The 144179-nt window shown below is 42.7% G+C and overlaps 4 protein-coding genes across 6 annotated transcripts; 3 read left to right on the forward strand and 1 right to left on the reverse strand.

Moving 5' to 3' along the window:
- The first annotated feature begins 7388 nt into the window (after positions 1 to 7388).
- On the forward strand, positions 7389 to 81525 carry LOC106567436 (ubiquitin domain-containing protein 2). Its single transcript, XM_014136681.3, has 3 exons — positions 7389 to 7580; positions 48404 to 48640; positions 79370 to 81525. Exons 1-3 carry the CDS (start codon positions 7511 to 7513, stop codon positions 79825 to 79827), a joined length of 765 nt encoding a protein of 254 aa, XP_013992156.1. The 5' UTR covers positions 7389 to 7510; the 3' UTR covers positions 79828 to 81525.
- A 4410-nt stretch (positions 81526 to 85935) lies between these two features.
- LOC106567437 (interleukin-12 subunit beta) lies at positions 85936 to 88774 on the forward strand. The gene is made up of 9 exons (XM_014136682.3): positions 85936 to 86087; positions 86232 to 86322; positions 86519 to 86803; positions 86892 to 86997; positions 87237 to 87403; positions 87608 to 87759; positions 88049 to 88179; positions 88315 to 88345; positions 88462 to 88774. Exons 2-8 carry the CDS (start codon positions 86232 to 86234, stop codon positions 88340 to 88342), a joined length of 960 nt encoding a protein of 319 aa, XP_013992157.1. The 5' UTR covers positions 85936 to 86087; the 3' UTR covers positions 88343 to 88345; positions 88462 to 88774.
- A 153-nt stretch (positions 88775 to 88927) lies between these two features.
- Positions 88928 to 98860, reverse strand: LOC106567438 (ubiquitin-like domain-containing CTD phosphatase 1). Of its 2 annotated transcripts, none has more exons than XM_014136686.3 (11): positions 98661 to 98860; positions 97949 to 98124; positions 97597 to 97688; positions 97391 to 97476; positions 97108 to 97223; positions 96806 to 96904; positions 96681 to 96718; positions 96089 to 96187; positions 95863 to 95979; positions 93057 to 93184; positions 88928 to 92907 (listed from the first exon to the last, which is right to left on the reverse strand). In XM_014136686.3, the coding sequence occupies exons 2-11, from the start codon at positions 98100 to 98102 to the stop codon at positions 92880 to 92882; spliced, it is 957 nt and encodes a 318-aa protein (XP_013992161.1). In that variant the 5' UTR covers positions 98103 to 98124; positions 98661 to 98860; the 3' UTR covers positions 88928 to 92879. The 2 variants fall into 2 exon arrangements, with proteins under 2 accessions (XP_013992161.1, XP_013992160.1); XM_014136685.3 differs by having other exon boundaries at positions 95863 to 96003.
- A 12673-nt stretch (positions 98861 to 111533) lies between these two features.
- On the forward strand, positions 111534 to 140431 carry LOC106567439 (RING finger protein 145). Of its 2 annotated transcripts, none has more exons than XM_014136687.3 (11): positions 111534 to 111705; positions 121662 to 121878; positions 127634 to 127742; positions 128099 to 128190; positions 132902 to 133137; positions 133332 to 133507; positions 133782 to 133922; positions 134182 to 134364; positions 136490 to 136637; positions 137248 to 137604; positions 138074 to 140431. In XM_014136687.3, exons 2-11 carry the CDS (start codon positions 121695 to 121697, stop codon positions 138551 to 138553), a joined length of 2106 nt encoding a protein of 701 aa, XP_013992162.1. In that variant the 5' UTR covers positions 111534 to 111705; positions 121662 to 121694; the 3' UTR covers positions 138554 to 140431. The 2 variants fall into 2 exon arrangements, with proteins under 2 accessions (XP_013992162.1, XP_013992163.1); XM_014136688.3 differs by lacking the exon at positions 111534 to 111705 and adding an exon at positions 112020 to 112273.
- Positions 140432 to 144179: the final 3748 nt, after the last annotated feature.

Genomic DNA, 144179 nt, shown 5'->3' on the forward strand with positions numbered 1-144179 from the left:
TACACCCTTCTATCTGTAGGATGAGACAAAATGCATTAATTTCAACCTCAAAAAATCCATGTGATGATGCTGAATCAACGTGGAAAACTGATTGGATTTGCAAAAAGTTGTCAACTGAAGGGCATTTTATATTTGTTCACCTAACTTCTAACCTAAATCCAATGACATGGTGATATTTGTTGTTGATTTCATGTTGAGTTCACGTTCATTGACAACTCATCCAAATGTAAATCCAAAATAGACATTGAACTGACGTCTGTGCCCAGTGAGATTTGTGTTTCTATGAGTAAGGTGCCATAATGTGTATTTGCCTGAGAGAAAATCCTTATACTACATGCCTAGTGGTTAGAGAGGTGAGCCAGCAGCCTGAGAGTTGCTAGTTCAAATCCTGGGTCTGATGGGGAAAATCTGAGCTTGCAACCAGAGGGTAGCTGGTATCAAATCCTAGATGCCTTCCATTATGCACTTGAGCAAGGCATTTAACCATCCCGACAACAGCTCTCTGGGTTCCCAGTGCGGCAGCTCCCTACACCTCTCAAAAGAAACCTGCTTGTACTATCCTTGTGGGTACTGTAAGTCCCCACTAGGATAGTAAAACAAGGAAAATTCTACCTTGTGGGGACATTTCCCAGGTCCTCATGAGGACAAAGCTATTTTAGGGGTTAGGGAAAATAGGTTTTTGAATGGAAATACATTTTAGGTCCCCAAAAGGATGTGTGTGTGTGTGTGTGTGTGTGTGTGTGTGTGTGTGTGTGTGTGTGTGTGTGTGTGTGTGTGTGTGTGTGTGTGTGTGTGTGTGTGTGTGTGTGTGTGTGTGTGTGTGTTTCAGGGGGGTTGGGTTAAAAGCGGAAGTCAAATTTCCCTTGGATCTTGTCTGCAATTGACCAATAAAGTGATCTTAATCTTAAAAATAAAGCCGGACAGACATAACAGGCCAATGAGCCCACAGCTTGTCAATGGTTTATGTATGGATTCACTGGTACAGATAGCCTAGCGGTTAACAGTGCTGGGCCAGTAACTGAATGGTCACTGGTTTGAATCTCCAAGTCGACAAGGTGAAAGCTCTGTTGACGTGACCTTGACCAAGACACAAGTCGCTCTGGATAAGCATATCCCTCATAATGAAAATGAAATACAGAAATATTTAATTGATGTAAGTACCTGTTGTTTATGAAGCATGTGAAACATTATATTGTATTTTATTTGTCTGCTAAATTACTCAAATGTAGAGTGCCTTCAGAAATGATTCAGACCCCTTGACTTTATTCCACATTTTGTTATGTTACAGCCTCAATTCAAAATGGATTACATATGTTGTTGTTTTTCTCACCCATCAACAGATAATACCCCATAATGACAAAGTGAAAACGTGTTTTTAGAAATGCAGCAAATTTGTTGAAAATGAAATAGAGAAATATCTCATTGACATACTGTAAGTACGTGATCTGTGAGTCTTTCTCGAGTAAGTCTGTAAGAACTCTGCACACCTGGATTATACAATATTTGCAAATTCTCAGAGCTCAGTCTAGTTGGTTGTTGATTATTGGTATTTCAAGTCTTGCCATAGATCTTCAAGCACATTTAGGTCAAAACTGTAACTAGGCCACTCAGGAACATTCAATGTCATCTTGGTAAGCAACCAGTGAATATTTGGCCTTGTGTTTTAGGTTATTGTCATGCTGAAAGGTGAATTTGTCTCCCAGTGTCTGTAGGAAAGCAGACTGAACCAGGTTTTCCTCTAGGATTTTGCCTGTGCTTAGCTCTGTTCCTTTTATTTTTTATCCTAAAAAACTCCCTAGTCCTTGCCGATGACAAGCATACCCCTAACATGATGCAGCCAGAACCATGCTTGAAAATATGAAGAGTGGGGTGTGAATACTTTCTGAAGGCACTGTATATCGTCTGTAAATATCAGTGTCTAATCATGTAATCCTGTAATTCATTAACTGATTGGGCTTTCTGGACTTGTCTGTGAAGTATTGTGAGTTATCCTTTGAGGGCAGGGTGCCAGGCTGTGGAGTTTTTACAACTTTTGTCCGTTGTTTTACTACTTCCACAATGATTACTTGGTATTCTTCAATGGGTTTCAGCTGACATACAAACATCTTGAAAAATGTTTGATTAAGCCCAGTGTTTGACACATTTCTATGATGCAAAGTTCTGCAATCCGGGTTTTTCTTTCAATAAATGAGACATGCAGGAGACTTTCTCGATCACCAATGTTTGCCTCAGGACACCAACACAAGAGGGCGCCATATAACAAGTTCAGAATCCATTCCATATATTGGTCTACTTTCTGTGGTAGTGAAGGGTTTTCCTCAGTCAGTAATGAGTTATTGTTTACATTGGGTGGAGGCATTATCTCTGCAGCTGAAGGAATGCCAACCGCACTCACAGCATGAGCAGACAACATTATGATTTATTATTATCAAATGAATGTTTTCATGCCTGATGGCTATGGCACTCAATTACAGTGCATGTTCACTCTTTCATTGCTTAGACTGTAATAAGCAATGCAAGGGAAGACCTTGGGAACATATTTCTGTTGACCGCTGTTCATTCTGAATGTCGCACCTCTAAGGAGAGTAAATGTAGGTCACTTCAAGGAATTTGACATTATGCTGTCAGTTTTGGAAGTTTAACACACATTCCAACGTTTACACAGAATCTCCAAGTGAATTCAACAGTCTATTGTCTTTAGTTGCTATGGCAAATAATCAGGTGAACTTGGCTCGGAGAAGGTTGGAAAACTTTGAGCCAACATTCCAGGATTTTCCTGGAGTTGTAGATTATTCTAAATTCCTCCTGATTTTCCAGCCTCTGGCTGCTCTTTTGTAATTATGTTGCAATAACATCTGCCTCATCAGTATTTTCTCACATACATTATACTGCTCTTTGTAAGGGACATATCTATGTTTATGGGAAGGGGGTTGTGTGTGTTTTTTTATGGGGCACAAGGGAGGGTAGTAAAATTTTTTCCCTGGTTTACATTCACCATTTTGCAGGTTTTACGATGTAATGTCTTCCATCGTAGCCAAATTTCCTCATCTGCTTGCATGCACCTCCCCTGTCAAGGTGTTTTGGTAGTCCCCATATGCACTAAGCCTTTCCACATGCTTACTGTACTGTCTATCCTACTCTCTATACACCGATCATAGTGACAATAGTGGTAGGTGAATAGTTTGTCCAGATCTGCAATAAGCTAACTAGCAATCATGCCAAAGGTAAAATCATTCAAAGCTGCACCAATTTTCAATAGAAATCCACAAGAACATAGAGGAATAGCTGATAGGCAGCGGAGAGGCCAGGTGCGTAATTTGCGCATGAAAGAACAGTGAAGACATGAGACACGCAGCTCATTAAGCTCCCCTATTGATCTTGTTTCGGGACAATACATAGACTAGCCTACAACACCACAATGTAATGAATAATTGTATTTTTGTTTTCAAGTGAGTACAAAACTCTACTCTAGGCTGTAAACTGCAGTGAAAATGTCCTTTGAATAATGGCACAAAAGCCCTGTTTCATTCCATTGGGATCAGTTGTGTGGGTCTACTCTTGACAGTTTATAAGGTCTAGGAAGGTACACCCACTAAGCATTTACCGATGGTGACGTCTTTTGGATGCCATTTTTGGTGCTGCCCGGACCGGACATCTTTTTTTTGGTGCAGTCCGGACCGGCCTTGATTTCCACATCCAAAGACATTGATTTTTGGTCCGGCCGGGCAAATTCTGAACCAATCATAGACGTCTATGTTTGGTTCAGATTTGGTCCGGTCAGACAGGCCTTGATTTCAGCATCCACAGACATCAAGTCCGGACTGGCCTATATTTGGCCCAAACATAGACGTCTAAAGTTGGCAACGATTTGGTCCGGTCTGGACCAAATCAAAACCAATCATAGACCTTTATGTTTCACAAGCTTGGACAGCACAGTACAGCACAGTACAGTACAGAAGAGCACAGAAAAGTTAAGTACAGTGTACTTTAGTGTACCCTACTTTACTCTAATCTACTCTACTGAACTAAACTGTACTGTACTTCTACTTTACGGAATTAAACTCTACAGCACGGTACTCTACTAAATTAAACTATACTGTACTGTACTGTACTGTACTGTACTGTACTCTACTGAATAAACTCTAATGACCTGTACTGTACCACACTGTGCTGAAAAAGCTGTACTCTACCGTACCATACCGTACTGTACTCAGGGTTGGGTAGGTTACTTTCTAAATGTAATCCAATACAATTACTAGTTACTTGTCCAAAATTGTAATCAGTAATGTAACTCTTGGATTACCCAAACTCAGTAACGTAATCAGATTACATTCAGTTACTTTTAGATTACTTTCCCCTTAAGAGGTATTAGAAGAAGACAAAAATGCATGTTTCCAATTGAACAACATTTATTGCAGGATAAATCAATATTAAAGTTTACATAGCTGGCCATATATCGATGTTAAATTTCCCTTTATGGGTTGGTTATGTAGGCTTCTTCTAACCCATCGCTTTCTACTACATATAATAATACAATTACATTATATTGTTACATTAAAAGCCCAAGTCTATCAGAATTCCACTTATTCCAATAAATGTTATACCCCTTGATCTTCAAGACAAGGACTTGGAAATATGGAAGTGTAGATTATCCAAATTGTTTTACCTGAGCATAACCCCAAAACTATGGACTTATTAGCCAGCCCTACTCTGTTGTTTATGATTTTGTTGTCATGGAGAGCTGATTGGGCTCATTGATTCAAGTTTAAAAATAAATTCTGCACTCATGGAATAGCATGCTTTGAGCACTACTGAAAAGAGCTATTTACATGTGAAAAATGAATGCCATATGCTGCATTTGCTATAGGCCTATTGTTGAATTTCTTGTTGGTGACACTTTTACATCTTGACAATATGCAGCTGTTTAAAGGGCAAATTCACAGGTACAACAATAACAAAATGGTCTCTGTTTTGGTAAAAAGCTGAGGGATGGGCCTGGAGAAATGTAACCACTCTCAGATTAATAGACAGAGCTATGGATGCAAGGACTGACCCTCCATGATATACAAATAGTTGTTTTAACCATGTTATGAGTCTATACAGTATTTGTTTACATTAACAATGTTTACAAACATTGGAGAAATAATGCTTATATTTTGGGTTCTCATGGAGTGTGACAGTTGAACTAAGCTCATGAGGCATTTATAAGTTATATTCTTCAAGAATAAATTGATATATATATATATCATTTATAAGTCCAACAATGGATGTAGCAACTACAGACTGCCCCTTTAAGTCTATTAAAAGTGTGCTAGTTTGAACATGTGTCCATTAGGCCTATAGATTTTTGTTTGTTAATCAGCATGAATTAGATTAAAAGCCCCATTTATATTCCCTAGACTGGGATCCGCGCTATGCAGCTGTTGCAAGAGCGCATTTTTCAGTGGCTGTCCACTGGTTTAAAAAACAATGATTGATCGGTAGCTTAAACTTCTTGAATTTAACCATTATTGGGTTCAGGTGGATCAAATTTACATGTGTCTTTTTTCAATGCTGATTTGAATGTCAATGAGATAACAGAGAAGTGTCAAAGATTTTTTCCGCAAACATCCTTTCTGAATTTAAAAGTAACCCTCGAAGCAATCATCTAGTTCTTCAAAAGTATCTGTAATCTGATTACAATATTTTTGCTGGTAACGTAACGGATCACAGTTACCGTTTTTTTGTAACCCATTACATGTAATCCGTTTCTCCCCAACCCTGACTGTACTCTATACTGTGCTCTACTGTACTAAACTAAAATATGTATCTTTGCTTACTGGGTAGTAGTAGGACAGTCTGGTTGTATTTTTTACTTCTGATACTGCGCTGTCCATTGTGTATCATCATTCTCTCAAGTCGTCCTATAATAAATGTGCCCCCATAGGCCTATGTTACCAGCAGGCCCAGTTATTCAGGATGCGCAATCTGCCTCCTCTCTGACCCGAGCGGCTATTCCTCGCGCACCTACAACCATAACGCCTCAATATAGCCCAACTATTTGTCCTTTAACCTTTAACATGTACAATTCTAGCATCCAAACTATGCACCTGTCATTTGAGGAAAGGAAAGAGACATTAAGATCAAGATCACTTTATTGGTCGATTGCATGCAAGGTCCAACGGAAATGTGTACTTTCTGTTTGTCGAGATTGATACACTCTAGGCCTATTTGATTGTGGTGTTGAAAACTCAAACCATGATGTTGAAGTGCCCGAAGTAGGTAATCGGTATGGAGGTATGTATTGCTTATTGGTTGTGTGTGGTGCATTGGCACAGAAACCTGTTAAAAGAAAATGAGTTGCATATATTTTCTATAATTATAAATATAGCATCAAAATCTGATTCACCCCTATCTGATAATTATTTGCAATCATCTCTGATTGTATTGTAATGAGACAGACAGGGAGAGTCTTGTTCATGGTGGTCGGCGAACCTTTACCCTTCTGGCCCATAGCCTTGCGTAGCATCGACAGTGCCACAAAAGCAAGCTTACGTGGAAAAGTCGATATCCACATTTAAACACAGGGTCGCCACAGTCAGTGGCGTCATGCACTCATTATTTTAGAGGGGGCACAATGTACGTGAGGATGCATTTTTAAAACACCTGAAACTGCTTTTTTATTGCAATCTAGTGCCATAATCATTTGGGCTAAACTGAAATTGAGTAAACAGTGTAGAATTTTAGCATCCAGTAAATTATAGAATGATTTCCACTAGATAACACAGCCACAAAGGCAGAACAGCTTTCCGATTTTGACAACAGATGCTGCTCTGGCGGGAGAAATCAATAGGTGGTTATCACAACCAATCACAACACTGGCGGGTAAGTAATACTGTTTAACACTATCATTCCGCCAAATATATTATCATTACAATGCAAAAATGTAAATAAGCACCTTTAATTCAATGGGCTCCCGTGTGGTGCAGGGGTCTAAGGCAAGAGGCATCCATACAGTATCTGGCTGTGATTGGGAGGCCCATAGGTCAGTGCACAATTGGCCTGGGTTTGGCTGGGGTAGGCTTTCATTGTAAACAAGAATGTGTTCTTAACTGACTTGCCTAGTTAAATAAAAAGGGGGAGGGTGTGCAATTGTTTTATTTATTTTTTACAGTAGAAGGGGAGGGTCATGTGAAAATATGTTTTAAGGTGGGGAGGTTCTTTTTTAATGACACCTGGAGTTGGACCTAATAGATAGAACCTGTTCTCATCTCAGTTACACTATGCTGAGTGGTTTCCCAAAGTCTTCTCCCTTGTCCTCCCCTCTCACCCGCCCATTCGTTACCTATATTTCTCCCTTTCTCAGTCCCCCCCTTTTCTTAGTGAGAAGCAGTCACCTTGTGATGTGCGCTCACTCCGCCTCTTCCCAGCTGATGCTCGCGCCCTGTCAATTTATTTTCTGAGATGAAGAGTTGAGGAAGGGGGAAAAGAAAACTAGAGGGTCTGCGGGGGTAGCGCAGTTAAAACATCCATGGGTGGTTGTGTGGGCAGTCACCATGATTCTTCAGGCAGTCTAAACGAAAACTCTGACGGAACTGGAGGTAGGAAATAGGTTACATAACGTCGGGGTGGTATTTGGTCTGTAGTTGGTGCTTTTTGGTACATGCCAATTTCATGCGTCTTGCCTCCCCATGTCTTCCTTTATTGCAGCCGCCTAGAACATCGTGGCGGCCACGACTATCAGCTCGATAGCCCATCTGGCCTCGTGCTAATAGCTTCATAGCTAGGCAACATTTTATGATCTTGAAATTGCCTACTGTTCGGTGTTCAATGACTGCATTTGTCTGCTTTGAATGAAGGCGTTTGATGTTGTAGTTAGCCAGCCGGTTAGCATGCTAGCTAGCTATCTTGCTACATAATACGTTAAATGTGGGTCACCGTTTGGCTCAAGAATGTATAAAATCATAATAGTAAACACAAACAATAATGCTTTGTTGTTCTCGGGTGCATTTTTGCAATCCTATAGCCTAATTCGGTTTCATTTTTATACGTATTTTCTTGGGGGTCGACATTCTAAAGTGGGGGAGCGTACAATTTTTATTCTCAACTAACTGCAGGACTGAAGAGGATGGGGGAGTTGCACCAAAAAGACCGGTGGTGGTGGGTCTAGATTGCGAGATAACGCCACCGCTTGGCCCGTTTACATCTCCATTAATTGTACTTTATCCCTGTATTCAACCATAACCAATATCTGCATATCTCAGTGACGCATAGTTAATGGTTTTATGTTGCCACCGTGTTGATTCATGTAGCACACTGTATCCAAGGCTTTGTGAATGAGAGACTGGTATTAATCTGCTGGTTGGTCTCCTACGACCCTCGGGTCCCTACTTCACGTTGTTATTTCCTCACCTAGTCGGGATTTCCGGTGTCTGATGTTGCATATGTTGTTTTTGTTATGATTGTAACATGGTTTGATTGAGTTTGTGGTTGAGGGGATGAGGCTTGCACACAAAGAAGAAGTGTAAATGTTGTCTCCTTGCATAGATAACAGGTATTGATCTTCTTCATGTTTGCATTGCACACCTAGGCAATGCACTTGTCCCTGAGGTGGGCCTCCCAATGCTACAGTGTCTTGGGATCACTGTGTTACCACATGTTATTAGGCCCACGCTGTTATATTGCTATAACCAGGAAGCAAAGTTTTAGCCTGGGTACCAGTTAGTTTAGCTAACATTTCACTCCTTGCCATGAGGAGTTGGCAAGAGAGCAGAAACAGACTGGCATGCACCCAGGCTAGTGACATTTGTGTTGTAACCAATTGTACACTGCTGAACATTTGTGGAGCTAATGTAACTTGCAACTGTCAAGATTCTACATGATAATGTAAAGTAGAGAGAGACGAAGAGAGAAAAATGGTGATTCATCAAGGAAAAGGCTTATATGAATTCAATCACATTCAGACTGCACCCCTTTTTGATTTGACAGAACCTTCCAAACATGTTTGTCCATGGTAGAAGTGGTCAGAAAGTGACCTTTTTGTACCAGAATGCCAAAACATTCAGGAGATGGAGGTGCTCAAAGTTGACCTACTTTCCATATCCCACCCTACCATGAGACATCTGTCTTAGTCACTGAAAAATATAAACAGGTGAGTTTTATATAAATTGAAAGTTTACAAACAGGGTTGTCAAAATATTCTAGGATTTCTTGAAACAAGTTTTTAAATAAATGTCTTATTTCTTTAAATTTAAAGGGCAAATCCAGACTTCAAACAACAACAAAGCCATCACTCGTTTTGGTAAATAGCTGAGGGAGGGGCTTGAGAAATAAAACCACTCTCAAATTCATAGACAGAGCTATGGATGTAAGGACTGACCATCCATGAGATCAAAATGATAGTTTTAACCATGTAGCAGAATGAGCTCTATTTTAGTGGCCTCTGGTACATTCTAATGCCTTGATTCCATCCGAAATACAGAGCTAAATTATTGAATACTACTTTAACGACTTTATCTCCCAGATTGGTAAAAATGAGTTGTGGTATTGAGTAGAAAGATGTGACTTTTATCATTTAATATGACTGAATTCAGTGTGGTGTTTTGGATATCGTCCAGGCCTATTTGAGCATTACATTTTTTTACCATTAAACCTGTCTTCTCTTGAGATTAAAGCCATATTTAGAGTTTTACTGCAAGATATGAATTGTCACAATGATTTTTGTTCTTCAAATTATGTATTTTATTTACTCTGCGGCTGTGGACACTTAGGGTAAGGAAACCAATTTGTAATTTGGGTGAACTATCCCTTTAACACTTTGGCCTGTCAATCAATCACTGTGGGTGGGATGTTTGAGTCAAAGTGGCAGGTCTGAAACTCTACCAAATCAATCACCGTGGGTGGGACTTTGAGGGAAGGTGGTAGATTTGTAATCTAGTCAGAAAAACTTGTCCAAACTACTCTTTGAATTTCATTTATTGTGGCAAAAACCTAAGAAGAAAGGTTGTGTTCTGTCAAGCGATCACTGGGAAGTCTCGACGTGGGCTTAGAACCCTAGGAAAATACAAACAAGATATTTGGTTTACTTGTCCCTATGCGATACAGTAACGGAGACGGGCGACATCTTACGAGTTCCAACCCAACTTTGCTATATAGTGACTTTTGTGTTTATCTTTACTTTTTTTGTACAGTCCATACTATTATCACATATGACCACCAAGCACTTCTCGACATCAGATCGACAGTTACTAACCTCAATTTCTACTTCAAATACAACTACAACTCTGACTCAGCTGTTCCACTGTTCATACCAGACCCTATTCCTTTGTTCCATGGGCTACCAAAACGCTGCAGGCGTAGACAAGGTGGAGTCCTGGTGAAATTGAGGCGAAGAGAGAATCAAATGGTGTTCCCCTCAGTTATATTGGCAAATGTCCAGTCACTCGAGAATAAGATGGGAGACTCTCGACCAAAGCTTGTCCATCAGCGAGACTTGAAAAGTTGCAATATTATGTCTTACTGAGACGTGGCTGGTTGATAGCGCTATGCACGTAGTACTCAGTGGATTCTTCATGCAGCGACAGAATCGAACGGCCGCTTCGGGGAAGTTGAACAACTGGTGTTCTGCTTCAATTGTGAAGGAAATCTTGAGCTTTTGCTCACCTGATATAGAATACCTCATGGTAAGCTGCAGACCTTTTTTATCTACCAAGAGAGTTCTCATCTGTAATTATCACTGTTGTCTGCATCCCTCCACAAGCCAACACCACTCTGGCACTCAACGAACTGTATGGGGCCATAAACAAACAAGAAACCGCTCACCCAGAGGCAATGTTTTTGGTGGGCGGAGACTTCAACACGGGGAGACTTAAAACCGTCCTACTTCACTTCTACCAACAAGTCTCCTTTGCCACTAGGGGCGCTAAAGACCACTTCTCCTTTGGAGCATTTGACCATGACTCCATTTTCCTGCTTACAAACAGGAAGTACCAGTGATACGCTCAATACGGAAGTGGTCGGTTGAAGCAGACGCGTGGCTTCAAGACTGTCTGTACTAGCAAAACAGGGATATGTTCCGGGATTCATCCGATTGCCTTGAGGAGTTTACCACAATAGTCACAGGCTTCATCAAAAAGTGCATAGACGATGTCATCCCTGCAGTGACTATAAGAATGTATCCAATCCAAAAACCATGGATTACAGGCAATATCCACACGGGGCTAAAGGCTAGAGCTACCGCTTACAAGGAATGGGACAAGGACATGTTCAAGAAATCCCACTACGACCTCCGAGACATCAAACGTGCAAAAGGACAATATAGGAGGAAGGTCAAATCCTATTACACTGGCTCCGACGCTCATGGCTGGGCTTGCATACAATAACTGATTACAAAGGGAAACCCAGCCATGGGCAACTGCGTCACTGGGCAACTCCTAAATTCCTTTTATGCTCGCTTCGAGGAATATAAGACTGGAAAGCCCCTGTTTTTCCGAATGACTATGATCTCTCTCTCTCTGTGGCCAATTGTGAGAAAACCGTTTAAACAGGTTAACAATCACAAGGCTGAGACTGAATACCAAGGCCCTTTCTCAAAGCATCCCAACGTTTCAAGCTGAGCGCCCTGTTCCCAAGAGGTCTAACTTAACCTGCTTAAATGACTATCGCCCTGTAGCACTCGCATCTGTAATGATGAAGTGCTTTGAAAGGCTGGTCATGACACACATCAACACCATCATCCCAGACACCCTGGACCCACTCCAATTTGCATACCGTCCCAACAGATCCACAGATGACGCAATCTCAATTGCACTTCACACCACCCTCTCCCACTTGGACAAGTGAGGAAAAAACTATGTGAGAATGCTGTTCATACTACAGCTCAGCGGTCAACACCATAGTCCCCTCAAGCTCATCACCAAGCTAGGGACCGAACTAACAGGCTCTGAGACAGCTTCTACCCTCAACCTATAAGATTGCTAAATAGCCAGACTACTAAAATAGTTTGGGTACCATTAATTGACTCTTGCACTGACCCTACACACACTCACTAGACTATATACAGTATACACACCATATACAGTACACACTACATTGACACTCCCACACAATCCACACACATTCACTACATACGCACTCACACACACACACACACACACACACACACACACAAGCATACCAACACAAACACACATGCATACACCATTTTTTAAATTTAACTAGGCAAGTCAGTTAAGAACAAATTCTTATTTACAATGACGGCCTACCAAAAGGCAAAAGACCTCCTACGGGGGCTGGGATTAAATTTTTTTTATAAAAAGACAAAACATTACATATATGGAGACCTAAGACAACAACACAGCATGGTAGCAACACAACATGTCAACACGGTAGAAAAACAACATGGTAGCAGCACAAAACATCGTACAAACATTATTGGGCACAGGTAACAGCAGAAAGGGCAAGAAGGTAGAGACAACAATGCATCATGCAAAGCAGCCACAACTGTCAGTCTCTGAGTTTTTGAAGAAGAGATTGAGATTAAACTGTCCAGTGTTTGTTGCAGCTTGTTCCAGTTGCTAGCTGCATCGAACTGAAAAGACGAGCGACCCAGGGATGTGTGTGCTTTGGGGACCTTTAACAGAATGTTACTGGCAGAACGGGTGTTGGAGGATGAGGGCTGCAGATAGGGGGGAGTGAGGCCTAAGGGTTTAATAAATGAGCATCAACCAGTGGGTCTTGCGATGGGTATACAGAGATTACCAGTTTACAGAGGAGTATAGAGTGCAGTGATGTGTCCTATAAGGAGCATTGGTGGCAAATCTGATGGCCGAATGGTAAAGAACGTCCAGCCTCTCGAGAGCACCCTTACCTGCTGATCTATAAATGATGTCTCCGTAATCTAGCATGGGTAGGATGGTCATCTGAATCAGGGTTTGTTTGGCAGCTGGGGTGAAAGACGAGCGATAGAGGAAACCAAGTCTAGATTTAACGTTATACAGTGGGGCAAAAAAGTATTTAGTCAGCCACCAATTGTGCAAGTTCTCCCACTTAAAAAGATGAGAGGCCTGTAATTTTCATCATAGGTACACGTCAACTATGACAGACAAAATGAGGGGAAAAAATTCCAGAAAATCACATTGTAGGATTTTTAATGAATTTATTTGCAAATTATGGTGGGAAAATAAGTATTTGGTCACCTACAAACAAGCAAGATTTCTGGCTCTCACAGACCTGCAACTTCTTCTTTAAGAGGTCCTCTGTCCTCCACTCGTTACCTGTATTAATGGCACCTGTTTGAACTTGTTATCAGTATAAAAGACACCTGTCCACAACCTCAAACAGTCACACTCCAAACTCCACTATGGCCAAGACCAAAGAGCTGTCAAAGGACACCAGAAACAAAATTGTAGACCTGCACCAGGCTGGGAAGACTGAATCTGCAATAGGTAAGCAGCTTGGTTTGAAGAAATCAACTGTGGGAGCAATTATTAGGAAATGGAAGACATACAAGACCACTGATGATCTCCCTCGATCTGGGGCTCCACGCAAGATCTCACCCCATGGGGTCAAAATGATCACAAGAACGGTGAGCAAAAATCCCATAACCACACAGGGGGACCTAGTGGAGCTGGACCTGCAGAGAGCTGGGACCAAAATAACAAAGCCTACCATCAGTAACACACTGCCGCCAGGGTCTCAAATCCTGCAGTGCCAGACGTGTCCCCCTGCTTAAGCCAGTACATGTCCAGGCCCGTCTGAAGTTTGCTAGAGAGCATTTGGATGATCCAGAAGACAATTGGGAGAATGTCATATGGTCAGATGAAACCAAAATATAACTTTTTGGTAAAAACTCAACTCGTCGTGTTTGGAGGACAAAGAATGCTGAGTTGCATCCAAAGAACACCATACCTACTGTGACGCATGGGGGTGGAAACATCATGCTTTGGGGCTGTTTTTCTGCAAAGGGACCAGGACGACTGATCCGTGTAAAGGAAAGAATGAATGGGGCCATGTATCGTGAGATTTTAAGTGAAAACCTCCTTCCATCAGCAAGGGCATTGAAGATGAAACGTGGCTGGGTCTTTCAGCATGACAATGATCCCAAACACACCGCCCGGGCAACAAAGGAGTGGCTTCGTAAGAAGCATTTCAAGGTCCTGGAGTGGCCTAGCCAGTCTCCAGATCTCAACCCCATAGAAAATCTTTGGAGGGAGTTGAAAGTCCGTGTTGCCCAGCGACAACCCCAAAACATCACTGCTCTAGAGGAGATCTGCATGGAGGAATGGGCCAAAATACCAGCAACAGTGTGTGAAAACCTTGTGAAGACTTACAGAAAACGTTTGACCTGTGTCATTGCCAACAAAGGGTATATAACAAAGTATTGAGAAACTTTTGTTATTGACCAAATACTTATTTTCCACCATAATTTGCACATAAATTCATAAAAAATCCTACAATGTGATTTTTCTGGAGAAAAAAATTCTCATTTTGTCTGTCATAGCTGAAGTGTACCTATGATGAAAATTACAGGCCTCTCTCATCTTTTTAAGTGGGAGAACTTGCACAATTGGTGGCTGACTAAATACTTTTTTGCCCACTGTATATGTGCTGAGAGAAGGACCGTGTACCGTCTAGCCATACTCCCAAAGTACTTGTATGAGGTGACTACCTCAAACTCTAAACCCTCAGAGGTAGTAATAACACCTGTGGGGAGAGGGAAATTCTTCTTACCAAACCACATGACCTTTGTTTTGGAGGTGTTCAGAACAAGGTTAAGGGTAGAGAATGCTTGTTGGACACTAAGAAAGCTTTGTTGTAGAGCATTTAACACAAAATCCGGGGAGGGGCCAGCTGAGTATAAGACTATCATCTGCATATAAATGGATGAGAGAGCTTCCTACTGCCTGAACTATGTTGTTGATGTAAATTGAGAAGAGTATGGGGCCTAGGATTGAGCCTTGGTGTACTCCCTTGGTGACAGGCAGTGGCTGAGACAGCAGATTTTCTGACTTTATACACTGCACTCTTTGAGAGAGGTAGTTAGCGAACCAGGCCAAAGACCCCTCCGAGACACCAATACTCCTTAGCCGGCCCACAGGAATGGAATGGTCTACCGTATCAAAAGATTTGGCCAAGTCAATAAAAATAGCAACACAACATTGCTTAGAATCAAGGGCAATGGTGACATTATTGAGGACCTTTAAGGTTGCAGTGACACATCCATAACCTGAGCGGAAACCAGATTGCATACCAGAGAGAATACTATAGACATCAAGAAAGCCAGTAGGTTGATTATTGACAAGTTTTTCCAACACTTTTTATAAACATGGCAAAATAGAAATAGGCCTATAACAGTTAGGATCAGTTTGATCTCCCCCTTTAAAATAAAGGACGAACCGTGGCTGCCTTCCAAGTAATGGGAACCTCCCCAGAAAAGAGAGACAGGTTAAAAAGATAGGCTTGGCGACGAGAGGGGCAGCAACCTTAACTTCTATGGGCTCTATTCAACAGCCAGTGGAATCGCGTGGCGCGAAATACAAATACCTCAAAAATGCTAGAACTTAAATTTCTCAAACATATGACTATTTTACACCATTTGAAAGATAAGACTCTCGTTAATCCAACCACGTTGTCCGATTTCAAAAAGGCTTTACAGCGAAAGCAAAACATTAGATTATGCCAGGTGAGTACCCAGCCAAAAATAATCACACAGCCATTTTCAAAGCAAGCATATATGTCACAAAAACCAAAACCACAGCTAAATGCAGCACTAACCTTTTGATCTTCATCAGATGACACTCCTAGGACATTATGTTATACAATACATGCATGTTTTGTTCAATCAAGTTCATATTTATATCAAAAACCAGCATTTTACATTAGCATGTGATGTTCAGAACTAGCATACCCACCGCAAACTTCCGGGGGAATTTACTAAATTACTCATGATAAACGTTGACAAAATACATAATTATTTTAAGAATAATAGATACAGAACTCCTTTATGCAAACGCTATGCCAGATTTTAAAATAGCTTTTCGGAGAAATCACATTTTGCAATATTCTGAGTACATAGCTCGGCCATCACGGCTAGCTAATTTGACACCCACCAAGTTTGGGACAACCTAACCTCAGAATTACTATTAGAAAAATTGGATTACATTTGCTGTTCTTCGTCAGAATGCACTCCCAGGACTTCTACTTCAACAACAAATGTTGTTTTGGTTCCAAATAATCCATAGTTATATCCAAATACCTCCGTTTTGTTCGTGCGTTCAGGTCACTATCCGAAGGGTAACGTGCGAGCGCATTTCGTGACAACAAAATTCAAAATATTCCATTACCGTACTTAGAAGCATGTCAAACGCTGTTTAAAATACATTTTTATGCTATTTTTCTCGTAAAATAGCACTAATATTCCAACCGGACAACGTTGTATTCATTCAAAGAGTGAAAGAAAAAAATGGAGAAGTCTCGTGAACGCGCATCTCAGTCTCACTGTCCCCAGGCAGGCCACTTACAAACTCTGCTGCTGTACTTTGCCCAGAGACAGGAGACACGTCATTCAGCTTTCTGAACGCTTTAGAGAGCCAATGGAAGCCTTAGAAAGTGTCACGTAACAGCACAGATGCTGTAATTTCGATAGAGATGCAACAGAAGGACTACAAATTGTCAGACAGGGAACTTCCTGCTTGGAATCTTCGCTGGGGTTTGCCAGCCATTTGAGTTCTATTATACTCACAGACACCATTCAAACAGTTTTAGAAACTTTAGAGTGTTTTCTATCCAAATCTACTAATTATATGCATATTCTCGTTTCTGGGCAAGAGTAGTAACCAGTTTAAATCGGGTACGTTTTTTTTATCCGGCTGTGAAAATACTGCCCCTATCCCAAACAGGTTAAAGAAGAAAGGGTCTAAACCATCTGAGACTGATGTTTTTTTGGGGGTCAAGTTTCAGGAGCTCCTCTAGCACCTTGGACTCAGTGACTGCCTGCAGGGAGAAATGTTGTAGTTGGGCAGTGGAAAAAGCGGGAGAAGCATCAGGGATAGTCGCATTAGAAGGGGTGGGAGATGAGGAAATGTTGGACGGGCAAGGAGGCATGGCTGAGTCAAATAGGAATTCTGACTCAATGAAGTGGTGATTAAAGCGCTCAGCCATGTGCTTCTTGTCATAACAACCACATCAACATTAAGGGACATGGGCAGCTGTGAGGAGGAGGGTTTATTCTCCAGGTCTTTAACTGTTTCCAGAACTTCTTTAGGTTAGACCCACAGAGAGAGAACTGCTCCTTAAAGTAACTAACTTTAGCCTTCCGGATAGCCTAAGTGCACTTATTTCTCATTTGCCTGAACGACAGCCTGAGTATGCGTGTGCCGAGCCTTTTTCCAAATGGAATTCTTGAGGTGGAGTAACTCTGCAAGATCACGGTCAAACCAGGGGCTGAACCTGTTTTTAATAATCATTTTCTTTATGGGGGCGTGTTTGATAACAATACCACTGAAAATATCAAAAAAGAAGGTCCAAGTGTCTTTGACAGATGGGATCAAGCTGATTCTATACCATTTTACAGAGGCCAGTTCATGAAGGAAGGCTTGCTCATTAAAGTTTTTTTAGCCAGCGTCTATGACAAATCAGGACAGGTCGTTTTAATGAGCAGCCATTACAAACAGGCTGTAAAACAGTGATCACTAAGGTCATTACAGAGAACACCAGACTGATACCTATCAGGATTATTTGTGAGGATAGCATCAAGAGTAGCCATTTCTGGGTGTTTTGGAGTCATACTTTGGGATTGGTAATAATCTGATAAAGATTTAGGGAGTCCCATTGCTTTAGGATTTGTCTGGTGGTTTATTAAGCATGTCCCAGTTTAGGTCACCTAGCAGGACAAATTCAGACTTGGTGTAAGGGGCCAGGAGAGAGCATGGGGCAGGTATGGTACAGGCCAGTGCTGGTGGAGGACAATCGCACCCAGCAACAGTCAACAAAGAGCTATTTGAAAGTTTAATACTTAAAACCAGCAATCAAATTGTTTGGGGACAGACTTGGTGGAGACAACCGAGCACTAAAGGTGATCCTTGGTAAAGATTGCCACTCCCCCACCTTTTGGGAGATCTGTCTTACCGAAAAAGGTTATGCCAGAAAGGTTAACATCAGTATTTAAAACACTCTTCCTTAACCACGTCTCAGTAATGACCAACACATTTGGATTGGAGCTGTGAACCCACACTTTCAATTGATCCATTTTAGGTAATAAGCTTCTAGTGTTAACATACAGAAAACCCAGGCTTTTACAGGAGCAGAAGTCAGTGAAGCAGATATCAGAGCACAAGTCAGAATTGGGGCTAGCAACAGTAGATGGGCCAGGGTGTACATGCACATTTCCAGATATCATCAACAGTAATACAATCAAGGCACGGCATAGGACAGGGAGAGCTCTGCAGTGCTGATTTATGACATCTGAATGTGCATCAGGCGGCAACAAGATCATATTGTATAGCAATTTCATCAGGTAACATGAATACAAAGCCGGCGAGAGGTGGTTAGAACGGGATGGGAGACCAAATGTCTGTGTAACCAATAGAGTCCCAAGTGTGGGAACAAACATAGTCTGTCCCACGGTTGGGTAAAGAAAGTTCGTAGTCAACAAAGCTTTCAGGAGTCATGAGGCAAATGGCAAAATGCACAAGAAAAAAATTAGATGTATGACGACTTGGGGCTAGCTTGAGACACACTTTTACACTCATTTGCTGCTCTGTTCTACTCTTATTATTATCGATCACTTTACCCTGCCTTCATGTACATATCTACCTCAAATACCTTGTACCTTTGTCCATTGATCTAGTACTTCCTGTATATTGCTCCATTCTTGTGTATTTTATTTCTTGTTAAAATAATAAAATATTAACTCTGCATGGTTGAGGAGGACTCGTAAGCAAGCTTTTCACCGTAAAGTCTACACCAGTTGTATTTGGCTTGTGACAAATACAATTTGATTTAAAAAAAAATGTTTAACTACGTTGTATGATTTATGAATAGCTAAGTCAGTTCACACTATTGTTGAGGAACTCCCGTTGGCTGAGCAAGGCACCCTGGTGTGTGTGTGTGGCATCTCCAGACCTCCTCACGCCATCCCTGCCTCACCTGTGCGGCCCAGTCGTCATTGCGACAACGTTGTGTTGAAAATATACAGCCAGTGAAATAGAACTCCGGTGTATTTGTAATCCCCCCCGGCCTGTTGCTCAGACTGGGACAGCAGCCGCTATTGCTGGTCATAATAATCATTAGTCGGGAGAGCAAGAAGATACAAACCCCTCATGTACCACTACCAACATCCTGTTTTACTGTCATCATGACCCACAGCAGCTATGACCAGGCCAGAGTCATATTCTATATCGATGTCTCCATATATGGTTTTCTAAGACCATACATACAGGATTTATGTTAGGTGTATCTCAGTCTGTCATTTCTAGAGCACTGAGATTTTCCTATCACTTTGGGTTTGGAGTTTCTCCTGGTCAGGTTTAGGATTAACTTCTTGCCATAGTGTCTCTCGTCATGTAATAGGCCTCTATCAGTGGGACTGTCCCCTGTTGCTGTCCTGTACTGGTCACACTGGCAGGCATGTTAGTCCCCAGGTGTCCTCCTGACTGCCCTCATACTATCATCTCATAGTGGGACTGATTGGGGCTAAGTTCAGTTGCAAGACTGGCGGGACAATCAATATTGGAAATCATGCCAAGATGAAGTGCTGTAATGAGGGATGAGCTATCCACATTTCCTCTGCTTTTAAATGGTGACTGTATTTCTTTTAATTACTCTGTGTTGAGTCTGACATTTCAGGGTGGGGTTCAATCTAGGGTTGGGCGGTATCCAGATTTTCATACGGTTTCTGTACCATACGGTATTACCGGAAGTGCACATAAGGGGTGCTATTTCTTTTAACACCCATAACAATTTAGGCAACAGGGATCTTTAACCAAGAAGCTTGATCTTGCCATATAGCCACTTGGCTAGCAAGTTAGCAAACCAAATTCATAGCTGGAGCCCTGAGCTGGATGCAATTTATTTGGCACATCTTAAATAGTTATCTTCAACGTTGTGCCCATAGGACTGTTGGGCTCGGAAGAGTCGAAGGTGGAGTCATGCAACCTCCGAAACATGACTCGCTAACCGCGCTCCTTAAAATCTGTCAGCTTAACCTGGGAGCCAGCTGCACCAATGTGTCGGAGGAAACACCGTTCAACTGGCGCCCTGGTCAGCCTGCAGGCACCCGGCCCACCACAAGGAGTTACTAGGGCGCGACGAGCCAAGTAAAGCCCAAACCCTCCCCTAACCCGGACAACGCTGGGCGAATTGTGCGCTGTCCTATGGGACTCCTGTCCACGGCCGGCTGTGGCACAGTCCGGGAATGAACCCAGGTCTGTAGTAATGCCTCTAGCACTGCTATGCAGTGCCTTAGACCGCTGCGCCACTCGGGAGGCCCTGATGCTACAAGGTTGGCACACCTGTATATGGGGAGTTAATCCCATTCTTCTCTGCAGATCCTCTCAAGCTCTGTCAAGGTGGATGGGGAGCACTGCTATTTTCAGGTCTCTCCAGAGATGTTTGATCGGGCTCAAGTCTAGACTCTGGCTGGGCCACTCAAGGACATTCAGAGACTTGTCCCGAAGCTACTCCTGTGTTGTTTTGGCTGTGTGCTTAGGGTCGTTTTCCTGTTGGAAGGTGAGCCTTCGCCCCAGTCTGAGGTCCTGAGCGCTCTGTAGCAGGTTTTCATCAAGGATCTCTTTGTACTTTGCTCCGTTCATCTTTCTCTCACCCAGTCGATGCCGCTGAAAAACATCCCACAGGCTCATTGTCCACCCTCCCTCCCAGAAGCTCGGAAGGGATGAGAGAGCCAAGCCAATGGGTTCATACAGTGAGGGAAAAAAGTATTTGATCCCCTGCTAATTTTGTATGTTTTCCCACTGACAAAGAAATGATCAGTCTATAATTTTAATGGTTGGTTTATTTGAACAGTGAGAGACAGAATAACAACAAAAAAATCCAGAAAAACGCATGTCAAAAATATTATAAAATTATTTGCATTTTAATGAGGGAAATAAGTATTTGACCCCTCTGCAAAACATGACTTAGTACTTGGTGGCAATCACAGAGGTCAGACGTTTCTTGTAGTTGGCCACCAGGATTGCACACATCTCAGGAGGGATTTTCTCCCACTCCTCTTTGCAGATCTTCTCCAAGTCATTAAGGTTTTGAGGCTGACGTTTGGCAACTCGAACCTTCAACTCCCTCCACAGATCTTCTATGGGATTAAGGTCTGGAGACTGGCTAGGCCACTCCAGGACCTTAATGTGCTTCTTCTTGAGCCACTCCTTTTGTTGCCTTGGCCATGTGTTTTGGGTCATTGTCATCCTGGAATACCCATCCACGACCCATTTTCAATGCCCTGGCTGAGGGAAGGAGGTTCTCACCCAAGATTTGACGGTACATGGCCCCTGTCCATCGTCCCTTTGATGCGGTGAAGTTGTCCTGTCCCCTTAGCAGAAAACCCCCCCCCCCAAAGCATAATGTTTCCACTTCCATGTTTGACGGTGGGGATGGTGTTCTTGGGGTCAAAGGCAGCATTCCTCCTCCCTCAAACACGGTGAGTTGAGTTGATGCCAAAGAGCTCCATTTTGGTCTCATCTGACCACAACACTTTCACCCAGTTGTCCTCTAAATCATTCAGATGTTAATTGGCAAACTTCAGACGGGCATGTATATGTGCTTTCTTGAGCAGGGGGACCTTGCGGGCGCTGCAGGATTTCAGTCCTTCACAGCGTAGTGACAGTTATTTTGTGTTTCTTCCATTTGCGAATAATCGCACCAACTGTTGTCACCTTCTCACCAAGCTGGGACCCGTGTGGCTCAGTTGGTAGAGCATGGTGTTTGCAACGTCAGGGTTGTGGGTTTGATTCCCACGGGGGAAAAATTTATGAAATGTATGCATTCACTACTGTAAGTCGCTCTGGATAAGAGCGTCTGCTAAATGACTAAAATGTAAATGTAAGCTGCTTGGCGATGGTCTTGTAGCCCATTCCAGCCTTGTGTAGGTCTACAATCTTGTCCCTGACATCCTTGGAGAGCTCTTTGGTCTTGGCCATGGTGGAGAGTTTGGAATCTGATTGATTTATTGCTTCTGTGGGCAGGTGTCTTTTATACAGGTAACAAACTGAGATTAGAAGCACTCCCTTTAAGAGTGTGCTCCTAATCTCAGCTCGTTACCTGTATTAGAGACACCTGGGAGCCAGAAATCTTTCTGATTCTGATTGAGAGGGGGTCAAATACCTCTTTCCCTCATTAAAATGCAAATCAATTTATAACATTTTTGACATGTGTTTTTCTGGATTTCTTTTGTTGTTCTGTCTGTCACTGTTCAAATAAACATATCATTAAAATTATAGACTGATCATTTCTTTGTAAGTGGGTAAACGTACTAAATCAGCAGGGGATAAAATACTTTTTTCCCTCACTGTAGCTGCTGAACTCCGCAGGACACACACTGCTGAAATGTATATATTTTTTCTCTTGCTTTTTCTCTTTTCCATATTATGTCTATCTCTGAGAAGCTACCCAGGAAAGGCTGAAAATAGCCCATATTAATATATGTAGCCTTAGAAATAAGGTTCATGAAATCAATAACTAGCTATCAGATAACGTTAATATATTAGCCATTTCTGAGACTCAGTTAGATAATTCATTTGATGATACAGCAGTAGCAATATAACATCTATATAAGAGACATAAATGCTTATGGGGGAGGTGTTGCTGTATATATTCAGAGCCACATCCCTGTAATGCTTAGAGAAGATCATATGTCAAGTGTTATTAAAGTGTTGTGGTTGCAGGTTCACCTGACACATCTAAAGCCTTTTCTTTTGGGGTGTTGCTATAGGCCACCAAGTGCTAACAGTCAGTATCTAAATAATAGCCTTCCCTGTAGCTCAGTTGGTAGAGCATGGTGTTTGCAACACCAGGGTTGTGGGTTCGATTCCCACGGGGGGCCAGCACAGATAAAAAATGTATGAAATGTATGAAATTGTATGAAATGTATGCATTCACTACTGTAAGTCGCTCTGGATAAGAGCGTCTGCTAAATGACGTAAATGTAAATGTAATAAGTGTGAAATGCTTGATAGTATGTGATGTAAACCAAGAGGTCTACTTTCTTGGGGGCCTGAATATTGACTGGTTTTCATCAAGCTGTCCACTCAAGAGGAAGCTTCTCACTGTAACCAGTGCATGTAATCTGGTTCAGGTTATTAATCAAACTACCAGGGTGTTTACAAACACTACAGGAACAAGATCATTCACATGTATCGATCACATTTGTAGAACTTTGTCCTAAAGCTGTATCCGTACCCATTGGATGCAGTTATCACAATTTAGTGACTATATCCAGGAAAGCCAAAGATAATACAAAAGATTTTGCTATGACTTTTATGTGGATGATGTTAAAAATATTTGTTGCTCTGATGTGATTAATCAGGAGCATCCAGATGCTGCACTTGAGGAATTTATGAAATGCTTCTTCCAATTATTGAGAAACATGCACCTGTTAGGAAACTGACTGTTAGAACTGGATTGATGAGAAATTGAAAAACTGTTTGTCTTGAAAGAGATGGGGCAAAAGGAGTGGCTAAGTCTGGCTGCACATCTGACTGGCTGACTTACTGCAAATTGAGAAATGATGTGACTAAACTGTATTATGAATCCAAGATGAATGATAGAAAAACAACTTTGGAGTACTTTAAATGAAATTATTGGAAAATTCAAATCGTTCATCGAATCAGATGGCTTATTCATCACAAAAGCATTTAATGTTGCCAATTATTTGAATGATTACGTCATTGGCAAAGTGAGCAAACATTGAGCCATCGTATTCATGCATCAAAAAATCTTGAAAGAAAAGCATTGCACGTTTTAATTTTGTAAAGTTAGTGTGGGAGAAGTGGAAAAAGTGTTATCGATCAATAATGACAAACCTCCTGGCATTGACAACTTAAATGGAAAGCTACTGAGGATGGTAGGAGTGGCTGTAGAGTCAGCTATCTGTCATAGCTATAATTTGAGCCTAGAGGAAAGTCTTTGTCCACAGGCCTGGAGGGAAGCCAAAGTAATTCTGCTACCCAAGAGTGGTAAAGCGGCCTTTACTGATTCTAACAGCAGACCTATAAGCTTGATGCCAGCTCTTGAAAAAGTTTTGTCCAAATACAATGCTATTTCTCTGTTAATTTGTTTAGACTTTCAGCATGTTAATAGAGAAGGACACTCAACATGTACTGCACTAACACAAATGACTGATGATTGGTTGAAATACATTTTTAAAAAGAAGATTGTGGGAGCTATATTGTTAGATTTCAGTGCAGCCTTTGATATTATTGACTGTAACCTGTTGTTGAAAAAACATGTGTTATGGCTTTTCAACCTCAGATAGCTCTGAATCCAAGATATTGCAATCTAATAGAACTGAGGGTTTTCTTTAATGGATGCTTCTCTAATATCAAACATGTAAAGTGTGGTGTACTGCAGGGCAGCTCTCTAGGCCTTCCACTCTTTATTTTCTATTTTTACCAATGACCTACCACTGGCATTAAACAAAGCATGTGTTTCTATATATGCTGATGATTCAAGCATATAACCATCAGCAACCACAGCTAATGAAGTCACTGAAACCCTTAACAAAGAGTTGCAGTCTGTTTTGGAATGGGTGGCCAGTAATATATTGGGCCTGAACATCTCTAAAACTAAGAGCATTGTATTTTGTACAAATCATTCCTTAAGTTCTAGGCCTCAGCTGAATCTGGTAATGAATGTTGTGGCTGTTGAACAAGTTGAGACTAAATTACTTGACGTTAGCTTTAGATTGTGAACTGTCATGGTCAAAACATATAGCTTCAATGGTTGTAAAGATGGGGAGAGGTCTGTCTGTAATAAAGAGATGCTCTGCTTTTTTGACATCACACACCAAAAAGCAAGTCCTGCAGGCTCTAGTTTTTGTCTTATCTTGATTATTGTCCAGTCGTGTGGTCGAGTGCTGCAAGGAAAAACCTAGTTAAGCTGCAGCTGGCCCAGAACAGAGCGGCACGTCTTGCTCTTCATTGTAATAAGAGGGCTGACTATAAATACTATGCATACCAGTCTCTTCTTTAAGAGTTGAGGAGAGACTGAATGCATCACTTGTTCTTTTTATAAGAAACATTGTTGAAAATCCCAAATTGTTTGCATAGTCAACTTACACACACACTTACCCCACCAGACATGCCACCAGGGGTCTTTTCACAGTCCCCAAATTCAAGAAAGAATACAGTATTAGATGTTATTGCATGGAACTCCGTTCCATCTCATATCGGTCAAGTGAACCGCAAACTTGGTTTAAAAAAACAGATAAAGCAACGCCTCGTGGCACAACACCACACGGTAGACTGTGTGCCTTTTTGAAAAAACATATAGTTCTGTCCTTGAGCTGTTGTTTATTAATGTTCTGTATTATGTCATGTTTTGTGTGGACCCCAGGAAGAGTAGCTGCTGCTTTTGCAACATCTAACGGGGATCCTAATAAAATACCCAAATACAGCATGATGTTGCCACCACCGTGCTTCACCTTAGGGATGGTGCCAGGTGTCCTCCAGACGTGACGCTTGGTATTCAGGCCAAAGAGTTCAATCTTGGTTTCATCAGACCAGAGAACCTTGTTTCTCATGGTCTGAGAGTCCTTTAGGTGCCTTTTGGCAAACTCCAAGCGGGCTGTCATGTGCCTTTTACTGAGGTGAGTGTCGTGTCTGTGACTATCATTAAATGTGTAGACTGTTATTATATCAAATCAGTTCTCTAGGTTTAATTATTACGTGATTAATCATGTAAACATGAATTAACTAGGCGGTCGGGGCACCACGGAAAATGTTAAGATTAACGCTATAATTTTCCAAATATAACTCTTCGGATATTTTAATAACTGATCAATTAGTCAAGCGTCCCACCTACTCAACAGCCAGTTGAATCCTGTGGCGCGTTATTCAAATCCTTAGATATGCTATTACTTCAATTTTTCAAAAATATGACTATTTTACACCATTTTAAAGATAAGACTCTCGTTAATCTAACCACACTGTCCGATTTCAAAAAGGCTTTACAACGAAAACAAAACATTAGATTATGTCAGCAGAGTACCGAGCCAGAAATAATCAGACACCCATTTTTCAAGCTAGCATATAATGTCACATAAACCCAAACCACAGCTAAATGTAGCACTAACCTTTGATGATCTTCATCAGATGACAACCCTAGGACATTATGTTATACAATACATGCATGTTTTGTTCAATCAAGTTCATATTTATATCAAAAAACAGCTTTTTACATTAGCATGTGACGTTCAGAAAAAGCATACCCCCCGCAAACTTCCGGGGAATTTACCAACAGTTTGCTAAATTACTCACGATAAACGTTCACAAAAAGCATAACAATTATTTTAAGAATTATAGATACATTACTCCTCTATGCACTCGCTATGTCCGATTTTAAAATAGCTTTTAGGATGAAGCACATTTTGCAATATTCTAAGTACATAGCCCAGCCATCACGGCTAGCTATTTAGACACCCGGCAAGATTAGCCTTCACCAAAATCCTATTTCCTATAAGAAAAATGTTCTTACCTCTCCTGTTCTTTGTCAGAATGCACTCCCAGGACTTCTACTTCAATAACAAATGTAGGTTTGGTCCCAAATAATCCATCGTTATATCCAAATATCCTCTGTTTTGTTCGTGCGTTCTAGACACTATACGAATGGTAAATAACGGTCGTGCGCATGGCGCATGGCGTGACATAAAATGTCAAAATATTCCATTACCGTACTTCGAAGCATGTCAACCGCTGTTTAAAACCAATTTTTATGCCATTTATCTCGTAGAAAAGCGATAATATTCCGACCGGGAATCTGCAATAAGCTAAACAGCCGAATGAAATTTCTCCACGGGGGCGAATCGTGCACGCGCCTCATTCAATGGTCCTCTGATCGGCCACTTGGATAAGGCGATAATCTGTTTCAGCCAGAGGCTGCCTCGTCATTGTTCAGGTTTTTCCCGGGTTCTGAGAGCCTATTGGAGCCCTGGGAATTGTCACGTTACAGCTAAGATCCTTACTCTTCAATAAACAGATGCAAGACGCACGACTCCTTGTCAGACAGGCCACTTACTGCATGAAACCTTGTCAGGTTTTTGCCTGCCATAGGAGTTCTGTTATACTCACAGACACCATTCAAACAGTTTTAGAACCTTTAGGGTGTTTTCTATCCAAACCTGAACAATAATATGCATATTCTAGCTTCAGAGTTGGTGTAGGAGGCAGTTAAAAATGGGCACATATTTTTTCCAAAATTCTCAATACTGCCCCCTAGCCCAAACAGGTTAACTTTCCCAGAAGTCACAATGTCTTTCGTGGGTGTAGGTGGTTAGAATGGATACTTCAGAGTACCATTCGGAAATATTCTCATAGAATAGATGCTTCGGCGGATATAGCCTACTAACATTTTGGGTGATAAAAGGAGTGAACTCTTCTACCTTTTGAGTTAAATAAGAGAGATGGGGAAGAAAAGGAGGGAAAATGGCTCAAAAAATGCCACTGCCCCAATTTGGATACTTTTTGGCTTTAGACCCAACGAGAAAGGGGAACCCAATGATTTAACAGAGGTGGTTTTCCTGAAGGCAATAACAGCAAAAGAATACATCAAATCAGCGCTCCCACCTCAGGGACCACCCTCTGACCTATGCACAGTAAGGGACCACGAGCGCAGGGGCAGGGCCCTCACCACCGCTTTCGCCAACCCCATCTACATCACAGCTGAAAATTGTAAACAATTAACTACAAAAAGCACAGCACCCGGTGGAAGAAGTGCACAGACGCTGTTACCAAATAGGCGTATATAACAAAATAAATGGTTTCAATCTAAACGGTGGGAAAGAAAGCCTTCAAGGACATGATCCACACATTAGACCCGTAGGCTACGACCTGCCTCGGAGAAAATGTGTGATTCTCATGAAAGCAGTTTTAAGATGTCTGTAGCAGATTGAGTTACAAAACCATGATGCATCTGCAAAAATCAACTATCATTCTGAGTACTAAGATGTGTAGTTTTTGGGAAAGTGTCTTATTTTAAATAAATGTTAAATTTTCGGCAGAATTTGTTACATTTTCACCCCAAATTCTCATTAACAAAATGTGTCCGGATTAAATTCTCGGTTCATTTTATAAAAACAAGGCGGTGGATGATGCGCTAATAGCCTGCCTACAGTTGACCATTGACGGGTTGGTTGTTTAGATATGGAGCAAAACTGACTGGGATGGCTTTGATGGTTGACAACATGTAAACTACGTCATCTCCAATGTTTATTGAAAACATAAGCTTGCACAATGAGCACTTGTCTCTCAAATACATCATTACAGGTCTTGGTTAGCTAGGTAGCAGTTTTTCTTTTTTTGCCATATTAGTATTGAAGTCAAAAGACCTCAAATCAAGACAAGGTATCAAGAACAAGATGACACTAACTGAAATGGGCAACCTACAATTTCCCACATAGCTAGCAGCAATGACGAGAAGCTGCTATCTAGCCACCCAGACTCACAACACACGGACTTCTGCACCATTGAAGCGTGCGCATTGTTTTCGTGACGTTGTCATCTAACCCTAATGTTGGTCCCATGTTTCATAAGCTGAAATAAAAGATCCCAAACATGTTCAATACTCACAAAAAGCTTATTTCTTTCAAATTTTGTGCACACATTTATTTACAGTTAGTTTACATTATCCTTTGCCAAGATAATCCATCCACCTCGCAGGTGTGGCATATCATGATCATTACACAGGTCCACCTTGTGCTGGGGACAATAAAAGGCCACTCTAAAATGTGCAGTTTTGTCACACAACACAATGCCACAGATTTCTCAAGTTTTGAGGGAGCGTGGAATTGCTGCTGACTGCAGGAATGCATGCTGACTGCAGGAATGTCCACCAGAGCTGTTGCCAGATAATTTAATGTTAATTTCTCTACCGTAAGCCGCCTCCAACATTGTTAGAGAATTTGGTAGTACGTCCAACCGGCCTCACAACCGCAGACCACGTGTAACCACGCCAGCCCAGGACCTCCACATCCGGCTTCTTTACCTGCGGGATCGTCTGAGACCAGGCACCCGGACAGCTGATGAAACTGAGAAGTATTTCTTTCTGTAAAGCCCCTTTGTGGGGAAAAAATATTATGATTGGCTGGGCCTGGCTCCCCAGTGGGTGGGCCTATGGCTTTCCATGCCCACCAATGACTACGCCCCTGCCCAGTCATGTGAAATCCATAGATTACGGCCTAATTTCCTTATATGAACCGTAACTCAGTAAAATAAATGAAATTGTTGCATGTTGTGTTTTATTTTGTTTAGTATAGATTGTGATTATCCTTACCCACACAGGAGCTGGGATTTAATTGGAGCTTATTCCAGATGGTTCTCAATTGGAATTTTGGTCAAAATTCAATTCACATGTTCTAATCCTGCAAAAGCATGTCTAATTCAGTGGGTCATGGCACAGTAACTGCACAGCATATTCTTTAGTACTTCTTGTGTTTCAGTAATGATACTTCCATTGCATATGATCAGAAGCTGTTCTGTTGTTCAGGGTTTAGATGTCTGTGGGAGTGTCGGCATTTCTACTATTGAGCTGGCCATCTTGCGTCCTCTAGGAGAGTGTTCATTCCGTCCATGCTAGGGGGCACAGATGTTGGCCAGGTCTATTTTAAGTGGAACACAATGTATTTAGTCTAAACCACATGCTTTTATCTCCAAGAAACACTGGTGTCTAACAGTAATTGCTCTTTACTCCTGCCAGGCCCAATGTGAATGGTGTTTTACCCCATCTCTCTGATCTCTACAGCTCCCTAGGCCCTAGTACCTCCTTCACTACACCACTGCCAGTCAGTCAGTCCGTGGCCTCAGATACTCTTTACAGGCATGTTACGTCAGGGCCCTCTTAAGGTCACAGAGTGTTCCCATATGGGCCCCTGCTGTGTATTAGAGGTGTTGTTAACCTGTGTTTATTGAGTCCAGCCCATGCCCCATGCAGCTGTATCTCTGTCCATACTGTTGAGATGGTTCTGTTGTGATCGGTACTCTATGTTCCAGCCTGGCGGTCCGGGGTGGAGGGCTATGCCTGCTCTGCCCAGGGTGACTAACAGCTAGGGTTGCACATTTTGGGGAATATTCAGAGGTGGAAACTTTCCGTTGGGATTAACGGGAACATATGGGAATTAATGGAAATATATGCAAATTAATATTAATACCATTTAAATGTAGATGTTTTTTGCATTGGATATTTACCATATCATATGGAGACAAACGTAAACCTTTTACCTTATCATAAGTAGACATAATTGCAAATGATTAAATCCTTCCAATAGAAATATATATATATTTTTTTTTAAATGAGTTGACTCTTCACATGGGATGATTTCACTGAACAACAAAAGAAAGGGAATATTGAATGATCCCCAATGATCCATCGCATCTCCCCAAAAAAAACGTTTTCAACATACATCTGTGAAATGATAGTCTAGAAACTAAAGCTTTGGTTGTCTTCCTCTCAGGCTTCCATGTCTTCTCCCTCGACCTCCTCAATGTCCACCTCTTGAACATCAGACTCTGAGGCCTCATCTTCACTGTCACTTTCCAACCTTGTTGCGGATGGCTCGTTGTCAGGCTCAAAAAGCCTCAAATTTGCCCGGGTGGCCACCAATTTTTCAACCCTTGTATTGGTCAGCCTGTTGTGTGTTTTGTGTTTGTTTCCAAACAAGGACCAGTTGTGCTCTGAGGTGGCTGATGTTGGTGGGATTTGGAGGATGATGGAGGCAACAGGGGACAAGAGTCTCAGATCCACAAAGTCCCTTCCTCCAGGTGGCTGATGAGATATGTTGGCACGACTGCCATATTGCATCTCCATCCCAAACCCCTTGCTTGGAAATGTACTTCGCCAGACTGCCAAGAACCTTGCCCTCATCCAGGCCAAGGTGGCGAGACACGGTAGTGATGACACCATAGACCTTGTTGATCTCTGCACCAGACAGGATGCGCTTGCCAGCATACTTGGGGTCCAACCTGTACGGTGTGGCGTGTATGGGCTTCAGGCAGAAATCTTCACGCTTTTTGATGTATTTCAGAACTGCAGTTTCCTCTGCTTGGAGCAACAGTGAAGTGGGCAGGGGGAGTATGGATTTCTTATCTTACATTGGCAAGCAGAGTCAACATCAGACAGGATGGCATTGTCTCCCTCAATCCGTGCAATGGCTACTGCGATAGGTTTCAGGAGTTTCAGCATGCTTACCACTCTCTCCCAAAATACATCATCCAGGAGGATCCTCTTGATAGGGCTGTTGGCAGACTGATATGGCCATTTCTTGGAGAGAATCCTTCCCCTCCAGGAGACTGTCAAACATGATGACAACACCACCCCAATGGGTGTTGCTGGGCAACTTCAATGTGGTGCTCTTATTCTTCTCACTTTGCTTGGTGAGGTAGATTGCTGCTGTAACTTGATGACCATTCACATAACTAACCATTTCCTTGGCTCTCTTGTAGTGTGTATACATTGTTTTCAGTGCCATGATGTCCTTGAGGAGCAGATTCAATGCATGAGCAGCACAGCCAATGGTTGTGATGTGAGGGTAGGACTCCTCCACTTAAGACCAAGCAGCCTTCATGTTCGCAGCATTGTCTGTCACCAGTGCAAATACCTTCTGTGATCCAAGGTCATTGACTGCCTTCAGCTCATCTGCAATGTAGAGACCGGTGTGTCTGTTGTCCCTTGTGTCTAATTATTCCTTGCCCACGAACGTTTGACCACCCATCAGGGATGATTACAATAGTCTGCTTTCTCTATCATTTGCTTGGCCTTCACTTGAACTCTGTTGAACTCTGCATCCAGCAAATGAGTAGATAAAGCATGTCTGGTTGGAGGGGTGTATGCTGGACGAACATTCAGAAATCTCTTCCATTACACATTGCCTATGAGCATCAGAGGTTCACCTCAGTTGCATACACAGCTCGAGCAAGACATTCATCATCATTTCTCTGGCTACATTGCTTCATTGAGTCAACTTCTGATTCCAGGAGGACCATGAGCTGTTGCTATCGATAAGGTGTCTGATTCATAATTTTCACCTCGAATAGAAGTAGAGGGACTTTTGTCAGATGTTGCTTGTTGTGAGCGCTGAGGGAACTTGATGCACTTGGCCAGATGATTCTGCATCTTTGTTGCATTCTTCACACAGATTTGGCACCGTATTTGCAAATGTACACAGCTTTTAGATGCAGTGAAATGTCTCCACACATCAGATGGTGCCCGTGGCATTTTCCTGTAATGATTAGGATTTTTTTTTTTAAAACCCCAACTACAATTACATGAATAGTTAAGCAGTTAGATTAACCTGTTAGGGCTAGGGGGCAGTATTGACACAGCTGGATAAAAAACGTACCCGATTTAATCTGGTTACTACTCCTGCCCAGTAACTAGAATATGCATATAATTATTGGCTTTGGATAGAAAACACCCTAAAGTTTCTAAAACTGTTTGAATGGTGTCTGTGAGTATAACAGAACTCAAATGGCAGGTCAAAACCTGAGAAGATTCTGTACAGGAAGTACCCTGTCTGACCATTTCTTGGCCTTCTTTGCCATCTCTATCCATTACAAAGGATCTCTGCTGTTACGTGGCACTTCCTACGGCTGCCATAGGCTCTCAGAAGGCGGCAAAAAGCTGAATCGTGGCTTTGCATGCTCTGGCTGAAAAAAAAGTAGCGCGTTTGGGTAGTGGCTGGTTACAGTACTGTGAGACTCAGGCTCGTGCCCGCGTCGACCGAAAGCTTTGTTTTCTTTCCTCTGTTTACCTAAACGGAGATTCCCGGTCTGAATATTATCGCTTTTTTTACGAGAAAAATGGCATAAAAATGGATTTTAAACAGCGGTTGACATGCTTCGAAGTACGGTAATGGAATATTTAGAATTTTTTTGTCACGAATTGCGCCATGCTCGTAACCCTGATTTACCATTTCGGATAGTGTCTGGAACGCACGAACAAAACGCCGCTATTTGGATATAACGATGGATTCTTTTGGACCAAACCAACATTTGTTATTGAAGTAGCAGTCCTGGGAGTGCATTCTGACGAAGACAACAAAGGTAATCAAACTTTTGTAATAGTAAATCTGACTTTGGTCAGGGCTAAACTTGGTCGGTGTCTAAATGGCAAGCCGTGATGGCTGGGCTATCTACTGAGAATATTGCAAAATGTGCTTTCACCGAAAAGCTATTTTAAAATCGGACACCTCGATTGCACAAAGGAGTTCTGTATCTATAATTCTTAAAATAATTTACGTTTTTTGTGAACGTTTATCGTGAGTAATTTAGTAAATTGTTAATAAATTCCCCGGAAGTTTGCGGGGGGTATGCTAGTTCTGAACGTCACATGCTAATGTAAAAAGCTGGTTTTTGATATAAATATGAACTTGATTGAACAAAACATGCATGTATTGTATAACATAATGTCCTAGGTGTGTCATCTGATGAAGATCATCAAAGGTTAGTGCTGCATTTAGCTGTCTTCTGGGTTTATGTGACATTATATGCTAGCTTGAAAAATGGGTGTCTGATTATTTCTGGCTGGGTACTCTGATAACATAATCTAATGTTTTTCTTTCGTTGTAAAGCCTTTTTGAAATCGGACAGTGTGGTTAGATTAACGAGACTCTTGTCTTTAAAATGCTGTAAAATAGTCATATGTTTGAGAAATTGAAGTAATAGCATTTCTAAGGTATTTGAAAATCGCGCCACGGGATTCAACTGGCTGTTGCGTAGGTGGGACGAATTCGTCCCGCCTAGCCCAGAGAGGTTAAACAACTCCTTTGTAAGATAAATGTTTTAAAATGAAACGCGTATGGAAACGGGTGAATTAACACTCCTTAGTTAGCAGGCTCAAGCAAGCTAAAACTAACTAGCAGAAGTTGTTAAGTTAGAAATGATTTAAACACACTTTGCTGTAGGCTACTATTTACTAGTTAACAGAAAATCATGTATGTCATGGAAAAATATATATTCACCCCACCCAATATTGTAATCAAAACTTACCAGAAAGCATGTATAGTTGAAGTCGGAAGTTGACATACTTAGGTTGGAGTCATTTAAAGCTCATTTTTCAACCACTCCACACATTTCTTGTTAACAAACTATAGTTTTGGCAAGTCGGTTAGGACATCTACTTTGTGCATGACACAAGTCATTTTTCCAACAATTGTTTACAGACAGATTATTTCACTTATAATTCACTGCATCACAATTCCAGTGGGTCAGAAGTTTACATACACTTAAGTTGACTGTGCATTTAAACAGCTTGGAAAATTCCAGAAAATATTATGGCTTTAGAAGCTTCTGATAGGCTAATTGACATTATTTGAATCACTTGGAGGTGTACCTGTGGATTTATTTCAAGGCCTACCTTCAAACTCAGTGCCTCTTTGCTTGATATCATGGGAAAATCAAAAGAAATCAGCCAAGACCTCAGAAAAAAATTGTAGACCTCCACAAGTCTGGTTCATCCTTGGGAGCAATTTCCAAATGCCTGAAGGTACCACGTTCATCTGTACAAACAATAGTACGCAAGTATAAACACCATGGGACCATGCAGCTGTCATACCGCTCAGGAAGGAGATGCGTTCTGTCTCCTAGAGATGAACGTACTTTGGTGCGGAAAGTGCAAATCAATCCCAGAACAACAGCAAAGGACCTTGTGAAGAAGCTGGAGGAAACGGGTGCAAAGTATCTATATCCACAGTAAACGAGTCCTATATCGACATAACCTGAAAGGCCGCTCAGCAAGGAAGAAGCCACTGCTCCAAAACCGCCATAAAAAAGCCAGACTACGGTTTGCAACTGCACATGTGGACAAAGATTGTACTTTTTGGAGAAATGTCCTCTGGCCATAATGACCATCATTATTTTTGGAGGAAAAAGGGGAGGCTTGCAAGCCGAAGAACACCATCCCAACCGTGAAGCATGGGGTGGCAGCATCATGTCGTGGGGGTGCTTTGCTGCAGGAGGGACTGATGCACTTCACAAAATAGATGGCATCATGAGGGAGCAAAATTATGTTGATATATTGAAGCAACATTTCAAGACCTCAGTCAGGAAGTTAAAGCTTAGTCGCAAATGGGTCTTCCAAATGGACAATGACCCCAAGCATACTTCCAAAGTTGTGGCAAAATGGCTTAAGGACAACGAAGTCAAGGTATTGGAGTGGCCATCACAACGCCATGACCTTAATCCTATAGAAAATGTGTGGGCAGAACTGAAAAAGTGTGTGCGAACAAGGAGGCCTACAAACTTGACTCAGTTACACCAGCTCTGTCAGGAGGAATGGGCCAAAATTGTGAAACCGAGTTTAAATGTAGTTGGCTAAGGTGTATGTAAACTTCTGACTTCAACTGTAGTCCTTGGCTCGGACAGTGTAGTAGTGTGGGCTCAATAGCATCTCATTAGTGTGCAAGATCTTGAGAATCAGCTCTACATGTAATGGAAGAGTGCACTGCACATGTGATGGAAGAGTGCACATGGGCATGCAGAGGGTTGCAATTCCATTGAATTGGGGATAGTTTAACCAAAATATGCTACAAGACCTGAAATTGCCTCGTGTATCCCACAAAAAATGGTTTATGCAAAATTCCACAAATTAACTACCCATGGAAATTACCAGAAAGTATCACGACCCTTTGCAACCCTACTAACAGCACTTGTAAATGCAACGGTGGCTCTGATAAATTTGATTAATGTGTCCGCCCATCTTATTTCACTTCCAGTACATTAGTCACTGAACAGGAAATACGCCTATGATGCTAATCAGAGCATGGATTTTGTGTCTGCAGTTGGAGTGTAAACCTGGCCTCTCTTTCGAATGAAGAATCACTTATCTATTGTTTTCATCTAAAAGCCCCGCAGGCAGGGAACACAGCAGGCAGGCTCTCTCACACAACAAAGGAACTAATATTGAATGAGGAACTGAAGTAAAAGGTAGTGGTAGTAAAAGTTATGGTGGTAGTAGTTATTGTAGTGGTGGTGGTATTAGTTGTTATGATGGTGGTGGAAGTATTAGTAGTAGCTGTGGTGGTGGAGGTAGTAGGGTCATTCCATGAAATGAGTCCCTTTTGCATCCATTTATATATATATATATATATATATATATATATATATATATATATATATATATATATATATATATATATATATATATATATATATATATATATATATTTGGGTTTTTATCCCCTTTTTTCCCTCAATTTCAATCTTGTCTCATCGTTGCATCTCCCCAACGGGCTCGGGAGAGGTGAAGGTGGAGTCATGCGTCCTCTGAAACATGACCCGCCTAGTCGCACTCCTTATTAACACCAGCCAACTTAACCTGGAAGCCAGCCGCACCAATATGTCGGAGGAAACAATGTGACAGCCACCCGACGCGCCACAAGGAGTCGCTAGAGCGCGATGAGCCAAGTAATGTCCCACCGGCCAAACCTTCCCCTAACCCGTACTACGCTGGGCCAATAGTGCGCCATCCTAAGGGACTCCTGGCCATGGCCGGTTGTGGCACAGCCCGGGAATTAACCAGGGTCTGTAGTAGTGCCTCTAGCACCACGATGCAGTGCCTTAGACCACTGCGCCACTCAGGAGGCCTCTAGGGGACCTTCAATGCTGCAGACATTTTGGTACCCTTCCCCAGAACTGTGCCTCGACACAATCCTGTCTCGGCGCTCTACGCACAATTCCTTGAGCTCAATTGAGTCTCATAGCAAAGGGTGTGAATACTTAAGTAAATAAGCTATTTCTGTTTTATTTTTCATACATTTTCAAAAATGTAAACCTATTTTCGCTTTGAAATGATGGAATATTGTGTGTAGATTGAAGCTTTTTAAGGCTGTAATGTAACAAAATGTGAAACAAGATCAGGGGTATGAAAACTTTCCGAAGTCTCTGTGTACCGGGGTATTTGGAAATAGCCATTGGATGGTTTTTCAATACCGTTGAAACTATTTCTTTGAAGTTTTTTAAAACATTTTTATATTTGTAGCTACATTTTAAGTAAATGCCTGCAGTCAACTTGTGCAATACGTTAGGAGATACAGTAGATCACGTTCTTCATTTCACCTTTCACATTATGAAGCTTACCATAGTTTGTAAACAGCACACTGGGTGAAAACGGGAGCAGGTCCAGCTGCGTATTGACAGGGGTTGCATTTTATATTGAAAGCCAAGTGTTTATTTTCATTTTTTTGCTTCAATAGGGTGATCAGGCACGTAAAGAAAATACGTTAGTGCAACACATCCAGCAGAAAATAGCTTCGTTTTCATCAGATGACAGCAGAAGTGCTACGCTATTTGGCTGGCAGCCACACAAGTAAAATAGTTTACAATGGAAAAGCAGTGATTTCTTTGCAAAAACGATGCATGACCATCATATTTTGAATATTTATCATATAAATAATGTCGCCGGCTACTTTTCCTAATCTTTTGCTTAAAGTTCATCTTGAATTTTACAGGAGAAAAGTAGGTTGGCTACGCTGAGGAAAGTCAGAGCACTGTCTGCTGATAAATGCCCATTTGTGAATTCTCATCTGAGTGGAGAAGTTCAACTGAAGCACAAAATGAGTCTGATGCAGAGCAGAAATTACAATGAGAAGCATTTTAGATCTGCTTCTACCAAACGCAGCAAGAGATTTCTTAGTATGTGTTTTTATATTTTTCGTGGCGTAACCCCTAAGTTTAACTTGCTAGTAAATGGTGCCGGAGGAGATGGCTGACGTTTTTACGGGCTCCTAACCAATTGTGCTATTGTGTGGGGTTTTTTTCACGTTATTTGTAACTTATTTTGTACATAATGTTTCTGCCACTTTCTCTTATGACCGAAAAGAGCTTCTGGATATCAGGAAAGCGATTACTCACCTCGGTAAGACATGGGGTCTCGGTCTATTTATAAATAACAGCTGTACAAATTTGTTCACCCATGACTGCGTGGCCAAGCACGACTCCAACACCATCATTAAGTTTTCCGATGACACAACAGTGGTAGGCCTGATCACCGACAACGATGAGACAGCCTATAGAGAGGAGGTCAGAGACCTGGCAATGTGGTGCCAGGATAACAACCTCTCCCTCAACGAGATGAAGGCAAAGGAGATGATCGTGGACTACAGGAAAAGGAGGGCTGAGCACACCCTCATTCTCATCGACAGGGCTGTAGTGGAGCAGGTTGAGAGCTTCAAGTTCCTTGGTATCCACATCGCCAACAAACTATCATGGTCCAAACACACCAAGACAGTTGTGAAGAGGGCACGACAACGCCTATTCCCCCTCAGGAGACTGAAAAGGTTTGGCATGTGTCCTCAGATCCTCAAAAGGTTCTACAGCTGCACAATTGAGCAATCCTGACTGGTGCATCACCGCCTGGTATGGCAACTGCTCGGCCTCCGACCGCAGGGCACTACAGAGGATAGTGCGTACTGCCCAGTCCATCACCGGGGCCAAGCTTCCTGCCATTCAGGACCTCTACACCAGATGGTGTCAGGGAAAGGCCCTAGAAATGGTCAAAAACTCCAGCCACGCTAGTCATGGACTGTTCTCTCTGCAGTCCAAAAGGCTTCTTACCAGCTTCTACCCCCAAGCCATAAGACTCCTGAACAGCTAATCAAATGGCTAGCCGGGCTATTTGCATTGACCCCCCCCCCCCCCCCCCCCCCCATTTTAATGCTACTGCTACTCTCTGTTTAGCACTTTACATCTGCTTCCTCTCTCGCTCTGTAATATCTTTGTAACTAACTTTTTTTCTTTCATTATTTCTCTCTCATTTCAAAGGGCTTTGTTGGCATGGGAAACATATGCTTACATTGACAAAGCAAGTGAAATAAACAACAAAAAATGAACAGTAAAGAGACATTCGAAATGCCATTATGTCTATATACAGTGTTGTAGTGATGTGCAAATAGTTAAAGTACAAAAGGGAAAATAAATAGCATAAATATGGGTTGTATTTACAATGGGGTTCTTCACTGGTTGCCCTTGTAGCAACAGGTCACAAATCTTGCTGCTGTGATGGCACACTGTGGTATTTCACCCAATAAATATGGGAGTTTATCAAAATTGGACTCGTTTTCAAATTCCTTGTGGGTCTGTGTAATCTGTGGGAAATATGTGTCTCTAATATGGGCATACATGTGGCAGGAGGTTAGGAAGTGCAGATCAGTTTCCACTTAATTTTGTGGGCAGCGTGCACATAGCCTGCCAGGTCTGGCTACGGTGGCCTCTCAATAGCAAGTCTATGCTCGCTGAGTCTGTACATAGTCAAAGCTTTGCTTAATTTTGGGTCAGTCACAGTGGGCAGGTGTTCTGCCACTGTGTACTCTCTGTTTAGGGCCAAATAGCATTATAGATTGCTCCTGTTTTTTTGGTTAATTATTTCTAATGTGTCAAGTAATATATTTAAGTTTTCTCATGATTTGGTTGGGTCTAATTGTGTTGCTGTCCTCTCTCTCTGTCAATGTATAGACGAGTTGTTTCTGTGTCAACTAGGAGGAAGGGCAGAAAGGTGCGCTGATTCATCGCCTATGGCTGAATTATTGATGTACAGCATGTGGAGTGGCCTGCCAATGTATGGCCCGGTGTCTCACTCATTCACTCACTCACTCACTGGGAACGCTGCAAACTGTGTTCAGACTGAGGGATATCCACCAACTCTCCTATTAGCACAGCAAAGTGTGTGTGTGGTGTGCGCGCAGATGACTGTCTCCCAGCTCTAACCTCAGAGGCTGTGTTTTTTTGAGACCACTAAACCTATGGATGCTGCTCTCTGATAATGCCATAAGCTAAGTCCCCATTAAACAACTCACATCAGCCTGCCTCTCTGTGGCCGGGGGCCCATGGCAACGGTAATGGAACACATGTCTGCTGTGCTGTGAGGGAGACTGTGAGACTATGTGCTGTTGGTACATGTGGCTGGAACCAGCAGCAGCACCCAAGGAGAGCAGGGCTCTCTCTCCCTCTCCCTCTCTCTCTCTCTCTCTCTCTCTCTCTCTCTCTCTCTGTCTCTCTCTCTCTGTGTCAGCGCAGGGCTCTAGCTATTGTTTGTCAGTCCCAGAGCCGAGGTGTTGAATAATAGCAGACAGATGTTTTCCCCAGTATACCTTCCTCTCCCGACCTCCCCTCTATTTTCCACAGGCTCTGGGGCGGGTCAGGAGTGGCAGCCCGCTGATGTAAGGCTGCCTAAGATCTTGGCTTGGATGGCAGCCCTGTCTGTCTGTGGAACAGGCCTAAAACCAGCTGTTTTTAAGATGAAGTTCAATTTATTTGTCAATTGTACACAAGGTCCAACCACTTCTGCTTTATCCCAACCCCTCTAAAAGACACATACGATACATATACAGGTTGGAGCAAGGGGCTGCCACAATCCTCCGGTTGCCAGCTCACTTCCCATCATTTTTCCGGTCAGACCCGGGATTGAACTGGCAACCCTCCGGTTTTTGGCTGGCCTCTCTAACCGGTAGGCTACCTGCCACCTTATTCACCCCCAGGGCTCTCACGGGTTCCATGTTTGATGAGGGCTCAGGCTCAGCCAGTGTGTGGATCTGCTGATAGCACTGTGCTTAAGGGTGATCTACTTGTATAGAGCCTACGCAGGGCTGGCTATTCCCTGTACCCCCCTATAGGAAGACATGGCTCATGACTGTTGGGATGGAGCTCTGTGTTTACAGTGTGCCTCCATGCATGAACATGTTGCAGGGGCTGAGCTGTTGGCTCTGACTGTTGACACACTGGCAGGTGTGTGTGTGTGTGTGTGTGTGTGTGTGTGTGTGTGTGTGTGTGTGTGTGTGTGTGTGTGTGTGTGTGTGTGTGTGTGTGTGTGTGTGTGTGTGTGTGTGTGTGTGTGTGTGGTGTGTGTGTGTGTGGCAGAGCAGACGGAGGGGAGGGATGGAATGATTTAAGTTCAGTCAGTCTCCAAAACAGGAGGGAGGGAGGGTCTCTGTCTGTCTCTACCCTCTTTGTTCTCTCTCTCACACAGCTTTACATGAATGCAAACAGCCAGGCAGGAGTTGTGCAACACAGTAGCTCACTCACTTTATGTGCACCAGATGCCTACTTCAGCAACATGATAGCAAAGTTATTATGGATATAAATAGTCGTTTTATAAACCATTAAATCGTGCTTTAGCTGACCTCGGTGGAATTTAAGCAAAATTGTAGAACAGGCAAAGTTGTAAATAGGCTGCAATTGCTATACTGAATGTTTCCAGAATGTTATGATGTCCAATTGTTGCTAGCATTTAATTGTTGCTGCCATTTCTGTCTTTCTCGATTTCTCTCGCTCTCTCTTTTTTGCTCACCTTTTCTTTTGCTCTTTTTCTTTCTCTCCCTTTCTCAAATTCAAGTGTTAAAATTCATATTGCTTTATTGGCATGACATACAATTTGTAGATATTGCCAAAGCAGTATAGTGGTACAGCATTTCAGTAAATACACTACAATGCAATGAAGTTAATGAAATACAGTTCCTTTCAGTAGTAGTAATAATAGTACATATATAATCATGTATACAGGTACAACACTACTGCTGTTGTACTGTGTAGTCTTCTATTGATAATTAAATAAAATAAAAATTATTTAAAAAAGAATGGCTGGCAAATAAATAAACTGTACATGGATGATGGTTACACTATGTATTACTTGTAAGTTATATAAAATGTAAATACTTCAGTGAATTAATAGCGTGAGGGACATCCCATGACCATGGCAATCATATACATATCTGGAAGTAATATTTGCGGTTTCTACCTCACCCAGAATAATTCCCAGCTTATTGTCATTAGTAAATGCACAGTTGGGAATTGGTTTGAGATATTCTATAGAAAAAATTAGCTTATTTGGGAGTATTTGTCACAGTAGAGGAAGAAGTGCATCTCTGTCTCTACCTCCCCTGTCGTGCGGTGACCACATTGACGCTCCTCTTTGGGTAGCCATGTCATTTTGTCTCCCTTTTTTCTATAGCCAATTGGTGCTCATTGAAACTGTGATTGGTCAGGAGCTGTCTCTGTTTTGTATTTCTGACAGTGGAACTATTCTGCCAATTTGTATTCTCTTTTTACATTTTTTATTTTTTATTTCACCTTTATTTAACCAGGTGGGCCAGTTGAGACCAAGTTCTCATTTACAACTGCGACCTGGCCAAGAGAGAGCAAAGCAGTGCGACACAAACAACACAGAGTTACACATGGGATAAGCAAACGTACAGTCAATAACACAATAGAAAAATCTATATACAGTGTGTGCAAATGTAGTAAGATTAGGGAGGTAAGGCAATACTTCGCCACTATGGCCTATATAATTACAATTTAGCATTAACACTGGAGTGATAGATGTGCAGATGATGATGTGCAAGTAGAGATACTGGGGTGCAAAAGAGCAAAAATAAATAACAATATGGGGATGAGGTAGTTGGGTGGGATAATTTACAGATGGGCTGTGTACAGGTGCAGTGATTGGGTAAGCTGCTCTGAAAGCTGATGCTTAAAGTTAGTGAGGGAGATATAAGTCTCCAGCTTAAGTGATTTTTGCAATTCGTTCCAGTCATTGGCAGCGGAGAACTGGAAGGAAAGGCGGCCAAAGGAGGAGTTGGCTTTGGGGATGACCAGTGAAATATACTTGCTGGAGCGCGTGCTATGGGTGGGTGTTGCTATAGTGACCAGTGAACTGAGATAAGGCGGGGCTTTACCTAGCAAAGACTTATAGATGACCTGGAGCCAGTGGGTTTGGCGACTAATATGTAGCGAGGGCCAGCCAACGAGAGCATACAGGTCGCAGTAGTGGGTAGTATATGGGGCTTTGGTGACAAAACGGATGGCACTGTGATAGACTACATCCAATTTGCTGAGTAGAGTGTTGGAAGCTATTTTGTAAATTACATAACCGAAGTCATGTATCGGTAGGATAGTCAGTTTTACGAGGGTGTGTTTAGCAGCATGAGTGAACGAAGCTTTGTTGCGAAATAGGAAGCCGACTCTAGATTTAATTTTGGATTGGAGATGCTTACTGTGAGTCTGGAAGGAGAGTCTAGTCTAACCAGACACCTAGGTATTTGTAGTTGTCCACATATTCTAAATCAGAACCGTCCAGGGTAGTGATGCTAGTCGGGCAGGCGTTTGTGGGCAGCGATCGGTTGAAGAGCATACATTTAATTTTACTAGCATTTAAGTGCAGTTGAAGGCCACGGAAGGAGTGTTGTATGGTATTGAAGCTCGTCTGGAGGTGTGTTAACACATTGTCCAAAGAAGGGCCATAAGTATACAGAATGGTGTTGTCTGCGTAGACGTGGATCAGAGAATCACCAGCAGCAAGAGCGACAAGAGTCGGCCCGAGAATTGAACCCTGTGGCCCCCCCATAGAGACTGCCAGAGGTCCGGACAACAGGCCCTCCGATTTGACACACTGAACTCTATCTGAGAAGTAGTTGGTGAACCAGGCGAGGCAGTCATTTGAGAAACCAAGGCTGTTGAGTCTGCCGATAAGAACGTGGTGATTTACAGAGTCGAAAGCCTTGGCCAGGTCGATGAAGACGGCTGCACAGTACTGTCTTTTAGCGATGGTGGTTATGATATCGTTTAGGACCTTGAGTGTGGCTGAGGTGCACCCATGACCAGCTCAGAAACCAGATTGCAAAGCGGAGAAGGTACGGTGGGATTCGAGTTGCTGCGGAGGGTGCAGAGCTGTTGGCCAGGGTAGGGGTTTTTGAAGGCCAAATAGCAATTGAGTTTATTCTGTGTTTTTGTGTAATTTTCCCAATTTGTCAAATAGGTTTTTATTTCTGTAACAATGGGATTTGATTTCCGTGTGTGTATGAAAAATAGTTTTGTTTAGTGTTTTTAACAGCTGACATAGGGGACTCTTTTCAGGGTTCAGGTCTTTTGTTTCTAGTGCTTTGAATTGTAAGGATTTTTTGGGGCTTCATTTCAAATGGTGCCAAAATGTTAGTCCTTTTCTTTATATTTACAATTATAAAGGGAATCTTCCGAATTCCGCTCTGCATGCATTATCTGGTATTTTCTTTTTTATATTTAAGATTATTCTGCAGAATTCTGTATGTAGATTTTCTTTTGGGTTTTTCTCCCAATGCTCATAATCGTAATTACGGGTTGAACCCCAAACCTCGCTTCCATTATAGCGCAAAAGTTAAAATTACACTATTGAATATTTTGCACCAAAATTGGATAGGATTTTTGAGAATTGTATTTTTATGGAGTACAATGCTTTGCGGGCTGTTTCTTTTAGTGCATTCACTGCCAGACCAAATCCACCAGAGGCACGGATTTTTAGTCCAAGGTAGTTTGGTATGTTCAACCATGGTATTTCCTAATTTGAAGGAGTATCTACTGCTCTGATTCCTCGCCTTTTACTGGAAAATCACGACTTTGGTTTTCTGAAAGTTGATATGTTGATTGCCCAGTTGATGCTGTATTCCCAAAGTGTTGTTGTTCCTGTAGACATTGCTCTATTGGTGACAGTAGGGCAAGGTAATCTGCGTAGAGGGTGAGTCCAGGGGCTACAGATCGGTCCAACAACACTGCTAGTTCGTTGATGTAGACCTTGAACAAGGTTGGATTTAAACTGCACCCTTGTTTCACCCTTCGCCCTTGTGCAAAAAACTATTTTATTTTATTGTTCAACACTACATGTGTTTGTTTAATACTATATGTGTTTGAGTAAATTGATTTTATGATGTTGTATACTTTTCCCCTTTTGGAGGGTTTTGTAGTATAATCCATAATGCCATATGGAATCAAAAGCATTCTTAAAATCAACAAAACATGCAAATTCTTTTCCTCTGCTTTTCTGATGAACATGCTTTGTGTGTGTGTGGTCTGTTCTGTGTTTGGGGTAGAAAGCCCAATTTTCTTTTGCTGAGAGCATTATGTTGTGTAAGGAAGGTCTGTATTTGGTTATTGAGAATACAGCAGAACAGTTTCCCCATGTTACTAGTGACACATAGTATCCTATAGTTATTAGGGTCTAGTTTGTCACCTTTTTATATATATGTGGGTTACGAGCCCCTGGTTCCAAATATCAGGGAAGCAGCCACTCTCCAAAACCAGGTTGAATAGTTTTAATAAGTTCTCCTGCAGCTCAGTAGTACTGTGTTTAAGCATTCCATTCCTGATGCTGTCAGGACCACATGCCTTTCCAGGCTTTGTATATTCTTTGACAGTTCAGCCTGTGTAATTTGGTGTTCAATTTGGTTCTGGATGTTTTTAATTGTGCGTTCAAAGGAGCTGAGATTTTTCTTGCATATTTTTGGGGTCGTCTGATGGTATTATTCCATAGAGATTTTCAAAATAAATCTTCCAAATGTTGCCATTTTGAATGGCTAGGTCATTCCTCTGTTTTCCATTTAGACCATTCCATTTAATTCAGAACTGGTTTCCATCAATGGGTTCTTCAATCTCTTTCAGATTTCTCAAAATACTCCGAACATCTCTATCCTGTGGTTGGTGACATATTCTATTTGATAAAGATCAATTTTTTTTCCTTATGAGATTACATTCAGCATTAAATCATTTTTCTTTTTTGAGGTTTCCAATTAGAACATTTTTTTTTTTGCATAAATGGGGTTTTGTGGCTGCTTTATGATAATCTAATTACATTTATTTACAGCCAAATTTATGTTGGTGGTTTGGGCTGACTATAGTTGAAAGGAAATCACTGATACAGGTTGTAATTTCTAGGCAGCGCAATGCTGTGTTTTAAGTGTGTTGAACTGTCAGGGGCCCATATGTATGTTTGATTTACATGAATCAGTGAACAGGGCTCTGTTTGTGTGGTCTTTGGGTGGAGAAGTCTTTTTTCAAAAAGACTGGCAGTGGTCAGACAGTGTCGGTGGTTCGACAGTGAATGCCCTAATGGAGGAAGGGTCCAAGTCTGATATTGCTTAGTCAACCACACTGGTCCGAAGAGCTGAGCAGTAGCTGAACCTTCCCAAACAATCCCCTCTAATCATGCCATTAATAAAATACAGTACTAAGGCTCGACATACTGTAGATGCACCAACTCCTTTCCATTTTTGTTCACTACCTGGTCTGGGCTATTTCTATTACTAGTGATGGGACGGGTATATGGAGGGATGTCCAAATATATATCTATAACCCTCTGGGTCTACACATTCAAGTTCAGAAACGGTTTTAGTATTATATTATCTACACAAAAGCACAGTTCCCTCCGCTTGAAACGAGTTGTTCTCTTTTTGGACATGATCATCAAACTGATCATCATAGCAATAGGAATCTGAGGGAGAAGCATACACTGCACCTATATAGAAATCATTGTCACTAAGGATTGTGCGTTTTGAGTTTTAACCAAGTGTGTCCCTTTTTGATTTGGCTCAGTGAAAGGACCTGTTAATACCATATGATCATTCCTCCCGAGACCCTGTTCGGTTTTATATTTTAATGGTGGAAGTAGAATTTCCCTATAGCCTGAAGGACATTGAGTATCTATACTGAACAAAAATATGCAACAATTTCAAAGATTTCACTGAGTTACAGTTTATATAAGGAAATCGGTCAATTGAGAAATTCATTCATTATGGATTTCACAGATACCAAAAAAAAGGTAGGGGTGTGGATCAGAAACCCAGTGAGTATCTGGTGAGACCACCATTTGCCTCATGCAGCACGACACATCTCCTTCGCATAGAGTTCATCAGTCTGTTGATTGTGGCCAGTGGAATGTTGTCCCACTCCTCTTCAATGGCTGCCAAAAATGTCCCAGATCATCCATGGCCTGCATACTCACCTGGACTGCATGTCACCCATTGAGCATGTTTGCGATGCTCTGAATCGACGTGTCCGGCAGCGTGTTCTAGTTTTAGCCAAAAAAAGCCGATACCGATTTAATCGGCCGGTTTTTATTTTTTATTTTATTTATTTGTAATAATGACAATTACAACAATACTGAATGAACACTTATTTTAACTTAATACATCAATAAAATCAATTTATCCTCAAATAAATAATGAAACATGTTCAATTTTGGTTTAAATAATGCAAAAACAAAGTGTTGGAGAAGAAAGTAAAAGTGCATTATGTGCCATGTAAGAAAGCTAACGTTTAAGTTCCTTGCTCAGAACATGGGAACATATGAAAGCTGGTGGTTCCTTTTAACATGAGTCTTCAATATTCCCAGGTAAGAAGTTTTAGGTTGTAGTTATTATAGGAATTCTAGGACTATTTCTCTCTATACGATTTGTATTTCATATACCTTTGACTATTGGATGTTCTTATAGGCACTTTAGTATTGCCAGTGTAACAGTATAGCTTCCGTCCCTCTCCTCGCTCCTACCTGAGCTCAAACCAGGAACACATCGACAACAGCCACCCTCGAAGCAGCATTACCCATGTAGAGGAAGGGGAACAACTACTCCAAGTCTCAGAGCGAGTGACGTTTGAAACGCTATTAGCGCGCACCCGCTAACTAGCTAGCCATTTCACATCGGTTACACCAGCCTCATCTTGGGAGTTGACAGGCTTGAAGTCATAAACAGCGCAATGCATTGCGAAGAGCTGCTGGCAAAACACAGTAAAGTGCTGTTTTGAATGAATGCTTACGAGCCTGCTGCTGCCTACCATCGCTCAGCCAGACTGCTCTATCAAATCATAGACTTAATTATAACATAACACACAGAAACACGAGCCTTAGGTCATTAATATGGTCGAATCCGCAAACTATCACGTTTATTCTTTCAGTGAAATACGGAACCGTTCCGTATTTTATCTAACGGGTGGCATCCAAGGACAACAAAGTCAAGGTACTGGAGTGACCATCACAAAGCCCTGACCTCAATCCTATAGAAAATCTGTGGGCAGAACTGAAAAAGTGTGCGCAAGCAAGGAGGCCTACAAACCAGTTACACCCGTTCTGTCAGGAGGAATGGGCCAAAATTCACCCAACATATTGTGGGAAGTTTGTGGAAGGCTACCCGAAACGTTTGACCCAAATTTAAACAATGCTACCAAATACTAATTGGGGGTATGTAAACTTCTGACCCACTGGGAATGTGATGAAAGAAAGGCTGAAATAAATCATTTCACATTCTTAAAATAAAGTGGTGATCCTAACTGAGCTAAGACAGGGAATTTTTACTAGGATTAAATGTCAGAAATTCTGATAAACTGAGTTTAAATGTATTTGGCTAAGGTGTATGTAAACTTCCGACTTCAACTGTACATAAGAAATGAATACACAAAAAAATGTATAACTCTTTCTTTCTCAGTGGCTCTTGGGCGTAACCAGGCCTTGAAGAGAGAGAAGCCCAAATGGAAGAGTGACTATCCAATGACGGACGGCCAGCTGCGCAGTAAGCGGGATGAGTTCTGGGACACTGCGCCCGCCTTCGAGGGCCGCAAGGAGATCTGGGACGCACTCAGGGCCGCCGCCCAGGCCTTCGAGAGCAACGACCATGAACTGGCCCAGGCCATCATCGACGGGGCCAGCATAACATTGCCACACGGTACGACACACACCAAACATATCTACTCCTTTATCAGCTCTGTCTATCTGCCCCCTCTCTTTGTTAGCCTGTAACATAACACTGCCACATGATACGTCACACATTCCATAGACCCCTGCCCTCTTTCAACTGTCCCCTCACTGTTATAGTATAACACTGCCTCACGGTATGAAACACACACACCATCTCTCTATAGCAGACATGACACATCTATCAGCTCTAGCCCTCTATCTGTTCTACGTTTGTCACGATGATTCAACACACACACACACACACACACACAGCCCTCTTTTTCTGCACACCATCCGTGTCATACTTTTCTGACTATTTTGAGGAAGTGTATACTGGCTACGGCTTCTCAAAATGGACAAACAGTACTATTGCTGCTTTTTTCTCTAGTTTTTCAAGTGAAGGTCCTTTCAGGGAGTGTAAGCACACTTGTTCGGCTAGCTGAAGCATGCTGACGGCTTAACACACCTGGCTGATTCGTGGTGTCCATTTTGGAGAGAGAAATGCCGCGGGATCTTTTGTGACCACAGGACCTCGGTTTAACATCTCATCCTAAGGACTCTGCAGGGCAGGGTCCCTGTCACTACCCTGGGGCATTGGACTCTCCTTAGAGCAGAGGAAAGAGTGTCCCCTACTGGTTCTCCAACCTTACTGTATCTTCACGGGTGGTCTCTCGATCAGACCCAATCCTGTTTAACTTCAGAGGAAAGCTGGCTGGGTGGTATGCCGGTTGGCTTTCCTGAGTCTTTTTGAGGCCTTCCTTTCTCTTATCTCGTCACACCATTACATTGTCTCCATCTCTGTTTTGCTTCAGTCAGTTCTGTCATCCAATTTCTCTGCATGCGAGGCAGCAGGCCCCCGCTTCTATATACTTCCCTACCAGCTGAAGCTGTCAGTCTGTGGAGAAGAATAGTACATTAGTCTCTTTAATCCCTCCTCCCAGACACAAACACAGACAGACACACACACACAGACAGACAGACAGACCAACACATCCATTCGTCCCCCTGCAGCCTTGCAGATTGTGAGGCCGGCTGTTGAACAGAACCAATTAGCTCTATGAAGATAGTCCAACTGTCCTGTTCTGAAGTTACACTGCTGCAAAGAGTCAGAGGCCAGCTGGCAGGCTGAGATACTGTAGAATAGATGGAATGAGCCATCGAGGTTAAGGTCAGCCTAGTTTGTCCATATTAGCCTGCCCTCTGCTCTCCTTCTCTTTGACTTCTGCTTTGAAGTCAGGTTCCCCACCCTCTACTCATATTTTTGGTCTCTCACCAAACACACTGCTAAAAGGTTTGTGTGGTGCCTGCCTTGGCGCTGCTCTGGGAGTGGTTTGAATTTGAGCCTTAGAGACAGCAGGGGAGAGTGGTTTGATCTGTACAGTGGCAGACAGGGTGAGCTCACCTTTAAGTCAATGCCCAACACAGAGCCCAGAGAGAAAGAGAAGGAGAGGGGGATAGAGAAGATGAGATGGGGAGAGAAAGAGAATGCCTGTATCTCAAGTATAACGTTTTTTTTTTTTATTGTCCGTTTGTGGGAACAGCATATGTGGGAACTCCTTCAAGACTATTGGAAAAGCATTCCAGGTGAAGTTGGTTGAGCGAATGCCAAGAGTGTGCAAAGCTGTCAAGGCCAAGGGTGGCTTCTTTGAAGAATCTCAAATATAAATTATGGTTTGATTTAGGGTAGGGGGCAGTATTTTGACGTCCGGATGAAAGGCGTGCCCAAATTAGGATATGCATAAAGGTAGGATATGCATATTATTAGCTTGGATAGAAAACACTCTGAAGTTTCTAAAACTGTTTGAATGATGTCTGTGAGTATAACAGAACTCATTTGGCATGCAAAAACCTGAGAAAAATCCAACCAGGAAGTGTGGAAATCTGAGGGTTGTAGTTTTTCAAGTGATTCCCTATCCAGTGTACAGTGATTTAGGGTTAATTTTGCACTTACTAAGGCTTCCACTAGATGTCAACAGTCTTTAGAACGTTGTTTCATGCTTCTACTGTGAATATGGAGCGAACAAGAGGATCTGGAAGTTGATGACTGAGAAAATGACATGAGCTCAGAGGGGCGCGCTCACGTGAGCGTTAGCTGCGTTCCTTTTCTTTTCTGAAGACATTGGAATTGTCCGGTTGGAATATTATTGAAGATTTATGTTAAAAACGTCCTAAAGATTGATGCTATACATCGTTTTTTTTTTACTTTTCGTCGTGACATTTGCTCGCGCTTTCTGCATTTGGAGTAGTGGACTGAATGCGCGAACAAAAGGAGGTATTTGGACGTAAATTATGGACTTTATTGAACAAAACAAACATTTATTGTGGACATGGGATTCCTGGGAGTGCATTCTGATGTAGATCATCAAAGGTAAGTGAATATTTATAATGTTATTTATGAGTTTTGTTGACTCGACAAAATGGCGGGTTTGGTTTCGTCTCTGAGCGCTGTACTCAGATAATTGCAAAGTGTGCTTTCGCTGTAAAGTTTTTTTGAAATCTGACACAGCAGTTGCATTAAGGAGAAGTAGATCTATAATTCTTTGAATAACAGTTTAATATTTTATCAACGTTTATGATGAGTATTTCTATAAATTGATGTGCTCATTCACCGGAAGTTTTGGGAGGCAAAACATTTCTGAACATTACACGCCAATGTAAAATGGGGTTTTTGGATATAAATATGAACTTTATCTAGCAAAACATACATGTATTGTGTAACATGAAGTCCTATGAGTGCCATCTGATGAAGATCATCAAAGGTTAGTGATTAATTTTAGCTGTATTTCTGGTTTTTGTGACACTTCTCCTTGCTTGGAAAATGGCTGTGTGGTTTTTCTTGTTAGGTGCTGTCCTAACATAATCTAATGTTATGCTTTCACCGTAAAGCCTTTTTGAAATCGGACAATGTGGTTAGATTAACGAGAAGTGCATCTTTAATATGGGATATAATAGTTGTATGTTTGAGAAATTTGAATTATGAGATTTTTGTTGTTTTGAATTTGGCGCCCTGCTATTTCACTGGCTGTTGACAGTGTGTCCCGCAGGTGGGACACTAGAGTCCCACATACCCCAGAGAGGTTAACACATTTGGTTACTACTGTACATGATCCCATATGTGTTATTTCATAGTGTTGATGTCTTCACTATTATTTTACAATGTAGAAAATAGTAAAAATAAAGAAAAACTTGAATGAGTAGGTGTGTCCAAACTTTTGACTGGTAATGTAAGTATTCAGACCCTTTGCTATGTAAATCGAAAATTAACTCAGGTCCTGTTTCCATTGATCATCCTTGTGATGTTTATAAAACCTGATTTGGGTCCACCTGTGGTAAATCAAATTGATTGGACATGATTTAGAAAGGCACACGCATGTCTATATAAGGTCCCACAGTTGACAGTGCATGTTAGAGCAAAAACCAAGCCATGAGGTCGAAGGAATTGTCCGTTGAGCTCCAAGACAGGATTGTGTCAAGGCACAGATCCTGGGGAAGGGTACAACACAAATTCTGCAGCAGTGAAGGTCCCCAAGAACACAGTGGCCATCATTCTTAAATTGAAGAAGTTTGGAACCACCTCTTCTTAGAGCTGGCCACCCGGCCAAACTGAGCAATCGGGGGAGAAGGGCCTTGGTCAGGGAGGTGACCAAGAACCTGAAGGTCACACTGACAGAGCTCCATAGTTCCTCTGTGGAGATGGGAGAACCTTCCAGAAGGACAACCATCTCTGCAGCATTCCACCAATCAGGCCTTTATGGTATAGTGGCCAGATGGAAGCCACTCCTCAGTAAAAGGCACATGACAGCCCGCTTGGAGTTTGCCAAAAGGCACCTAAAAACTCTGACTATGAGAAACAAGATTCTCTGGTCTGATGAAACCAAGATTGAACTCTTTGGCCTGAATGCCAAGCGTCACGTCTGGAGGAAACCTGGCACCATCCCTACGGTGAAGCAGGGTGGTGGCAGTATCATGCTGTGGGTATGTTTTTCAGTGGCAGGGACAGGGTGACTAGTCAGGATTGAGGAAAAGTACAAAGAGATCCTTGATTTTAAAAACCTGCTCAGGACCTCAGACTGGGGTGAAGATTCACCTTCCAACAGGACAACAACCCTAATCACACAGTCAAGACAGTGCAGGAGTGGCTTCAGGACAAGTCTCTGAGTGTCCTTGAGTGGCCCAGCCAGAGCCTGGACTTGAACCCGGTTGAACATCTCTGGAGAGACCTGAAAATAGCTGTGCAGCAATGCTCCCCATCCATCCTGACAGAGCTTGAGAGGATCTGCAAGAGAAGAATGGGAGAACTCCCAAAATACAGGTGTGCCAAGCATACCCAAGAAGACTCGAGGCTGTAATCTTTGCCAAAGGTCATTCAACAAAGTACTGAGTAAAGGTGCTGAATACTTATGTAAATGTGATATTCCTCTTCTTATATTTTTTTAATACATTTGCAAACATTTCTGAAAAATCTATTTTTGCTTTGTCATAATGGGGTATTGTGTGTAGATTGAGGCTTTTTGGGGGGGGGGGGGGGGGATAAGTCTAACGTAACAAAATGTGTAAAAAAGTAAAGTGGTCTGAACACTTTCCGAATGCACTGTGTATTGTGACTTGCTCATAAATTAGAAAACTTAGATTTTTAGGCCATATCGCCAAGCCCTAATAAACATACAGGCCCTTCATGAGGTGGAAAAACACTGCCACCGCTTTGCCTGTTCTATATGTCTGGTTATATGACCAGTGACATGACATGGTTGAAGCTGTTCGATGGTGTCTGGGAAGCTCTCAGCAAGGTTACCCACAGTACAAGAGTGCTGCCTTTTTGAACATGGATTTGGCCTGAGTTATTGTAGACCTCTCCTCTCCTGAGCCCATTCTCTCTCACGGCCCCCGGTCACTCCATAATACACTGAAACATCGTTATCTCCCCCGCCAATCGTCTGCCATTTTGTCTCAGACTGGGTGTCACTGGGTTGGTGTAAATTAGTCTTGTGTATCCCCCCCTCCCCTGGTCCAGATTAGAGGTAGATTAGCTGGGCTGGCTGGCTGCATTAATGTGGTGCTGTGGAGCTGCAGCTGTGGATTCCTGAGGCCTGCGGTCAATGTCTCCTGAGAGAGCAGGGGAAAACACACCCCTCTAGTACATTGCAATCACTGGCAGACAGGCAGGCAGGGAGGGAGAAATCTCACAAACAGTTCTCTCTCCTCTCTCTCGGTCTCTCACACACAAAGGAAAATCAATCACCAGGGTTCAGTCAATATAGAATCTCTCCCTATCAGCACTCCTCTGGCATTGCTGTCCGACTGCCAGGTTCATAGATTCAGGCCTCCTTTGTTTTGTCAACATACTTCTATTACTACAGTAGCTATCAACATTTCTGACTGCTAGTTCATGAACATAATACGGGTGATGTGATCAGTTTGCGATATGGGTTACATGTTTGGTTATGAGAGGGTCAGTTGACAGTGTTCCAGTGTCAGTTTGCCGCTACTGTGCATTTCTTTTAGACACGCCAGTCATGGGCCTGTATCCACAAAGCGTCTCAGAGTAGGAGTGCAGTTTTTTTAAGTTTAGATCATAATGAATAAGATTATTGACTGGTTGGGGACCTGATCCTAGATCAGCACTCCTACTCTGAGAGGCTTTATTGATACGGGGTCTGATCTACAATGAGTGGATGGATCTCAGCTGGAACTACAAAGTCTTGTGATATGATATGCCAGACATGATTCTGAGTTCCACCTGAACAACCCAGCACCCCCCCCCCCCCCCCCCTCCATCCCTGCTGTCTGACACTGGTGGGCAGAACTGAAAAAGCATGTGCAAGCAAGGAGGCCTACAAACCAGTTACACCAGTTCTGTCAGGAAGAATGGGGCAAAATTCACCCAACTTATTGTGGGAAGCTTGTGGAAGGCTACCCAAAATGTTTGACCCAAGTTAAACAATTTAAAGGCAATGCTACCGAATACTAATTGAGTGTATGTAAACTTCTAACCAACTGTGAATGTGACGAAATAAATAAAATCTGAAATAAATCATTCTCTCTACTATTATTCTGACATTTCACATTCTTAAAATAAAGTGGTGATCCTAACTGACCTAAGACAGGGAATTTTTACTAGGGTTAAATGTCAGGAACTGCGAAAAACTGAGTTTAAATGTATTTGGCTAAGGTGTATGTAAACTTCCGACTTCAACTCTATATGTCTAGGTCAGGCTATGGTTCTGATGTCTGCAGTCAGTGTGAACCAGGAGGGGCCCAGGACACCAGCTGCCTGCTCTGCTCTGCTATCATCCGCTCTGACACCCCCTGGAGGAAGGGATGAGCAGCAGACTGCTCTACATCTCGAGGAGAGCAATGAAGGGGTCTGGGCCCGAAGCTCTGACTCAGTCACTATCGTTTCAGGCCACAGACATACGTTTGCTGTGAAGAAGAAGGGCTGATATTTTTGGGGGTGTGTCGTAGCAGATGGAAATATGACTTATTCCTATGAGAAAAGTGTTTTAGCGATCTATTCCAGATGTCACAGGCACAGCTAGTGATCTATTCCAGGTGTCGCAGCCACAGCTAGTGATCTATTCCAGGTGTCGCAGCCACAGCTAGTGATCTCTTCTTGTGACTCCCCTTTCCTGTAACTGAATCAAATTCACCATGGCCTCAAGCCCCTCATCTGTAATATTGAATATCAATCATTCAGAATATAAATAGTTGTGAGTAATTTAGTGTTGTTATACTAACCCCCCCACCAGTCAGGCGGTTAGTATGTGAAAGCTGAAAGTGAGAGTAGAGCACAGCCCTTGTGCCCCTGAGCACCTTTTGTAGGGCAGCCTCTTTTGTGTGTGTGTGTGTGTGTGTGTGTGTGTGTGTGTGTGTGTGTGTGTGTGTGTGTGTGTGTGTGTGTTTTAACAGCTATACACACTCAGACAGGTTGTGAGACACTGCTAGCTGAAAAGTCAGCACTTTCCCTGTTTCGCCTGCTGAGTGTCAGCAGAACAGGTGTGTCACAGAGCACCTCACCACCACCATCAAATACAGTACCCCGCTGGGAGGCCACAGCACTGCCTGATTTAGAAACAGTCTTCCACTGCACCCTGTAATCACACTATGACAATTCCCTACTTCATGATGAGTTCACACAATAGCAGACCCCCCCCCCCCCCCCCCCACACACACACAGGGCATTCACGCTATAGCAGCACTAGAAACAGTCCCCCCACAACACCAGAAACAGTCCCCTCGCTACAACACCGGAAACTTTTCCCACACTACAACAGTCCTCCCTTCTGTGGAGTCTATGGCATTATGATATAATAAACATTCCAGCGCTGCAGTGCAGGGAGCATATCACACTGCATCACAAGACATATTCTACCTCAGGATAAGAAAAATAACAAGCTGGCACCTAATGGACTGTACAAGGCTATAAACAAGCAAGGAAACCTACATCCAGAGGCTGCTGTTCTGGTTGCCAGCGATTTTAATTCTGCGTCACTAAGACACATGATGCCCAACTTACTGTACCTGTACACAGCCAATCTGTAAATAGCACACCCAACTACCTCATCCCCATATTGTTATTTATCTTCTTGCTCTTTTGTACCCCAGTATCTCAACTTGCACATCATCTGCACATCTATCACTTGTGTTAATGCTAAATTGTAATTATTTCGCCTCTGGCCTATTTATTGCCTTACTCTTCTACATTTGCACACACTGTACACAGATTTTTCTATTGTGTTATTGTTTATGTGTAACTCTGTTGTTTTTCTCGCACTGCTTTGCTTTACCTTGGCCAGGTCGCAGTTGTAAATGAGAACTTGTTCTCAACTGGCCTAACCGGTTAAATAAAAATAAACTTCCATCAACGTGTCTCCAGCGCCACTAAGGGCGATAAAGTCCTATATCACTGTTATTCTACCCACAACCAAGCATAGAAGGCCCTGCCTCATCCGGGCAAATCGGATCCTGCTTCCTGTTTACAAGCAGAAACTCAAACCGGAAGTACCTGTGACTCGCTCCTTTGAGAAATGGTCACCAAAATCAGAGATTATGCTACAGGACTGTCCTAACGAGTCCTATATCGACATAACCTGAAAGGCCGCTCAGCAAGGAAGAAGCCACTGCTCCAAAACCGCCGTAAAAAAGCCAGACTACGGTTTGCAACTGCACATGGGGACAAAGATCATACTTTGGTGTATGTAAACTTCTGACTTCAACTTAAGAAGTAATTGCAATGAGCCCAGAAATAGACATAAATACAGTCTTGTATAGGAGTCTATAGTGTTTCTCCTGTTGGAACACTTTTACAACCAAGTCAACGACTGCCGGATTTTAAACGAACAAAATATGTTGGGTGGGTGAACTAAACTACATAACGTGTTATCGTGTGCAATGATTGAATAGTCTGCAGACACACGACGCATACAGCAGCAGAACAACGTGTTGTGTTTTTAGAAGAGTAGGGAACACTGAAAGGTTCAGTTTACATATTTGACAAGCTATTAGGAAGTTAGACAGACAAACCATGACATTTTCCCCCATTCCGAAGTCCCCACATCATGCATTGTGCTAAAAGTTAACTTGCCTTTCATTCGCTATAAAGTAGTGGGTGGTGGTCACGAAGACGACTCGAGATTTGAAGTGTTGCCTACTTTCGCAGTGGCTTTTTTGTTGTTGTTGCATGTTCTGCAGACAGTGGGACCATCTTCAGTTTAGTTTCCCTCAGCACTCTTGAAAAAAAAGAAAATACGACCACACTTCAGATTTGGTCCTCTTAGAATGCTGAAAAATCTCCCGATCGCTGTCACTGCCTTCCGCCATGTTTTCATACAAAACAAATCCCAGGTTGCATGCTGCGCCTGCGTCAGACTGTTGCTAACTTTGGTTGATGCTGGACAGTATTTACTGTGAGTTTTTCAAACCGCGATAATCAAACACGGTTTTAATGATAATTCAAATTTGAAAATGTAATATTAACCGTCGGGAATTTTACAGTGGTTTATCGTGAATCCGGCAACCGTTTCATCCCTACGCACTACACTCTAGTACCTTGCGGTCGGAGGCCAAGCAGCTGCCATACCAGGCAGTGATGCAACCCATCAGGATGCTCTCAATGGTGCAGCTGTAAAACCTTTTGAGGATCTGAGGACCCATGCCAAATCTTTCCAGTCTCTTGAGGGGGAATAGGTTTTGTCGTACCCTCTTCACGACTGTCTTGGTGTGCTTGGACCACGTTAGTTTGTTGGTGATGTGGACGCCTAGGAACTTAAAGCTCTCAACCTGCTCCACTACAGCCCTGTCGACGAGAATGGGGGCGTGCTCGGTCCTCCTTTTCCTGTAGTCCACAATCATCTTATTTTTCTTGATGACGTTGAGGGACAGGTTGTTGTCCTTGCACACACGGTCAGGTCTCTGACCTCCTCCCTATAGGCTGTCTCATTGTTGTCGGTGATCACTGTTGTGTCATCAACAAACTTAATGATGGTGTTGGAGTCGTGCCTGGGCGTGCAGTCATGAGTGAACAGGGAGTACAGGAGAGGACTAAGCATGCAACCCTAAGGGGCCCCCGTGTTGAGGATCAGCGTGGCGAATGTGTTGTTACCTACCCTTACCACCCGGGGGTGGGCCATCAGGAAGTCCAGGATCCAGATGCAGAGGGAGGTGTTTAGGCCCAGGGTCCTTAGCTAAGTGATGAGCTATGAGGGCACTGGTTTTGAATGCTGAGCTGTAATCAATGAACAGCATTCTCACTTAGGTGTTCCTTTTGTCCAGGTGTGAAAGGGCAGTGTGGAATGCAATAGAGTTGCATCATCTGTGGATCTGTTGGTTTCGGTATGCAAATTGGAGTGGGTCTAGGGTTTCTGGGATAATGGTGTTGATGTGAGCCATGACCAGCCTTTTAAATTATTTCATGTCTACAGACGTGAGTACTACGGGTCGGTAGTCATTTAGGCAAGTTACCTTAGTGTTCTTGGCACAGGGACTATTGTGGTCTCCTTGAAACATGTTGGTATTACAGACTCGGACAGGGAGAGGTTGAAAATGTCAGTGAAGACATTTGCCAGTTGGTCAGCGCATGCTCAGAGTACATGTCCTGGTAATCCGTATGGCCCTGCAGCCTTGTGAATGTTGACCTGTTTAAATGTCTTACTCACATCGACTGCGGAGAGCGTGATCACACAGTCGTCCGGGAACAGCTGATGCTGTCATGTATGTTTCAGTGTTACTTGCCTCGAAGCGAGCATAGATGTTATTTAGCTCGTCTGGTAGGCTTGTTTCACTGGGCAGCTCTCGGCTGTGCTTCCCTTTTGTAGTCTGTAATTGTTTGCATGCCCTGCCACTCCAACGAGTGTCGGAGCCGGTGTAGTACAATTCGATCTTTGTCCTGTATTGACGCTTTGCCTGTTTGATGGTTCGTAGGATGGCATAGCGGGATTCTTATAAGCTTCCGGGTTAGAGTCCCGCTCCTTGAAAGCGGCAGCTCTAAATTTTAGCTCAGTGCGAATGTTGCCTGTAATCCATGTCTTCTGGTTGGTTTATGTACGTGCAGTCACTGAGGGGACGACGTCATCGATGAACTTATTGATGAAGCCAGTGACTTGATGTGGTGTACTCCTCAATGTCATCAGAAGAATCCCGGAACATATTCCAGTCTGTACTAGCAAAACAGTCCTGAAGTTTAGTATATGCTTCATCTGACCGCTTTTTTAAAGACCGAGTCACTGGTGCTTCCTGCTTTAATTTTTGCTTGTTAGCAGGAATCAGGAGGATAGAGTTATGGTCAGATATGCCAAATGGAGGGCGATGGAGAGCTTTGTATGCGTCTCTGTGTGTGGAGTAAAGGTGGTCTAGAATTTTTTTCCCTCTGGTTGCATATTTAACATGTTGATAGAAATTAGGTGAAACTGATTTAAGTTTCCCTGCATTAAAGTCCCCGGCCACTAGGAGCGCCGCCTCTGGATGACCGTTTTCCTGTTTGCTAATGGTGCTATACAGCTCATTGAGTGCGGTTTCAGTGCCAGCATCGGTCTATGGTGGTATGTAGACAGCTACGAATAATACAGATGAAAACTCTAGGTAGATAGTGTGGTCTACAGATTATCATGAGATACTCTACCTCAGATGAGCAAAACCTTGAGACTTCCTTAGATATCTTGCACCAGCTGTTTACATATATGCATAGGCCCCCGCCCCGTGTCTTACCAGAGGCTGCGGTTCTATCCTGCCGATAGTGTATAACCCGCCAGCTGTATGTTCTTAATGTCGTCGTTCAGCCAGGACTCGGTGAAACATAAGATATTACAGTTTTTAATGTCCCATTGATAGGATATACCTGCTTTCAGTTTGTCCCTTTTTATTTCCCAGCAATTGAACGTTAGCTAACAGGACGGAAGGCAAAGGCAGATTAGCCACTCACAAGGCACCCTGATCTTTTCCAGCGAAATCTGTTTCTTTCTCCAGCGAATGCCGGGGATCTGGGCCTGGTCAGGCATCTGTAGTATCTCCCTTCTGTCTGACTCATTGACGAAAAACTCTTTGTCTAATCTGAGGTGAGTAATCGCAGTTCTGATGTCCATATGCTCTTTTCGGTCATAAGAGACGGTAGCAGCAACATTATGTACAAAACAAGTTACGAACAATGTGAAAAAACAAACAAAATAGCATGGTTGGTTAAGAGCCGATAAGACGGCAGCCATCCCCTCCGGCGCCATCTTCATGTCCAAGGGCGTGTTCTGAGAGCATGCACAGAACAGCTGGCTGGCATATTCACAGTAATTTTCAACCTCTCTTGGTCCCAGTCTGTAATCTCCACATGTTTTAAGATGACCACAATCATTCCTGTCTCCAAGAACTCTTAAGACTTCGTGACACAATGACTGCCGTCCTATAGCACTCACTTCTGTAATCATGAAGTGCTTTGAGAGGCTGGTTATGGCACACATTAACTCCACAATCCCAGACACCCTAGACCCACTCCAATTTGCATACCGCCCCAACATATCCATAGAAGAAGCAATCTCAATTGCTCTCAACACTGTCCTCACCCACCTAGATAAAAGTGAATAAAACAGTAAATAAATAAATACTTACCGCACAAAACATTTTCTGATAGTGATTTATTGATACAAGTGATGCGTGCCGGCAGTCAGTCACGTAACCTCTCACTCCCACTCTGAGCCATTCAGTGTTGTTGTTTATGTATGTAGCTAGTGAGCTAAGCTGTAGCATTAGCAATGTCTTTCAAAGGGAGACAACTCACAAATGTGGAAATTCTGGAGATTTTTATAAATGAGTCTGAGTATGAAAGTCAGGAATCAGATTCTGACAGTGACTGACAGTGAGGAGCTGGCCACCAACCTTGTAGCCATTGAGAACCCTGAATCTGAGGACCCCTTGTCCACTGATGAAGTCCCAGGTCCCTTTTGAAGATGCTGGTGGTGATGATGGAGGCAGACAGACAGTGGATGAAGCACAGGAGTTCTATGGTAGCTGGAAGGCCGCCAGCTATTTCACCCCTCCTGGCCCTGCTGTTTGCTTTGAGTCCCAGTCTGGAGTGCAATGCCCCTTCCCATTTCCCTCTGAGGCAGAGGGCTTCAAGCTGTTTCTGACAGAGGAGCTGGTGGGAGACATAGTAGAGGAGACCAATCGCTGTGCCTTGTAGCTACAGGAGAAGAGATCCAGGAGTGAGGGGGAAACTCACTAAATGGGTGACAACCACAATTAGTGAAATGTATACCTTCCTGGTGACAGTCCTTCTCATGGGAATAGTAAAGAAGAACTTCCTAAGAGAATACTGGCGCACAGATCCTATGTTTGCATCTTCCATCTTTGCCACCCTCTTTTCCCAAGACCGGTTCCTAGTTCTGCTGCGATGCCTGCATTTCGTCAACAATGCTACTGCTGACCTAAATGACCCATTACACAAAATAAGAAATGTTCTTATCAGCCTGCCACACTCCAACACCTTCTCTGTCCTGGGTCTTTGTGCCATACAAGGACCTATGCATTGATGAGTCCATGTATGGAAGGGTAGGCTGGCGTTCCGTCAATATATTCCCTCCAAAAGGCACAGGTTTGGGGTCAAGTTCTTTGTCATGTGCGACGTAAAGAAAGAATTTGCCCAGGACATTATAGTTTACACAGGGTCCACCACTGACATCTAACATTATGAGGGGCTTGGGGTGTCTGGGTCTGGGGTGATGACCACGCTGGCTCCTCATCTCGGCAAGGGACACACTTTTTATATAGACAATTGGTACAGCAGTCCCACACTCTTCCAGCATCTGCTCTCCAACAGCACAGGGGCCTGTGGCGCAGTCAGGTCGAACAGGAAGGGGATGCCGGCATTCGGATGCAGAGAGAGGTGGCGTTCAAGAAGAACGGCTGGCAGTAAAGTGGCATGACAAACGAGATATCCATGTCCTCTCCACTGTCCATACAGCAACCATGTCGGCCACAGGGAAGGTGGACCACCTGACGGGGGAGAGAGATGTCAAACCAGACTGTGTGCTTGACTATAACGTCAAAATGGGGGCAGTGGATAAGGCGGACATGATAAACAGCTTTGTGGAATGCGCTCGGAAAACTACCAAGTGGTATAAGAAGATATTTCTCCATCTGATTGACACTGCTGCCCTCAATGGCCACACAGTTCACCACCAACTAACAGGTCAGATGATTACTGAACAAGGTCTTTTTTGTAATTGGACGTACAGTTTGCATACAGTTCCATTATGCAATTATAGTGACAATCTCACCCAACTACCCACTACCTCATCATCCTCTCCCCTTCCTCATCCTCCCCACTCCCTCATAGGTAAAGTAATTACCTACCAAAGGCCTCATGAGAGAGCTGCTGGAGCTTTGGGGAGTACCATATGCTCAAGTACTATTGAGCACATCTGCAGCAATTACTGACAGGTGATCTGCCATGATACTATGATACTGTGCCTTTAGAGGTGGGGGGTGGAAATGCAGTTGTTGTTCAGTCACTGCATGAATATGAAATATGGGTTATGCATATTCATAAGTTGCCAGTCTTTTCTTGCCGTTTTTTTTTCTTGTAGTAAAACAAGTTTTTGTTGTTCAACCACCACCAATACTTCAATAAAGTGGACGACAATTACATATAGTCCTGTGTGTTTTCTTGCTGTGTTTTCATCTAGTTAAACTGTTAACGAGTGTACGCTAGCATACAAACGCTGGTCTCAATCTTCAGCTCCAATGATGTCCAGCTCCAGTTGTGATACTGGCAAATAATGTTCAATACTGTTGTCTGGTTTATGAAAGTACAGAATAAAGAGGAATTATTAGTAATTAGAACACAATATCAGGATATAGCAAGTAACATAACACTGCTATAAAAATAACAAATTGCATTGACAAAATCACAAATATGAGTTATATAACAGTAAGAAACAGTAACTGTTGCTCCACAAGGGGGCAGGGCAGAGCTATGCTAAACAGGCCAAATGAAAACACAAGGCCAGGGTAGCTTCAAAAGACAACACAAGCTAACACCTCTCTGACGCAATTAGCATTGTTTTACAGCGCTAATAGAAGAATGTAGCTAGTTACATAAGCACGATTGAGTATAACATGAAGGCTATGAAATTAGTGACGTTACCTTGCGCATCTGCGGTTATCAATCAAATTCAAATTTATTTATAAAGCCCTTCTTACATCAGCTGATATCTCCAAAGTGCTGTACAGAAACCCAGCCTAAAACCCCAAACAGCAAACAATGCAGGTGTAGAAGCACGGTGGCTAGGAAAAACTCCCAGAACCTAGGAAGAAACCTAGAGAGGAACCAGGCTCTGAGGGGTGGCCAGTCCTCTTCTGGCTGTGCCGGGTGGAGATAACAGAACATGGCCAAGATGTTCAAAGATAACCAACCGGGTCAAATAATAATAATCACATTGGTTGTCGAGGGTGCAACAGGTCAGCACCTCAGGAGTAAATGTCAGTTGGCTTTTCATAGCCAATCATTCAGAGTATCTCTACCTTCTCCTGCTGTCTCTAGAGAGTTGAAAACAGCAGGTCTGGGACAGGTAGCACATCCGGTGAACAGGTCAGGGTTCCATAGGCAGAACAGTTGAAACTGGAGCAGCAGCACGGCCAGGTGGACTGTGGACAGCAAGGAGTCATCAGGCCAGGTAGTCCTGAGGCATGGTCCTAGGGTTCAGGTTCTCTGAAAGAAAGGGAGAGCATACTTAAATTCACACAGGACACCGGATAAGACAGGACAAATACTCCAGATATAACAGACTGACCCTAGCCCCCCGACACATAAACTACTGCAGCACAAATATTGGAGGCTGAGACAGGAGGGGTCGGGAGACACTGTGGCCCCGTCCGACAATACCCCCGGACAGGGCCAACCAGGCAGGATATAACCCCACCCACTTTGGGAATACACACATATATTATGCTCCATACATACAGTGAGCACTTACTTTGATAGAAACTCACCCATGTCCAAAGTTATTATCATGTAGTAATGAAAACAATGAAGGCGACGCGAGCACCAGCCAGAAAATGTGAAAAGGTTTATGCAGGTCCTTTTCTAACTGTTTGGGGTCTTGCTGTCAAGTTGGGGTCTTGCTGTCAAGTTGCAGTCTATAATTATTTGTAGTTATGTTCCGGCACCCCGTCCATCCACTCAAGATAAAATTGTCCCGTGGCTGAATCTAGTTGATGATCCCTGCTCCGATGGGCCCTAGTGCACTAAATAGGGCATAGGTTGTCATTTGAGACATGGAGCTGGGTGGGAATGAGAAGGGTCAGTGCTGCTATAGCTATAGCATAACCAGTCCATGGAGACTTCATTGCTTTACAGTACTGTAGCGACATGCAGCCATTAGGCCTGTACAAGCTGAACACTCCATTCAATAGCTCTGAAATATCACACATTACACTTGGCAAGGGCCAGTTTTCCTGCGTCATTTCATAAGCAGCACCAATGTGTCTCTAAAGGGGATTAATGAAACTCTCTTGTTCTGTCAGCGCTGATCTTGTTAAGTCAGTGGGCCTGTGAGAGAGAGAACACTCTTTACTGTGGGCATCGTGTGCCCCTGAACGCTGCTCCTTTACACTCAAGTGAACATTAAAGGGGCATCTCAAAGACATGCCAGCACTGCCTCTGATGCATGGTGGTAATTGAGTGGGCCTGTCGTCTGGCCTTGGCTGGCGTTCTGATGGTCCAATTGTTCCCAGCCATCTGGTGTCATTGAGGAGCTGTTGTAGTGCTGAGTGTAATGACTCTGGTGGGAGGCCAGACCCATCGCTCTTTAGGACGCTTTCCAGAGGGGGGATGTATTAAAGAGAGAAGTGTGCGTTTGTTTACCAACTCGTAGAAGAAAAAAATGACATGGAGATAGCCTCAATGGCGCTGGCCATGCTCTCACAGATGCCATAATGGGACAGATACAATGTTGCATCCTCAAACTATATATTTACTATTGCTGACTAATCTCTCTCTGCCTCCTCATCTCCATCTATCTATTCTCCATCTTTCTATACTGAACCAAAAATATAAAACACAACATGTAAAGTGTCAGTCCCCTGTTACATGAGCTGAAATAATAGATCACAGAAGTGTTCCATACACACTAAAAGCTTATTTCTCTCAATTTGTGCACAATTTTGTTTACATCCCTGTTAGGGAGCATTTCTCATTTTCCAAGATAATCCATCCACCTGACAAGTGTGGCATATCAAGAAGCTGATTAAACAACATGCTCATTACACAAGTGCACCTTGTAATGGGGACAATAAAAGGCCCCTCTAAAATGTGTAGTTTTGTCACACAACACAATGCCACAGAAGTCTCCACTTTTGAGGGAGTGTGGAATTAGCATGCTGACTACAGGAATGTCCACCAGAGCTGTTGCCAGATAATTTTATGTTCATTTCTCTACCATAGCCCGTCGTTTTAGAGAATTTGGCAGTACGTCCAACCGGCCTCATAACCGCAGACCACGTGTAACCATGCTAGCCTAGGACCTCCACATCCGGCTTCTTCACCTGCGGGATTGTGCATCCTGCAACCTGGACCGCTGATGAAATTGAATATTTCTTAATATAATAAAGCCCTTTTGTGTGGAAAAACAAATTATGATTGACTGGGCCTGGCTCCCTAGTGGGTGTGCCTGGCTCCCCAGTGGGTGGGCCTATGCCCACCCATGGCTGTGCCCCTGCCCTGTCATGTGAAATCAATAGATTAGGCCTATTTTATTTATTTAAATTGACTGATTTCCTTTTATGAACTGTAACTCAGTAAAATTGTTCATTTTTGCATGTTGCGTTTATTTAATTTTTTTAATATACAGTGCATTCGGAAAGTATTCAGACTCCTTGACTTTTTCCACATTTTGTTATGTTACAGCCTTATTCTAAAATTGATTAAGTTATTATTCAACCTACACACAGTACCCCATAATGACAAACCAAAAAAGATTTTCAAAAAATTTTGTTTTTACATAAGTATTCAGACCCTTTGCTATGAGACTCAAAACTGAGCTCAGGTGCATCCTGTTTCCATTATCCTTGATGTTTCTACAACTTCATTGGAGTCCACCTGCGGTAAATTCAATTGATTAGACATGATTTGGAAGGTTTATTTGAACAGTGAGAGACAGAATAACAACAAAAAAATCCAGAAAAACGCATGTCAAAATTTTATAAATTGATTTGCATTTTAATGAGGGAAATAAGTATTTGACCCCTCTGCAAAACATGACTTAGTACTTGGTGGCAAAACCCTTGTTGGCAATCACAGAGGTCAGACGTTTCTTGTAGTTGGCCACCAGGTTTGCACACATCTCAGGAGGGATTTTGTCCCACTCCTCTTTGCAGATCTTCTCCAAGTCATTAAGGTTTCGAGGCTGACGTTTGGCAACTCGAACCTTCAACTCCCTCCACAGATTTTCTATGGGATTAAGGTCTGGAGACTGGCTAGGCCACTCCAGGACCTTAATGTGCTTCTTCTTGAGCCACTCCTTTGTTGCCTTGGCCGTGTGTTTTGGGTCATTGTCATGCTGGAATACCCATCCACGACCCATTTTCAATGCCCTGGCTGAGGGAAGGAGGTTCTCACCCAAGATTTGACGGCACATGGCCCCGTCCATAGTCCCTTTGATGCGGTGAAGTTGTCCTGTCCCCTTAGCAGAAAAGCACCCCCAAAGCATAATGTTTCCACCTCCATGTTTGACAGTGGGGATGGTGTTCTTGGGGTCATAGGCAGCATTCCTCCTCCTCCAAACACGGCGAGTTGAGTTGATGCCAAAGAGCTCCATTTTGGTCTCATCTGACCACAACACTTTCACCCAGTTGCCCTCTGAATCATTCAGATGTTCATTGGCAAACTTCAGACGGGCATGTATATGTGCTTTCTTGAACAGGTGGACCTTGCGGGCGCTGCAGGATTTCAGTCCTTCACGGCATAGTGTGTTACCAATTGTTTTCTTGGTGACTATGGTCCCAGCTGCCTTGAGATCATTGATAAGATCCTCCCGTGTAGTTCTGGGCTGATTCCTCACCGATCTCATGATCATTGCAACTTCACGAGGTGAGATCTTGCATGGAGCCCCAGGCCGAGGGAGATTGACAGTTCTTTTGTGTTTCTTCCATTTAAGAATAATCGCACCAACTGTTGTCACCTTCTCACCAAGCTGCTTGGCGATGGTCTTGTAGCCCATTCCAGCCTTGTGTAGGTCTACAATCTTGTCCCTGACATCCTTGGAGAGCTCTTTGGTCTTGGCCATGGTGGAGAGTTTGGAATCTGATTTGATTGATTGCTTCTGTGGACAGGTGTCTTTTATACAGGTAACAAACTGAAATTAGGAGCACTCCCTTTAAGAGTGTGCTCCTAATCTCAGCTCGTTACCTGTATAAAAGACACCTGGGAGCCAGAAATCTTTCTGATTGAGAGGGGGTCAAATACTTATTTCCCTCATTAAAATGCACATCAATTTATAACATTTTTGACATGTTTTTTTTTGTTGTTATTCTGTCTCTCCCTGTTCAAATAAACCTACCATTAAAAGTATAGACTGATCATTTCTTTGTCAGTGGGCAAATGTACAAAATCAGCAGGGGATCAAATACTTTTTTCCCTCACTGTATGTATGTATGTATGTATGTATGTATGTATGTTAGGGCTGACCCCATTTTATTTGACTGGTGGATTGTCTAGTCGATAGGCTGTTGTTCAACTGAGAGCAGTCACATATAGATTGTCATCAAGGCAAAGGGTGACTACTTTGAAGAATCTCTTTTTTTGGTTAGTACATGATTCCATATGTGTTATTTCATAGTTTTGTCTTCACTATTATTCTACACTGTAGAAAATAGTAAAAATAAACAAATACCCTGGAATGAGTAGGTGTGTCAACTTTACAGAAATGTAATAATGGTCAACGTTTCGAATGTAATTCAACAAATAAAATGTAAAATGACTGCTGGTACTTCTATTGCCTTACTTCTAATATATTGAGAAAATAGTACACTTTGTTTCCTTCCTTGTGGAATTTCCCCCAAAAGTATACAACGTTTATCATTGTTTGATTGTTTTGTGAATGTAGAACTTTTCATTTTGAATTTGCGAAGAAGGAAACTTTAATTCATATATATTTGGGCCAGGTGATTAGAAAGTGTTCTTCACTTTCTATCTCTCCTGACCCACAGTGATGAGTCTGTCCTCTCTGGCCAACCATGTTTTTTGATGGTGTCCGGTTTCAATTGCCAGGCTATGACCACTAATTCTGTATTTGGTTAAGGTTTTTATTTGTTTGGGTCTCTTTCAAATGTTTGGTAGCTCTCTCTCTCTCTCTCTCGCTCTCTTTATCTTTCCCATTTAGAGAAAATAAGTGACGATGAGAGGAGAAGAGGTGGTACTGTACAGTGGCCAGTGAAGAGAAACAATTTCTCCTTCTAAAGGAAGGCAGTAGTAGTGGGAGGACAGTAAGCATGCAGCCTCTGAGGGGAAGAGATGAATGGAGAGCATTAGTCTCCAGTCCCGTCTAGTCTCAACACGCACCGCACCGCCGTGTCCTTCACAATTACTTACCTCATTCTCCCTGAGAACACATTACATTTATATATAGGAAAGAAAAACTGTCTACCACATCCTGTTATGCTGCACACATAGAACATGTCCAGGAGTAAAACAGAGAAAAATGTTTGGCTGGCTATACAGTACCGTTCAAAAGTTTGGGGTCGCTTAGAAATGTCCTTGTTTTTTAAAGAAAGCAACTTTTTTGTCCATTTAAAATAACATCAAATTGATCCGAAATACAGTGTAGACATTGTTACTGTTGTAAATGACTATTTGTTGCTGGAAATGGCATTTTTTATGGAATATCTACATAGGCGTACAGAGGCTCATTATCAGCAACCATCACTCCTGTGTTCCAATGGCACGTTGTGTTAGCTAATCCAAGTTTATCATTAAAAAAGGCTAATTAATCATTAGAAAACCCTTTTGCAATTATGTTAGCACAGCTGAAAACTGTTGTCCTGATTGAAGAAGCAATAAAACTGGCCGCCTTTAGACTAGTTGAGTATCTGGAGTATCAGCATTTGTGGGTTCAATTACAGGCTCAAAATGGCCAGAAACTAAGATCTTTCTTCTGAAACTCATCAGTCTATTCTTGTTCTGAGAAATTAAGGCTATTCCATGCAAGAAATTGGCAAGAAACTAAAGATCTCGTACAACGCTGTGTACTACTCCCTTCACAGAACAGCGCAAACTGTCTCTAATAGAAAGAGGAGTGGGAGGCCTGGGTGCACAACTGAGCAAGAGGACAAGTACATTAGAGTGTCTAGTTTGAGAAACAAACGCCTCACAAATCCTCAACTGGCAGCTTCATTAAATATTACCTACAAAACACCAGTCTCAACGTCAACAGTGAAGAGGCGACCCTGGGATGCTGGCCTTCTAGGCAGAGTTGCAAAGAAAAAGCCAAATCTCTGTCCAGTGTTTGTGTTCTTTTGCCCATCTTAATCTTTTATTTTTATTGGCCAGTCTGAGATATGGCTTTTTAGCTTTCCTGTGACATCAGTTCTGTAGTGGCAGGTAGCCTAGTGGTTAGAGCGTTGGACTAGTAACCGAAAGGTTGCAAGATCGAATCCCTGAGCTGACAAGGTAAATAACTGTTGTTCTGCTCCTGAACAAGGCAGTTAACCCACTGTTCCTAGGCTGTCATTGAAAATAAGAATTTGTTCTTAACTGACTTGCCTAGTTAAATAAAGGTAAAAAAATAAAAATCAATAAAAACATTGTCATGGAGGGCAGGTAGTTTGCATCCGGTGATGCGTTGTGCAGACTGTGCCACCCTCTGGAGAGCCCTGTGGTTGTGGGTGGTGCAGTTGCTGTACCAGGCAGTGATGCAGCCTCACAGGATTCTCTCAATTGTCCATCTGTAAAAGTTTGTGAGGGGTTTAGGTGACAAGCCAAATTTCTTCAGCCTCGGGAGATTGAAGAGGCACTGTTGCGCCTTCACGACGCTGTGTGTGTGTGTGTGTGTGTGTGTGTGTGTGTGTGTGTGTGTGTGTGTGTGTGTGTGTGTGTGTGTGTGTGTGTGTGTGTGTGTACCATTTTAGTTTGTCAGTACACCGAGGAACTTTAAACTTTCCACCTTCTCCACTGCTCTCCCGTCGATGTGGATAGGGGGGTGCGCACGCTGCTGTTTCTTGAAGTCCACGATCATCTCCTTTTGTTGATGTTGCGTGAGAGAGCCCTCACCACCACCCTGTAGACTGTCTCATCATTATTGGTAATCAAGCCCACTACTGTTGTGTCATCTGCAAACTTGATGATTGAGTTGGAGGCGTGCATGGCCACGCAGTCATGGGTGAACAGGGAGTACAGGAGGGGGCTGAGCACGCACCCTTGTGGGGCCCCAGTGTTCAGGATCAGCGACGTGGAGGTGTTGTTTCCTACCTTCACCACCTGGGGGCGGCCCGTTAGGAAGTCCAGGACCCAATTGCACAGGGCGGGGTTCAGTCATAGGGCCTCAAGCTTAACGATGAGCTTGGAGGGTACTATGGTGTTGAATGCTGAGCTATAGTCAATGAACATAGGTATTCCTTACATAGGTATTCCTCTTGTTCAGTTGGTTGTGGCCTTCAAGCTAAACTGATGTGATTTGATTGATGCCTGCCAGTGAAGAGGCTGTAGTTAATCTCCATAACTGAACATTGACATGATCAGTCCAATCAAAGCTACTGTACATATAATGTGATTTGACATCATTTTATCTGAGGCCAGTGACCTTGAGCCTTCATGGATGGGCACTTCTAATGTAAATCTATGGCAGCACCCAAGGGGGCTTGAACTTTCTATCTTTCCCTGTATATTTTGCGGTGACATAGTGTCCCCATGAGTGACAGAACACTGCGCAACTAGAGAAAATTGCCAACCCCTACGCTCTGTATTTTCCACTGGCTGCTCCTCCACCACAGAAAGCACTGAGCTAGGCTGAAACACCTGCATTTTGGAGCTGCCGTACACAAGAAAGCAAAAAAGAGACCATGTTTGTATGCAGCTTTATTAGCTCTGTTTATTTATTTCTACATTGTTTGCAAACTGATATGTGACAAAATGCCAAAAGAACATGCAAAACAGGCAACAACACATTTTCTTTTTTAGCTAAACAGGTGGGGTTCAAAACAGGTGGGCTCTGCCACTGCACAGCACAGAGACAGAGGCAGGCTGTTTGAATGTGATTTGCATCTAGAGTGGATAGTGTTGTCAGAAATCAGACGGCGTGATAAAGAAACTGCTGAAAGCTGTATTGTTGTGCTTCTACCTGTCATTGACTGCTCGCTGAGGAGAAAGCCATGCGTCACTCAATGCCCCCTCACTCAGCCCCTCGCACACTCCTCACACACAATCTTGAGTGACAGAACTGGGGTGCTAACTGTAACACACCCCCTCCAATCACTGCGAACACAACTCCTACAAACACTTCACCCTCCTCAAGATTGCTCTTTCCTATCAATCCTTTTCCTTTCCTTTCATTCATTCTCTCTTTCTTTCTCTTTCTACCTCTCTCCCCTCTCTCTCCCTCTCTTTCTCTCCCTCTCTCACTCATATGAAGTACTCCTATGATAAGAGCTGTTGATAGTAGAAAGCCAGTACTTAATGATCCTCATCAAATCAAAATGCTTGCAGATATTCTTATGGACTTCTGAAGTGCTGCTACCATTGTTTATTCTGGTGACATTATTGAGTGTGGCATATTGTCAAGTAGCCTCTGTATGATGAGTGGTGACTAGAGTATTGACATGGTCTGTCCCAACATAAAACAATGATCAACTGAATCCCTGCTTGACACCGTTGAGTCTTTGTTATTCATTAGTATTTCCTTAATAGTCCTGTGTGATGATGTGGACAGAAAGTGTGTGACATAAAGAGAGATCTCCAGATATCCCAGCTTTGATCGAGGGGATTGGGAAATAAGGTTAATAATATAATATTATGCCATTTAGCAGACACCTTTATCCAAACAGGACTGGTTTTAATCTCTAAATGCACACTGTCTGCGAGACATCTGTCAATCACCTCACCTCCACCACACATTTGATCATTTTATCACGACAGTGCTGTTTCTCAGCCTTTGCGCTAAACCAGATTCTGTGTGTGCCTGTGTGTGCTATTCAAAGGGGTGTGTGGAGGGTTGGGCTGTTTGTAGGGCTGGGCAATATGGCCCAAATATCATCGTCCAAATATCATCGTATCTTTCCAATTTTGACAGTATTTTATGTTTTTTGAATAATACAAGTTCTACATTTTCTTTGAGCAGTGTGTGACCCTAGGGTGATTTCAATGGGACTCTCTCCATTCAGATTTTTTTATACATTTTATACATACCCTCGATCCCCTCTTGGGGATCGAGGGTAACCTAATCCCACTGACGGGATTGCTAGCATGGCGGGAAATTCAAAACCTCAAAAATCTAATCATTTCAATTTCGCAAACAATCAACTATTTTACACCATTTAAAAGATAAACATCTCCTTAATCGAACCACATTGTCCGATTTTCAAAGAGGCTTTACGGCGAAAGCATAAAGTTAGATTATGTTAGGAGAGTACATAGCCAAAAAAGTACACACATCCATTTTCAATTCAAGGACAGGCGTCACCAAAAGCAGAAAACCAGCTAAAATGATGCACTAACCTTTGACAATCTTCATCAGATGACACTCCTAGGACATTATGTTAGACAATACATGCATTTTTGTTCTATCAAGTTCATATTTATATCCAAAAACAGCATTTTACATCGGCGCGTGTCATTGAGAAACTGTGTCTCCCCCAAAACTGCCAGTGAATTTACAAAAAAATACTCATTATAAAACGTGGTTAAAGTATTAAACTGTTATTCAAAGAATAACGGTTGCATTCTCCTGAATGCAACTGCATTGACAGATTTCAAAATAACTTTACTGGGAAAGCATACTTTGCAATAATCTGAGTACTCTGGTCAGAAAAATACACTAGGCTATACAGATAGCCGCCATGTTGGAATCATCTAAAACCATAAATAACATTAGCAATATTCCCTTACCTTTAATAATCTTCATCAGAAGGCACTTCCAGGAATCTCAGGTCCACAACAAATGTTGTTTTTTTCGATGAAGTTCATAATTTATGTCCAAATAACTCCATGCTGTTCCGTGTTGTTAGCGCGTTCGGTAGGCTACTCAAAATGTAGGGCGCGTGAGGGAAAAGTCACGACGAAAAGTCAAAAAAATAATCTATTTACGTTCGTTCAAACATGTCAAACGTTGTTTAGCATCAATCTTTTGGTCCATTTTTAACGTGAAACATCAGTAATATTTCAACCCGACCTCTCCTGTGTCTTCAAACACATTTTGAAAAAGGTCTCGCCTCACATGAACGCGCATGTGCGCGCAATAATGAAGTGACGACATCCCAGGGACGTCAACTTCCCTTCCTTCTCATTCGGTCTCTGTTCATCATAGACGCTTCAAACAACTTTATAAAGATCGTTGACATCTAGTGGAAGCCATATGAGTGCAAAATGAATCCTTTGTCACTGTGTGTTTTATTGGCAATGACATGAAAATAGTACAGCCACAAAATTTTCATTTCCTGCTTGTATTTCTTCTCAGGTTTTTGCCTGCCATATGAGTTCTGTTATACTTAGAGACACCATTCAAACAGTTTTAGAAACTTCAGAGTGTTTTCTATCCAAATCTACAATATGCATATTCTATTTTCTGGGCCGGAGTAGTAACCTGTTTAAATTGGGTACGTTTTTCATCCGGCCGTGAAAATACTGCCCCCTAGCACCTTAAACTTCAACCCAAAATAATTTCCTGCATTTTCATAAATGTCAGCATTTTTTGCATTCGTCTGAGATCATTTCCACACTGCCACGTAGTGCGGCATGATATTGTATTTGATACCATTCCGCTCCAGCCATTACAACGAGCTCGTCCACCCCAATAAGGTGCCACCAACCTCCTGTGTTGGACACTTTGAATACAGTGGCTGCATTCCAAACACGTAAAAGACACACCCTCCTCCACTAACCCTCACCTTATGTCTTTGGGGGAATCCTCTCAGCCCTCCATTGCAAGGGAAGTTGTCAACGTAAGCCCCTCAGCCCTCGTTTGTGATTGTGTACAATTCTGTTCACTCCTGGGCCTGAAACGCCCCATAATTCAATTTGTGATGATTGTACATCCGCTAAGAAAAGTCACCCAAAACTTAAAACCAACATCAATATGAAGAAGTCAACATACAAGTAAGTCTAAGTAAAAAGAAATGGAAATAAGTTAGAAATTGTGCTACTAATGCACATGACGGCACAAACATCGTAAAAGTAATGATGTTTTGCTTGGTTAGCTTTTAGAAACGTTAGCTAGCGCATACAACTTTCCCTGACATCACACTAATTTTCGATTTATCTGATATCGTCGGATGGCTAACATTCGATGTCTGCGGATGCGTTGTCTTCTAGCCAAGATATGAAATGCAATCATAGTTGACTAGTGCATATAAAGCACCAACAGCTACCAGTGGTTCCATGATGACTGAAAACACAACCGTGGGACGAACGAGTGACAAATTTATGGCCAAGGGCTATCCATTTAAAATTCACTCATTCTTCCCTTGCCCTGCAAGTGTCAACTCATCATACGTCATTAGAAGTGTCCACTTAATTTGAAGGCTGAGGGGAGAGGATGTCTTTTTGTATGTTTGGAATGCAGCCCGTGTTGTTTGACATGACAATGAATGAAAATGCCAGGGAGTTATTGTGACAGGGTAAGAACCAAAAGTGTTGGTCAGTGTTTCCTACGGGACCCTACAATCTTGAGCTACATTAAATGTTTTCTTTTAGCTACTTCATGCAGCTAACATATTCATGCTTCCTCTAATCCTCTTTGGTTTAGAAAATCATGTTGCACAAACAAGATGCTGATTTAGGCCTACACCATCACTGGTATCAGGCTGTATAGCTAGCTATGTTTGTTCTGATTCAGTAGATTTATTAGCGATTAGCCACAACTCGCTAAGAAAAGACAAACTAGCTGTTTGTAGATGTAAGAAACACAAACTAATAGTGTAATTATAGAACGCTTGTGGATTTATATTAAGACGCAAAGTGGATACAGCATTGTTTATATCAGCATTGTTGCATGTGCTGCAGTAACCATGCAGACTGAACGTGGCAATGACAGGGTTGCCAGGTCTAGCTAAAATTTCTAGACCAATGACTACGCAAAACCTGCCCAAAAGGCCTGAAAGCTAGCCCAAATTAGTTGTTTTTTTTCACAGCAAGAGAGGAGTTGCCATATTTATACATTAAACCCTTTTTCCATAACGTTATCGAGCCAGTTAGGAAAGAAGCTAAATTCGGTTTTCATCAAAATAATAATGTTGGGAGCTATGACATGACGTATTAAAGGAATTTGAATATGTCGCAAGAGAAAATATAATTTGCCCTTATTAAACTCGCCAGATCCTTTTCCATCAATGAATGTTGATTTAACTAGTTTGACTGCTATGATTAAGCAATAAGGCACAAGGGGATATGGTATATGGCAAATATACCACGGCTAAGGGCTGTTATTATGTATGATGCAACTCGGAGTTGAGCTGCCTTATTGCTATTATAAAGTGGTTACCATGTAATTGAACAGTAAAAAGTATGTTTTTGTCTTACATATAACAGGGCTTTCAGCCAATCAGCATTCAGGGCTCGAACTAGGTTTATAATTGTAAATAAATCTATTTTGCGCATGTGCTTAACTATAGATAAATCCGACAGGATAGTTTGAGTGATTCAAGTTGGACAGAGGAGCTTGAAATCTCTGCGCAAGAAACACTTGGACAAACTTTGAAAAATTCATGCTAGGCTGTTTTCTGGCAATTGTGCTGTTATTATGTGCCCGATGTTAAGACTACAAACTGTTATAAATGGCCCATTTCCGAGATTGACTTGTCATTTAAATAGGCACAGGCTACAGACTAAAATCTGGGTTTATGATTGCAATTTTGCCATGGTTTGTTTGGATAAACCCAGGTAGCCTATAGCCCCTGATAGGCCTAAATCTAATTTCAGATAGTCTACAGTAGCCTAGGCAATATGTAGGCATAATTTAAACTAAACAATTTAAACTAAACAATTTAGCAGTTTGCTTAGTTCAAATTAACAGACTAATTTATTCAACATGAATAGTAAGGCAATTTCGAGGTAAGAAGTGCTTGTGTTTCCCAAAAGCATGCGGGAATAGGCTACTGACGAGTGGGTCATAATTTCAATCACTGAATTAAATATTTTACCATATTCAGTTCATATAAATATTATTGTCAACAACAGCCAGTGTTTAATAAAAAACATTTGTTTTACCTGTAGCCTAATCTGACTAGTTACCGTCAATCTAATACATTCTAACAACTGATCGACAATTGCGATAGAGCTTTGATAACTTCCAATTTAATTAACTAGACATGCCCATTAATAATTGCATAATAACACAAGGCTACAACAACAATAAACTGAAGTTATAGGCTATTTATTAAATCAGTTTGCCATCTCCCGGTAGGCTACACAAGTGACACATTGATTTGCAATGACTCCAGTGATATCGTCATTTCAACATATTTATTGTATCAAATGGAAGCCTACAGTAGCCTACAATGGCATATAAATGAATAGGCTACATTATGGCCAAGAGAAACAGATGTATCATTCTTCACATTTAATGTCACTTTCATTGAAGACTTTACCCCCACCCACACATAAAAATAACCACACGGGGGAGTTCCTTAACTTCCCTTTCAAATTTCCAAAGAACTGAACATGAATTTATGTAATGCACTGTAGTGCACCCAAAATCGTTTTCCATTGCATTGTCTCCATTATTTCTTGATGTGCATCAGTTATAGTATGTTAATGTTTTATGGAACGGGGGTTGGAAATTGTCATTATGGAACCTATCTACAGTGCATTTGGCAAGTATTCAGACCCCTTGACTTTTTCCACATTTTGTTACCTTACAGACTTATTCTAAAATGGATTAAATAAAGAAATGTACTCACCAATCTACACACAATACCCCATAATGACAAAGTGAAAACAGGTTTGTAGAAATTTTGGCATATTTTTTAAAAATACATAAACGATAACTTATTTACATAAGTATTCAAACCCTTTGCTATGAGACTTGAAATTGAGCTCAGGTGCATCCTGTTTCCATTGATCATCCTTGAGATGTGTCTACAACTTGATTGGAGTCCACCTGTGTAAATTCAATTGATTGGACATGATTTGGAAAGACACACCTGTCTATATAAGGTCCCACAGTTGACAGTGCATGTCAGAGCAAAAACCAAGCCATGAGATCAAATTAACTGTCCATGGAGCTCCGAGACAGGATTGTGTCAAGGCACAGATCTGGGGAAGGGTACCAAAACATGTATGCAGCATTGAAGGTCCCCAAGAACACAGTGCGGCCTTCATCCTTCTTAAAAGGAAGAAGTTTGGGACAACCAAGACTCTTCCTAGATTTGGCCGCCTGGCCAAACTGAGCAATCATGGAACAAGGGCCTTGGTCAAGGAGGTGACCAAGAACCCGATGGTTCACAGCGCTTCGCTGTGAAGATGGGAGAACCTTCCAGAAGGACAATCATCTCTGCAGCACACCACCAATCAGGCCTTTATGGTAGAGTGGCCAGAAGGAACCCACTCCTCAGTAAAAGGCACAACAGCCCGCTTGGAGTTTGCCAAAAGGCACCTAAAAACTATGAGAAACAAGATTCTCTGGTCTGATGAAACCAAGATTGAACTCTTTGGCCTGAATGCCAAGCATCACATCTGGAGGAAACCTGGCACCATCCCTATGGTGAAGCATGGTGATAGCAGCATCATGCTGTGGGGATGTTTTTCAGCGGCAGGCACTGGGAGACTAGTCAGGATTGAGGGAAAGATGAACAGAGCAAAGTACAGCGAGATCCTTGATGAAAACATGCTCCAGAGCGCGCAAGACCTCAAACTGGGGCGAAGGTTCACCTTCTAACAGGGCAACAACCCTAAGCACACAGCCAAGACAATGCAGGACTGGCTTCGGGACAAGTCTCTGAATGTCCTTGAGTGGCCCAGCCAGAGCCCAAACTTGAACCCGATCGAACATCTCTGGAAAGACCTGAAAATAGCTGTGCAGCGACGCTCCCCATCCAACCTGACAGAGCTTGAGAGGATCTGCAGAGACGAATGGGAGAAACTCCCCAAATACAGGTGTACCAAGCTTGTAGCATCATCAACAAAGTACTGAGTAAAGGGTCTGAATACTTATCTAAATGTAATATTTCCTTTTTTTATTTTTATTAATTAGCGAAAATGTCATCTGCTTTTGCTTTGTCATTATGGGTGTGTGTGTGTGTGTGTGTGTGTGTGTGTGTGTGTGTGTGTGTGTGTGTGTGTGTGTGTGGGGATTGAGATGAGAATGTTGTTTTTTTTATCTGCACTGTATATAAGAATATGTACTGTATTTATGAATAGTGTGTAAATAATATTTTTGTTGTCTTTCCAATATGTAACTTTATTGAATTTATTTAGAATTTGATGTTTTTCTTGTCTAGCTATAACTGTTCTGTACTTTGTTATGTATTTGTACATTTTATGTGATCCCAGGAAGAGTAGCTACTGCATCTGCATTAACTAATGGGGATCCTAAACTAAACTTTAATTTCTCTCCATTCTCCCTCTCTCCTACTCTCACTCTCTTCTCTCTCTCCAACTCTCACTCGTCACTCTCACTTCCCATGACAGGCCATTCACAAGGAGGAGCAGCCACAGTGTCACTACTACAGTTGACTGAGGGATACTTGTCTGTCTGTTTAGGCAGTATAGTCTTCCACTGGTTCCCTCTGTCACATTCATCTATTTTGTCAAACTCAACATTCCATCATGATGCACATTAAAAAAAGACCAATATGGCATAATTTATCAAAACGATCCGAGGGCAAGAGATTGAGAGTAAGGGAAACATAATTTCACTAGAAATGCAATAGCTAGAACGTTATCGAGCAAAACTGATGAAAAGACAATATTCACAGTCCTCTGAATATGAGGGAAGGATTTTGAACTGACTAAGACAGACTGAGTGAATAATCAGAAGTCAATGGTCTGTCCTGTTCACTGAGTGACTTTGTTCCTCTGTCCTTCTGTGTCCCCCTGCAGGCGCGCTGACTGAGTGCTATGACGAGCTGGGGAACCGCTACCAGCTGCCAGTCTACTGCCTGTCTCCACCTGTCAACATGATCGAGGAGAAGAGTGACCTGGAGAGTCTGGAGGTCAGCGAGCCGCCACCCAGCGAGGGCCAGGAGTGCCAGCTGCGCCTGCGCTTGTCTACAGGCCGGGACCTGCGCCTGGCAGTGAGGACCACGGACACGGTGCAGCACATGAAGCGCCGGCTGCAGACGGTGGAGGGCGTGGCGGCGGCCACCCAGCGCTGGTTCTTCTCGGGCCGGCCACTCACAGACAAGATGAAGCTGGAGGAGTTGAAGATCTCCAGGGACTACGTGGTGCAGGTGATCGTCAGCCAGCCGCCCGCCCCCCTGCCCACCCAGGCACCGCCCTCCCCCACACCAGTCACGCCAGCCACGCTACCCCAGGACCCCACACCCGTGGAAAACTAGTGTCTGGCACCCATGCAGGAGGAGAGAGGACCACAATGGGAGGACCAGCTTGTGTCTAAGAGAGCGAGCGAGAGAGGGGTGGAAGGGGGGGTGGGGGTGTGTGTGTGTGTGTGTGTGTGTGTGTGTGTGTGTGTGTGTGTGTGTGTGTGTGTGTGTGTGTGTGTGTGTGTGTGTGTGTGTGTGTGTGTGTGTGTGTGTGTGTGTGTGTGTGTGTGTGTGTGAGAGAGAGAGAAGGAACTAAGTAGGTAGAAGATTAAACACGTGTCTGCAAAGTGGCTGAAACAGGACTAGAGAACCAAGTCGAGCTGAGCCGAGCTGAGTGGTCATTGAAAGGGTTTATTTACAATTGAGTGTTTGTTAAGCTGTGTTACCTCCCTCTCTCTTCTCCCTCCTCGACGGGACGGCAAGGTTATTCTGCAAGGCATGCTAAGATAGCAGCAGGGGTGTGTCTGTGCGTCAGCCGGAACAGGAAGACTCCGCCTCCTCGACTGAAGGCAACCAACCAGGAGCAGGAAGAGACTCAACCACAAGACAGGACCACCTGCCAACCTGACTTTTAACAAATCAACCTTTTACAAAAACTATTTTTAAAAACTTGTCTTGCTTTTAGTGGAAACTGAACAACCAAAAAAATAAAGATCTGGGGAAACTATAAGGAACGGGGAAGAATATACAGTAACAACTTTTTCATTTTGCATTGTTTTTTACTCTTGTTTTGATTTCACTGCTGTTGCATTTTAGTCCTTGTCTTTGTCAAGGATGATTCTGTATTGATTTGGAGGACTGGGTCAATGTTCCAGAACCTCTTACCTGCCTGCCTGCTCTCCATCTCCTCTGTAGCTTCTAGTCAGTCAGCTGTCTGTCCTTCTATTGCTCTCTTTGTTATGCATCCTACCTGTAACAGTCTTGACCTGTAGCTTCTTTCTGCAGACATTACATGTAGCTCTGCCAGTCAACTCTTAAGTAGATGAATCACATGCTCTGGACTATACCTTTTTAATTCCTGACTTGGTTTGTGAAGTTAGTAGGCCGTCACTGCGGAAGATTAGTTCCCTTCTCATTCTCCAGTCAACATCCCATCTTGTAAACTTGACACTCTCACTCTACAGTTGTCTGTATGCACCTGATATTTGCTTGAGATGGAAATACAGTAGGTTTCCAGTTATTACAGGTGCAGAACTTTAAAAAAAGGAAAACGTACAAACTGAATGTGCTGGGATGAGGTGTCATCGCAAAGTTTTACCAGCACTGTGTTTAGAAATTCTGCTTCACTATACTTTAAGATACTTATCAGCGCAGTGTGTAATCAATTTGTGTGTGTGTGTGTGTGATAAGAGAGAACGAGCGAGAGGGTAAAGGCATGTTTGAGAGGTTGTCAAGAGAAAGTGTTGGATGTACAGCTATGTTCATGTGCGCAATATCTTCTGGTGACAAGAGCCAGACCTCAGAACATACCAAGAAGAGGTCTTTAGGGGTTGTACTGTGGAGTGTGGACATAAGTCACACCAGAGGTCTTGTCCTGTACTCCTGTAGCTGTTAAGATTTGAGTAACATTTTTCTGCTTCTCTCTTCGTGTGTGTGTATGAGTGTGTTAAGGCACATCAAGACTTATTCATGAAAAATGCATTTCAGAAACCTAGTTGCATATTTTGAAATAGAATGTTTTTAATTAAATTGACCAACATTTGTACTCCACAATCCCTCTCTCATTTCATTGGACCGGTTGTTGGGAATAGAAGAGCCTCTGGGGGTTTCAGTTAGAAAGCAGAACAAAATGGAATGGAATTAGAGTCATGTTTGAAGAACAGAACCAGCCTATTTGGATATGACCTATCCTGTACAGAAGACTAGCTGTAGATTCTATTTCACACAGGTGTGAAGAATAGGGTTGCAAAGGGAGGGTATATTACTGGAAACCAGAATTCTGGTATCTTTCAAGGATCTGATGTAATCTATCACAAGACATCTAGTGGCCCTTCAGGGTACTTCAGATTATCATGTGTCCGTAATAATCCTGGCCCTCAGTGGGGCCTTATCACCAAAACATATATTAAATATTAACATGATTTTAAATAGAATGACAAAGCTGTAAAATGTCGGTACCTCCCCAATTTCTCCCATTTCGTGCCTAATGACCACGACCCTGATCGAGGTTCAGAGTTTGAGTACACTGACGTTTTGTTGTGGGTTTAGAGGATGTTGACCTACGTCTGCAGCTGTGGAGGAAGATATGTCCTCCACTTCCTCTATGGGATTCCACCTATTGGAAAGACAATGAAAAACAGGGAAGCAGCTTTGTGATCGTGGTTCCATATTTCCTTTAATCTGCTGACAGAGAGTAAATCACTTTATTTTATCACAGTGGAGAGAGAGAGAGATGGGACCTTATGGCCATGTTAGGAAGACTAGATATTCTGTGTATATACGTACACATTTGCCTGGCCACCCATGGCACGCAATCCACCATCCACTCTCCTGTCCATGAGGCGGCCCATGGACCTAATCCTGCTTTTAAAAAACTCATCAGTCATTTCCTGCTAGAGGAAAGTCTGCTGTCAGGCATAAATTATGAGTTGTTTAGCTTGTGGACCTTTGCCCTTGTAATATTTTCATACTTTTACTGCAAATTATTTGTCAGATAAACAGCATGGGGAATTTTCCCTGCCCATGTGAAAGCCTGGTATGATGTATTAGGGGAGGGAAACCCAGAGCTGATGTAGGAAGTTTGTAGGAACATCAAAAACATTTCTTTGTTTTTCACATTATACAGCTACCTATTTATATTCAGGGGTGTGGGGCTCACAATAATGCATTTTTCTATTTCTCAGTAGACCCAAAACAGCACGTGCCATGACACATTCACCCTATGATATGATACAATCCTCTGCGACAATAATGTCCCTGAATCCAACTATAGAAAGCCAAACAATGTAATCTGTTATTATGAATTCATAAAATGTGACATTAATTGTAGTGTATGACATTGAGAGACGCCCTCTGACAGCTACAGCGCCACCTTACAGTAAGTCATTGGGAAAGACTATAATGCTCTCAGCTCGCCTCTCCCTTGCAATTAGTCTGATGGTTGTAATCCATTCCTCTGTAAACGGATGCCATATCTAATCAACATTCCAACGCTAGGCTAATTAGAAGGCCATCTTATCTGGGGGAGGATGCTACTGCTGCTAATGAACTCTACCATGCATCCCAATGGTACTAACATATGAAGCCAACATGGCCGAGTCAAAGGAGCACACAGATTGAGATTCTGTCCCCCTCGTTTCATAAGGCAATCACAGTTTCATTTACCATAAAAACATACATTCTGATTAGGTTAATTAGCCTCTGAATTGGTTTGCACAGTGTCCATGGATAAGCTATTCAAAAACAAATTACACAATGATATGAAGTGTATAAATGAAGAAAACCTTTAATTAGCTTATTTGTGATAAACTCAGCAAAAACAGAAACGTCCCTTTTTCAGGACCCTGTATTTCAAAGATAATTCGTAAAAATCCAAATAACTTCACAGATCTTCATTGTAAAGGGTTTAAACACTATTTCCCATGCACGTTTAATGAACCATAAACAATTAATGAACATGCACCTGTGGAACGGTCTTTAAGACACTAACAGCTTACAGACGGTAGGCAATTAAGGTCACAGTTATGAAAACTTAGGACACTAAAGAGGCCTTTCTACTGACTCTGAAAACACAGAATGAAAGATGCCCAGGGTCCCTGCTCATCTGCGTGAACGTGCCTTAGGCATGCTGCAAGGAGGCATGAGGACTGCAGATGTGGCCAGGGCAATAAATTGCAATGTCCATACTGTGAAACGCCTAAGACAGCGCTACAGGGAGACAGGACGGACAGCTGATCATCCTCGCAGTGGCAGACCACTTGTAACAACACCTGCACAGGATCGGTACATCCGAACATCACACCTGCGGGACAGGTACAAGATGGCAACAACTGCCCGAGTTACACCAGGAAAGCACAATCCCTCCATCAGTGCTCAGACTGTCCGCAATAGGCTGAGAGAGGCTGGACTGATGGCTTGTAGGCCTGTTGTAAGGCAGGTCCTCACCAGACATCACCGGCAACAATGTCGCCTATGGGCACAAACCCATCGTCGCTGGACCAGACAGGATTGGCAAAAAGTGCTCTTCACTGACAAGTCGTGGTTTTGTCTCACCAGGGGTGATGGTCGGATTCGCGTTTATCGTTGAAGGGATGAGCGTTACACTGAGGCCTGTACTCTGGAGCGGGATCGATTTGGAGGTGGAGGGTCCGTCATTGTCTAGGGTGGTGTGTCACAGCATCATCGGACTGAGCTTGTTGTCATTGCAGGTAATCTCAATGCTGTGCATTACAGGTAAGACATCCTCCTCCCTCATGTGGTACCCTTCCTGCAGGCTCATCCTGACATGACCCTCCAGCATGACAATGCCACCAGCCATACTGCTCGTTCTGTGCATGATTTCCTGCAAGACAGGAATGTCAGTGTTCTGCCACGGCCAGCGAAGAGCCCGGATCTCAATCCCATTGAGCACGTCTGGGACCTGTTGGATCAGAGGGTGAGGGCTATGTCCATTCCCCCCAGAAATGTCCGGGAACTTTCAGGTACCTTGGTGGAAGAGTGGGGTAACATCTCACAGCAAGAACTGTCAAATCTGGTGCTGTCCATGAGGAGGAGATGCACTGCAGTACTTAATGCAGCTGGTGGCCACACCAGATACTGACTGTTACTTTTGATTTTGACCCCCCCCCCCCCCCCCCCCCTTTGTTCAGGGACACATTATTCCATTTCTGTTGTTCAGTTTACGTCTCAGTTGTTGAATCTTGTTATGTTCATACAAATATTTACACATGTTAAGTTTGCTGAAAATAAATGCAGTTGACAGTGAGAGGATGTTTCTTTTTTTATTCAGTAGATAGCTATTAGGTACACATTCAGGAACCCTCTGCAAATACTTTCATATGTTTTACATCACAATGAACCTGAGGCGCTATGCTTGAACCTCAGACACAGTTCCCTGTTCCAGTTCCTTGATGACACGTCTCGAGCATGGTTAGACACTCGGTAGGCAGTGTTACGTGATTCTCACCTCAACCCAACTATTTCCAGTTCCCCTTCATCTCTGTGTCATCTTTAGTCTCAGTCTCCTACTGCATGTCTAGGATTCCTGTCCTCACGTCACTTCACACAAATGTCGTCTAAAGTCTGGGTGCAAACCTGACTTGTCATATGATAGCACATCCAGGATGTAGCCCCTGCAAAAAGAGAAACCAGTATGGGATCTTGGGATGCCTGGTCATTCGCTCTCATGGCAGATGAATGGATTGCATCACTACTACGTCCCTCTCAGGTAGTGACATCAGTCACCATACCACAGAAATGGCAAAAATAGAGCCCCATCCATTCTGTAGTCTAGTTCTTAATTAAAGTGCAGTCCAAAATATGATTTTACTGTGTTTTATATATATTTCCACAATACGAGTTTGTGAAATGTGAAAATTCGAGTAGCTAGCTTGTCTAACTATCTTAGCTGGCATGCCTGCTGGCAAGATTGGTGGACTTTAGAAAAGCAAGAGATTACTAAATAAGACGCAGAGAAGCATATTTAGTTTCATTAAAAAATAACCACCAGTCAGGAGGATAGACAACTCAAGAGGTATGCTTAGATATGCAGAAAAATAAACATGTTTTTTTTTTTACATAGAATTAAGCATAATGATTATGGCTCTGGATTGCAGGAAAAAGTTGTTTCAGGTGTTTGAGAAATGCAAAATTCTCCAACTTCCGGACGGAGGGGCCTAACCCCTACGGACCACCCTCCAGCCATCCTCATGCATTTTGTGCCCCCTCAGATTTTACAGGTGCATGACGCCCCTGCTCCCAGACAGTCCTTTCAAAATTCTTGCTTGAGAAAAAGCTCTTTGCTGGGAAGCTGTTTTTGTTTCTTTTTGACCATTTTAATTGAAAACAATCATAGTAAGGTACTTAATTATTACCCAGAAATGATTTGATATAGAGATACAAACGGCTCCATTGGACCTTTCAATTGACCACACATTCTCAAATCCTATTTAAATAAATACCAATAGGTCAGTTCCTCTAACCTGGCAGGCTGGACTTTTTATTTTCAGAGTGCCTGTCTTTACTCCTGTTCCACTGATATATAAATACTGGCTGGGTCCACATGACAGCACTACACTCCAGCCAGGCTCACACTCTGCTTATATCTCATTATCAAGGTAAGATATGCACATACTATAGTATAGCTTATTGATTGGACTATATTTGACTTTGTCTGGTTCAGGAGAACGTCCTTAAAATTTAGATCCAATAGATATCAACAGACGTGAACTTGAAAGTACTCTGGATTTTCTTTCTGCCAGATGAACATGTTACTACTCAACGTCTTGTATCTCATCCTACATATGGCATCGAGCAGTCAACACGAGACCATTGTGCCTCTCATGCCAAATGGTGACTGTATCTATTTATCTCTCATCTCTACCTATGTCTACTTCTCTTTACAGATACACTATCTACTTCTGATTATATAACTTCTGCTGTCATAATATTCATATTTCAGAGACACCAAAGAAATGCAAACATTTGTATAAAAGGTATTTTAACATGGAGGCTATACTAAAACAGTGGTGGGTCATGTGGTTCCCAGTACTTGTCGTTAAGGTGGATCGAAAGGTCTTCACTGAGACGCAGGTCCCTCTGCGATGTGGGGACTACCAGGACACAGAGGTGATCTGGTGGAATGGCGAGGAGCGTCTAGAAAACAAAGGGAACCAGATAAATGTGACAGTGGTGGAGATGATGGGAGGGAACTACAGCTGCCACAACCCTGCTGGAGACTACCTCAACCACACTCTGGTGCTGGTGCAGGACATACCGTCACCCAACAGAACGAGACGCGTCCTGGAGAAGTCACATGACACAGATAAAGATGGTGAGTGTGTGTGTGTGTGAGGGAGGGAGGGAGGGAGGGAATCAGATAATCATTTTTTTTTTTTCATTGGGTTTATCTTTTTACCCAGAGTACATCAGATGTTTGGCGAAAAATTACAGTGGAATATTTCATTGCTCTTGGAAGAAGACCGAATATCGGATGTCAGCAGCTGCTGTTTTTGTCCAAGTAGGACGGTAAGTCTTCAAACACACACAGTGGACAGTAAATAGAAACAATAGTCTGCTTTCGTGTACTTGTGTTTACATCATTTGATCTTGTCACATGAATGACGTGCGTCGAATTTGAAACACAGCACAGATGCCCTCTTCATTGACTCCCTGTGAAGAGCTTATGATTTGTTATGTTTGGACCTGAGGCTTCTTTCAGATAGAGGGCTCCAAGGCTAACCAGGATATTTGTGTTCCTCATCCAGCACCATCTCCTGCTCCGTAGACAGTGATGGCGAAGGCCTGACCTGCCAGGACCGGGAGAGCTGCCCCTTCGCTGAGGAGTTGTCCCGCATCCATCTCACTGTATACTTCAGGACTAACTACCTCCTAGAGGACTACACCATCACACCCTTCTACATCCAAGAAATAGGTACAGTAAGGCCAGGATTCACATGCTCCACACTCATTCACTGGAAATAGCAACATCACATTATACAGGTTATAAGTTAATATACAGCCCGTCTCATTTCATCCTTGCTGTATGTTGCTCAGTACATCATAGGATTCATATGGCCCCCACTTCATCCAATTTAACCCTTCAGAAATATTGGTTCTGTCTGGTCTCCCTCCTCAGTGAAGCCAGACAAGATCGACATCACCAAGGTGGAGGGGAACACATTTCAGTGGGGGTACCCAGCGACATGGAGCCGCCCATGCTCTTACTTCCCCCTCACATTCCGAGTCAAAGTGGTCCAACATGAGGCAAGCTGTGACTCTAAGGAAAAGGTATAAGCACTTTTTTCTGTACAATGATTTTATCCTTGGAATCCTCAATATGTCTTGATTTACACTCTCCTCTGTGATACATGGCCGGTCTGTCTAAGGTAGGGCGGCAGGTAGCCTAGCAGTGAAGAGCATTGAGCCAGTAACTGAAAGGTCGCTGACTAGGTGAAATGTGTGATGTTCCCTTGAGCAAGGCACTTAACTTTAATTGCCCCTCTAAGTCGCTCTGGATAAGAGCATCTGCTAAATGATGTAAATATAAGGTGATGGTACCATCTCTCCTCTTTGATAGGTGTTTATAAGTGAAACCAACATAAATGCAACAGAATTCACTGTTCGTTCCAGCTACAAAAAATATTGTTTCTGCCTCGGGGCAAAGGATGACCTGGTTGACTCCCAATGGAGCCAGTGGACACGTCATGAGTGAGTCGAGACTTTTTCACTGTGTCCTGCCCTCTAATACACAACTTCATTAGTAGTTAAGAGTGTTAAAAAATTCAACAGCACTAAACTGTGCAAAGATGAAAGATTTGTGACTGGCGGGTCTTTGTACAACAGGGTGAAGAATAAACCTAAGAAACATTGACAGGTTTGATGGCTCCTTATCACCCATAAATCAAAACTTTTCAATACTTACATATTTTTTTTAATTCAATTGTCATTTGTAGAAAAATGTCTAATTTCTGTCTCTTTATTGTAAAAAAGGCAAGAAAACCCAGATGACGACCGACAACATACCATCACTCAGCTTCAACCAATACATCCAAATATGGAATAGGCTGGTCACTGTACAGAAACAAATATTTGACATTATACTGAAGACAAGTTATGAAATGTAGCTAGTATACCATGTTTGTTGGGATTTTAATTTATTTGTAAAAATTCTGAAATGTAAATACACCATTATTTATGTTATTCAGCTCTTATCCAAGACGGTTTTCATTGCTGTGGCATGAAGATCTTTGCTTAAATGATTGAATAGACGCAAAAATAAAAATAAAAATGTACTGCAGTCCGATTCATGCTCATTTTAATTTGTTTGCGTCGGAATCAACAAAGCAAATCATATTTAGATTACTTTTCAAGGAACTTGGAACAGGTGAGTATTTACAATGGTTACACTAATTAAAAACTGACGAGACGCCTGTGTGTAAAAATCTGACTACAAAAGTTTATTTTCTAAAAAGTGTAATCTTTTATTTACAGTCGGGATATGGTCACAACAGGAATCCGGTGTCCACTTGTTAAAAACATGTTCACGTTATCTGACACTCCCCTACGTACTTGGACAGTGAAACTTAACTTTTAATTTGGCACTATACTCAAGCATTTTGAATTTCAGATGAAATGTTTTATATGATGTGACAGTATAGAATGTCACCTTTTATTTGAAGGTGTTTTCTGTTTTACCGTTAGGAATGAATGCACTTTATGCATCTAGTCCCCCCCATTTGAATGGGGTCATAAGTATTTGGACAAATTCACTTGTATTAAATTGTCAAAAGTTTAGTATTTGGTCTACATTCCTAGCGTGCCATAATTACATCAAGCTTGACTGTACAGACTTTTTGGATGAATTTGATTCATTTCTATTGTGCACAACATAATCGAAACATAACCAAAACAACCAAAGCATCCAACAAGTTTGATGTAGTCATTGTGTGCTAGGAATATGGGACCAAATACTAAACTTTTTACGACACTAGTGAATTTGTCCTTATTTATGACACCTTCAAAATGGGTGGGTGGGGGGTGGAGGGCTAGATACAAAGTGCTTTCATTTCTAAAAAGAAAAACAGATGTATAAAAATACCATCAAATAAAAAAGGTGACATTATGGACTGTCGCATCATATAAAACATTTGATCTTAAATCCAAAATGCTGGAGTATAGAGCCAAATTAAAAAATTGTAGTTTCACTGTCCAAATGTATACATAGGGGAGTGTACAACAGTCTGCAAATGAAATCTCACAGGACAACAAATGTGATGGTTTCCTCATCTTTTACAAATCATGTGATTGTGAAGCAAACTTAACTGAGGTAACAAATATGACAAGCTGAGAACTAAAACAAATAATAGTTTGAAAAGTGCTGCTTCAGCAACAGACATGATTTACCATACATACTGAATGTCAGTTATCCAAGTGTGTATTCAGTGCCTAAGATGCATGTTGACAGAGTACACACAGCTTGGTAAATGATAGTACCAAAGACAGTACAGTATGAAGATAGGCTAAAACAGCTTCTCCAATAGAAATCCCCGATCACACCCGTAGATGTCATGGCAACGTTGGCTAGCTAAGCTCGTTTAGAAACACGTCATCGGGTCTAAAAGGCCATCAAATCAAAGGCACTCCTTCGATATAAAGTTTTGGACGAAAATTAAAATGCCACCTGACATGAAGGTGGCAAAACATATTCTTCACAAGAAAACAAAGAAGTTAGTCTGTAAAATAAATATTTGACCATTCAAAACAGAAAATAACAGAGTTGAAAATATTCTGTAAACCCTGACGTGTTCATATCCTCTGATAGCAGTTGATCTTTAGATTATTGCATAACTTTGCGGGATGACGTGAGAGCATTGATGCTCTAGTGTTAGAGCCAATAAAGCAAAATGTTGGCAAATATTGAATTAACCTAAATACTGTCAAAGACTGTTCAATTGCCTCTTAAAGAGAATACTAGTAACAAGATACAAATATGTATTTGATTCAATGTTCAGAACCATATCCATTCTTCCAACTGAAATCAATACAATTCTATTTCCAAATAAACATCATACAAAATCTGAGAATTTGAGCAGAGTTTAGTGTCTAGTGCTTGTGCTGAGTCTAACACAATGCCTTTCAATTTTCCCACCCACCTTCAAAAACAACATAAGTGCCTTTTTCCAACTTATTTTCAATCATTCTACAACAAGTATAGTTTGGTTCATTAACTTCAGTGGCCTTAACATTTGCCTGAGAATATGACAAAAGTGTCCAGCTCAAATCAAAATTCAGTCAAATGCATAATAAAAGAAATACTGTTTAGCCACACGCAAAGATACAGTGCCTTCAGAAAGTATTCACACCCCTAGACTTCTTCCACATTTTGTTGTTACAAAATGGGATGAAAAATGGATTTAATTGTAATTTATTTTGTCAATGATCTACACAAGATACTCTGTAATGTCAAAGTGGAAGACAAATTGTAACATTTAAAAAAAAATTAATAATAATAATAATAATAAAATATATATATTTTAAACTCTACATCAATAAAATATATATAGTGATTACGTAAGTATTCAACCCGCTGAGTCAATACATCCACACCTGGATTGTTCTTTTTAAAATTCTTCAATCTCTGCCAAGTTGGTTGTTGACAGCCATTTTCAAGTCTTGCCATAGATTTTGAAGCAGATTTAAAGTCAAAACTGTAACTAGGCCACTCAGGAACATTCAATGTCATCTTGGTAAGCAACTCCAGTGTATATTTGGCCTTGTGTTTTAGGTTATTGTCCTAATTTGTCTCCATGTGTCAGTTGAAAAGCAGACAGTCAGGGTTTCCTCTAGGATTTTGCCTTTGTAAAAAAAACTCCATAATCACTGCTGATGACAAGCATACCCATAACATGATGCAGCCACCACCATGCTTGGATTTGCCCCAAACATAACACTTTGTATGCAGGACAGAGTTAATTTCTTTGCCACATTTTGTGCAGTTTTACTTTTGCAATGCCTTATTACAAACAGGATGCATGTTTTTGAATATTTGTATTCTGTACAGGCTTCTTTCTTTTGACTCTGTCATTTAGGTTAGTATTGTAGATAACTACAATGTTGATCCATCCTCAGTTCTATCACAGCCATTAAACTTTAACTGTTTTAAAGTCACCTTTGGCCTCATTGTGAAATCCCTGAGCGGTTTCCTTCCTCTCCGGCAACTAAATTAGAAAAGACGCCTGTATCTTAGTGACTGGGTGTATTGATACACCATCCAAAGTGCAATTAATAACTTCGCCATGCTCAAAGGGAAATTCAATGTCTGCTTTTTTTTTTTTACCCATCTACCAATCTTTGTGAGGCATTGGAAAACCTCCCAGGTCTTTGTGTTTGAAATTCACTGCTCGACTGAGGGACCTTATAGATAATTGTATGTGTGGGCTACAGCGATGAGGTAGTCATTCAAAAATAATGTTAAACACTATTACTGCACACACAGTGAGTCCATGCAACTTATTATGTGACTTGTTAAGCACATTTTTACTCCTGAACTTATTTAGGCTTACCATAAAAGGGGTTGAATACTTATTGATTCAAGACTATACAGCTTTTCATTTTTAATTTGTAAAAAAAATAAAAAAGGATTTCCACTTTGACATTATCGGGTAATGTGTGTAGGCTAGTGACAAAATCTTTATGTAAATCCATTTTAAATCCAGACTGTAACAACAAAATGTGGAGGGTGTGAATACTTTCTGAAGGCACTGTAGATGTTATTTCCAGGCAGGCATAGCTGATGTCAGTACACAATGACATAAACTAAATCGCCTGTTGGACAACATCTTCCATCTCCTTCTGAAATGACCTCTGTGACAAGCAGCAGCATATGGACGTCATCCTAATAGAGGCCTAATCCACCTCACTGGTCAGTTAAGTAACCTGTCTGATCAACTCTACCTCAGTGTCAGGTGCATTCAGTAAAAGTCAGTTCCTGTGCTAGCTTCACCATCTCTACTTGGTATGGTGCCATAAGGGAGAGAGCCGGGGGGAGAGAAAGAGATTATGCAACGGTATAAGTATAGAACATGTTCATATAGCTACAGATGATAGAGTCACTACTCTGAATGAGCGATTGGATGAAACCTAACAAAAACCATTGAACTGTGTACCGGTATGTGTACAGTACTTACCGTGTGTCTCCCGGTTTATGGATGGGTGACAGAACTGTTATACTGAAGGTAACAAAGAATTTCAGAGATGAGGGGGGAAGAACAGAAATCAAAGAACAAGCCATAGAATGGGAAACAGTTCCCAGTCAGAAACGGGCAGTAGTAGTTTGGTGAGAGCTTCAGTGTCCAGCACTGTTCCTGGTTGAGGAATGACCATCCCTTCACATAGCCACAACAATGCTCTCACTGGCTCTGCTTCTTTGACAGATACCTGCAGACATACACCACAATAATGGTCACAAAGCTATCTTCATCTACCAACTACTCACTCAGATAATAACATTTTAAAAAAGGTCAGTATTGCAGCAGCAAAACACAGGAAACTGAATTAGTTGCAGAAAAATATTTCAGTAACCTTACCTCTCCCAATGCTTGTGGTTGAGAAAAGAGAAGTCCTCCAGTTTGGCAATCTCTTTAAGATACTGAGACAGTTTGAAGAGCTCTTTGTCTTTCTCACGGTTTAAGTGCGCTTTCATGAACGGACGAATCTGAAGGAGGAGAAAAAAAACATTGAAAATGGCTTCGATAAAAATGAACACCATAATAACGGTCAACTCAGACTCAAGTAGGCTTTGGTAGGGTAACTTACCGTAAAACTTCCATTGAAACGCAGAGTCTCAAACAAACGCTGCTCTTACAGTGGCCTGTCATCACATTTGAGCAAATAAACGCCAGCCTCTAATAAGCGAAGTGTAATTAAGCTTGCATGGATTTTGTTGGACTGCTCCGGTAGAATTTCAAAGCATCAAATCCAATTTCATTGGTCACATACACGTTTAGCAGATGTTATTTCGGGTGTAGGGAAATGCTTGTATTGCTACCATTCTATAATGGTAGCGATAAACATTCATAATGGTAGCGATAAACATTCTATAAACATTCTGTTTATGTAAACAGCGAGGAGAACTGATTAGTTCACCCCTTTCGTAACATTTACAATGCGTTCTAAAGCCAAAACAGTGTTATTCAGTTGTGACGTAATATATATATTTTTTTACAAAATCGATAGATAAATATTGGGATATTATTTGACGATATATTTTATCGTTTTGACAATATTGCAAAATTATTTTTGCACTAGTTGACTGTTCCTGCACCAGAAATGTTTGCTAATTTATAAACTGAAATATTACATAAGTATTCAGACCCTTTACTCAGTACTTTGTTGAAGCACCTTTGGCAGCAATTACAGCATCGATTCTAGCACACCTGTATTTGCGGAGTTTCTCCCATTATTCTCTGCAGATCCTCTTAAGCTCTGTCTGGTTGGATGGGGAGCGTTGCTGCACAGCTATTTTCAGGCCTCTCCAGAGATGTCCGTTCGGTTCAAGTCCAGGCTCTGGCTGGGGCACTCAAGAACATTCAGAGACTGCATTGTTTTGGCTGTGTGTTTGGGGTCGTTGTCCTGTTGGAAGGTGAACCTTTGCTCCAGTCTGAGGACCTGGGCGCTCTGGAGAAGGTTTTCATCAAGGATCTCTCTGTACTTTTCTCCATTCAGCTTTGACTAGTCTCCCAGTCCCTGCCGCTAAAAAACATCCCCACAGCATGATGGCACCACCACGTTTCACCGTAGGGATGGTGCCAGGTTTCCTCCAGACTTGACACTTGGCATTCAGTGAGCTCTAGAGCTCTGTCAGAGTGACCATCGGGTTCTTGGTTATGTCCCTGACCAAGGCCCTTCTCCCCAGATTGATCAGTTTGGCAAGGCAGCCAACTTTAGAAGAGTCTTGGTAGTTCCAAACTTTTTCCATTTAAGAATGATGGAGGCCACTGTGTTCTTGGGGACCTTCAAAGCTGCAGACATGTTTTGGTACCCTTCCCCAGATCTGTGCCTCGACACAATGCTGTCTCTGAACTCTATGGACAATTCCTTCGACCTCATGGCTTGGTTTTTGCTCTGACATGCACTGTCAACTTGTGTGACCTTAGACAGGTGTGTGCCTTTCCAAATCCTGTCCAATCAATTGAATTGACCACAGGTGGACTCCAATCAAGTTGTAGAAACATCTCAAGGATGATCAATGGAAACAGGATGCACTCAATTTCCAATCTCATAATAAAGGGTCTGAATACTTCTGTAAATAAGGTATATATTATATTATTATTAATACATTTGCACAAATTTCTAAAAGCCGGTTATTGCTTTCTCATTATGGGGTATTGTGTGTAGATTGTTGAGGATTTTTTAGTTTTATTTAATCCATTTTATAATAAGGCTGTAACATAACAAAATGTGGAAAAAGTCAAGGGGTCTGAATACTTTACAAAGGCACTGTAGAATCCTAAGAATCCCAACACATATTCTATTGGGACCTAAGTATTGTGATAATATTGTATCATGAGGTCCCTGGCAAGTCCCAGCCCTATTATTCAGTATTTCTGGACATTTTTGTAACAGGGGGGTACAGATCCCTCGTCCACCCTCCCGCTCGGGGGATCCGGGGGTAATTTTATTGTAGAACGAAACAGTCAGCTCTGGTGACTTTCAGATCGCATATTAAACACATAAGCCATGCCAAAATGTTAAATGTTTAGAATAACCATAAGTTTGCTTTAAAACTGCAACGTTTTCTCTCAGCCTTATGGGGGGGGGGGGATAGAATAGCATGAGCTTAACTATAAAACTTCACTCTCTGCCCCATGGCAAAATATGTAGAATTACTAGAAGTTAACATTTTTGTCTGACCTTTGGGAGGGGGGGGGGACTTGACTAGTTCAGTACTGAGACTTGACTAGGTGAGGTCTGAGGAGGAATGATGAAGTTCCTAATATGTATTCCGTACCGGTGACTGGCGTAGTCTTGAGGACGGGTGCGTTGTGTTTTGTGCGCAGGCATGTTTGGCTGCCAGTGGCACAGATAGCTAAATAACCTTTAGAACGGTGTTCAAAGTAGTGAGCAATGGTTTTGCCATGGCGCACCGCCACAGCTAAATGAATGCAGCGGATACACTTATTTTAAACTGGCTATAGAACTGATTGATGACAATAGCTGATTCTTAGCAACATGTAGAGCTAGAAAAGCAAATCATAATGCAGTGGGCTGGACTTTCCATACTTCGAATGGTAATAAATGCCAGTCTCCAATACGTGCCCGTCTCCAACAACCGCGGTTGAAGCAAATAATCACCCGGTCTATTAAATCAATGGACGTTTCACCATAACTTACCTTCAGTCCGTTCTGTGGGTTCATGAGGAAATTTCTGCCAATGTCGTCGAACATGATGGTGTTCCTCTTGCTGTAGAACTCACTGTACTTGCCCCATATCACCCCGAGAGGCTTCACCTGAAACACACCCAACATGACAGACTAACTGGAGACAGTTACATCAGGAGAATGGGACATGAATCAGTGGGATTTATGAGGTTGCATGCTCCAATGTAGGACGACTCACCTCCACTACACCCCTCTTAGGTGTGTGCACTGTGATCATGGCTGCACTGTCCAGCATGAAGGTGATCTTGTAGTTAGGGTTGTCTGTCACTCCTAGCTCCTGAGAAACCAGAGGGCACGGTGAGACAGTCACATACACAACAACAGGAAGGCAACATCTGATCTGATGCTCTACACTACAGGTCAACACAGGCTATTAAATCACTGATACTCAATTTGTATAGTCTTCTCAATGGAGGTTTACATGCTGTGAAAACTATTTTGGGGAAACATTGCCCTCTTCTGGCCAAGAAGTGTCAACGCGTTAAAGGAAATGTTCAAAAATGTTCTGCTTCATTTTCATCATCTTCAGCACCACAAAAATCAACACGTGAAAATTGCGCGTTTCTATGTTTTGTAGTAAAAAATATGGAAACTTTTATCTTCCTCCTTTTTTTTACTACAAAACATAGAAACGTGTCATTATCACATATGGTGATGTTGGGGTGATGCTGGAGCTGAATATGAAGTTGAACATTTTGGAAAATTCCCTTTCACTGAGAAAGATACAAAAAAAATAAAAATAAATCAACATTTCAGAAGGGAATACATACTTTCATTTTAGCATCAATCCACTTCATACTCGTGGCAGCTAGAACAAGAAAACTAATTAGGGCGAGTTAACTTGAACTTTCCATTTACTTTTTCAAAATCAAAAAACAAGGAGTTTGGTACTTACACCAAATTACAATGTCATAGTCTTCGAACGCAGAGGTCAAGAACTCATGGAGAAAAGGCCTCATGAGCTCTTGACCCGTCTCCGCACATGACTTGTGATCTGGAATGAAACAAATCACAGAGGAAAACACTCAAAAGTTGGAAGAACAGCAGGACAAGGGTTTAACATCTTTCAATAATAATCTAAATTCTTAAACAAAATCAACAACAACAAAAAAATGCACATTTTGAAATTGTGTAATTATGCATTTAACCAGGAAAAACAGCATTTCCCAGGGTAGTTTTCATAGTCTTCCTACACACCAAACAATGTGTAGTCCACATCTAGCACTAGCAGCCTCTTTCCTTCCCTGGGTGGGTTCATCTCCTCCACTTTGTAGTCTTTGACACGGCGGGCTATCTTGGCCAAGTTCTCCTCTCTAAAGCAGCAAAGCGCATGGCATACAGTTAAAATAAGGCATTGGACCGACTATGAGACATCTCAGAAAAACTTACCATAGTGTCAAGCAACGTTCGAGCCAAATCAATTACTTGTATTACTGGAGCTACGGTATAAATGAGTTGTCTCTGCAAAGTCCTACTATACCTGTTCTCTACTTCAATCACCTCTTCTTCAATGTCAAAGTCATTGACAACGTCATCATTCTCTGGGGGAGGCGCTAAAACGTCTTCCTTCGCAAAACAAAAAACACAAAGGGATTGAGTGTTATGAGGTCTAGGTCTTTGACATGCTAAATATAGGACATTGCTTCTGGTAAACGTCTGTCCGGAGTGGATGGAAGAGGAACCCACCAGACTCTCCTCTCTGCTGCCCATCATCATGATCTTGGTATTGGGTTTCAGCTTCAGTGAGCCCAGCTTCACTTCATCCTCTGCTGGTTTACCTGGGATAGAGAGAAATATTAACACAATGACTTAGCTGTCAAGACAACGCAGACAAATGCAGAAGTCCACAATGGTGCCATTTTTTCTCAAATCAAAACGTTCCACTTGCAACTAGCGATGGGAGTTTAGACGACACGGGTGTCTTCCAAGTCGAGAATGAATAAGGCATTGCTGTGCTCACGGCAAAATAAGCAGCCTGTTATCGACGGCTATCACGGCGAATGACGAGAGACGTTTGAGTCCATCAGCTAGGTCTTACCTTTGACTTTTAATCCTAGGAGTTTCTGTCTCTCTGGAAGAACCCCAGTCAGGGACTTGATAGACTGCTTGAGGTCCAGCACAGTGTCCTCTTCAGAGAGTGTACTGATGGAGTACTCCTGCCCACCCCATTTAATGATCACAGACACAGACATGCTGGCGCAAACCTCAAGACACCTGCGCGACAGCAGAATGAAAGCCATCAGCTACCTACATCTAGACACCATGACAGGATAGCAATCTAATGGAAATTGAATGCTTCCTTTACTTTGCAATGAAAATAACTTCTAAATGAAGTTGAATAAAGCTTCCATATGTTAGTTAGCTATATTTGGCCATCCCTAACCTAAATAGCGAACTAGGTTATCTAGCAGAAATGAATCAGTATGAATCACCTTTGTAGTTGCAACATTCAGCCCATTCCATGCAGTAAGTAAGCTAGACGTTAGCTAGGTAGCTTGCAATTATGCGCAACTAATCAATCACTCAAGACAAAAGCAGATGAAATTATGATTGTAAAAACGCACATACTGTCTGGCATGAATAACAAGCTGGCAGTAGTAACAAAACACTGCATTCGTGTCTCTCATTCATCCAGCTCCAGCTAGCCACTCAAGCTAGCTAGCAAGCTAATTCAAGGGCCTGCCATACATGGACTGTTGTTAGCTAGGCTATTTGTAGAATAGCAAAGACAATCAGATGCGTATTCATACCTAAAAATTGCGCTGTGTCACAAAACCCTTCGTTTGTGTTGTGTACAGGAACACGTACTAGCTACGATGGGGAATAAATTAATAAAGTAGGTGATTTCTGAAAACTCATTCAGCGTTGATTAATCAGCAATTCTTCCTTTCTCCCAATGATGCCCGGCCCGGTTTGTGACCAAGCACGCTTGGTTTGCACCTTCCTGTGAGTGTTGTACTACTAAAATACCGACAGATGGAGACAACTAGCAAGGGATCTTCTTCTGCTTCGGTGGGGTTTAACGGCGGTTGGAATCCAATATAATGTTGCATTACCGCCACCAACTGGACTGGAGTATAAATCACTATACTTTGAAATACAAATTAAAGGAAAAAGATCACGCTGCCAACTAACCCTACACTCATTAAAACCCAACACACATTCTACTATTTTAACCCTGTCTGATCCTACATCAGGCCAACGGCCTGGGAGGACAGGACACTACCTTTCAACACCCCTGTAACTCTTTTGCAGTATAATCTCGTAATCCCAAGTACTTGCAGCTCCCACCACGACACCTATTTTCTGTGATTTATGTTCCACTCCTGTAGTACAGTTGATAACCTTACTGAAGCACATTTCATTTGTAGGCCTATCACTCTGTACTGGAAAAAGTCTACTACTCACATAAGCATTTTAGGATCGCTCACCCTTGATCCATCTTCCTCTACTTTCTTCACTGCCTCAGCAAATGACACCTTCTGTACAACTCTGACCCTGTCAACCTCAACCTGCCTCTCTCGCACCGGACACGTCCGATCCCCAGCAATATGGGCACCCCTACAGTTAACACAAATTCCATTTCTTTCACTGATTCTACACATCCCTTTGTCCCACGCCCTCCTACACACTGCTGCATTATGATCATAAGCCTTCCCTGTAGCTCAGTTGGTAGAGCATGGTGTTTGCAACACCAGGGTTGTGGGTTCGATTCCCATGGGGGGCCAGCACAGGAAAAAAAAAAAATAACAAAAAATAAATGTATGAAATTGTATGAAATGTATGCATTCACTACTGTAAGTCGCTCTGGATAAGAGCGTCTGCTAAATGACTAAAATGTAAAATAAGTTTGGCACCCTAAACATCGTAGTGGATTCGGCACAAAAGCTTGTACGTGATAACTGATATATCCTAACATTACTTTGTCGGGTAACGACTCTGCAGCAAAACTCAAAAGAACAAACAGTTCAACGCACACCACCGGGTGTGCGTTGAACCAAACAGCGGGCGTCACAGACACCGGGAGATAACAGGAGTTTCACCCCATTGTCATGATCATTGGTTCCAAGTTTGTATCATAACATTTTAGACAAGCTGATCATAGCGAAAAAGAAAAGACATTGCAAATAGGCTTGCGATAACTCCTGATAAAGTTGGGTAGCTACTAGCTGATATTCAGAGCTTAAATAGCCAAATTAATTAGTCACAGGAATCAAGTCTAATAAAGCCAATGCAATGGCCTTTTTTACAAACTGTGGGCCTACCACATGGATGGGCATTAAAAAAATTCCACTATGGCCGACATGGTAGGCTACACCCCAGTAAGCACGAGCCAACGTCTTTTTTTGGTCCTGTCCTGACATCGTTTTTTGGTGTTTTACAAACGGTAGGCTTACCACATAGATGAGCATTCATATAATAACATTTCAGACACCACTGTAGGCTACACCTCAGTAAGCACGGACCGACACAGACTCCTTTTGTACGTCTATTTTTGATGCAGTTCTGTACCGGCCTTGATTTCCACATCCACGGATATTGGTTTTTGGTCCGGTCCCGACCAAATCTGAACCATGTTTGGTTCAGATTTGGTCTGGTCTGGACCAGCCTTGATTTTGCACAAACATAGATGACATAAATGACTTATTTTCAACTTTTATTCAGAACCCAAAATTTGCCTGATTTCAAAATCTGGAAAATACATATTTCAAACGTCTCTAAAATACGTATTTTCAACAGCAGGAAAATACACTGCTCAAAAACATAAAGGGAACACTTAAACAACACAATGTAACTCCAAGTCAATCACACTTCTGTGAAATCAAACTGTCCACTTAGGAAGCAACACTGATTGACAATAAATTTCACATGCTGTTGTGCAAATGGAATAGACAACAGGTGGAAATTATAGGCAATTAGCAAGACACCCCCAATAAAGGAGTGGTTCTGCAGGTGGGGACCACAGACCACTTCTCAGTTCCTATGCTTCCTGGCTGATGTTTTGGTCACTTTTGAATGCTGGCAGTGCTTTCATTCTAGTGGTAGCATGAGACGGAGTCTGCAACCCACACAAGTGGCTCAGGTAGTGCAGCTCATCCAGGATGGCACATCAATGCGAGCTGTGGCAAGAAGGTTTGCTGTGTCTGTCAGCGTAGTGTCCAGAGCATGGAGGCGCTACCAGGAGACAGGCCAGTACATCAGGAGACGTGGAGGAGGCCGTGGGAGGGCAACAACCCAGCAGCAGGACCGCTACCTCCGCCTTTGTGCAAGGAGGAGCAGGAGAAGCACTGCCAGAGCCCTGCAAAATGACCTCCAGCAGGCCACAAATGTGCATGTGTCTGCTCAAACGGTCAGAAACAGACTCCATGAGGGTGGTATGAGGGCCCGACATCCACAGGTGGGGGTTGTGCTTACAGCCCAACACCGTGCAGGACGTTTGGCATTTGCCAGAGAACACCAAGATTGGCAAATTCGCCACTGGCGCCCTGTGCTCTTCACAGATGAAAGCAGGTTCACACTGAGCACGTGACAGACATGACAGAGTCTGGAGACGCCGTGGAGAACGTTCTGCTGCCTGCAACATCCTCCAGCATGACCGGTTTGGCGGTGGGTCAGTCATGGTGTGGGGTGGCATTTCTTTGGGGGGCCGCACAGCCCTCCATGTGCTCGCCAGAGGTAGCCTGACTGCCATTAGGTACCAAGATGAGATCCTCAGACCCCTTGTGAGATCATATGCTGGTGCGGTTGGCCCTGGGTTCCTCCTAATGCAAGACAATGCTACACCTCATGTGGCTGGAGTGTGTCAGCAGTTCCTGCAAGAGGAAGGCATTGATGCTATGGACTGGCCCGCCCGTTCCCCAGACCTGAATCCAATTGAGCACATCTGGGACATGTCTCGCTCCATCCACCAACGCCACGTTGCACCACAGACTGTCAAGGAGTTGGCGGGTGCTTTAGTCCAGGTCTGGGAGGAGATCCCTCAGGAGACCATCCGCCACCTCATCAGGAGCATGCCCAGGCATTGTAGGGAGGTCATACAGGCACGTGAAGGCCACACACACTACCGAGCCTCATTTTGACTTGTTTTAAGGACATTACATCAAAGTTGGATCAGCCTGCAGTGTGGTTTTCCACTTTAATTTTGAGTGTGACTCCAAATCCAGACCTCCATGGGTTGATAAATTGGATTTCCATTGATTATTTTTGTGTGATTTTGTTGTCAGCACATTCAACTATGTAAAGAAAAAAGTATTTAATAAGATTATTTCTTTCATTCAGATCTAGGATGTGTTGTTTAAGTGTTCCCTTTATTTTTTTGAGCAGTATATGTTTTTTCAACTTTCATTCAGAACCGAAAACATACCTGATTTCAACATCTGGGAAATCAGTATTTTAAACATATGGTAAATACCTTTTCACCTTTCATTCAGAACCTGTCATGCCTACTCCCACTCCCCCAATCCGGCGCTCGACGTCACCGGTCTACTAACCACCGGCCCTGTCAACCATCATTACGCACACCTGCTCCCCATCATTACTCACAACTGGACATCATTATTTCCGTATTACTCTCCCTTTATTTAGCCCTCAGTAGCCATCAGTCACTCTGTAGTATTGTTTCAATTCACATTCTGTACACTTCTCATGTTTTGTTTATCTGTATTTATCATTATAAAACTCATCTTCTGCACCTGCTTTCTGACTCCCGGCGAATACATAACTGAACCTAAATGGAACCTAACTTCAATGTCTGGAAAATGTAGCTCAGTTGGTAGAGCATGGCGCTTGCAACGCCAGGGTTGTGGGTTTGATTCCCACGGGGAGGCCAGTATGTAAAAATGTATGCACTCTACTGTAAGTCGGATAAGAGCGTCTGCTAAATGACTAAAATGTAAAAATGTAAGTTTTGCACGGGGGGGGGGGCGTCCTTTTTTGGTCTCGCCAATGGCGCAGAACGGCAAGGACCTGTATTAACTAGATCACTAACTCTAAATATAATACCCACTGCTAATAGCCATGTATTCATCAAACAGTAAATATAATGTTAAAAAATAATGTTGCAGTTGTAGGCTAATTCCTATGAGACCTATTGGCCTATTCCCTCGCTCAACTCCATAACTCAAAACCATACCAAATATCTTGGTTGTAAAATAGTTGCTATTGAGCTGAATATTGAGAGATGAGAAATTGAAATTATACCTACAGATAGCTGAGACCCTCGCCTCTTTGACAGGGATCAGGGGACTAAGCTTCCAACGCTGTGTTCTTCCCACAATTGCATTTTGAAATGTTATACGATCAGAATGCATTTTTCTCCGGAGCGCATGGGGGTGAGAGGAGAGTGTCTAACTCATCACAGCAGCAGACCCCAGCAAAGCAGACATTTTAATTACAGGAATCATGAGTATAATGCACTAAATTTACTGTTTGAACAAATCATGGTTTTAGCCGCAAAAAAAATCAGATGTTTTGAGTGAGGTGACAATGTAGAATTGTGGTCTTACTAAGTTTATCGGTACCAACTTTCCATTTTTTAATATCCATGATCTTGGCTGTCACTAACTGATGACAGTCAGAAAGGGTCTCTTTGCTGATGTCGCATTTGACTTTGAATGGGAGTTTGTGTGACAGAAACCATGCTGACCCATCTTGGTAGGGGGGCCGAACATTGCCCGCTGAACGTTGCCCAATCAGCCCGAGGATCATTATATATCTGATGGCCAAATCTGCACCTGAGTCAAACAGTGAAGAATTTGTGAAATACCATGTTTATTGTCCTGATTCCTAAGTTCTCAAAACATAACTCTCTGAGCAAGGAGTTCTCTTTTATAATAAAAAGGAGCTGCTGCACATGGTCAATAGATGCTTCATCACTATGGAGCAACTACTGCCAGCTAGCTAGTGAGATGGAGACATTTTTGGAGTGAAAGGGCGGCTGGCGAGATGATGCAAGGCAGAAAGAAGGGTGCTAGGTACAAACTGCACAAACCTACGTCGGCGAAATACAAGCCGAGTACTTTGTAGTTTGAAAATGACATGTTCCTCTCCTAAAAACCCTGAGGAGTCGATGGATAGTCAAATCACAGAAATTGAAAATGACAAAAGTAAATCAAATCAAATCAAATTGCATTTGTCACATGCGCCGAATGCAACAGGTGTAGTAGACCTTACAGTTGAAATGCTTACTTACAAGCCCTTAACCAACAATGCAGTTTTAAGAAAAATAAGTGTTAATAAAAAAAATAGATAATCAAAATCAAAATAACAAATAATTAAAGAGCAGCAGTAAAATCACAGTAGAGAGGCAATATACAGGGGGTACCAGTACAGTCAATGTGCGGAGGCACAGGTTAGTTGAGGTAATTAAGGTAATATGTACATCAATCAAATGTATTGACAAAGTCCTTTTTACATCAGCCGATGTCACAAAGTGCTATACAGAAACCCAGCCTAAAACCCCAAACAGCAAGAAATGCAGATGTAGAAGCACGGTGGCTAGGAAAAACTTCCTAGAAAGACCAGAACCTAGGAAGAAACCTAGAGAAGAACCAGGCTCTGAGGGGTGGCCAGTCCTCTTCTGGATGTGCCGAGTGGAGATTATAACAGTACATGGCCAAGATGTTCAAACGTTCATAGATGACCAGCAGGGTCAAATAATAATAATCACAGTGGTTGTAGAGGGTGCAACAGGTCAGCACCTCAAGTTTAAATGTCAGTTGGCTTTTCATAGCACATCATTCAGAGTTAGAGACAGTAGGTGTGGTAGAGAGAGAGAGTTGAAAACAGCAGGTCCGGGACAAGGTAGCACTTCCGGTGAACAGGTCAGGGTTCCATAGCCGCAGGCATCACAGTTGAATCTGGAGCAGCAGCACGACCAAGTGGACTGGGGACAGCAAGGAGTCATCAGGCCAGGTAGTCCTGAGGCATGGTCCTAGGGTTCAGGTTCTCCGAGAGAAAGAGAGAGAGAAAGAAAGAAAGAAAGATAGAGAGAGCGAGAGATAGAGAGCGAGTTAGATGGAGCATACTTAAATTCACACAGGACACCGGATAAGACAGGAGAAATACTCCAGATATAAACAGACTGACCCTATCCCCCGACACATAAACTATTGCAGCATAATTACTGGAGGCTGAGACAGGAGGGGTCGGGAGAGACTGTGGCCCCGTCTGACGATACCCCCAGACAGGGCCAACCAGGCAGGATATAACTCCACCCACTTTGCCAAAGCACAGCCCCCACACCACTAGAGGGATATCTTCAAACCACCAACTTACTACCCTGAGACAAGACCGAGTATAGCCCACGAAGATCTCCCCCACGGCACAAACAAGAGGTGGGGTGCCAACCCCATCAGGAAGATCACATCAGTGACTCAACCCACTCAAGTGACGCGCTAGTGACTCAGACCCCGTAATAGAGTAAGAGGCAGAAAATCCCAGTGGAGAGAGGGGAACCAGCCAGGCAGAGACAGTAATGGTGGTTCGTCACTCCAGTGCCTTTCCATTCACCTTCACACCCCTGGGCCAGACTACACTCAATCATAGGACCTACAGAAGAGACAAGTCTTCAATAAAGACTTAAAGGTCAAGACCGAGTCTGCGTCTCTCACATGGATAGGCAGACCATTCCATAAAAATGGAGCTCTACAGGAGAAAGCCCTGCATCCAGCTGTTTGCTTAGAAATTCTAGGGAGAATAAGGAGGCCTGCGTCTTGTGACCGTAGCTTACTTGTAGGTACAGTGGGGGGGGAAAGTATTTGATCCCCTGCTGATTTTGTACGTTTGCCCACTGACAAAGAAATGATCAATCTATAATTTTAATGGTAGGTTTATTTGAACAGTGAGAGACAGAATAACAACAACAAAAAATCCAGAAAAACGCATGTCAAAAATGTTATAAATTGATTTGCATTTTAATGAGGGAAATAAGTATTTGACCCCTCTGCAAAACATGACTTAGTACTTGGTGGCAAAACCCTTGTTGGCAATCACAGAGGTCAGACATTTCTTGTAGTTGGCCACCGGGTTTGCACACATCTCAGGAGGGATTTTGTCCCACTCCTCTTTGCAGATCTTCTCCAAGTCATTAAGGTTTCGAGGCTGACGTTTGACAACTCGAACCTTCAGCTCCCTCCACAGATTTTCTATGGGATTAAGGTCTGGAGACTGGCTAGGCCACTACAGGACCTTAATGTGCTTCTTCTTGAGCCACTCCTTTGTTGCCTTGGCCGTGTGTTTTGGGTCATTGTCATGCTGTAATACCCATCCATGACCCATTTTCAATGCCCTGGCTGAGGGAAGGAGGTTCTCACCCAAGATTTGACAGTACATGGCCCCGTCAAATGATGCGGTGAAGTTGTCCTGTCCCCTTAGCAGAAAAACACCCCCAAAGCATAATGTTTCCACCTCCATGTTTGACGGTGGAGATGGTGTTCTTGGGGTCATAGGCAGCATTCCTCCTCCTCCAAACACGGCGAGTTGAGTTGATGCCAAAGAGCTCCATTTTGGTCTCATCTGACCACAACACTTTCACCAGTTGTCCTCTGAATCATTCAGATGTTCATTGGCAAACTTCAGACGGGCATGTATATGTATTCTTGAGCAGGGGGACCTTGCGGGCGCTGCAGGATTTCAGTCCTTCACGGCGTAGTGTGTTACCAATTGTTTTCTTGGTACTATGGTCCCAGCTGCCTTGAGATCATTAACAAGATCCTCCTGTGTAGTTCTGGGCTGATTCCTCACCATTCTCATGATCATTGCAACCCCACGAGGTGAGATCTTGCATGGAGCCCCAGGCCGAGGGAGATTGACAGTTCTTTTGTGTTTCTTCCATTTGCGAATAATCGCAGCAAATGTTGTCACCTTCTCACCAAGCTGCTTGGCGATGGTCTTGTAGCCCATTCCAGCCTGTGTACGTCTACAATCTTGTCCCTGACATCCTTGGAGAGCTCTTTGGTCTTGGCCATGGTGGAGAGTTTGGAATCTGATTGATTGATTGCTTCTGTGGACAGGTGTCTTTTTTACAGGTAACAAGCTGCGGTTAGGTGCACTCCCTTTAAGAGTGTGCTCCTAATCTCAGCTCGTTACCTGTATAAAAAACATCTGGGAGCCAGAAATCTTTCTGATTGAGAGGGGTCAAATACTTATTTCCCTCATTAAAATGCAAATCAATTTATAACATTTTTGACGTGTTTTTCTGGATATTTTTGTTGTTATTCTGTCTCTCACTGTTCAAATAAACCTACCATTAAAATTATAGACTGATCCTTTCTTTATCAGTGGGCAAACGTACAAAATCAGCAGGGGATCAAATACTTTTTTCCCCCACTGTATGTATGGCAGGACCAAATCGGAAAGATAGGTAGGAGCAAGCCCATATAATGCTTTGTTGGTTAGCAGTAAAACCTTGAAATCAGCCCTAGCCTTAGCAGGAAACCAGTGTAGAGAGGCTAGCACTGGAGTAATATGATCAAATGTTTTGGTTCTAGTCAAGATTCTTGTAGCAGTGTTTAGCACTAACTGAATTTTATTTTGTGCTTTATCTGGGTAGCCGGAAAGTAGAGCATTGCAATAGTCTAATCTAGAAGTGACAAAAGACAAAATTGATACATTTTTCTACATCATTTTTGGACATAAAGTTTCAGATTTTTGTAACGTTATGTAGATGGCAAAACACTGTCCTTGAAACAGTCTTGATATGTTCGTCAAAAGAGAGATCAGGGTCCAGAGTAACGCCGAGGTCATTCACAGTTTTAGTTGAGATGACTGTACAACCATCAAGATTAATTGTCAGATCCAACAACAGATCTCTTTGTTTCTTGGGACCTAGCACAAACATCTCTGTTTTGTCCGAGTTTAAATGTAAACAATTTGCCACCATCCACTTCCTTATGTCTGAAACAGAGGCTTCCAGGGAGGGCAATTTTGGGGCTTCACCATGTTTCATCGAAATGAACAGCGCTGTATCGTCCACATAGCAGTGAAAGTTAACATTATGTTTCCGAATGACATTACCAAGAGGTAAAATATATAGTGAAAACAATAGTAGTCCTAAAACGGAACCTTGAGGAACACCGAAATGTGTTCCTCTGTGGACAAACCATCCACATAGACAAACTGATATCTTTCCGACAGATAAGATCTAAACCAGAACTTGTCCGTGTAGACCAATTTGGGTTTCCAATCTCTCCAAAAGAATGTGGTGATCGATGGTATCAAAAGCAGCACTAAGGTTTAGGAGCACGAGGACAGATGCAGAGCCTTGGTCTGACACCATTAAAGGGTAATTTACCACCTTCACGAGTGCAGTCTCAGTGCTATGATGGGGTCTAAAAACCAGACTGAAGCGCTTCGTATACATTGTTTGTCTTCAGGAAGGCAGTGAGTTGCTGGGCAACAGCTTTTTCAAAAATGTTTGAGAGGAATGGAAGATTCGATATAGGCCAATCGTTTTTAATATTTTCTGGGTCAAGGTTTGGCTTTTTCAAAAGAGGCTTTATTACTGCCATTTTTAGTGAGTTTGGTACACATCCGGTTGATAGGGAGCCATTTATTATGTTAAACATAGGAGGGCCAAGCATAGGAAGCAGCTCTTTCAGTAGTTTAGTTGGAATAGGGTCCAGTATGCAGCTTGAAGGTTTAGAGGCCATGACTATTTTCATCATTGAGTCAAGAGATATACTGTAGTATTAAAACACGTGAGTGTCTCCCTTTATCCTGGGTCCTGGCAGTGTTGTGCAGACTCAGGACAACTGAGCTTTGGAGAAATATGCAGATTTAAAGAGGAGTCCGTGATTTGCTTTCTAATGATCATGATCTTGTCGTTAAAGAAGTTCATGAATTTATCACTGCTTAAGTTAAAGCCATCCTCTCTTGGGCAATGCAGCATTTTAGTTAGCTTGCAACAGTATCAAAAATACATTTTGCATTGTTCTTATTCTCTTCAATTAAGTTGGAAAAATAGAATGATCAAGCAGCAGTGAGGGCTCTTCGATACTGCACGGAAGACTTCCAGTTTGGTGTAGCACCATTTCCGTTCCAATTTTCTGGAAGCTAGCTTCAGGGCTCGGGAATTTTCTGTATACCAGGGAGCTAGTTTCTTATGACAAATGTTTTTTTGTTTTTAGCTGTGCGACTGCATCTAGGGTATTACGCAAGGTTAAATTTAGTTCCACTGTTAGGTGGTTAACCGATTGTTGTACTCTGGCGTCCTTTGGTAGGTGGAGGAAGTCTGGAAGGGCATCTAGGAATCTTTGGGTTGTCCGAGAATTTATAGCACAGCTTTTGATGATCCTTGGTTGGGGTCTGAGCAGATAATTTGTTGCGATTGCAAACGTAATAAAATGGGGGTCTGATAGTCCAGGATTATGAGGAAAAACATTAAGATCCACAATATTTATTCCACGGGATAAAACTAGGTCCAGAGTATGACTGTGGCAGTGAGTAGGTCCGGAGACATGTTGGACAAAACCCACTGAGTCGATGACAGCTCCGAAAGCCTTTTGGAGTGGGTCTGTGGACTTTTCCATGTCAATATTAAAGTCACCAAAAATGTGAATATTATCTGCCATGACTACAAGGTCCGATAGGAATTCAGGGAACTCAGTGAGGAACGCTGTATATGGCCTAGGAGGCCTGTAAACAGTAGCTATAAAAAGTGATTGAGTAGGCTACATAGATTTCATGTCTGGAAGCTCAAGTCTTTTGGTGGGGGGGGGGTTAATTGAAATTTGGTATCGTAAATGTTAGTAACACCTCCTCCTTTGCGGAATGCTCGCGGTATATGGTCACTAGTGTAACACAGTAAATTAATCTGGTAAATTAGGCCATGTTTCAGTCAGGCCAATCACATCAAGATTATGATCAGTGATTAGTTAATTAACAATAACTGCCTTGGAAGTGAGGGATCTAACATTAAGTAGCCCTATTTTGAGATGTGAGATATCACAATCTCTTTCAATGACAGGAATGGAGGAGGTCTTTATTCCAGTGAGATTGCTAAAGCAAACACTGCCATGTTTAGTTTTGCCCAACCTAGATTGAGGCAGACACGGGCTCAATAGGGATAGCTGAGCTGACTACACTGACTGCTAGTGGCAGACCCCACTAAACTGGCAGGCGGGCTAACAGCCTGCTGCCTGGCCTGCACCCTATCTATGTTCATATATAAAATGAGAGCACCCCTCCAGCAAGGATGGAGTCCGTCACTCCTCAGCAGGCTTGGTCCTGTTTGTCGGCGAGTCCGTGAAAGAGGGCCAATTATTTACAAATTATATATTTTGGGAGTGGCAGAAAACAGTTTTCAACCAGCGATTGAGTTGTGAGACAACTGTAGAGCTCATCACTCCCCCTAACTGGGAGTGGGCCAGAGACAATTACTCGATGCCGACACATCTTTCTAGTTGATTTACACGCTGAAGCTGTGTTTCGTTTGGTAACCTCTGACTGGTTCATCCTAACATCGTTGGTGCCCAAATGGATAACAATATCCCTAAACTCTCTACAGTCGACAGTTTTCGCTTTAGCCAGCACCATCTTCAGATTAGCCTTTACGCTGGTAGGTCTGCCCCCTGGTAAACAGTGTATGATCGCTGGATGATTTAAAAAAAAGTCTAATACTGCGGTTAATGGAGTCGCCAATGACTAGAGTTTTCAATTTGTCAGAGCTAATGGTGGGAGGCTTCGGCGGCTCAGACCCGTAGCGGGTGGAGGAGAAACCTGAGAAGGCTCGGCCTCTGACTCGTTACTTAATGGGGAGAACCGGTTAAAGTTTATGTTGGCTGAATGAGCGACACCGGTTGAGCATTCCTACAGCGTTTCCCTCCAGAAGCCATGGGAAAATTGTCCAGCAGTGGGGCCTGTGCGAGGGGATTTATACTACTATCTGTACTTATTGGTGACACAGACGCTGTTTCATCATTTCCTACACTTAATAAATGACCCTTGCCTAACGATTGCGTCTGAAGCTGCGCTTGCAGCACGGTTATCCTCACCATAAGGCGATCGTTTTCCTGTATATTATGAGTACAGCGACTACAATTAGAAGGCATCATGTTTGGGCACGAAGGCACTTACATGGTATTTCACAAAAACTAAATACATTAGAGTTGGGAGAGACTCTTCTTAAAAAAAAACTATAGAATGGAAGGAGGGGGATTCTTCACTCTTATCGACCATGCGGGTCAGTCGGTGTACACAAACCACTTGATCCATTTCATCACTTTACAGTACCAGTCAAAAGTTTGGACACTCCTACTCACTCAAGGGTTTTGCTGCCAGTCAACGGTGTGTTAAAAGGTTGATTTTGTGGTGTTCATTGCCACAGTTATAAATGGTATAGTTCAAGTGTCAAAGAAGTAAAATAAACGATATTATTGTGGCTGCGGCAGAAATGTTTTTGGGACTTCAGGAGTTTACATCGGAAGACTTGCGAAGGGTACGGCACCATAAGACTGCTCGCCCTCCCAGGCTCTCCAGATCTGTTTTACTTTTTTAATAGAAAAGTAGTTTGATTTAGCTTATTTATTTACACACACACACACACACACACACACACACACACACAGGCTCCGTTTTCATCCCTCACAGTAGGTGGCGGCATGCACACTAAATTGTGCGAACGCCAATATACCATAGAATAAGCAAAAGAAGCGGCGGCAGCAGAAGACTCGATCCATGGTGGAACTCCCATCGTTTCAACCGTTAACTCGGGAGAAGCCGAGTTAAAATGGTTGATATTCGACCGGAGAAGCATCCTCAAACTCATTTTAACGTCGTGAACGTCGTTCTTGCAATGTAGGTTCTTTGTTTTTCCGTGGGTCAATGTTGATAAAGCGAACTTGGATACTCAGCTAGCTTGCTAGCTAACCTGGGTTGTTTTGACTCTCGAGGGGCTGGCTAGCTAGCCAAGTACCTAGCATTAGCTAGTTAGCTGGTTAGCGACACAATACATGCAGTTCTGCGATAAGGCGTAGCTAGCAATGTTTCTAGCCAGCTGTTGTTAGATTAATTTAAATCGTGAGCAGCTGTTGATCTCGTGCTTTATTTTTTAGCTTGCTAAACTATGCATGGTGGTCGTTTCCATTATTAAAAACATAAGGTAACGTTATTGCTAACGTTACATTGATGTAGGCGGGTCATCAATGCAGTTTTTCGCTCGTCCCGACTGCTCATCTGCGTTGCTAACATATGTGATGCTAACATATGTGATGCATAGCTAGTTAGCTAAACCACTGACTTTTAGCATCTTGTCTCGTTTTACGACCCTACAAATGTACGTAGTTGTAGTTTGGTGCATTTTGGAATATGAGATTGAGAGAAAGTGACAATTCATCACCCTTCTTGCAGGGCACAACTAATTACGGTAAGCTAGCCGCTGCTAACGTTCGTTTGGCGAGGTTACTAAAGTTCATGTCATAAACGCTCGGAGCCCAACAAGCATTTAATATAGTGTAACTAGCTAGATGTCGGGCTAGACTTGAATAGCTGTGCTAACATAACCCTCAACATAACGTAATCCGGTGCCTGTATAACCATAGTTTACACCATTTCGGTTATGTAAGCATAATGCGAATTGGTCTTGTTAGCTAACGTTACGTTTCCAGTCATCATGGGCATTAATGTGATATACCTAGAAAATTGTACGCTTGGTACAGTGGACCTGTATGTTTCATAATTGCATGTTCAAAAGGCCATCTGAAAATGAGGGCCAGGGGGATGGGATCTCAGAGGTCGTACGAATCAGTTCTATATGTAATTCAATGGATGGGATATCCACTCCATCAGTGTCTGCCTGCAAATGGAGGACGCACAGCCTCTCTCAGACCCTTAGCAGAATGTATAGGATTGCAGGAAATGACTCTAAATCAAAAGTATCCTCGCTGTCAAGGGGGGAGAAAACAACATTTTAACTTGGGGCTCTCAAAAGGCTAGGACTGGCTCTTACTGCATAAACCACTGCGGCCTGCTTGAGTTCAGATTCCGTGTGGCCCCCACCCTCAACAAAGTTTCCCATCCCTCTTATAGGGTGTCCACCCACTCTGCCCAGAGTGGGTGAAAACACACGTTGGTGATAAAATGTCACCTTATGTTATAAAATAAATGTTTCCAAGACAAATATGATTATTCGTGTTCTGAATCGTTCAGTGGGGTCTCTCTCTAACATTTCGTTAACATTCTATCCAAGAAGTTGGATTTCGTAACCTAATACATCCGAAGAGCTCTGACGTAGCAGTGCAGGTTTCTCGTAACAACTTTTGAGTATTTTGCATTTTGTGGTCATCATCTTCAAAGCAAAATTAGCATGACGAGCTGAATTAAATGTAAAAGGTTTTGGAGGAAAAAAAGCTTGGTATACGCCAGTGGAGGCTGCTGAGGGGAGGACGGCTGGAACGTAGCGAATGGAATGGCATCAAACCCATAAAACCATGTGTTTGATGTTGATACCGTTCCACTTATTCCATTCCATCCATTACCAAGTGCCCGTCCTCCCAAATTAAGCTGCTACTAACCTCCTATGGTATGTGCTCTGTTGACATTTCAGAGATATGCTTGTTTTTGTGAGAAATCTTTGAAAAATAACCTTTTTTTTTTATTAATATGAAAAGGATATACTAAAATATGAAAAGATGTCATGTCTCAAAATCGATATCAATCTTATTGTTTAATATCCTGCGATTCGAGAAGAAAGATGAGTTCAACGGGAAAGTGAACATGTTAGGTAGCCAGTAGCCTTAATTCTTGTGCAGAATCCAGCCTAGCTGGTGTGATTTTATTTAATTTTTTCCCACTGTTTCTCTGGCCTCTATTGATTTAGTCACCTTAATTCCGTCTATCCTACAAGGGTTAAAAACACCAATAATTTTTGAACGGATTATGATAGAGACATGAGGTTTGAACCTTTGATTTTCTTTATAGGATTATCTACACAATTAAGATAATTTTACCCATTGGTTAAAAACTGCATTTTTGATTGGGCGCTAGTTATTAGCATGTTTTTCACATGGTCGGTTAAATATAACCAACCTGTCTTACAGATCACGTGAAAGGGCAAAGGCAAGCATCACGACCATACACTAACTAACTCATCAATATGGCATGAATGCTTACAGTATTTCAGGTCGATGCAGGTACAAGCTGGGATGCTTGGCTGTGTGGCAAATAGATACAATTCCACTCTTAAACGTAGTAATGTATTATTATTATTTTTTTTATGTCAGCTAATTACTTTTACTACGTCTTCGATCGACATACTTTTTTTTTTTTTTTTTTCATTTTGAAAAGGACATCCAGCCCCTTGTTACATTATGGTCCCATGACACACATTTAATCTTGCATTATGGAAATTGCCCTAGAAAGTCCGATCCAGAGATCATTTTATTGCTGTTTTGCATGTCTGTAACTCTTTTACCATGTAACTCTGTTTCTGGACGTCTGTTTGGATTATCTCTATTTTCATTATGAGATATTGCATCAAATGGTATAGGGATGTTAATGGGTATCCATTAATCGGTTAGCTGCCGTAAATACATTTGACTGGTCATGGTGTCTGGTCTAGGTTAATTTGCATAATGTAGTGGAATTAAATGAAGCGGAATAGCCTATCACCTGTCAGACAGCGTGAGACCCCCTCAGAAAGCTGCTACTGCATGGATGCAATAAAAGAGGTCAGTGAAACGCAAACCTTAGGGAATAGAAGGATGCGGTATTTTTATTTTATTTAACTAGGCAAGTCGGTTAAGAACAAATTCTTATTTACAATGACGGTTTGGCTCACATTCAACAAATTTGATCTAACAAAGTGAATATTTGTCGAATCCGTCATGATTGACATATTGTAACAGGCCCACAATGTGGTTACTAAAGTTAGATTTTGAAATATATTTGGCTGTTTTCACTGCATAACATTTAGAAGTTGTCCTTTTTCAGGTTTAGAAGAAGTGACTGCTGAATGCCGTTCGTATAAGCTGGTAGTATAGTTAGCATACAGAAATCTGTAGTGTGCTAGTCAGTTATTTTTAACTGTAATGCAGTTGATTGATGACGATAACATCAACCTTTATTGTGGTTGACATCCAGACAAGAATTATACTTAAGGCACGAGTGGGTGTGGTATATTGGCCATAAACCACAAACCCATGACGTGCCTTATAGCTATTATAAACCGGTTACGTTTATTATAACAGTAAAAGCAAATGTTTCATCATACCTGTGGTATACAGTCTGGCTGAAAGCTGTGGTATATCAATCAGAATTCAGGGCTTGAACCACCCAGTTTATAGTCCTATTTTTTTTACCTCAACATATACTGAACAAAAATATAAACGCAACAATTTCAACAATTTTACTAAGTTACAGTTCATATAGGGAAGTCAGTCAATTGAAATGAATTTGTTTGGCCCTAATCTATGGATTTCACATGACTGGGCAAGGGTGCAGCCATGTGTGGGGCTGGGAGGGAATAGGTCCACCCAGTTGGGAGCCAGGCTCACCCACTGGAGAGCGAGGCCCAGCCAATCGGAATAAGTTTTTCCCCACAAAAGGGCTTTATTACAAACAGAAATACTCATCAGCACCCCCTCAGACGATGCTGCAGGTGGAGAAGCCAGATGTCAAGGTCCTGGGATGGCGTGGTTACACGTGATCTGCTGTTGTGAGGCCGGTTGGCTGTACTGCCAAATTCTCTAAAATTATGGTGGCTTATGGTAGAGAAATTAACATTAAATTCTCTGCCAACAGCTCTGGTGGACTATTCCTACAGTCATCATGCCAATTGCACACTCCCTCAACTTGAGACATCTGTGGTGTTGTCAAAACTGCCCATTTTAGTGGCCTTTTGTCCACATCACAAGGTGCACCTGTATAATCATGCTGTTTAATCTGCTTCTTGATATGCCACGCCTGTCATGTGTATGGATTATCTTGGCAAAGGAGAAATGCTCACTAACGGGGATATAAACCAAATTGTGCTCCAAATTTGAGAGAAATAAGCTTTTTGTGCATATGGAACATTTCTGGGATCTTTTATTTCAGCTCATGAAACACATGGGAGCAACACTTTACATGTTGCATTTTATATTTTTGTTCAGTATAGTTTGAAATACACAAACAGTAGCCAAAATTAGGCAAATTTTGTCGGGGGGGGGGGGCAATGAGGAGACTCGTGATCTTTCCCCCACGGAATTTTTCCCCCATGCGTTTCCATGGTATTTCCATTGTTTTGGTTGAGGTCCATTGACCTCTTTGCCTAATCTATTGCGCAACAAATAACAATTCTAAATGCATTCGAGTGTTAACTGTTTTTGCCACAATTTTAAAAAGTTATCAGTCTTGCCATAGATTTTCAAGTAGATTTAAGTCAAAACTGTAACTTGGCCTCTCAGGAACATTCACTGTCTTCTTGGTAAGCAACTCCAGTGTAGATTTGGCCTTGTGTCCTGCTGAAAGGTGAATTCATCTCCCAGTGTCTGGAAAGCAGACTGAACCAGGTTCTCCTCTAGGATTTTGCCAGAGGTTAGCTCTATTCTGTCATTTCTTTTATCCTAAAAAAAAATCCACAGTCTTGAACGATTGCAAGGATACCCATAACATGGTACAGCCACCACTAGCTTGAAATTATGGAGCGTGGTACTCTGTAATGTGTATGGAGCTAATCCAATACGACACACAAAAAAAATAAAAAAACGGTACAAAAAGTGATTTGCTTTGCCGCATTTTTACTTTAGTGCCTTGTTGCAAACAGGATGCATGTTTTGGAATATTTTTATTCTGTACAAGCGTTCTTCTTTTCACTCTGTCATTAAGGTTAGTATTGTGGAGTAACTACAATGCTGTTGATCCATCCTCAGTTTTCTCCTATCACAGCCATTAAACGTTGTAACTGTTTTAAAGGCACCAATGACCTCATGGGGAAATCCCTGAGCACTTTCCTTCCTCTCCGTCAACTGAGTTAGGAAGGACGCTTGTATCTTTGTAGTGACGACTGGGTGTGTTGATACACCATCCAAAGTGTAATGAATAACTTCACCATACACAAAAGCATATTCAATGTCTGCTTAGATTGAGGCATTGGAAAACCTCCCTGGTCTTTGTGGTTGAATCTGTGTTTGAAATTCACTGCTCAACTGAGGAACCTTACAGATATTTTTATTAGGCGATGTAGTCATTCAAAAATTATGTTTAACACTTATTGCACACAGTGAGTTCATGCAGATATTTTATTTATTTAACTAGTTCAGCCAGTTCCAAACAAATTCTTATTTACAATGAAAACCTACCCCGGCCAAACCCTAACCCGGACATTGCTGGGCCAATTGTAAGCCGCCCTATGGGATTCCCAATCACAGCCGGTTGTGATACAGCCTGAAATCGAACCAGGGTCTGTAGTGACACCTCTGGCACTGAGATGCAGTGCCTTAGACCGCTGCGCCACTTGGGAGCCCATGTGACTTGTTAAGCAAAGTTTTACTCCTGAACTTATTTTATGCTTGCCATAACAAAGGGGTTGAATACTTATTGACTCAAGACATTTCAGCTTTTAATTTTGTATTATTTGTAAAAACAAATCAAAGCATCATTCCACTTTGACATTATGTCGGGGTGGCAGGTAGCCTAGTGGTTAGAGCGTTGGACTCGTGACTGAAAGGTTGCAAGATCAAATCCCTAAGCTGACAAGGTAATAATCTGTCGTTCTGCCCCAGAACAGGGCAGTTAACCCACTGTTCCTTGGCCGTCATTGAAAATAACAATTTGTTCCTTAAGTGACTTGCCTAGTTAAATAAAGTTTTTTTTAAATGTGGTATTGTGTGACACAACATCTACATTTAATCCATTTTAAATTCAGGCTGTAACACAACAAAATGTGGAAAAAGTGAAGTGTGAGTACTTTCTGAAGACACTGTATATTAGTAGGCTATATGTAAAGGCCACATTAAATTGAGAATAGTCTGATGGGTGAGAATATTATCAAGTGCTTGTCAAATTATAAATCAGAGACTGATGAAGTGTGTGCAGCCTGCGCAAGAAACAGAGCAGAGCGCATGGCTTTCATGCAACTTTTTTCAAATTTTCATTTGTTGTTCATGCAGCCTTAGAATCTATTATAAATAAATACATATAGGCTAAGGTTTGTATCACAACCAAAGTTGCATAAATAACTCTAAATTAACCATATAGGAGGACCTGTTTCAAATGGTCACTTTGTTAACCACTAAACACAGAATAGCCGCATGTATGCACTCCCTTGTAAATCGTTTTGGGAACAATATCAATTGTATTCTTACTATAAATCTATACTATAAATCTTGTCTGCTAAATGAACTAGTGTAGCCCACAGCTGTATGGCATAGCCAGAGCAGGGCCTAACAAGGAAGACTCAGAATATGCTATTATGTTCTTCTGAAATAGACCACATTTTCTTCATATGTTTGTGCATTTTACATTTACTGTACTTTTCACTGCATTTGATACATTCAATAACATGATAAGAATAATTCCTTAACATGTGAGACAAGTAAATGGTTTGAGTGATAGGACTAACTGGTGTCTCCAAGAGGTCACACACCTGTCCAAAGTGTGCACAGTTCCTAAGCAATTTCAATGCACATTTGACTTAAAGATGAGTCTTCAACTCTACGATAGCCTAGCTGTGCCATTAAGGAACTAGTGTAATCACACTTTTAGTTGTTTTGTTTGGAACACAGCCCTGCATTCCGGCCATCAAACAATTACTGTTTTTTTTACACAAAAAAAAACATGGCCATTTTAAATCGCTTTCTGAGTTGTGTGGGCATCATTTGAAAGCTTGTTCTATTGCCAACATGACTAGCTAGATTATAAAATACGATCTTACGGTGGTCGACTTTCACAAGTCTATTCACAGATACTGATTGTAATTTGTGCATTCAGGTGTGTGTTCTGTTGTGAATTTTCATCACAATAGACAAACCGGGCTCATTTTGTTCAGAACAACCCAGGGTATGACGCCATGTCATCTTGTAAATGTACATCAAAAACGTTGACACTGTACATGACATGTGTTTTATGATATGGAAATGTGAAGTACACATTTGGACTCTCGGGTGTTTGGCTGCTTGTATGACATCAAAGCTGTATTTATTATAATCCTCAACGTCTTATCTTTCTAAATACATAGTCCTCTTAATTTACAGCATTTCCTTAACTCGGGACAACAAAAAGTGACAAAGTTGCCCAATTAGCAGGAACGATGGGGGCAACTTGTTGCCGCGTGCAGTGCTCATGTTCAGCACGGCTATCCGTCTTCCCATACAGCGCTGTCAAGCTCAGAGCCAGAGCTCTGACATCATGTGTAGCATGTTACTGTACAGCCACTGCGTTCCAATTTAGGCGATTATCAGTGCCCAAATCTGCCATTTTCAACCCGTATGTATATGGGTACTTGGCCCTGATTTGTACTGTAAATTTTTTTTAAAAAGCTATTTTTATAGTGAAAGTGTAACTCCTTTACCGGGTGACCTTGCCCTGCTGTTACTGTTTGTTATAATTATTCAGCTGCTCAATCACTTTAACCCTGATTTACACAACTGTAACCAGTATCGCTTTCATTGATTGGTATGGATATTGACCTTTATATTATATTAGGGCTGGGAATTGCCAGGGACCTCACGATACAATATTATCACGATGCGCCGATACGATATCTATTCCGATTCTCACTATTCTTTATGTATTGCAATTCGATATTACAATTTGATTTTCCAAGCATTTTGCTCACTGCAGAGAGATGAGAGAGCTGCAGAGAGATGAGAGAGCATGAGAAAATGAGTTTTGATCAGTCATAGAAATTAAAAGCACTGAAACCACATTGGCTGACTATTTAAAAAGGAGAACAAGCTATAGGATGAAAAATACCGGTGTTTTGTCGCAGGTACAGCAAATTTAGCACTAGCTAACATTATGTAGCAAAAAAGAAAAATGTCAAAGTATCTAAACTCAGCAAAAAAACAAACGTTCTCACTGTCAACTGTGTTTATTTTCAGCAAACTTAACATGTGTAAATATTTGTATGAACATAACAAGATTCAACAACTGAGACATAAACTGAACAAGTTCCACAGACATGTGACTAACAGAAATTGAATAATGTGTCCCTGAACAAAGGGGGGTCAAAATCAAAGGTAACAGTCAGGTTCTGGTGTGGCCACCATCTGCATTAAGTACTGCAGTGCACCTCCTCATGGACTGCACCAGATTTGCCAGTTCTTGCTGTGAGATGTTACCCCACTCTTCCACCAAGGCACCTGCAAGTTCCCGGACATTTCTGGGGGGAATGGCCCTTGCCCTCACTCTCCGATCCAACAGGTCCCAGTTGTGCTCAATGGGATTGAGATCCGAGCTCTTTTCTGGCCATGGCAGAACACTGACATTCCTGTCTTGCAGGAAATCACGCACAGAACGAGCAGTATGGCTGGTGACATTGTCATGCTGGAGGGTCATGACAGAATTAGCCTGCAGCAAGGGTACCACATGAGGGAGGAGGATGTCTTCAATGTAACGCACAGCGTTGAGAATACCTGCAATGACAACAAGCTCACTCCGATGATGCTGTGACACACCGCCCCAGACCATGACGGACCCTCCACCTCCAAATCGATCCCGCTCCAGAGTACAGGCCTCGGTGTAAGGCTCATTCCTTCGACGATAAACGCGAATCCGACCATCACCCCTGGTGAGACAAAACCGCGACTCGTCAGTGAAGAGCACTTTTTGCCAGTCTTGTCTGGTCCGGTCCAGCGACAGTGGGTTTGTGCCCATAAGCGACATTGTTGCTGGTGATGGCAGGTTCTCACCAGACTTACAACAGGCCTACAAGTCCTCAGTCCAGCCTCTCTCAGCCTATTGCAGACAGTCTGAGCACTGATGGAGGGATTGTGCGTTCCTGGTGTAACTTGGGCAGTTGTTGTTGCCATCCTATATCTGTCCCGCAGGTGTGATGTTCGAATGTACCGATCCTGTGCTGGTGTTGTTACACGTGGTCTGCCACTGCGAGGATGATCAGCTGTCCGTCCTGTCTCCCTGTAGTGCTGTCTTAGGCGTCTCACAGTACGGACATTGCAATTTATTGCCCTGGCCACATCTGCAGTCCTCATGTCTCCTTGCAGCATGCCTAAGGCACGATCACGCAGATGAGCAGGGACCCTGGGCATCTTTCTTTTGGTGTTTTTCAGAGTCAGTAGAAAGGCCTCTTTAGTGTCCTAAGTTTTCATAACTGTGTCCTTAATTGCCTACCGTCTGTATGCTGTTAGTGTCTTAACGACCGTTCCACAGGTGCATGTTCATTAATTGTTTGTGGTTCATTGAACACGCATGGGAAATAGTGTTTAAACCCTTTACAGTGAAGATCTGTGAAGTTATAAAGGATTTATATGAATTATCTTTGAAAGACAGGGTCCTGAAAAGGGGACGTTTCTTTTTTCTTTTTTTTATATAATATAGTCCAAAAATAATCACTTACTGTATCGATTCCTCCTTCCCATCACTATTGTGTATATTCTTGTGTATTTATTTTATTCTCATGTACTTTTTTTTATTTCTCGTATTTATTTTATGACTGATTTGATTTAACCTATGAAGCTCTGAAAAAACAGCTAGTTGCATAAAACAAATGTATATTTTGCCCGTTTTTTTTGTCTGCGTGCTATCATTTTATAGCACCTCAGACGACTGACTTTTTGCTCCCTCTCTCCTCCCTATCTTTCTGTCCCCCTGTCCAGTCATATTAGTGTGTAGCTTTCCGCGTCGGAGCCATGTTGGTAAAAGACAAGCTGGAGGCGGTGCTGAACGTGGGGCTGCGTGTCCCCAGCATCATGCTGCTGGAGGTACTTTACCGCTGGGATGTCAGCTCCTTCTTCCAGAAGATCCAGAGAAGCAGTCTCAACAACAACCCTCTCTTTCAGTACAAGTACCTGGCTCTCTACCTGCACTATGTTGGTCAGTACCACCCCCTCCCTCTTCCAGTGCTGCCCTTTGAGTGGTCATTTATAGCATTTGTACTTTTCAACAGCATATTTTGACAAAAGCATCAATCCACTTCTGAAAAAGGTGAAAATTCATTTTTAAAAGCTGGTGTTTCTTTCTATATTAGCCCATATAACATTTAAAGTCGCCTCTTCACTGTTGACGTTGAGACTGGTGTTTTACGGGTACTATTTAATGAAGCTGCCAGTTGAGGACTTGTGAGGTGTCTGTTTCTCAAACTAGACACTAATGTACTTGTACTCTTACTCAGTTGTGCACCGGGGCCTCCCACTCCTCTTTCTATTCTGGTTAGAGCCAGATTGCGCTGTTCTGTGAAGAGAGTAGTACACAGCGTTGTACGAGATCTTCAGTTTCTTGGCAATTTCTCACATGGAATAGCCTTCATTTCTCAGAACAAGAATAGACTGAGTTTCAGAAGAAAGGGCTTTGTTTCTGGCCATTTTGAGCCTGTAATCGAACCCACAAATGCTGACGCTCCAGATACTCAACTAGTCTAAAGAAGGCCAGTTTTATTGCTTCTTTAATTAGAACAACTGTTTTCAGCTGTGCTAACATAATTGCAAAAGGGTTTTCTAATGGCCTTTTTTAAAATGATAAACTTGGATTAGCTAACACAACCTGCAATTGGAACACAGGAGTGATGGTTGCTGATAATGGTCTTCTGTAGACCTATGTACAGAAGACCATTACTTCTGTACACCTATTTCTAAGTGACCCCAAAATGTTGTGTGTGTAGAGAGATGATTTTGTTTTACCCTAACCCTTCCATCTTTCCCCTAATGGGAGTAAACTAATGGACAACATCTCTTAGGCTTCTACTTCCAGCTTATACATACTATATACATTTTACAGACACAGTGTAGTTTACAATAGTTATCTTTTTGTTTGTTTTTAGTCCCATCCATCAGCTCCATTCAACCCCTCCCATCCCATCTATCTCTGAACACCATCTATTTGCCATCTATTTTTCAACTGTGCTGTGATGTTTCACCAAAGTTCTGTACTTTTCTACATATTGTAACTTAAAGAAATATTTTAGCTAAGACTTTTTTATATTATTAATCGATTGACTATGACGTTTAAAATCACCCAGCCATGCTATTTGCAGTAAATAGCCCATATATCTTTAATGATGTTGTAATCGTCAGATTAGTTCTGTTTGCACTTTCCTTTTTGGAGTGGCCAAGAAAAGCTAGAAATGGTGTGAGCCAATAGGTTATTTGGGCTGTAGTGCTGCAGTATCACTAGTGTGCCCTGACCAGGAATAACACTGCAGTTGCAGTCTGTAAAACTAGGACCCAGTTTTTCATGGTTGGGTCTCATGCATATGAATGTAATTTATGGACTACATAAGTGATAATAGAGGGGACTATGCGTTCTATGGAAAATAATGCACGATGTGGAAAGTGTGTAGCACGTCATGGCACTGAACTTTCACGATGTTGCATTGTTTTCCAGAGAACACATTGAGCCCCCGAGTTCATTGTGTTAGCTTATACCTTATCATTTGAAATGTGTTCATTTTGCCGGTAATAATGTGTTTGGCATCCACTGAAGTAGCGAACAAGTTTACTAGATAGCTACAGCTGCTGCCTTGGTAACCAAACAATCAGTCCTCGCTTACAATGAAAATCAAATTTAAACAATTCAACTTTTTCATTTCAAAAGCAGCTCAAACATAGAACACGTAAGAATGAACTATAGCCATTGGATTTTACAATGCTTTATAGGGAAATAATTCACGCCTTCGAATGCCCATTCAAGCCAATTAAAAACGAGTATTCAACAATGCCATGGTATAAATGCACATCATTTAAGTTCAGCTAAGCATTTTTAAACCTACGACTGTCTTGAATGGCGTTGCATTTAAATGCTTTTAGGTTTGTGGTAGATTTAGCTAAGACAGGATAAAAGCAGTGACACAAGGATAAAGTCTGACAGTTTGTAGTCAGCGTTGACTGTAAGGGTGAACATGCTTCTCCTAAGTTTTGTAGTTCTAATGGCACGTCGACATGGGCACAGACAGTATTTCTGATTCAGTATGTCTATGCTCTGCTTGAGAGTGGGCCTGGCCCACTAAGAGCTCAGTGGAGGCAGGGTGTTGGCTGGTGCTTGTTTCATAATTAAATCATGATATGGCCTGACCTTAGACATCTGCTGCTGCAACTGTCTGCCTGCAGTCCGACACTTTAAAAAAAAACTTTGTCGTCATGGTGAAACTTTGGCTCAGACACTTTTTCAGCTCCTTTGTCATTTACCTCTGCTTTTTAATACCATCCAAGACCCAAGTATTTTAATGGGACTTTCCGTGATGCTCAAGGTGGTATAATGAACTTTGAAATGTGCACAGAAGAGTTAAAGGAAAGATTCACCCATTTTGAATGCATTCACCCTTCGCTCCGAGATGCACAGATACGATATAACGTTCAAAATGGGTGAGTCTTTCCTTTAACCAACACCATGCATGAATTGTGTACTGTTTTGTGGTTTGCCATTGTGTGTACTTTACTAGGCATGGGGGGGTCATGTTATCAGCTGGTCAGGCTGGTGGGTAATTGTGTAGTAGGCAGATGGATAGTGTGGTCTGTGAGGGAAAAGCAGCCAGCAGGGTTGGTTACTGTGACACTTATTTAGGCAGGCTAAAGGCTGTCTCCTCACTGTGTGATGGGCTAGCGCAGTGTGTGTGTGTGCAGTGTGTGTGTGTGTGTGTGTGTGTGTGTGTGTGTGTGTGTGTGTGTGTGTGGTGGGGGAGGGGGTGGGGGCTGGCCCGTGCAGGGAGTAGGAGAACGAAGTCATCCCCCCTCCAAGAAGCCTTTCTCTTCCCAGGGGAAAGGAGTGGACGAGGCACAGGCCATGATAACCAGCTCACAGGCCTCGACTATAATGCAGTCACTAGATATGCTAATCATCAACGGGAAGGAATTACATATTTTTTAGATAATTTTTATTGTAATTTTTGATAACTTTGTATTTTGTATGTATACTGTGTGTGTACACACTTTCCTTGACCTCAGTGGTCTTTTTTAATGGCTTTGCATACTTGGCTGAAGTTGGTGGGTGAGAGAATGAGGCTGGTATTTGCTGATGAACACACTGGGCAGCAGAGAACACTGGACTGGACGTGAGAGTGTGTGTGTGTGTGTGTGTGTGTGTGTGTGTGTGTGTGCGTGTGTGTGTGTGTGTGTGTGTGTGTGTGTGTGTGTGTGTGTGTGTGTGTGTGTGGTGTGTGTGTGTGTGTGTGTGTGTGTGTGTGTGTGTGTGTGTGGTGTGTGTGCTGCTGATGTCTCTTGGAAAAAGACAGACCGAGGGAGAGCAGGATATTCTCTAATCTTTTATCTGTATTTCTAGGTTTCAGCAAATATCTCATATCTCATGAGGCCCTACCTCATCTTGTTAGCGTTTTTCATCATTTTGGCGCTTGCTGTAGCCTATTGCTGTAGTCTTTCTCAAACTGTTTTGCTTATGGACGATTAGGGGCAGTGTATTTATACTGCCAGCACTGATGGTTATTTCACATCAGTCCACTCTTTGTCCTGTGTGCATGACTTTGTGTAGCAAATGGCTCTGGATCCATGGCCGTGGATTAACGGCTCTGTTTTATTGCTGTCTCTGCTGTTAAACAAATTCTTCTCATCCGTGTTGTTGGCTTACCTAACGCAGGCCAAGGAACAGGAGGTGCTCCTTTAATACACATTGCTACCCCTGACCATGGCCGGAAGGCTTTTCTCTGTGCATTATACAGATACTGTCAGGCCCATCACTCCCCTATGGACTCATGAGTCAGTAAGCCTAGCTAGGCCAATATCACCAGGACGGCCATATTAGTTTTATGTGAAAGAGTTTGCCCCAGGATTATTATTTTTTTTAAATGTACCTTTTTATAGTCACAGTTCATTATTTTCACTATCTACACACAGGGCTTAATGTCCCCTCAGCAGTGAGCATGTCTGGAGGGGTGGCTGGGGAGCACGTGACTTGAGTTTGTCAGGTGGGGATAGGAACCTGTGAGTTGGGCCTGTTGGGAAACTGGGCCTCTACTTTTTGTATTCAGGCCCTGTTAAGATATTTGGGCTTGTACCAACGCAGCACCCGTAAGGTGACAATGACTGAGTGGTCTAAGGCTGTGTTCCTGACGGGCGTAGCCTCCCTCCCTCCCTCCCTCCCTCCCTCCCTCCCTCCCTCCCTCCCTCCCTCGGAGGCGTGGGTTCTGAGAGTGCAGCTGCGAGCTAAGAGCAGGAGCCTCTCCAACCAAAGCACCCACACATTGTTAAACACTCTGACTCATATTCACCACTGAAGGAAGGTGCTAGGCTACTAACCAAACACAGGCTCTGTAAAGTAAGAGCTTGTACTCTTAAGATTACAGTATGGACTTCTTCTTTCAGTCAATGTTTTATCTGGTTCTGATTGTGTTCGAGGCATATCGTCAGCAGTGCTTCCTCTCCCGTCGTACCACCGCACCTCTCTGTTTTCTGCTTTGTGATGGTTGTGACTGAGCATCCAGACCAGAACAGAGGCTCATAGATAAGCCTATTGACAGCGGTGACGTGACGGCCTGGCCGGCTTGCAGAATATAGCTCCATCTCCTCCTCTCAGGATTACATAAGCAGCATCCGGTGGTGGCCACAGGCTAAGGAGGGAGAGAGGGAGGGTAAAACTGCCCACACAAAGCTCTAATCTCCCGTCCCTGTCACCCTGGCTGCCTGTCACAGTGAGGCTGGCTCACCCTGACTTGGCCCCACACACCCACCACACACCACACACACACACACACACACACACACCGCTGGCTGGGAACACTGACTCCAGTCAGGGCCCGTGGCACTTAGACTGAGAGGATCATAATCATTTTGGTTTTCATGGGAGGTAGAATCATATCAGTAGTTGTTGTCATGCCAGAATGATTCAGTCCACTGACCACTCTTTCAAGACTCAATGGTTAACTAGCCTCCTATCCCCCACTGTTGTTGTCATGCTTCCTGCCCTTTAATGATTGTTTGACCAGGTTAAGTTGCATGTTTGACACACACACACACATACACTGTCTGTGCGCAGGATGGTGGAGAGGGCGTGTTAGCTGTCTGCTAATGGAATCCCCAGGATGGATTGGCTGGGTGGATCTGTTGCACGCTGGGTCCAGGTCGGCCAATCGAGTCCCTGGCGTTTTGGTGCCTGATGATTTGTCTAGAGGAGAATCTCAATGACATACTCCTCGTATCCTCTCCCCTCGCTGCCGCCTCAAAAGGAGGGACCTCTGACTCTTCCCCCCCTATCTAATGGGTTTTGAGAAGTAGGTGAAGAGAGAGAGGACACGAGGAGTATGCAATTGAGATTTTCCCGAGGACCGTTTTCTGCTGACTCCACTAAACCAGGCAGGCCACGCTCAACCAAGATGGCGGAGGGCAGGCAGGATTATTGGTTTCACTGTCCTCGTGATAATAGAACTCCTCTGAGATTATTGGAATAACAGTTTTCGGATTATTCAAGAAGTGAATGCCAGTTAAACGGTAGTGGACGTCCGTGTTAATAAACTATTCCTTAATATGTGTGAGACCGACAGCAGCTGAAGCAGGCACATATATTTGTGTCCCTTTAAAAAAACAAAAAACAGCCTTATTTGTGCATTGTTCCACTTCATGTACTGTACTGTACAGACCCCTCCCCCTCTGATTCACTGTCCCGACTGACTGTCTCTGCTGTGTGTCAGGTTACATCCTCAGCCTGGTGCTCCTGACTCTGCCTCGTCAGCACCTGGTGAAGCTCTACCTGTACGTGCTCACTGCCCTGCTGCTCTTCGCCGGACACCAAGTCTCCAGGTGAGAGAGAGAGAGAGACACACTACAGGAACTATAGCTAAAATAATCCTTGACCTGTCAACTTGTTAGCTAGGAGCTACGTGTATTCGTAAGATCATTTTAAAGGCCGTTAAGTGTTGCAATTTGAAGTTCTGTTTTGTAGTTGTTCCATAAAACAGTTACCGGTATTACAGTAGTGACTTTCTGACCATATTATGATTCTGTCTCCGGACTATTGGTGGCTTCTACTGGCCTTGATTGTGCATAACTCTTGTTGAATTCTCTGAGGCGTGGTTCTGTGTTTATCCAGTGAGAACGGAAGATGGCAGGTGGGACTGCAAGAGCTGAGCTCTGACTGTCTTGTCTTCCTGTTTTAGGGATTATGTCCGCAGTGAGCTGGACTCCGGGTACGAGGGACCGCTCTACCTGGAGGCGCTGTCCATGAACCGTTTCTCCACCGCCCTCATAGGTAACGAACTAAACACAGTCCCACCTTCACCACCACCCTCACAGGCAACTACAGTGCCTTCAGAAAGTATTCACACCCCTTGACTTTTTCCAGATTTTGTTGTTACAGCCTGAATATAAAATTGATTAAATTGAGATTGTTTGTTTTGTCACTGGCCTAGAAACACTATACCCCATAATGTCAAAGTGGAATTCTGTTTTTAGAAATGTTTACAAATGTATATGAAAAGCTGAAATGTCTTGAGTTTTATTATTCAACTCCTTTATGGCAAGTTCAGAAGTAAATATTTCCTTAACAAGTCACATAGTAAGTTGCATAGACTCACTCTGTGTGCAATAATAGTGTTTTAACATGATTTTTGAATGACTACCTCATCTCTGTACCCCACACATACAATTATCTGTAAGGTCCCTCACTACAAAGATACAGGCGTCCTTCCTAACTCAGTTGCCGTTGAAGGAGGAAACCGCTCAGGGAATTTTAAACAACAAATTGACAGTGAAAAGGAAGGAAGGCTGTATAGAATAGAAATATTCCAAAACATGCATCCTGTTAGCAGCAAGGCATTAAAGTAATACTGCAAAAAACATTTGGCAAAGCAATTCACTTTTTGTCCTGAATACAAAGTATTATGTTTGTGGTAAATCCAATACAACACATTACTGAGTACTACTCTCCATATTTTCAAGCATAGTGGTGGCTGTATTATGTTATGGGTATGCTTGTAATCGTTAAGGACTGGGGAGTTTTTCAGAATAAAAAATATTTAAGTCATTTAGCAGACGCTCTTATCCAGAGCGACTTACAAAATAAACAGAATAGAGCGAAGCACAGGCAAAATCCTAGAGGAGAATCTGGTTCTGCTTTCCACCAGACACTGGGAGATTAATTCAGATTTCAGCAGGACAACAACCTAAAACACAATGCCAAATCTACACTGGAGTTGCTTACCAAGAAGACAGTGAATGTACCTGAGTGGCCGAGTTAGAGTTTTGACTTAAATCTACTTGAAAAATATATGACAAGACCTGAAAACAATTGTCCAGCAATGATCAACCACCAATTTGACAGAGCTTGAAAAATTGTGGGAAAAAATTATGGGCAAATGTTGCACAATCCATAATTATATAATTGCCCAGAAGGAATCAGCTATAATCGCTGCCACAGGTGCTTCTACTTAGTATTAACTCAGGGGTGTGAAAACTTCTGTAAATGAGATTTCTGTATTTCATATTCAATAAATGAGCTACAATTACTAAAAACATGTTTTTCACTTTGTCATTATGGGGTATTGTGTGAATATATGAGAAAATAATACATTTTATCCATTTTGAATTCAGGCTGTAAGACACACAAAATGTGGAGTACGTCCAGGGGAATGAGTACTTTCTGAAGGCACTGTAACTAAACACAGTCCCACCTTCACTACCAACCTCATAGTTAACTCACTAAACAATCCCACTGGGCCACAGTCTCACAGGTCCTGTACCAGCCTCTTACACCCTCACACTTCTAATACCCCACTTTCCGAGAATCTATGAGTCACTCTGTAGTCGCCCTGAAGTCTGCTTTTACGCGTTAACATGGTGATTGTACACTTCTTCACTCACATTATAAAAAAATAAAAAATAATTGTACATCCTTTTATCAATCCGACGCCAATCTTTGTCTCTGTCTGCTCTGTTTTTTTTTCTCTCCCTGTCTTTCCATTGTTCAATTCTAATGGTCTTCTGAGTGCTCGAGCTAGTTTTATTCGCCCTAGAACCTTTTCAGACAAAGGAAAAGGCCGTGTTCCTTTGCTTCATCCGATCTAGCAGAAGGTAGGCGGCTGAGGAGAGAGGGGAGGTTGGCAGTGGGTGCTGTATAATCTGACGATCTGAGGCGCCGTTTGCCGCAGAGCTCCTCGCTCTCTCTCGCTGCCAAAGGTGCTTCTACAGAGTGAGAGAGTGAGTGACCACAGTCTCCAGTACAAAGGGAGCGCACACAACTCAGACAGGCCTCTGTCTTTCCCCGCGCTCTTGCTTCCTATTTCTTGCTCACTCATTGACATATTTCTTGTTGTGCTGCTTGTCGTAAGAGTGTCAGGTGTTCTGTAGTGCGACTAGTGTCTGTCAGGTTTTATGTTACCGAGGTGTGGGTTCTGCCTCTTCTGAAAATACAGCCGGCCCACAAATAGTGTTAGCTTCAGAGCTCAGTGAAAACCTGAAAGTCCAAAAGAGGAAGAAGTGAGAAATGAGTGTCATCGTGAATAGGAAGCCTTCCTGTGAAATGACTGGCAGTTACGCAATGATCTGTTTCAGATGCTGAGAAGATTCATCCTTCTCTGTTACTAAACACTGCTACTTTGACCATTTGAAAACAGGAGCACCCTTAGACGTCTTCCAGTGATAAAAAAACAAAAACACTTTTACTGTTGAAAAGTGATATCCCAAGTATAAATACAGTAAAGTACACATACTCAAGAAAAAAAAAAAAATTGTAACAATTTTGTGTTTTTAGACACCATTGCAAACTTCAAGGGGATCCGTGATGTCATCGGCCTCCCCTCTTGCTTGAGGAACGATAGAGAACAAAAGAGGAAAGCCCCACCACGTTATGTCATGACTTACCTGGACCACCTATTTTATTTGTCACATACACATGGTTAGCAAATGTTAATGCGAGTGTAGCGAAATGCTTGTGCTTCTAGTTCTGACAGTGCAGTAATATCTAACACGTAATCTAACAGTTCCCCAACAACTACCTAATACACACAAATCTAAAAGGTTGAATGAGAATATGTACATGTAAGTATATGGACGAGTGATGGCCGAGCGGCATAGGTAAGTTGCAATAGATGGTATAAAATACAGTATATACATATGGTATGAATAATGTAAGATATGTAAACGTTATTAAAGTGGCATTATTTAGAGTGCATTGTATAAAGTGACTAGTGATCCATTTATTAAAGTGGCCAGTGATTGGGTCTCAATGTAGGCAGCAGCCTCTCTGTGTTAGTGATGGCTGTTTAACAGTCTGATGGCCTTGTGATAGAATCTGTTTTTCAGTCTCTCGGTCCCAGCTTTGATGCACCTGTACTGACCTCGCCTTCTGGATGGTAACGGGGTGAACAGGCAGTGGCTCAGATGGTTGATGTCCTTGATGATCTTTTTGGCCTTCCTGTGACATCAGGTGCTGTAGGTGTCATGGAGGGAAGGTAGTTTTCCCCCGGTGATGCGTTGTGCAGACCGCACCACCCTCTGGAGAGCCTTGCGGTTGAGGACGGTGCAGTTGCCGTACCAGGCGGTGATACAGCCCAACAGGATGCTCTCGATTGTGCATCTGTAGAAGTTTGTCAGCGTTTTGGGTGACAAGCCGAATTTCTTCAGCCTCCTGAGGTTGAAGAGGTGCTGTTACGCCGCCTTCACCACGCTTTCTGTGTGAGTGGATCATTTCAGTTTGTCTGTGATGTGTACGCCAAGGAACTTAAAACTTTCCACCTTCTCCACTGCTGTCCCTTCGATGTGGATAGGGGGGTGCTTCCTCTGCTGTTTGCTGAAGTCCACGATCATCTCCTTTGTTTTGTTGAGTGAGAGGTTGTTTTCCTGACACCACACTCTGAGTGCCCTCAACTCTCTGTAGGCTGTCTAGTCGTTGTTGATAATCAAGCCTACTACTGTTGTGTCGTCTGCAAACTTGATGATTGAGTTGGAGGCGTGCGTGGCCACGCAGTTGTGGGTGAACGGGGAGTACAGGAGGGGGCTGGCTGAGCAAGCACCCTTGTGGGGCCCCAGTGTTGAGGGTCAGCGAAGTGGAGATGTTGTTTCCTACCTCCACCAGCTGGGGGTGGGATGTGCCTTTTTGTTAAGTAAATCAGGTGTTAAATGAGGTGAAAAGGAGACTGGTGTGCCACTTTAAGTAACGCTTTCCCTAACATTTTACAAAGAGGGAGGGACTGATCAATGATTCCCTTTGGCACGGTGTGCTGACTTGGCTTGGGACAGTTGTTGAACTTTGGCCTTTTTAGGTTCAATCACATAAGTACTTGTTACTTTTCTCTGAAAGACGTGGGATAAGCTGTCTGATAGCCAAGTGTTTGGGTAAGGCTACTCTCGACGCACATTCAGCCATGAGTTCTGTACTGCACAGTTGCTTTCTAGGGACACTCGAGTCTTCACACACTCTCTGCAGGCGGGTCACAATGAGGGTTCATGTTTTCCCAGTAACACAGGAGAGCAGTAGGCAGGGACCTCTTGGCCTAGTCCCTAGAGTGTTAGGGAACATGCTGCCTCTCTGTGCTGTCGTCACCAGCCTCAGGGACGTCACACTCCAGCTCCTGGAGACAGACTGGATCTGACGTTATGGCTTCACTATGTCTCATTCCATCTCGCATTTCTCGTGTGATAACACGTTTCTGAGCTTTCTAGTGCAGTCACATGCTATAGTACTGTGTCATCAGAGTTAACATGGGGCGCGTAGCGGTAAAGATGCACGTGCTCCGGGCCTCAATGAGCTTTCGAGGTGCATCCCCCCCCCTTATTTGTCCTCGAGGGCGTCGCACATTTTGACTTCTTAAGTCAGATCTTGGAACACCCGCCCTTTTAAGATTCAGCTGTTCCGTGTTACTACACAGTTCAGATACGGTGTGTGTTCCTACAGACCGGGCGTTCACCCGCAGTGTGTTAACCCCGTCCCTCCTGTGTCCCTGCCTCTCTCTCTCTCTCTCCAGCTCAGCTGGTGGTGTGCACCCTGTGCTCCTGCGTCATGCAGACCAAGAGGATCTGGCTGTTCTCTGCTCACCTGCTCCCCCTGGTGGCGCGCCTCTGCCTGGTCCCCCTGGAGACCATCGTGTTCATTAACCGCTTCGCCATGATCTTCACGGGCCTCGAGGTCATCTACTTCCTGGCCTCCAATCTGCTGGTGCCCTACAACCTGGCCAAGACCGCCTACAGGGAGCTGGTGCAGGTAAAAGAGTCTACGTGGCACTGAATTATTTCCACTCCTGCTAAGTGTTTGCTGGCTCTAGACTGGAGGAGATTGTCACTTTTCTTTCACACACAAGACTGTAAATCGATCAGTTTGCTGCGGTCAGTTTTTTTTAATTTCTCATCGCTAACAATGTCTGTGGCATCCTCTCTTCCATGTCCTCCTGTGCCCAGGTGGTTGAGGTGTATGGGCTGCTGGCTCTGGGGATGTCCCTGTGGAACCAGCTGGTTCTGCCCGTCCTCTTCATGTGCTTCTGGCTGGTGCTGTTTGCCCTGCAGATCTATACCTACTTCAGTAGCCGCGACAAGCCCACCTCCAGAGAGAGGTTGCTCTTCCTCTTCCTCACCAGGTGGGACAGGGCACTGCTTCCTAGAACACTAGAAACCCTTTTCCCTTCTCTCGTTGAATCCAAGAAGTTGGAAACCCAAGTCGACCTGTTTTGCCTGAACTTTTGCACAACACAACATTATGTAATCTGAAATTGTACAATTTCAGTCCTTTATTATGGCTGTTTGTTGTAATCAAAGAGAATGTGACGTGCCATCTATTACAAATACATGCATGATCTCTGAATTGGTTTTAGTGAGTTTTCTTACTGTCCCCTTCTCTCCCTTTCCCCTCAGTATTGCAGAGTGCTGCAGCACCCCCTACTCCCTGCTGGGCCTGGTCTTCACCGTGTCCTTTGTGGCGCTGGGCGTCCTCACCCTCTGCAAGTTCTACCTGCAGGGCTACCGGGCCTTCATGAATGACAACACCATGCATCGGTCAGTCAGCCGCATTCTCATCCCGCCCATTTTATGTTGTGTGTTTATGCCCGTTAAGTGTATTATTTGACCCATAGCTTGAACAATGAGGAACCTTTATTTTATTTTATTTATTTTATTTTTATTTTTTGTCTGAAAGCACCACATTATTTATGAACCCCTCTCTCTCTCTCTCTCTCTCTCTCTCCTCTCTCTCTCTCTCTCTCTCTCGTCTCTCTCTCTCTCTCTCTTTTCCCCGCTCTGTCTCTCGCCGTCTCAGGGGAATGACGGAGGGCATCACGCTACTGATCCTGGCTGTGCAGACGGGTCTGATTGAGCTGCAGGTCATCCACCGAGCCTTCCTCCTCAGTATCATCCTCTTCATCGTGGTGGCCTCCATCCTGCAGTCCATGCTGGAGATAGCTGACCCTATCGTACTGGCTCTGGGGGCCTCACGGGACAAGTAAGACACTCCAGGCTGAGTTGGAAATGTCTCATTACTTTGACCAGGGCCTAGGGTTGTGCGGTATCCAGATTTCTGTACCATACCGGGGTATTACCAGATATGCACATAAGGGGTGCTATTACTATTTTATATATATATATATATATATATATATATATATATATATATATATATATATATATATATATATATATATATATATATATATATATATATATATATATATATATATATACTGCTCAAAAAATAAAGGGAACACTTAAACAACACAATGTAACTCCAAGTCAATCACACTTCTGTGAAATCAAACTGTCCACTTAAGAAGCAACACTGATTGACAATAAATTTCTCATGCTGTTGTGCAAATGGAATAAACAACAGGTGGAAATTATAGGCAATTAGCAAGACACCCCCAATAAAGGAGTGGTTCTGCAGGTGGGGACCACAGACCACTTCTCAGTTCCTATGCTTCCTTGCTGATGTTTTGGTCACTTTTGAATGCTGGCGGTGCTTTCACTCTAGTGGTAGCATGAGACGGAGTCTACAACCCACACAAGTGGCTCAGGTAGTGCAGCTCATCCAGGATGGCACATCAATGCGAGCTGTGGCAAGAAGGTTTGCTGTGTCTGTCAGCGTAGTGTCCAGAGCATGGAGGCGCTACCAGGAGACAGGCCAGTACATCAGGAGACGTGGAGGAGGCCGTAGGAGGGCAACAACCCAGCAGCAGGACCGCTACCTCCGCTTTTGTGCAAGGGGGAGCACTGCCAGAGTCCTGCAAAATGACCTCCAGCAGGCCACAAATGTGCATGTGTCTGCTCAAACGGTCAGAAACAGACTCCATGAGGGTGGTATGAGGGCCCGACGTCCACAGGTGGGGGTTGTGCTTACAGCCCAACACCGTGCAGGACGTTTGGCATTTGCCAGAGAACACCAAGATTGGCAAATTCACCACTGGCACCCTGTGCTCTTCACAGTTGAAAGCAGGTTCACACTGAGCACATGTGACAAACGTGACAGTCTGGAGACGCCGTGGAGAACGTTCTGCTGCCTGCAACATCCTCCAGCATGACCGGTTTGGCGGTGGGTCAGTCATGGTGTGGGGTGGCATTTCTTTGGGGGGCCGCACAGCCCTCCATGTGCTCGCCAGAGGTAGCCTGACTGCCATTAGGTACCGAGATGAGATCCTCAGACCCCTTGTGAGACCATATGCTGGTGCGGTTGGCCCTGGGTTCCTCCTAATGCAAGACAATGCTAGACCTCATGTGGCTGGAGTGTGTCAGCAGTTCCTGCAAGAGGAAGGCATTGATGCTATGGACTGGCCCGCCCGTTCCCCAGACCTGAATCCAATTGAGCACATCTGGGACATCATGTCTCGCTCCATCCACCAACGCCACGTTGCACCACAGACTGTCCAGGAGTTGGCGGATGCATTAGTCCAGGTCTGGGAGGAGATCCCTCAGGAGACCATCCGCCACCTCATCAGGAGCATGCCCAGGCGTTGGATCAGCCTGTAGTGTGGTTTTCCACTTTAATTTTGAGTGCGACTCCAAATCCAGACCTCCATGGGTTGATAAATTGGATTTCCATTGATTATTTTTGTGTGATTTTGATGTCGCACATTCAACTATGTAAAGAAAAAAGTATTTAATAAGATTATTTCATTCATTCAGATCTAGGATGTGTTGTTTTAGTGTTCCCTTTATTTTTTTGAGCAGTGTATATCATATATATTTTACAAAAATAGGAGGGGATTGAATGTCTCTGCTGTAACCAAGAAGCTTGATCTAGCCACTCAACTAGCAAGTTAGCAAACCAAATGCATAGCTGAAGACCTGAGCTGAATATAAATGGATTTGTTATAACTTATAAGTGGTGGCGCAACATGCACCCCCGCGAGGGTATTGAAAATAATATACGTTATATCGCCCAAGCCTTTCAGGGCCCATAGTGTCATCCACAGCGAGAATGAAAAAGATCAGTAGCATAATATAAAAAGGCCTCTCTCTTCACATGGAAGTCCGTGCAAAATGCCACAACTACATGATTCAGTTCAACACAACTTTATTACGCCACTCAGAGGCGTTGTCCTAGTAAAAGCTCTGTCGGTTGTCGCTCTGTTCAGGAGCCTGTGGAAGCACTTCCGGGCCGTGAGCCTGTGCCTGTTCCTGCTGGTCTTCCCAGCCTACATGGCCTACATGATCTGCCAGTTCTTCCACATGGACTTCTGGCTCCTCATCATCATCTCCTCCAGCATCCTCACCTCACTGCAGGTACACACACACACCTCAAGCTCTGTTGCCATGGATACACCCATACACACACACATGCTGTAGTCTGTCCAATTCAAGAGTTCCTTTTAGCCACTGGTGCACTGGATCCTTTGCCCGTTTGTTTGCAGTAATGACATAAGAACATGTCAGCAATGTTTCATATGTAAGGTAGATAGATGGCTTTTCCGTTAGTGCTGAGATGTATTGCACAGGTCCGTGATGGGGATGTGACGGGCACGGTAAGGACTGTAAGCTCCCGTATCTGTGCCTACTATTCCCTGGCCACCTGTGAGTATATATTCCCTGTGAAATATGGAAAACCCTGTGGGGGTTTCAGCAACCCACCATCTCAGATTGTACTGAAATGGTTTCTGTAGTAGAAACCTATAAGATCAGCATTCCAGCAACATTATTTTGTTGAAATGTGGTTCTGGTGCATTGACTATCTCTAATAGAAAAAAGGAAGGCCGCAAACCTTACTACTTTTGTTCTATATATTACCTGTGATCCTAACCTTTGACCCCCCAACTGCTTGCCCCAACGTGAGAGTGACTTCTAGTGTCAAAACAAGTGAAACAAAGCACCCACACTCAATGTCCTTCTCCCCTAGGTGCTGGGCACCCTGCTAATCTACATCCTGTTCATGGTGGAGGAGGTCCGTAAGGAGCCCGTACAGAACATGGACGACGTCATCTACTACGTGAACGGGACCTACCGGCTGCTGGAGTTCCTGGTGGCGCTCGTGGTGGTGGCCTACGGCGTGTCTGAGACGGTGTTCGGGGAGTGGACGGTGATGGGCTCCACCATCATCTTCATCCACTCCTACTACAACGTGTGGCTGCGCGCCCAGCTGGGCTGGCAGAGCTTCCTGATGCGCCGAGACGCCGTCAACAAGATCAAGAGCCTGCCCACTGCTTCCGACCTGCAGCTGGAGCAGTACAATGACATCTGTGCTATCTGCTATCAGGTGACGGAGTGTGTGTCCGGTGTGTGTACGTTAAGAAAAGTGTGAGTGCATGCTGTTTGAGAGGGCACCATTATTGTTCTGATAAAAGTGTTTTATAGCCCTCTTCTGGTATGAAGGGGACAATGCGGCTAGAGGGGATATGAAATGGGTTCTGACTAGGGTTGTAAAATTCTGGTAACTTCCTCAAAATTCCCAGGTTTTCCAGAAATCCTGGTTGAGGTATTCCAGATTTTTTGCTTATTCCCTGCTGATTCCGGCAATCCTCCAACCGGGTTTTTTGGAAAACTTGGGAATTTTGGGAAAGTTACCTAAACATTTAAAAAGAAAAATGATAGTTTAGTTTGAATAAGGATGTGTACTGGAATATACTTCCACTTATCAGAAAAGCATCATCAGGCATTGTAGTGGGCTCTTCTGTGGTTGTCCGTAGTCCTTCAGTAGTTAACCAGTATTCTGTCTCCCTTTCCAGGACATGAAGTCTGCCGTCATCACCCCCTGCAGTCACTTCTTCCACGCTGGCTGCCTCAAGAAGTGGCTCTACGTACAGGAGACCTGCCCTCTCTGCCACAAACAGCTGAAGAGCCAATCACAGCCCGCCAATGCCACCGCTGCACCCGCCCAGGACATTCTTCCAGCCAATCCCAACCCAGCAGAGGCTGGGCAAGGAGAGCCAGTGGCCAGTGTGGCTGAAGGGAACAAAACGGTGACTCAGAACGGTGTTCCTGTTGAAGAGAGCCAAGCCAGATCCTCTTCCTCCCATGCTAACCCTGACCCAGAGCCTGAGGGCCAGGCAGAGGAGGCAGGTCCATCACAGGGCTCAGGGGAGTCATGTCTCAGGCATCGCCAGCCCCAGCAGTCTGCCTCCTGCCCTGAAGCAGCATCATCCACAGCATGTGCAGCTGACCTCCAGTTAGAACTACAACGGTCTGCCAGCCCCTGCTGCCTCTGAGCCTCGCTCATGCACCCCTCCTCACACACAGCTAAAGACTATTCATCCTCAAGTGGCTAATATTTACGACTTCGCCATGACAGGTTAACTGTTGGACTTTCCCTATTGCCACTATCCAACACCTTCCCCTTAACAAACGTATCTATTTGTTGCCTGTTACTTAAAGTATGGTCTTAAACGTCATTCATTAACATTTCATGGTTAATTCATTTAATTCAAGTACATTTCATGGTTATTAATCCTACAGGATTTCATATATGAAATCTGACAGACTTGAGTGACGCCATACTGAACCTCCATATAATTTCACTGAGAAATCTGCATCGATTTCTCTCACTTAGCATCAAAATAAGTAAGTAGCCTTGCATGAGCCTTGGCTTGTGCTCTGAACGGCTCATAGGAGCAGGAGCCTATCTCCTATTTCTGTAGCGTGAGGCAGGTTGATGTACAGGTACACCCCCTGGACAGGACGCTAGTCTATCGCAGGGCTTTAATCTCAATCGATCTCTTAAACTCTTGAGTGCCAAGCAGAGACTCATTGGTGTTCCCGTTTTTTATCTTTAGTGTATGACTCGGGCCGGGGATCGAACTCACAACCTTCCAATCTCAGGGTGGGCACTAACAACAAGACCACTGAGTTAGATGAACAACAATTTGACCGTTGACAGCTATTATACTGTACCATCTATCTAGCGTAAGACAAACAGTCAAAATATAACATTTGAGATTTCATTAACTCTCATTCAACATATTTCACACACCTTTTCCCGTCTTTAGGTCACTTAACGTTAGCTCACTATTTTGCCACTCCCAAGTGTTTTCCCTCCTTCCGACCCTGGTTGGGCCTCGCCGACCCTCTCCTGGCCTTGTGGCCCACCCTCCCTCAACTTGTTCTGCTTGATGATTGGTTACACAACAACCTTACCAAGTAAGGGCTCAGGGTGGGAAAGGCGCTGTGGAGGTCGGAGACACACTCACCGGATGTGTGCTTGACATTCATATACTGAAGAGAACAGACAGAGGCACTTGATGTAGAAGCTTTATACGCACGCTTAGGCTTGCACGCTGTCACCATCTGGTGGCTGTAGAAACTTTTATTTTCATGATATGTAGCCCACGTGTTATGACATTTGCACTAATGTCATTTATAGCGACGTTCCAAAGTTGTTTTTTGTCAGGTACTAAATATTTTTGGTTTGTACGAGGAAAGACCTATAAATGTGTGTGTGTGTGTGTGTGTGTGTATATAACCGTTCATATATTATATGAAAAGGACTTTTGATATGCCTGCCATACAGTGTAAAAGCTGCACCGTCCAATATGAAGTGATCTGAGGCTTGTGTGAACACTTCAGTGCCCTCTGTAGGTATAGGTGTGATGGGTTGAAGATCACAGATTGAGAGAGGTGTCAGCACTGAATTTACCTTCAACAGTATTTTTGGGGCATTTGTTACAGTTTTGAGAATGAATACATGTTATGTATGATCAAACTTGTAAATGCTCCATTTAAATTAATTTGTAGCGAGTTGGTGGCTTTAGCACATTTTTCTTGAAGGTAAATTGTGAGAAGCGGCTGAGTGTGAATAGTATTTTACATACATCATAATATTGACATTTGAAGAGGACTTCTTTTAGCATTTTGAAATGCTTTCCTGTTTGGGATTTTGTTTCTTTGTGTTGAAGACCTACAATTTAATTATGTTTCGATTTGTTTTTTTCCCTTTCTTATTTTGGTTTTTTTTATATACAAAAAGAACGACATGCTCTGTGAATGCTGAATTCCAGTCAAGTTTCTGTATTGTTTGGTGAGAAATTTGCCTGGTGTCGCCTTTATTGTACAAAACTGAATGTCAAATAAATTCCACCATCCAATTTTAACCTGCAGACTGAACTAGCTTTTAGTGTTGCTGATTTGATTATTAAAGATGGGAGATGGATAAGCCACAACCTTAAACATCTCCAGGCAAGCACGATCGTGGCTGGAACCTAGTCTTGCATAGCTAGACCTCAATGATTGCGGAAGTAAGCAGTCTGGCTCGAGACTAGCTGGAACCAATACTTTATATATACACTAGATGACTGATAGGGGGTGCTGTGTTGAAGCCGCTGCACCTCCATCTTGACACCCACAATAAAAAAAAAATGTTTTTAAATATAAACTCATCCCTTTTTCAGGACCCTGTCTTTCAAAGATGATTCGTAATAATCCAAATAACTTCTCAGATCTTCATTGTAAAGGGTTTAAACACTGTTTCCCATGCTTGTTCAATGAACCATAAACAGTTAATGTACCTGTGGAACGGTCGTTAAGACACTTAACAGCTTATTGACTTAGGACACTAAAGAGGCCTTTCTACTGACTCTGGAAAAACACCAAAAGAAAGATGCCCAGGGTCCCTGCTCATCTGCGTGAATATGCCTTAGCTATGCTGCAAGGAGGCATGAGGACTGCAGATGTGGCCAGGGCAATAATTTGCACTGTCCGTACTGTGAGATGCATAAGACAGCGCTACAGGGAGACAGGACAGACAGCTGATCGTCCTCGCAGTGGCAGACCAGGTGTAACAACACCTGCACAGGATCGGTACATCCGAGTATCACATCTGCTGGACAGGTACAGGATGGCAACAACAACTGCCCGAGTTACACCAGGAACACAATCCCTCCATCAGTGCACAGACTGTCCGCAATAGGCTGAGAGAGGCTGGACTGAGGGCTTGTAGGCCTGTTATAAGGCAGGTCCTTACCAGACATCACTGGCAACATCGTCGGCTATGGGCACAAACCCATCGTCGCTGGACCAGACCATCTCAACTGACCAGTCGCGATTTTTGTCTCACCAGGGGTGATGATCGGATTCGCGTTTGTCGTCGAAGGATTGAGCATTATACCGAGACCTGTGCCTGCAGCGGGATCGATTTGGTGGAGTGTCCATCATGGTCTGGAGCGGTGTGTCACAGCATCATCGGACAAAGCTTTTTGTTATTGCAGGCAATCTCAAAGCTGTGCGTTACAGGGAAGACATCCTCCTCCCTCATGTGGTACCCTTCCTGCAGGTTCATCCTGACATGACCCTCCAGCATGACAATGTCACCAGCCATATTGCTCGTTCTGTGCGTGATTTCCTGCAAGACAGGAATGTCAGTGTTCTATGGCCAGCGAAGAGCCCGGATCTCAATCCCATTGAGCACGTCTGGGACCTGTTGGATCGGCGGGTGAGGTCTAGGGCCATTCCCCCCCAGAAATGTCTGGGAACTTGCAGGTGCCTTGGTGGAAGAGTGGGGTAACATCTCACAGCAAGAACTGGCAAATCTGGTGCAGTCCATGAGGAGGAGATGCACTGCAGTACTTAGTATCTGGTGTGGCCACCAGCTGCATTGATTGTTACTTTTTAACCCCCCCTTTGTTCAGGGACACATTATTGCATTTATGTTAGTCACATGTCTGTGGAACTTGTTCAGTTTGTCTCAGTTGTTGAATCTTATGTTCATACAAATATTTACACATGTTAAGTTTGCTGAAAATAAACAGTTGACAGTGAGAGGAACTTTTTAATATATATAAATACATACATACATACATACATGCATACACACTACCGTTAAGTTTGGGGTCACTTAGAAGTTTTGGGCCCATTAAAATAACATCGAATTGATCAGAAATACAGTGTAGACATTGTTAATGTTGTAAATGACTATTGTAGCTGGAAACTGCAGATTTTGAATGGTATTTCTACATCGGTGTACAGAGGCCCAATATCAGTCACCATCACTCCTGTGTTCCAATGGCGTGTTGTGTTAGCTAATCCAAGTTTATAATTTAAAAGGCAAATTGATCATTAGAAAACCCTTTTGCAATTATGTTAGCACAGCTGAACACTTGTTCTGATTAAAGAAGCAATAAAACTGGCCTTCTTTAGACTAGTTGAGTATCTGGAGCATCAGCATTTGTGGGTTCGATTACAGGTTCAAAATGGCCAGAAACAAAGAACTTAATTCTGAAACTTGTCAGTCTATTCTTGTTCTGAGAAATGAAGGCTATTCCATGTAAGAAATTGCCAAGAAACTGAAGATCGCGTACAACGCTGTGTACTACTCCCTTCACAGAACAGCGCAATCTGGCTCTAACCAGAATAGAAAGAGGAGTGGGAGGCCCCGGTGCACAACTGAGCAAGAGGACAAGTACATTAGTGTCTACCGTAATTTCCGGACTTTAAGCCGCTACTTTTTTCCCACGCTTTGAACCTCGCAGCTTAAACAATGACGTGGCTAATATATGGATTTTTCCCTCTTTCAAATAATAAAAAATAATAAAAACACATTCTGTGACGTGCTCAGTTTTTTGGCGGCATGAAGCTTTCATTAGACCAATGAAATTGCCGAACGGGTTAAGGTCAAACAACTTTTTTGTTTACTGTTTAGATTAAATTGAGCGCGCTCAAACTTCCCATCATTCTGATTACGGTAGTCATTTTGTCACCCTCATCATGGCAAAGACACGGAGAAATGCATATGATGCAGCTTTCAAGTTGAAGGCGATTGATCTGGCTGTTGGAAAAGGAAATAGAGCTGCTGCACGGGAGCTTGGTCTGGAGCAATGACTTTCTTGGTAGGCTACTGTTTACTGCTAATTTTTTATTTTTTGTTACAAGCCGTGTTTCGTTAAAGCCTATTTATTTTTGTCACAAGCCGTGTTTCGTTAAAGCCTGTGTAAAGTTCATTTGTTTCAATGTACCGGTAGGCACCTGCGGCTTATAGACATGTGCGGCTTATTTATGTTCAAAATATATATTTTTTTTTTATTCAGTGAGTGCAGCTTATATTCAGGTGCGCTTAATAGTCCGGAATTTACGGTAGTTTGAGAAACAGACGCCTCACAAGTCCTCAACTGGCAGCTCAATTAAATAGTACCCGCAAAACACCAGTCTCAACGTCAACAGTGAAGAGACGACTCCGGGATGCTGGCCTTCTAGGCAGAGTTGCAAAGAAAAAGCCATATCTCTGATTGGCCAATAAAAAGAAAAGATTAAGATGGGCAAAAGAACACAGACACTGGACAGAGGAACTCCGACCTAGAAGGCCAGCATCCCGGAGTCGCCTCTTCACTGTTGACGTTGAGACTTTAATCCTTAATGTATACTTTTTTGAGATGACTGTTACTGTCCTTATTACAACAAAACATACTTTAAAAAATACTGAATTTTTTCACTTAAACATTTAATTGAGACGCTGCAGAATTCCATTAATTCCTATTGACAGACTGATCCTACTGTGGAGTGCCAATATGGCCGACCAGTGGCTTCACAGCCTCTCAATGACCAATGCATAGCATCGGCAATCAAGGGTTTACAGTGCATTCGGAAAGTATTCAGACCCCTTGACATTTTCACATTTTGTTACGTTACAGTCTTATTCTAAAATGTATTAAATCTTTTTTTCCCCCTCATCAATCTACACACAATACCCCATAATGACAAAGCAAAAACAGTTTTTTAGAAATGTTTGCAAATAGAAAACGTAAATATCACATTTACATAGACCCTTTACGCAGTACTTTGTTGAAGCACATTTGGCAGCGATTACAGCCTCGAGTCTTCATGGGTATGACCCTACAAGCTTGGCACACC

This window comes from Salmo salar, chromosome 13 (assembly GCF_965601325.2).
Source record: "Salmo salar chromosome 13, fSalSal1, whole genome shotgun sequence".
NCBI lineage: Eukaryota > Metazoa > Chordata > Actinopteri > Salmoniformes > Salmonidae > Salmo > Salmo salar.

Bases quoted from the DNA above. Each gene is read 5' to 3' on its own strand.
- LOC106567439 (XM_014136687.3), top strand. From the start codon at position 121,695: ATGTTGGTAAAAGACAAGCTGGAGGCGGTGCTGAACGTGGGGCTGCGT. The intron at 127,743-128,098 runs GTGAGAGAGAGA...TTCCTGTTTTAG, and splicing joins GCCGGACACCAAGTCTCCAG to GGATTATGTCCGCAGTGAGC. The intron at 133,923-134,181 runs GTCAGTCAGCCG...TCGCCGTCTCAG, and splicing joins AATGACAACACCATGCATCG to GGGAATGACGGAGGGCATCA.
- LOC106567436 (XM_014136681.3), top strand. From the start codon at position 7,511: ATGGGTGGTTGTGTGGGCAGTCACCATGATTCTTCAGGCAGTCTAAAC. The intron at 7,581-48,403 runs GTAGGAAATAGG...TTTCTTTCTCAG, and splicing joins AAACTCTGACGGAACTGGAG to TGGCTCTTGGGCGTAACCAG. The intron at 48,641-79,369 runs GTACGACACACA...GTCCCCCTGCAG, and splicing joins CAGCATAACATTGCCACACG to GCGCGCTGACTGAGTGCTAT.
- LOC106567438 (XM_014136685.3), bottom strand. From the start codon at position 98,102: ATGTCTGTGTCTGTGATCATTAAATGGGGTGGGCAGGAGTACTCCATC. The intron at 97,689-97,948 runs GTAAGACCTAGC...TCTCTATCCCAG, and splicing joins CCTAGGATTAAAAGTCAAAG to GTAAACCAGCAGAGGATGAA. The intron at 97,224-97,390 runs GTATAGTAGGAC...TTGCTGCTTTAG, and splicing joins GTGATTGAAGTAGAGAACAG to AGAGGAGAACTTGGCCAAGA.
- LOC106567437 (XM_014136682.3), top strand. From the start codon at position 86,232: ATGAACATGTTACTACTCAACGTCTTGTATCTCATCCTACATATGGCA. The intron at 86,998-87,236 runs GTAAGTCTTCAA...TTCCTCATCCAG, and splicing joins GTTTTTGTCCAAGTAGGACG to CACCATCTCCTGCTCCGTAG. The intron at 87,760-88,048 runs GTATAAGCACTT...CCTCTTTGATAG, and splicing joins GCTGTGACTCTAAGGAAAAG to GTGTTTATAAGTGAAACCAA.